Here is a 144179-nt window from a genome sequence, read left to right as displayed (position 1 = left end):
TTTACATTTATAAATAATAATTAATTTACATTAAATGAACAATGCTAATTGGGTGGCAAAGCCTAGATATTGGAGGGGAGAACATTTATTGTATATTATGTATTGAGTAGTATGCTTTAAATACATGTTCTTATTTAATCCACACGACACTACAAAGCGAATATTATTTCATCTTCACAGCCCCCATAAAATGGGTATCATGAGAAAACTAGCAGTGAGGTTGGTTAAGTAAGTAGTAATAGACATTTATTGAAATGCCATTCCTAGAATGGATCATTCCCCCCATTGCCTCAAGCTCTTTCCTCTGCCTAGAATGTTCTGTGTGCTCAGTTTCAACCAATTACTATTTATTCATCCTTCGTATCTCAGCCTCAACATTGCTTACTCAGAAAAACCCTCCCTGACCCCTCAGCCAGATCAGGTACTCTCATAGCTCCCTATATCTTTTCTTCTCAGCATGTGTCACAGTTTTCAACCATTGTGTGGTTTTCACTGTGTGGCCATTAGATTTGTCTATCTTCTCTACTAACCTGTAGGCTCATTGAGGCTACCTAGATCTGTCTTTTCATATCCCCAGTACCCAGCACTGGCACACAGTAGGTACCCAGTATACATTTCTTGAGTAAATACTATGTGCCAGGAGTATTGCTAAGCACTTTACCTTAATTATCTCATTCAATCCTCACAACAAACCTATGAGTTATGTCCTATTTTTATCCCCATTTTACAAAGAAGGAAGCTGAAGAGCAGGAGTGTGATAACTTGCCAAGGTTCCCATACCTACTGCGTGACAGAGCTGAGATCCAAGTCGGATATCTTTCCACCATACCATATTGCCCTTATATACTTCAATTAGCATCTTCAGATAGACTGTTATTTCCCTTCACATGAAAGTGAACAATAAGTCACTATGAGACAGGGAACAATCACAAACATAGCTTCATCACATGTGAAGGCTGCTACAGATGGAAGACAGCGCCACATCAGGGTCAGACTTGAGATTCTTCTCACACTTTTGTGGGAGGAAGCAAAAGCTGGGGATTTCAGAAAACAAACTTTGCACTATAAGAGCTTTAGAAATAGCTCAGCAAATCCTACCGCACAAATTGAACTTCTATAACACCATAATTTGAAAGAGTGGTCATTTTAGGCTTTTGCAAAAAAGAAAAAATCACTATACAAAAAACTATAAATAGATGAGTAGATTATCTTCTGTACAATTTTCTCTTTTCTTGGAAATTTTTTCATAAATTCCATCATCTGTATTATTTTACTTGTAAATGAACTTTTATTTATAAATATATATATTTAGACAAATCTTACATAAATACATAAATGTGGAGCTTTTTTCTTTTCTGTTTGACTTTTGCAATCTCTTATCTTCCCTCTACAGCCATCAGCTCTTACTCCCATCCCAAGGGAATCCATTTTAACAACCTAGTGTATACCCTTTCATATATTATTTATGTTCACATAATTCTATTTAATCCTATATATGTACTTATATATATACATCTATACAGTATAGGAACAAGTTTTTTGTCTTTGTTTTACAAGAGGGAGTTCACATTACTTATGCTTTTCTGCATCCTGTTTTTCTCCCTCAACCCCTCATGGAAATTCCCCCACATCAGCTGAGATCGCTCTAATTCATTCTTTTAAAATGGCCGCATAGTATTCCATGGTCTGCGTAGTGTAATTTATTCAGTCCTGCTCCTATTGATAGGAAATGCGCTTTTCCTATGGGCCACTAGAGAGCACCATTGGAGCAGTGTCAAGTTAAGCAGCATCTCCTTTGGGGAGGAGATTTAGAGACATATGTGTTATTAAACCTGCCTCAGTTCTCATCCTCACTGTTCTGATCAAGGTTTTGTTCATCCTCAGCTCAGAGAGGGAACCCAGAACTCTCTGACTTTCTCCAAGCAGTATCTTACCATTTCAGCCCCAGGATGATAACAGGCTCATCACCGTTCTTCTTCAGATTCCCCACATTTGTTCACAGGCCCAGAGAGAAAAGTCTCTGCAGAAATGTCATAATCAGCATAACCAACAAGAACAGCCGCTATCACTGCAATTACTGCAATTTATGGGGAACAAAAAATTGCCAGTAATCAGGCTAAGACCTTGACACACGTTATCTCACTTTATATTCACAGCAATCCTATGAAGGAAGCACAACTGTTATCCCATTATACAGATGAAGTGTATGGTATAGAGAGAGTACACACACAGATCCAGACTCCTCAGAGATCCCAGGGATGTTCCTCATTTCCATGTATTAAGTCTGTCACTGTCTGCCTCCTCCTGGATCTCCATCTTCAACTCCTGGTACCACCTGTCTCAATCCAAATCCAATCTGAATTCCCTACAGTTTTCCAAAGGCCACAGAGTCCTTATGACTTTGTATTTGCTATTACTCCCATCCTGTATACCTTCCTCGGCTTCCCAAGAGCATCACCTTGACCCCAACCAACCCTTCATCCATGAGGCAAACTCCTCCTTCCTCAAGGAGACAGCTTACATTTTGCCCTGTCTGTGGAGCTTCCCCAGGTAGACTCAAACACTCCTTACACCTCAAGATAATGAAAGAGTTTCTTACTTATCTAACTCCCCTACTAGAAAGAAGGTTCTAAAGCCAAATCTTACTGTTCTTAGTATCCCTGTGCCCAGCACAGTGGCTGGCACATAGCAAATGACCCATATATGTTCATAAATGAATGACTGAATGAATGAGGTATAAGGGCTCTCTCCTAAAAAACTAGATTCAACCCAAGCATAAGATAAATAAGTAAAAGCCAACAGACTTGGGTCATTTCCTTTCAGAGAGATTTCTGTGACAAATCCATTTACCAAGCCAATCAGTAGCAAATAAAGAGCCCCTGGCTTTTGCTCCACAGCTGGGCCTGCAGTACTACTTTGCCTGTGGATCTGGACAGTCAAAATTGAGGAAAGAGAGTGTGTCGGGCTGTTCACAATGCCTAGGGTCTGCTATTAGTTGCTGCTGAGTGATAAGGTACAATTTTTTATTAGAGCAGAAGTACTTCAGGCTCCAGAATTATATAGCAGCTGTTGGCAGGGAAAAGAGAGAGAAAATTCACCTTTCATCAGAAAAATTTGTGGTAAAAGTGGATATTATTCTTCTCTTTAAAAACACATGGAGAAACTGTTTGGCTTTGTTGGGCTTACTTATTATTTCCTCTTGCAAAAGGCTTATCAATCCTCCCGGGAAAAGAAATGAAGAACCAGCAACGTGCAAGTCTGGGACCACAATTAGAAATGTTCTTTCTCCTGTGGTGTTTTCTTTTCTGTAAACTCCAGATGCCACTAATGAGAATGCCCAATTATTACATCTATTGACCAGGGGCAGTGCTCTTTGCTGCCCAATAACACAACATTCTCTGGCAGCTCATTCTAATGAGAAACTGGGTTATTGTGGGATTCTTCACCCAGGAAAACAGTTGAGAAGTTACAGTCTGAGTTGAACTTGTAGCTAGAAACGCATGTGTTCAGAGGTATTGTGAGGAGACCTCTGGACAGTTTTTCCCCTCTGACAGAAGCTGGTTTTCTACTTTTTTTGTTTTTGGTGAGGAAGATTGGCTGTGAGCTAACATCTGTTGCCAATCTTCCTCTTTTTGCTTGAGGAAGATTGTCCCTGAGCTAAAATCTGTGCCAATCTTCCTCTATTTCGTATGTGAGAGGGCACCACAGCACTGCTTCATGAGTGGTGTGTAGGTCCACGCTTGGGCTCTGAACCTGCGAACCCTGGGCCACCGAAGCAGAGCTCAGGAACTTAACTACTACACCACCAGGCTGGCCCCCTTGCTTTCTATTTTTTCGCATGTTTCAAGTCTAATCAAATAGAAATACACATAAAGTATTTTTCCTCTTCATGCCCCCAAATTTTAAATACAGTTTCAATATCACAGATTCTGAGATTTGGATGGAGGCTCTAAACATTATCTGCCCCACACAGTAGGCAGAACTCTACTTAACTCATTCCTGGAAGCAAATCCACTCTTTTCTCAAAAATATCTCAAAGGGACATCATACACCGGTGCATCCTGCTATCTCTTGGCACAATTTGCTTCCTTGAGGCTCAAATACTATTGTCTTCATTTCCTCTACTGCTCAAATAGAAGCTTAGCTTTTCCATTGCTTTAATTTCCTCTCCTGCTCAAGTGGAAGCTTAGAGTTTTCCATTGTCTCCAGAGTCATTATGGACTTTAGACTGTAGAGAGACGTCTAAGACAGGTCCCTGTACGCTTTGTGCTGTTTTGTGCTTCCGTGCCTTTGCACATACTGGGCCATCTGCCTGGAAATCTTCTCTTTACTTATTATTCACCCTTTCCCACATTAAGAACTCCTATTGAACCTCTAACACCTGGTCCTTGTGAAGAGCCTCCTCATCTCCATGTTCTGCCACTCCCCAATCTAGGATACTAATTACTAGTTCCTATGTGTTACCAACAGCTTTGCTAAAACTGTGCTATTCAAAATTTAGTCCTTAAAACAGCAACAGCAGCATCCCTTGGGAGGTTATTAAAACTGAACATTCATAGGCCCTACTTCTGACCTACTGAATCATTATATCTGGGAGTAGGGCCTGGGAATCTGGATTTTAACAAGTTGCTTGAATTTAAGAGGCACTATTCTAAAATAGTTTAATCTCAGACACCCTTTGGCAATTATGGATTTAATATTCTTGACAGACCAAAAGGTTCATGACATGGATTTATCCTTTTCCTAAACAAAATTGGAACAGAATCCTGTGGAGGTCGTTTCGTGAAAAGAATCTTTGTAACAGCCCAGACTCTACATCTCACTGAAATTGTCGTTCTTCATTTTTGATTACAGGCATATTCTGGGGGAGAAATTACATGGCAAATTTGGAAAGCCACAGATATCTCCCTTGAGAATGTCAAGGATCAATGCTTTTGCCCTTTTAACATTATGTTGGAATTATTCCTTTGCATATTTGTCTCACATTAGCCATAAAGTCTAGATCCATCTCTCATTCATTTCAGAATGAAAGAGCATAGACCCTGACACATAGTGAGCATTTAAGACGTTAACTGAAATAATAAATGAATGAATGTCCACAAAGAGCATTTCTTTCTGAAACCACACTGCCTATTTTAGACAATACAGCCACCAAACTTAGTTTTGTTTTGGTCTCTGCAAATAGTTTTGGCTTATGCTAATTGTTTTTCAAACTGACATCCCTGGACCGACGAGCTGCATCAGCATCATCTGGGATGTACATCCTGTACAGATTCCTAGACCACCGTATAATATTGTACCTGAATCTCCAGTTTGTGGGATCCAAAAGTCCCCGGTGATTCTTATGCAGACAAAGTTAGAGAACCACTGGATTACGTGGTTACCCCAATTTGTAGTATTCTAAAATTGGTCACTAACCATAGAATAAGGAAAAAAAAAAAAAAATCCCTAACCAGAAGGCTCATTATCTGAATTCAGTGTAGGAAGAGTCCTAATGAGATAGGAAAGAAAGCAAGGATCCCACGGAGAAATTTCATTATGCAAAGATTCTAAACAGTCCCATGAGTTCTATTTTATGTTTGGATTGAAATCCATACCTTTGTCAATAGTTGCTTTGGGAAGTGGGAAAAGAGTTTAAGAAGCCACCCTTACATAAGAAACCAGTGAAATGTACTCCCAGGAATTCAAATCAAGGAAAGGAAAAGAAGTGGAGGAAGTAGAAGAGTTGTTTAAAAAAAGAAAAAGAGCCAAACATAGAATTAAATATTCTTCCCAAGCCCCTTCTCTCAACAGAGCCTGATACAAGGGCCCAGTAGACATCAATTTACCACGGTATGATTTCAAGGGGTTGAAAACTCAATATTTGTTCCCTGAGAGTTCTTTAACTGAAGATGTGTCTTCCTGTTCCATAATCTGAGATAACACCTAAAATATAAATACGCTGAGAAAAAAAAACGCAATGGCTTAAATTCAAAATATAATATAGGATGATGGTGGTGGAGGTGTATATTTCTTTAATCTCCTTAAATCATCCCATAAAAACAGACAGAGCCAAACCAAAAAGCCACAGACAACATCTATAACATTAAGTAATAAGTGATCCTCGTGAATTCCAAAATAGGAACGAGTGGGGACAAATCAGCAAGATCCATATAGTATAAGCATCTATACGGAGGAAGCCAAGGGAAGCAAGGGGGCATCTATGGATCTGAAAAGAAGTTAACTCCAAAATTGCCAACATATATTGACTGGAAAGTGGGGGCAGCCAATTTGAGGGCTGCAGCTGAATCAGAGGGGTTTTTTTGCAGGTGAGTGCAATGGGACGGCAGTAAGATTTTAAGAGGCTGGATCAATCTGGGACTCAGGAACTGTAGAAACAAATTTGCCAAAGTGCTCTTCCGGAACAAAGCTCCACAAGACCGCTCGGAAAAGAACCTAAATCGACCAAGAGGGAGAAAAAAAAGAGAAGGTCCAGATAAAGGGGGGATGAGGAACAAAACTAAGAGATCTCCAAAAGTATGAGGCCGTATTTTTGAACAATAATAATGAAACAACAGGAAGAGAGAACTCTACAGCAATGGAGCTAGAAAAGCTATCCTGACCCATCCCTTCCTCCTAAAAATTGAGGAAAACTAATCTCATGTAAAAATGAGCAAAAAAAGGATCATAGTTGAATCTTATACAATGTTTTTTAAGAAAATAGAAAATTAGGCACAGGAAAATATCCCTATAGATAATGAAAGCACTCCAGAGAAATGTCCACAAAAATAGATGAAAACTCTAACAATATTTTTTAAATGAACTAATGGAAAATTTTGAAATGATAAATCATATGAAAGAACAACATAAATCAGAATTAGAAAAACTCAGAAGTGAGGTGATAGAACCAAGGACAAAAATAAGAAAAAATTTTTAAAAATCATTTCAAAATGTAGCACAAATCACATCACAAATGAAGATATCTAAATGACCAATAAGAATGTGAAAAAGTGTCCAATGTCACGAGTCATCAGAAAGGCAAATTTAAACCACAAGATGTCACTACACATCCATTAGAATGGCTAAAATTGAAAAAACTGATAATACCAAGTGCTAGCAAGGATGTGGATCAAATGGAACTCCTATACACTGCTGGCAGGAATGTAAAATAGCACAGCTGCTTTAGAAAACTGGCAGTTTGTAATACAGGTAAAAATGCATGTGCCCTATGATCCAACAATTTGGCCTAGATATTTCCCACGAGAAACGAGTGCATATGTTCTCACAAAGATTTATACAAGAATGCTCATCACAGCTGTAATTCATAATAACCAAAATCTGGAAACAACACAAACACCCATCAACAGAAGAAAGAATAAATTGTGGTATGAATATATATATGAACTGCTGATATACACTGCAATGGATATTGTACTAGATATTTTTGATATATTAAATACTATATTGGATATTTTGGATATATTGGATATTATATTGAATATTTTTGGATAAATCTCAAAAAACATTATCTTGAGTGAAAGAAGTCAGACACAAGTCAGACACTAGAGTACATACTGTTATGATTCTATTGATTTGAAATTCAAAAATAGGCAAAAACATTCTATTGGCAATACAAGTCAGAATAACGGTTACCTCTTTTGGGAAGTAAGGGTTTTTACTAGAAAGAAGCATGAAGGCACTTTCTGGAATGATGGAAATGTTCTATATCTTGTATACAAATGTGAGTTGGGGGTCCACAAGACCACTGCCAAGGTCAATGATTTGCCAGGGGGATTCACAGGAGTCAGCACACAGTCATACTCACAGCAATGCTTTATTACAGAAAAAAAGATGCAAAATGAAATTAGCAAAGAGAAAAGACACAAGGGACAAAGTTCAAAGTAAACTAGAAGCAAGGTTCCTAGAGTTCTCCCAGTGAAGTCACGCAGGATATCTTTAATTCCTTCAGCAATGAATTGTGATATGTGTGAAGTGTTGTCTCCCAGGGAAACCCATCAGAGACTCAGTGACAGAGTTTTTATCGGGAGCTAGTCACATAAGCAGCTTCCGTCTAGCATATACCAAAATTTCAGACTCTCAGAAGGAAAGCAAGTGTTCAGCATAAACTACATTGTTCATATAAACACACAACGAGCCATTCTTATCAGGAAAACAACACAAAACCTCCTGAAATTCAAGTTCCTAGATGCCAGTCAAGGGCCAACCTTGCAAGCAGCCCTTTCTAAGGACAGCCATCAGGCCTGCAATGTTAACTCTTTTCTGCGCAATATGTAAAACTTCACCAAGCTGTACATTTAAGATTTTTGTATTTTATTACATGTAGACTATATATCAATTTTTAAAATTTAAAAATATAGAATGACAGGTCCACAGATTCTCTTCTGTGAGCAGATTGTCATGAGTAGTTAAACAAGAAAACCATAATGACAATGAGGCCTACAAACAGGGCAAAGTAAAGGGTTCTACCTCCCCCAACTTGCTAAGGGCTCAACCCTCTCGGGGGCACATTGGTTCCTGTTCTCAAGCAGCATAATGTAACGGAAAGAACAGGGACTTTGGCATCAGAAAAAACTGGTTTTAAAATCTGGTTCCATCATGTGGTAGCTGGGTGATAACAGGCAAAATATTTCATTTATCTGAGCTCCAGTCTTTTCATCAGCAAGATGAAAATGGTCATGTCCACTACTGAAATGTTGTAAGGATTAAATGAAATAACACATGCAGTAGGCACTCAAAAAATGTCAAGTTCCTTACTAAACTAAGCTAAAACTCCAGAAGAAAAGATAAGACACACACATGAACAATTATAGGACAGGAGAGAACTTGCTAAGTGCCATGAGTGTTGTTTAGGTCTGATCTCTATAGGGGCCAGACAAAGAGGTTACTGGTGGCCTGAAGAAGAGCTTTATGAACGAGGTGGCATTTGAACTGGTGACTGAATGTTTGGTAGGATTTTGAGATTCAGAGATGAAGAGGGGACCATTTTAGGATCGGGGAAGTGTACATGAAAATTAGCAAGCTGGATTCGTCTTGGGCTTTTGCCAGCCCAAATTTTGCTGAGAGAACTAGCATTTACTTACCCTCATGACTTGCCATGACCAGGCCATTATGAGCATCAAACATAATGCTATGCTGAACAGGATAACACAGCGGGCTCTTCCTGTCTAGATCTAAGGCAGATGCCAATTTGGCTCTTGACATATAGCAATATGGAGCATGGGTATGACCTCAAACAAGAACACTACTGAATCCACAAGGCAAAATGGTGGCTTCTGGAGAAACATCAAATACGTGCACAGTCTTCATTCACTTTGTTTGTTACAGTCTGGCCAGATTCTACCTCTTTTTTTTTTCATTTATTCAATAGATATTTATTGAGTGTGCAGTCTGTGCCAGGCATTGTGCTATACCCTAAGAATGAAATATAAACTTCCTAGCCCCAAGTTGTTCACAGACTGTCCAGAAGGGATACATGTAAATGCATGAGTTACATTAGAAGACAGTAGGAGGTTTAGGGAGAGATGAACAAGAACTTAGGGATCACACAGGATATGACGGAGCCCTAGTTTGATGCATCTGGTTTCTACTTTGACGATATGCTCACTACTGCCTGTTAAACTGAAGGATGGATATGATAAGCCAGCTACTTTCCAAAACTGGTCATATGAAAAAACACTGGGCTCTGGTAAGCTCAGAGTGCCCTCTACTGAAACAGGAAGTTAGAATTAGAAGACAAACTATTCTGAGTTTGTCTCTACAGAAACACACTCTCTATACACTTTTATGTGTAGAAATGAATAAATACCTTCCTCTCATAACAATAATCCACCTTGAGCCTCATTGGATTCTTATGTTTATTGGGTTGGGAGGCAATAAAGGAGGACCAAGGAACATCAAACAGATGTGAACATCACAATGGCAAAACAGACTTAGGCTAACCAACATATAAAAACTTTCCAGGTTGATTGGTGGGCTATTCAAATCCAGGGCGGGTTAGCCCGGGGCCTGTTCAAAGAATGACCTCAACACTAGAGCCCCAACTCTTGGCAAGCTACCAGGTGTTGTCATTCTCCTAATTCCAACATTTTATGTGGATAAAAAGAAATTCAGCCATGAAAGATGTGGAGGAAACTTAACTGCATATTACTAAGTGAAAGAAGCCAATCTGAAAAGGCTACATACTGTATGATCCAATTGTATGACATTCTGGAAAAGGCAAAACCATGAAAACAATAAAAAAGACCAGTGGTTGCCAAGGGTTAGGAAGGAGGGAGGAATGAATAGGCAGAGCATAGAGGATTTTTAGGGCAGGGAAACTACTCTGTATGAAACTATAATGATGGATACATGTCATTATACATTTATCCAAATCCATAGAATGTATAACACCAAGAGTGAACCCTAATGTAAACTATGGACTTTGGGTGATAACAGTGTGTCAGTGTAGGTTCTTCCATTGTGACAAATGTACTCCTCTGGTGCGGGATGTTGATAGTTGTGAGGGAGGCTACATGGCAGGGGAAGAGGGGTTATTATGAGAATTCTGTACTTTCTGCTCAATTTTGTTGGGAACCTAAAACTGCTCTAAAAATAGAGTCTATTTAAAAAGAGAAAAAGATTAATTCAGGCTAAATTCAACATAGGGCAGGCCTCGGAAGGCAAAAGAAGATCATAAACAGGTAACTTGTCTTGTCATCTAAAGGGGCTGTAGACAGGAAAGAGGATGTGTGTGTGCTGGACTGGATGGTGGTGTGAGCTTCAAAGAAAGCCACCTTGTTTCTTTCCTCTTGCCCAACCTCCCTACCAAGCAGCAAGCCCCAGAGACAATGACCATCATTACATTTGGTTTAAATTCTGATTGATTTAGTAGAAATTGAAGCATTCACTCCAAAGTAGCAATGATTGTAGTCTTAACTCTTATTTTTAACATATATCCCAAACTGTAGAACTCAAACTGACATTCAGACTAAAGTGTGACAGCAAAGGAGGAAGTGACTTGCTTTAGGACTCACCTCCAACAGCCTGAGTGTGCCTAGCCCAGATGATTGGTAATGTGCTGAGGACACAGTGTTCATCTGCTCTACATAATAGAAAAGACAGAGGCAATGCTATGGCTTGTACAAGTGGAGGTTCTACAATAAGTGACTCTTTAGCAAATGAGTGACATTAAAGCAGCAATCGGGGCTGCTAAATATCAGTATCTTTCCTTTGGGTTGGATTATTTGATCTGAAGTCCTTTTTACCACACTGAATTAACTTTTCAAAATGGATCCCATATTTTGAAAGTATGATTAATAAATCTTCAAAAATGTCCCAGGAGAATACTGTAATCATTTACTTAACTGGCATTTCCATTAAAATAATTAACAGTGTTAGAAATTTTCCTAGTCTCTTTAATTATGGAGTGAGGCTAAATATTTCATCACTCCTGCATGACTAACGTGCTAGTACATAGGAAAATGTAAGAGGAAGCTCTCTTTGGACAGGTGCTGAATGCCTTACTTGCAATAAACATCCCCAGCCACCGTGAGTTTAGACATCTGGTAGAGATTTTGTAGCAATGGACATCTGGAATTTAATTTGCTACATGTCGTAGAAACTCCTTCCATAAAAAAATCTCTTCTTTATTCAAAGTAATTTGCAGTCTCTTATAATCCACTCACACTCCCCACCCAGCCCTTTGAAAAAAAATCTCCACAATGCCTATTGCGAAAACATTTGGAATTTCTTGGCTTTGCAAAATGGTAACTTAATGCAATTCAAGCAAGGTTATTCCAGTTTCTTCTTCCTCATTTCAATCCATTGATGAGCTCTGGCTTTATAATTAAAGTGACGTCTTGCGATACTTCAGCTTCATTAGGCAATGCTGTCATCTATTCCACGGCCTGTGGATTCAACAGCATGTATGAAGGCATGGTAAGAGGTAGGGGGAGGAGAGGCAGCAGGGAGTTCATTTGTTTCTTGGGTACAATGTTCTTTTCCTGTGGAAATGGGCTGGTGTGATTGCTCTTTTCATAGTTCATTAGATTGCTTACTCCATTGCAAACGGCTGCTATCAGTAAACACCCTTACACTCATTTGTGAGACCCAACTACCATTTCCTGGAAATAAAGATGGCTTAGTTTTCAGCACAAGGTAAAACTTATTCCAAAACATTTCTTGAATGAAGTCAGGATATTTAAAGAAAACCTAACAGACAGACCTTAGATAAGACGGGTCTTGCTCTTTTATTTTTTGCCACCCTCAAATATGGGGTCAAGAAAGAGCCATTAGATAACATCAGCCCCCTTTTCAGTCTCAGGGGTGGCAGACTGCCCCACAGGATGAAAAACTGGAAGCTAACATTTAGATCCTGACTGTGTCTTTCCCAATCCTTTCTAAACTTGGCCTATGGGCCGTTTCTTGTGCAATATAAGCCAATGAGTACTTTTCGGAATGATTTCCTCCTCCATTGAAGCAGATCCTGAAAGGAAACGTTGACTCTGACTCTTCCCTCAATTACTCATATTCAGCATTTCTTACCATCACTAACACCCATCTTGTTAAGTGAAAATGGTCCTAAAACATTTACGGCTGTTACAAAAATTTTATGTTCCTTTCTTTCAGCTATTTCTCCTTATAAAAAATTTTCCCTTTGGATCTAATATATCAGATTCAATCTGCTATAGCACTTATTATTTTTCTAATAATTGAAATGTCAATTGATTGCCTGTGAAAAAACATATTCAGTCCAGAAAAACATATCCCTGTAGTTGGGACCTTTTGAAATGGGAAAGTTACATATGGGAAATATACAATATGGGAACAGTTTAAGTGGGTTTCTCTAAGTCGGTGCCAGATGATCTTCCAGTGGTCTTTAGCCTTGAGACAAAATGAAACCTAAAGTTGGCTGAGTAAAGGAAGATTTGTGGTGGTCGGTTTTGTGTATGTATTAGATCAGGAACATGTGTTTTTTAAGGAAAGGAAGCTTGACACAGTGAAACTTTTTGACACAACAAAGGAAGGAAATTTATCTGAGCGTCTGGCCATCACGTGCCATTTGCCGTGATCAGTCTCTCATTCAACCCTGATCTCTAGTGTCCCTGTTTGTATTGGGGCCATTTCCTGCATGATAGTACGTTCCTGTTTGAACATGCCATGCCTGGGAAAAGGCAGTATCACTTACCCCACCCAGACAGGCACTAGCTGTGAGACGTCATCAGAACCTCTCCGTTTCCGTTGCTGGGTGTTGGTTATTCTGCAGGGTTTGCATCTTTCTCTATTGACTTCCTGATCAGTTAAGAGAAAACTACAGAAGTATCCAAAGACTTGGTTTCAAGATGAATTGGCAAAACTCAGAAAAGGAAGACGAGAAGGAGGAGGAAATATATTTCAAGGTGAAAGATTTTATTATCAGAATTTTGAAGACTATAGAATGCATCTGTTCCTTGCTACTCAAAGTGTGATCCATGGACCTGCAGCATCAGAATCATATGATTGCTTATTACAAATGCAAAACCTCAGACCCCACCCAAGACCTACTAAATCAGAATCTGCATTTGAACAAGATACTCAAGTAATTCATGTGCATGCTAAAGTTTGAGATATGTTGATCTAGTTTAATCCTTTTATTTACTGATGAAGAAACTGAGTCTCAAGCAAGTAGCTTGTGCCAAACCCCAAAGCTATACATCAGAGTAGCTAGCACTAGAACCTAAATATGAATGCTCCAGCTAGTCTACTTTCACTGCATATGAAAGGAAGATGTACAGCTCCAAAGCCCCAGGGACAACATTCCTTCAAACTCACATCATTTTTCAACCCACAGGCCAAACCAATTTCTCCTTATCCATCAGAGCCTCCTCACTCTCTCCTCATCCATCTTGGATTCCACTACAATCCTCCTCTGCAAATTCCTCAACTCTCCTTGGACCCTTTTCTCAAAGCACCCACCTTGAGTGAACTCAACTACCCACTTTCCTCATTCCTGCACCCAAACAGGTGAGGAAAGCTGGAGAAAAATCACTTAATTGAACATATTGCTATCACTTTACAATTATAATCAGCAACCTCAACTGAGCCCTCTACAGTGTCCATTCATCTTACTATTTTTCTCTAGTAGTGGCTTTTCCATCTTAATACCTTTTCCAATTTCCTCAAATTTCCCACACTCATTGTCAAGTAATGACTTGTCTCCAACTTCACTGAGATAATAAAAGTAATTAGCTATCAAAGCTCTCAACTTACCACCACTGATCCTAAATCTACACACCATCCTGCATCTATCTGCATCCATCTTCTCCTTTTCCCCCCTTTTACAATAAATAAGTTGTCCACCTCCTAACAAAGGATAGTTCAGAATGGACCCTGTGAAACTCATTCACTCTCTTTTTCTCTGGAAGGGACCTTGCTCCATAGATCATCACTCTTCTCTAAAAAACAGGCACACATCCTTGCTTCTGAATCCATTTCATCTGCATTCAGATGTATTCTAGTATCCCCCTTCTTAAACAAGAAGCAAACTAGCAAAGTTTTAGAGAAAACCTTTCCAGTTTGATCCCTATTTCAATTCTCTCCTTCACAGTTAGTGTCTTGGAAGAGTGTGTTCTCTACACATGCAGTCTGTAGGCTTTCATCTTCCATTCACTATTTTTCAGAATGACTTCGTTGATACATGATTTTTTTTTTTTTAATTTAAGCAATAGGGGAAAAAAAATGAAAGAAGAAAGCAAAAAAAAAAAAAAAAAAAAAAAAATCACCAGAACTCTCACACCCCAAAAATAATCATCTCTTTTTCTCTTTATAACATTTTTTTCCTACTAATATATACCAATAAGATGATGGATAGGTAGGGGGGAAAATGTAAAATGGAATTGTATTCTATCTGCTGTTTTTTAAAGTAAAATTTAATTGTTCTTGAATTTAGCAGAAGAAAAGTTTAGAAAATGAAATAAAAAGACTGACTTCCTATTTGGAACAATAAGGAGATTAGCCTTTTATAACTCTTTCACATTCTTAGTTTTGAGTTCTACTGTGATTTTTACTTTGTCAAGATTTTTAATATTTTAAATCTGTTTTGTAATTATAGTCCTCAAAGTATTCAGCCCTAGCTATCTATTTAAATGTATGTACTGTGGCTAGAGTTTAGGGGGAGTGCAGGAGAGGAGAGTATGTGGTTGGAGAGGTAGGCAGAAGTCATTTCACACAGGGAATTTTAGGCCAGCATATGAAGTTGGGACTTCATTCGAAATGCAATGTGAAGACTTTACAAGGTGTAAGCAAGAGGAGGAGAGAGGGATATGAACTGATTTACCTTTTCAGAAAACCAATTTGACTCCTAGGTAGAGAATGAATTGAAAGAGGAGATGGAGTGAAAAAGTAGAAGTAGGAAGTCCAGTTAGGAAATTACTGTAGTAATCCAGGCAAGAGATGATGGTGGCTTGGACTAGAGTGATAACATGAAGGTATAGAAGAGTAGCATATTTGAGCTATACAGTATGAGTAGAATGGATGGGACTTCCTAGAGTGGATGGAGCAGAGGTGGAGGAATGAGAAAAATGGAACCAAGGACAAATTTTAGCATTTGGTTCCTTGGTTTTGTTTTACTTGAGCAACTGAGTTAAAATTAATGCCACTTATTGAGAGGGGAAAGGCTGGAGAAGTAATAGGTTGGATCAGGAACATGGGTCCAGGAATGTCAATTTGAAATATCTATTAGAAATCCAGTAGACAGTGGTATCTATGTCTAGTGTAGAGTTCAGTAGAGAGAGAAAGGTGGGAGTGATCAACATATGGATGGAATTAATGCCAAGGGAAAATCACCTTGGGTAGGTCGTGGTCCTTAGTCCTCAGTGCACAATAAACTCACTTGAGAAGCTTTAAGAAATACTTGTGCCCAGTTCTCTACCTCTCAAAAAAAAAAACCCAGCGTATGTGAGGATGGGATGTAGCAACAATGTAGATAGAGAAGTGGACTGAGGACTAAGCCTTTGGATACACTCATATTCAGAGGTTGGAAAGAGGAGAATCCAGTAAAGAAGACTGAGGAGTAGCCAGGGAGGAAGGTGGAGAACTAGGAAAGTCCTAGAAGCCAAGAGAAGAAAGTGCTTCATGAGGATGGAAAGGCCATTCTGCTGCTGAGATGTTGAGAAAGATGAGGACCAAGTAAATGTAGAGGAGGAAGTCAAGTTACCATCTGTTTGCTTTTGTTTTATCTGCCATGTAAATAGAAAGCATCAGCTAAGAGAGTGTAGAAACAGAGTGATACTAAAGGTTGGAGGAGAGAGAGGAAAATATGTAAATGCCATTTTAAAAAATTAAAGAGTAAAGAAAACACACAAAGAAAGCCAGATTGTATCAAGTGCTCTTTTGAAAATTATGGGCATAAACTTAAAGTGGGACTAGTCAATCCATTTGTATTAGTTACTCCAACCCCATTCAGGTGCTCAAAGTAGCAGATAGTTGGGTTTAATCATGGAAGGTTTTTTGTTTGGGGTTCTGTTTTTATTTTTTGTTTGTTTGTTTGTTTTGCCAAGCAATTTAATGAAGGGAGAGAGGGAAGCAAGGGAGTTAACTTAAACTCCTGCTTTCCCAAGGGTTGATTCCCATAGAATCAAAGCCTTCCAAATGGGAAATCTCTTGCTCTAAACCAAGCACCAGCCATACTAGAAAAGCTATCGTTGCAGGGGGAATTTGCCAAAAATCAAAATAAAACAAAATAAAAAATATTATCCAGATTTTCAAGGAGTGTATTTTTAAGTACATCTAAGCTGGATACAGAGGGAGTGAGGCTAGAAACCTTGATGAATAATGAAAAGTGGTAGGATCAACGGACGCGGGATCCCAATAAAGTAGAAGAATTGGTAGGGTGTGGACATGAGAGTGAGCCAGAGGACCAGTGGTGGTGAGAATCTTTGTTCTAATTGCTTTCAACTCTTGCATTTTTCCTCTTTTTCACTATGATTATCTTCAGCTTTTTCTCTGTGTTAATAATTTGGTTTTTAGCTGTGTGCACTCTGTTCTTCATTGTAATTTACGTATAAGTTTTGTAATGACATTGTTTGGGTTCTTAATTTGTTTCCTTAGCTCTGAAATCTCTTTTTGCATTTCATGCTGTTGTTTTTACCATTCTATCCTTGAATTCTTACTTTTTATATTCCTGTTCATGACCCAAAACAGCCATGGAAATATGGACTGAACTATTTATCTGTATTTCGCCCAGTATGTTCCCCCTCCTTCACCATCTCCTTCCCTTCTCTCCCTTCCTTCTTTCTTTCTTTCCTTCCTTCCTTCCTTCCTTCCTTCCTTCCTTCCTTCCTTCCTTCCTCCCTCCCTCCCTCCCCCCCTCCCTCTCTGTTCTCAATCTATCTAGCACCAAGGCTGGGGTTTTTTACACAAGCTTAAAGTGGACAGGTCTAAGAAAACTTCTGTTTGCTCTGATAGAATGCAAGTCAGTTCTCACTGACATCCTTCCCAGCTCATCTGAGACTGTATCTTTTTCTCCTCTGAGCTACAGTTAAAGAGTGAATTGTATTCGATTCACTGTTATATAGTCTGTGGTGCAAGGAGAAGGGGGAGAGCTCTGCTGGGGCTCTCAGCAACCTTAAAAACATAAGCTCTTCTATTTCTTCAGAGATTTTCTTAATATCCTGTATGAAATTCACATCACCTAATTGTGAGTGCTATTCACCTAAAAATATTCCCAGTGGTGAAAACTCAGCCTCTTGCTTTAGTCTCGACCTCCTCAGGGACTTCTGACAAGTTATTCTGGCACTTGGCCCTACCACGTCCTCATTTGGAAGAGGAAGCTCATTCTCAGCATTCACACCCACAGACCTCACAGGGAAACTTGCCATGGTAGGTGGAATTAAGTCAACACCTTACCTCCCTCCATAGCCTCTGGTCCATTACTATACGTGACCTTGCGAATCCCTCTCCTCAAAGACTCTCAAATAGGGAAATCTGCAAAAGGCAACTATGAGGACAAGAGGGAAATGTGCCTTGGCTGGTGTGGCCTCATGGAGGACATAGTCCTGCCTGTGCACCGCCTGGAGAGCCAAGCTCTGTCCCCCAAGGAAAAACCTCATTATTGGATGGCAGAAAGCACTAGCTTTGGATCCAGCTGACCTGGCTTATATAAAGGCCTTGGTTTTCTCATCAGTAACCTGGGCCTAATAATTATATATACTTCATAGTGTTACATAAATATTAATTGAGATTATGTATGTAACATAGTATAGTGGCTGGCACATAGAATTTGCTCATAAATGTTAGCTAAAATTATTATTAAGTATATCTGCTTATTACTAAGGATATCTTTTCAGTCTTTGAGAAGCTTCACTTATGACTTTCCTAAAACATGTGGCCTTAAGTAAATCTCAAACTCACTTTTTCAGGACTTGTTTCCCTGTGTTGCTACTTTTTGATTTACTCCCAAAAATCTTTTGTGACCCTTTATGCCACTTTGCCTGATATGAATTTTTCTATGTGGTTTTGCTTTAGAGGTCAGTTTTAACTGTTTTAAAAACCTTACTCAAGATTCATTTGTTCAAAATTCATTTAGAACTTTTTTGAGAAATCTTTTTATCTTATTCCTATTATTTCCCTTTTTTCTTTATTTCTATAATGTGGACTGAGAAGGAAACGGGGCCAGGTTGATGACCATGGGGAGAGTCCTTAGGAAAGGCTGGATCCATTTATTCATTCCACACGCATCTGTTGAGTACATGTCACATGCCTATGCGCCAGGCTGAGACCACAGAGAAGACACTACTCTAGGAGCTGAGACCACGGAGAACAAAAACACAGTCTCTGGCCTCAAGGATCCAAGAGACTAAATAAAAGATATAGACAGGTCAACTCATAATAAATGTATGATGTGATAAATGCTAGATACAAGAATTTCTATGATGCTACTGAGCCTGTGGGTCACAGTAAGCTAAATTGGGAAAGGAGGAGCAGAGAAGAATTTTTGTAGTTTGGAAGTGAAAACTGAGTGACTGAATTATACTCAGTTAACAAACGGGACAAGGAAGTCCCAGGCAGAGGGAAGAGCAAATGCATAAGCATGAAAACACGAGAGAGACTGGTCCCACTCAGGGAGCCATATGTAGTTTGATTTGTTGGAAATTAGGAACAAGGAAGAGAGGTTCCAGAGATGAGGCCTTATGAGCCAGGTCAACCAGTTTATATTACATCCTGATGTCAACAGGGAATGATCAAAGGCCCTTAATCAGAAGAGTGAAGAGACCAGATTTGTGCTTTGAGAAGTCATTGTGGTAGTGATATGGAAAAGACTTAAAGAGGACAAGGCCTGAAGACGGAGAGGCTAGTTAGTAGGTGAATACAACAGGTAGAGAACGAGGAAGGTCTACACTAAGGCAGCAGCAGTGGAATTCAGAGAAGTAGATGGCCATCAGAGATATGAAGTAGCAAAATCAATAACTCTTGGCAACCAAATAGACATGATAGACAAAGGGAAAAAAAGGGTCAAGGATAACTCTTAAATGCTTGGCTTAGGCATCTGGATAGATTATGTTGGGATTCACTAACAGGAAGCACAGGAGGAAGGACAGATTTAAGGGGTTAAATAATTATCCATTTTAGGTATCTTAGGTTGAATTGCCTATAAATGCCCAGACCAGACAGAAGTGTTTAAGAACAGAGCAGTAAACATTTTGCAATATGTACATCTATCAAATCATCACACTGTACACCTTAAACATACACAATGTTATAAGTCAATTATATCTCAATAAAGCTGAGGAGAAAAAGAGCGGTGCAATGTATCTAGTTTGGAGTTTAAGATAGATCTAGGCAGGATACAGCTGGTAGTCAAGGCCATAGAAATACGCAGAGAGTGAGTAGAATGCGAAGAGAATAAAGGGTCAAGGAGGAAAGATGGGGGAACATAAACACCAAAAAAAGAAGAGAGGTGAAAAGAAAAAGCTCAAGAGAGAGAATAGAAACGAGAAGAATTGGAAACCATATTAATACTCAAGTTTTAATACTCAGTTCAAGTACCACCTTCCCCAGAAAAGCCTTTCTAGGTCTTTCCCACATCACGACACTCACTGCTTTTCCTTTTTGCTCTTCAGCATAGTCATAGCCCAGCACCCATAACATTCTACTGGAGCAGCATTTACCTGTCTTCCCATTCTAGGTACTTCCGCCGTAAGCATCTTTGCCGCAAGCGTTTTTGCCGCATAACTAATTTGCCGTAAGTCAATTCTGCCGTAAAAGATAAAATAACGAAAAATAAAAGAGGGACATTAGAAAGGACGTAACGAAACAGGTAGTATCTGGACTACATTTAAATGTTCCATCACATACCCAGTCCTTATATTTCATCAGATCTAAGCCAGATTCTGTGCCGAATACCAAAATTCTGTTCACATCATGTTCTCCGCTATCAAATAGCAAAAAATTTTCACCATTTTTAAGAAACTTATACTCATCAGGAATCACGTAGCCATTTCTTTTTTGAGGGGGGGTGGGTGAGAGGAGGAGGGGCTGAGAGGAGGAGCTTGAGTCTTCTTTTGCCTCTAACTTCTAAAATTTCAGGATAAATTTGGTAAAGATGGCATTAGAGAAGAAGCTGTTGTATCTAAATAAGCTAAAGAATCCATAATTAATGCTCTCGAAGACTGTTGTGAATGACTAGTAGCCTCTTTTATATTCGTCATAGCTTGGCAAACTTTTGGTTTTGATGGCTAAGAGGGATGACTGCTCACTGAAGGATTTGCTAACTATGTTATCATTTTCTAGCATAGCTCGAAATCTGGCTTTACACTGTCTTATTTCACACTTTCAGGAAGTTTCATCACCATATTTTCTATCAAGTCAATATGCGTAGTTATCATCCAGTATTTTAAGACCTTCAAGTCTTCATGGCACTGTAGACACCATTCTGAGGGCTAAGATTTATGTAATATAAAAATGGGAGTTCTGCGTCAATGGAGAAATGAAATCAGGCTGTCAACTGGTTGAAACCAAACTGTCAAACCAAACTATTAACCAGTTATTTTATCTTTTATAACAAAATTGTCTTACAGCCAATTAGCTATGCAGGGAAAATGTTTGTGGCAAAAAGGCTTGTGACAAAGATGTCTATTGCAAAGATGCTTATGGTGAAAATACCAAATATGCTCCTCTCCACCCCCAAGCTCAGCCTCTAAAGCTCTCAAGGTGAGGGTCCACATCTTACCCATCTCCACATCTCTAGCACCTAGGATGGTTTCTGGAACATTGTATCTGGTCCATCAATCAATGTTTGTTCAACAAAATTGAAATCAATGGAAGAAAGACATTCAAATAAGAGGAAATAATCAACTCTATGAACTTCTTCCAAGAAGCCAAGTCAAAACATTGTACTTACAAACAAGACAGTGAATTGGCAAAGTTCTTGGCAAGCGAACTTAGTGGACTAAGAAGCAGAAACCAGACAACCGTGGAAGTGGATTGAGACAGTGGAGAAAGTAAAAGTAGATTTCTCTTTCAAGAAGTTTGACAGTGAAGGATTATGTTACCTCATGGAGTAGCTGGTCAGGAAAGGATTTTCACCATAATGGCTCTTCAGTTAGCAACAAAGTTTTCAGAAATGAATTAACATTTTTAAGAGAGGAATAAATAGGTGTGGAAATGGGAGCGTGATAGAGAATCAAGGGAGATTTTTTTTTAAGTTGGAAGATAATTAAGCATAATTATATACCAAAGGGAAATAAAAACACAAAGGAGAGAATGAAGACACAGGAGCCAGAGGCATCATTGACAAAGTGATATTCTGAGAAAATAAAATGAAAGGGGATCCAGAACACAGATGGATGAATTATGTAGAATGAAGGCATTGTCCTCACAGAAACTGAGGGGAATGGAGGGAATAAAGGCTTCAGATTCAGATCTGTGGATCAGGAGGAAAAGGTGGGAGAAGTTCACGGAGGAATGCCTACTGACCTCTATTTCTTTGATTAAATCCAGGACGGCATCATCTGCTGAGAGTCTGGGGCACTGCTGAGGAAGCTTTAGGAGACTGGTGAAAGTCTGTGTAGGTGTTGCGGACAAGCAACAGGTTGCTAACTAGAAATGTGCAGAAACATTACTGGAGCAATGTCAAACATACCGCTGGCTTGATGCTGCTAACAGCTGGCTACAGTCTCTGAGGCTGCTGTCACTGGAGTTACACGTGTTTGCACAGCATCTATATGAATAAAAGAGTCGATTTTGGAGGGACGGGGAATGGGGAAGGATCTGCTATGTGTAGCTAGTTTATAAGAACTACATATATAAGGAAAAGAACACATTTTTCACATATTTTTTATCCACGCTCTATAATCTAAATAAAAATATATGATGGCTCATCCTTCTAGAATTGAGTACCCAATTATCTGATTACTTACCACCTATATTCAACAAAAGTTATTTTTGGCTTATTTTCATCATTTGTTTTAAGAAATAAACATGACAGTGATGATTACCAGGGGCTGAGGGGTGGGGGTAATGGAGAGATTTTGGTCAAAGGGTAGAAACTTCCAGTTATCAGATTAACAAATTCTGGGATCTAATGTACCGAGTGTGAATATAGCTAATAATACTATGTTATATACTTGAAAATTGCTAAGAGAGTAGATCTTAAATGTTCTCACCACAAAAAAGAAACAGTAATGATGTAACAGGATGCAGGTGTTAGCTAATGCTATGGTGGTAATGATTTTGCAATACATAAGTGTATCAAATCAACACACGGACACCTTAAACTTCTACAACGTTATATGTCCATCATATCTCAATAAAGCTCAAAAAAAAAAGAAAGAAAGAAACATAACAGTTATGGTTGAAGTCTCTAGTACCTCTCCCTTCCTCTCTCCCTAGAAATCACTAGATTCTTTGACTACTTTCCATGTTTTCATAATTTATCACCAAGGTATGTTATTTATAAGCAATACTGATATTTACTTGACACTATAGTTTCTGGTAAAGGAATATTATATGGAATACATATAGAATTGTTTTGAATGTTTTAATGTTTAAATAAGTGTCATCTTACTGTACATTTTCAACAATTTGCTTTTTTCACTCTACTTTTTGTTTTTGAGATTTACCATGTTAATACATGTAACTGAAAAGTCAGATTTAGTAGTATAGTTTTAAGTTCATGTTAGAAGCACTAATTTATTTTACTTGAAAGAAAATCTTTTTCAGGGAGGAGGGTATTAGTTACACTTTCCTAATTTAAATGAGCAGTTTTTATATACTGATTGTATCAATTAAAACGAGAACAGAATGACTAACATAGTTTATTTCTTTAATTAAAAAACACAATTCTCTATTACCAATATTTTAACAAACATAATTTCTTAAAACAAACAGACAGTGTCTCAAGTTTACAAGTCAACAGTCTTTGGACAGTTACTATTAAACAAACGGTTTAATAGTATATTATGGGAAATGTCTTCACCTTTTAAGTAAACAGACTTACATAGAGACAATTTTATGATAACAAAATACAAAAGAAGCATAGATTAATTTAAAAATCCTAGTTACTGGCATGTAAATATTCTCCAACCTTGTGTGTTATCTTTCTAATCTAAACAAAGAATAATGGCTAACCCAGTGTTCTGGATTCTCAAAAGAACTTATGCCAATAACTTCATTGAAGTTTCTTATTTATCACTGAAACGTGTGGTTTATAGTTTCAACTACAATTTTAACTGAGGTTGATTAAAGTATTTGGGGTTAATAATGTCATATATATAGAAAATTAAAGAATCTATGGGTAAAATCTATATCCACATAGCACCAATTCATTTGACTCTTTTGTAATATCCATTTTATGAAGATCCTACATTTTTATCCGTTCTCTCATGAAAGAATTAGGTTATTTCCAGTTTTTCATTATCACAAGCAATGCCGCGAGAAGGTTCTTGCACACACCTCTGTGCACACATGCAAGAGTTTCTCTAGGTTCCCATAAGCAGAACTGTTGGGTCACAGAGAATGTACATCTTTACTTTGATATCATATAAGCATCATGTCCTTGCTAGATATTGTCAAATTGTTCTTGGAGTTACATCACTGCCTTCTCTCACCACCTGTGTGTGAGACATCTGTCTTCTTTCTCCATGTCCCCACTCACATTTAGAGTTATCAGTCTTTAAGTTTTCACCAGTCTTTGAGTATGAATCCATGTCTTAATCTGCATTTCCCTGGTTACTGGTGAGACCAAACATTTTTCATATGTTTATTGGCCACACTGTTTTCCTTTTTTTTTTTTTTTTTGAATTGTCTGATATATCCTTTGCAAATTTTACCAAGGTTTTGTCTTTTCTTGAAAAGTTTGTAAGCATTCTTAATATATTCTGGATACAAATTCTTTTTCAGTTTTATGTGTTTCAAAAACTGTCTTTCAGCCTGTGGATTTAGTTCTACCACCTTAATGTATGTTAACCATTCTCTTTTTCCTCCTCTTTCTCTTATGTTTTCTCCTCTCTTGGCTTCTGTTGTACTTAGAACATTTTTATACACATTCTTTTTTCTCCTCTGTGGTTTTAAAGCTGTACCAAGTTTCTATTCTTTAATAGTCACTCTTAATTTTTGTTTTATTTATTTATTTATTTATTTTTTGTAAGGAAGATCAGCCCTGAGCTAACATCTGTGCTAATCCTCCTCTTTTTGCTGAGGAAGACCGGCCCTGAGCTAACATCTATGGCCAATCCTCCTCTTTTTTTTCCCCCAAAGCCCCAGTAGATAGTTGTGTCATTGTTGCACATCCTTCTAGTTGCTGCATGTGGGACGTGGCCTCAGCGTGGCCAGACAAGCAGTGCGTCGGTGCGCGCCCGGGGTCCAAACCTGGGCCGCCAGCAGCGGAGCGCGTGCACTTAATCGCTAAGCCGCTGGCTGGCCCGGCTCTTAATTTTTGACCTACAGAGATAGCTACAATATTTTTCTGATAAAGTCTGGAGGAGTGGTTCTCAACGTGTGGACCGCAGACCAGTAGCATCAGAATCACCTGGTAATTGTTAGAAATGCAAACTTGCAGCTCCTACCACAGAACTCATGAATGAGAAACTCTGAGGGTGGAGTCTAAAACCTTGCTTTCCAAGTGATTCTGATGCCAAAGTTTGAGAAACACTGGCCTAGAATTGCTTAACATCTCTGTCCACCTCCTAAACAGCCAATCTTCTTTTCCTACCAAATGAAAAGACCTTGACTCCCACTTCTGCCTCCACTCTCTTCCTTGGTATTCTTATCTAGGATTTTGAGGGTATGTGAGTGTGTGTGTGTGTGTGTGTGTGTCAATAGTGTCAATGGTTAATTAAACATAACAGCATTTTGAGAATATTAGTTTCTCTTTTTTTGTATCTTGATCTTTCAATATCTGCTAGGTTCTTTCATTGAAAGAATTGAAAGTTTTTTCATTGATGATCTGAAGTGGTAAATTTTCCTAATGCAAGTTTGAAACAGCCTTTATATGGTCCTTTTTTTTTTCTTTTAGTGAGGAAAAGTAGCCCTGAGCTAACATCTGTTGCCAATCCTCCTCTTTTTTGCTGAGGAAGATTAGCCCTGGGCTAACATCCATGCCCATCTTCTTCTACTTTGTAAGTGGGACACCTGCCACAGCATGGCTTGACAAGTGGTGCTTAGGTCGGCACCCAGGATCTGAACCTGCAAACCCCGGGCCGCCAAAGCGGAGCACGTGAACTTAACCACTACCCCACTGGGCTGGCCCTATACCACATCTTCTTTATCTGTTGATAAAGCATTCATCTGTTGATGAGCACTTGGGTTGCTTCCAGGTCTTGGCTATTATGAATAATTCCAGCCTCCTTTTTTAAACAGGGGAGCCTATTGAAGGCCCTAGTTTCAAGAAGCTTCTGCCTGCTTTCAGATATGCAGCCCAGTGGGGCCCAGCACCAACCTCCAACCACAGCTTTGTCTTTTGTTGTGTTTCTGGTACGTAGAGATGTTATTCTTTTTTATTAATATATCTATTACTTTCATTTTCTATTTTTATACTGCTATGTCTTTGGAGCAAAGGAGGAGCTTCAAAAAATAAATTTATAATGCCTCTTTGACACACAGGTCTGACAAGGAGTCTGCTTTGTATACCTAGGAAGGTGTACAGAATGATGTGGACTTCCAATTTCCGGTCCAGCATGTAAAGATCTTGGAAGCTGACATCCTATCCTAACAACAGGTTAAAAGCTGAACAAACTAAAAATTAACAACTCCTCTTAGATTCATCAGAGAAGTGAGGTCACAGGGCAAATCAGTGCCCCGCAGATTGGAGAGACAGACAAGTGGATACAGAGAATGATAACTTACCACAGCAGAAACCTCCACAGAGAGTACCAGTGTAAGAAAATGTAAACTGTAATTGACAAATTGCTGGAGGCTCAGTGCGGACAAGTAGACAGCGAAGATTGGAGAAAAATCCCTTCATGCTTCCAGTAGGGGGAGGGTAAAGGAATCATTTTGAAATGTTCTGGAGAATTCTGTTCTTCTTAACAAGGCCTGCCCTCAAGAGAAACTATTTTACCAGAGCCTAACCCAATAGGATTTTATCAGAGCCTAACCAAGTTAGGGGGAAGGGAAATATCCAATTCTAGTTCTTTGTAACCTTCCATATGGGGGAAGGGAAATACTCAACTCCAGCCCACTCTGGCCCTCTTGTCCTGCCTAAGGGGGAGGGGTGGGGACTGAGAAACACTTGTAAAGTTCACAGTTCAGAGGCACAGGCTCACTAAAAGACTAGACCTAATCATAGGACTATAGGACACTTCTCCTCCCCACACCTTATCACCACATCACTAAGGGCCTTTTTACTAAGGTTTCTTTTACCTAGTACATCATGTCTGGCTTTCAACGAAAAAGTACAAGGCATACTAAAAGGCAAAAAATAGTTTGAAGAGACAGAGCAAGCATCAGAACCAGACTCAGATAGGACAGGGATGAGACCTATTATTAGACCTATTATTAGGAGACCGGAAATTTAAAACAACTATGATTAATATGCTAAGGGCTCTAATGGAAAAAATTGACAACATGCGAGAACAGATGGGTAACGTAAGCAGAGAGATGGAAATTCTAAGAAAGAATCAAAAAGAAATGCTAGCGAACAAAAACACTAATAGAAATGAAGAATGCCTTCAATGGGGTCATTAGTAGACTGGACATGGTTGAGGACAGAATCTCTAAGCTTGAGCATATGTCAATAGGAACTTCAAACTCTGAAAAGCAAAGAGAACAAAGACTGAAAAAAAAAAAAATAAACAGAACATCCAAGGACTGTGAAACAATTACAAAAGGTGTAACATAAGTGTAATGGGAATATCAAAAGCAGAATGATGTATAATAATCGTTTGCATCTATATGACCAGTTAAATTTCATCTTCTAAGTGGTTCTCTTGGAAGATAAGACAATTACTCTCACCATATTTCTTTGCAAAATTTCTTCATAGCTAGGTTATAAGCCACACAAGAAAAGGCATCTTCAAAGTCACACCTTATACTTAGTAGGGATCAATGTAGAGACTCTACAGACCATCACTGTCAAGTAGTTTTTGTTTTTTCTTTGTGTGTGTGAGGAAGATCAGCCCTGAGCTAACATCTGCCAATCATCCTCTTTTTGCTGAGGAAGACTGGCCCTGGGCTAACATCCATGCCCATCTTCCTCTACTTTTATATGGGACACTGCCACAGCATGGCCTGATAAGCGGTGCATCAGTGTGCGCCTGGGATCCGAACACGGGCCGCCAGCAGCGGAGCACGTGCATTTAACCACTACGCCACGGGGCCGGTCCCTCAAGTAGTTTGAGTAAGCTCTAAACTAGTGTTGGCAAATGCTTGCACACATACCATGGTTGATCTAGGTAATTAATCACTGTATTCTTTTCCACTGTGCGTTGGCAGTATCTTATGACCCTTTCACAGTGCAATGCACTGCGCAGTCACTTCCAATTTACCGGAGTTAGCATGCAAAATGAATTCTGTTTATCAATATTTCCTAAGGTGTTTCTGTGGCAGCTTCCTCCTATAAAACATTAATTTGTTAAAAAAAAAAAAGAAAGAAAAAGGGGCCGGCTCAGTGGAGTAGTGGTTGAGTTTGCGTGCACCACTTCCATGGCCCGGGGTTCACAGGTTTGGATCCAGGCCATGGACCTATGTACCGCTCAGCAAGCCATGCTGTGGTGGCGTCCCATATACAAAAATGGAGGAAGATGGGTACAGATGTTAGCTAGTGGTCAATCTTCCTCACCAAAAAAGAAAAAAAGATACTAGGGTCAAACGAATTTGAAAATACTGAATCAAAATTATACAGATTTTTTTAAAACTGTCAGACTTACCAATACATGTTATAAATTTTTATTTTGTAGACTTCCTAAACCAGGAAAGAGTAGCACATAGAACAAGTGTTCCCTGGAACATACTTTGAGAAACATGGCTCTAGAAACATTCATGGATACACTGTTTAGAGGAAGGTAGAGAAGTTTGGAAGTAGAGTAGGGGTTGGCAAATTTTCTCTGTAAAAAGCTAGATAGCAAATTATTGGGGCTTTGCAGGTCAGACAGTCTCTGTCACAACTACTCACCTCTGCTGTGGTAGCGAAAAAGCCACCATAGTCAACTCTGGGTGTAGCTGTGTTCCAATAAAACTTTATTTAGGAAAAGAGACCTGTGGGCTATAGTTTGCCAACCCCTGCCATAGAGGATAATGATGATGCTTTACCCACAAAACATTCTTTCATTCAACAAATATTAATTGAGTGCCTGCTATGTGTGTTCTGGCTCCATAAATATTGGATGCATGAATAGATGAATCTATGTGTGTCAGGGAGGCCATAAGATTTAGGGCACAGACAGAGTACAAATTCCTGGAACCTTCATAGTTTACACTTACATACGGTTTTTCACTTGATTTTTTTTTTAATCAGTATTTTTAGTATCGCCAAGGCACAGTGGAGACACTGAGATTCGAACTTCCTTTGGTGGCCATGCCAGAGATAACATTTAGGAATGGTAGGTGCATGGGCACACACTCAGGATGGCATTTCTAAGTCCCTTATACTTCCTATGTCAACTTGACGTTGCCGGCAACTCATAGTGTGAGTCCTACAAACATTGAACCACAATACCACCATCAGGAAAGATTAACTAGTTAGCTTTTGCCTTAAGAAATGGAAATAAATCCAACCCTGCAGTGTTAAATGTTCCAGGTTGGGATAGTACTCAAAGAGACTAATTTCTTCTTTTTCCACATCCAACTCTCTAGTCCTCTCACTGAACTCAAAACCTGGCCAGTAGCAAGGAAAGATAGCAGCACCCTCTGTTTCTTCCAATGTTTTGTTTTGAAATCCTGATGGAAAAGCTTTATTTAGGTCTGGCTAGCCTGCAAAACTTTCCAAACAAAGGCTCCATGGCTTGGTTCTTTTCCAGGTTCTGTTGATTCTTGTAAATCAAATTAACCCCAGACATGTTCGGGCTTTGTTCAAATCACCACCAGCCTCCACTCCCATGCCTGCTTCCCATGCCCATCTGTTTAGACTTCAGCACTCAGATATCTGCTGCCCCTGGCGACACTATGTCCTTCCCTAGGAAAAGAGTACCCCAAGAAGGTTGAAGCATTTAGCATTTGATGATTACAAAAGAAGAGAGAGGAAGTGATTTACAATGAAAGGAGAGATTGGTGCCCATGATTACTCTCTCAAGTTCTGTTTCACTATTGATGGTGCTCAGGGCAGGCCACCCCAAGACGTACCACTCTGGTATGTGGATTATTTCGAGCTGAAGACAATAAAGACTCAGAGAACTCAGGAAGAACATTTGAGTTTCCCCTCCCAAACTGCCTAAAGAACTTAACATAAAAGATCTGTTTCAGGAAGGAGTTACTATCATGATGGCTGTAGTATAATGTAAAATAGATGTTACAATAGGAAAGGCACCAAGCCCCTCTTATCAAAATTCTGTCTCTTCTCAGCCACATTCTCTGGGTGGCCCTGCTGGGAGTTTCCAGACAAACATGTACATTTATAAGAGAAATCTCCGTTTGTAAAGGTATCTCCCTCTCTGTGCTGGGAGGACGGGGGCCGGGGGGGGGGATGACCTCATCTCTAAAAACTTATCAATGTGAAAGGTGAGGCCTTAAATCTGCATAATAACCTTACTCTTGTTTACTGTGCTTTTCTGGTAATCTCCCGTAACTGACTCCCCCCACCCCCATCCTCCTTTGTCTTTTGCTGAAGATGGTATTTAAGACGAGAATCTCTGCTATTGTGTTGAGAAACTCAGTTTCCCTGGTTTCTCCCATGTATACATGTTATTAAACTTGGTATTATTTTCTCCTGCTAACCTGTCTTTTTAATTATTTGGCCAGCCAGAAGAACCTTAAAGGAAAGGGCGGAGGGGGATTCTCCCTCTTCCCCTACACTATCTTTTCTAATTGTAACCTTTTTGAATAAGCGCTGGGAGTTAGCCTGTTTCTGACACAAAAAAAAACCCCACTGACGTCCCCACAGCACTGCATATCTAGTCACTGATGTGAAACAATTAACATTATGGCCAGACATAGGCCTCCAATTTTAAAAGTGCTGTGTTCCTTAGAATTCCTTAGGTCTGGCTGCCTTGCTGGCCACAGACCCAGCCACTGGAATGTTCAATAGAGCAAATGTTGCTCTATGCCTAAGCCATTTGTTTCTCTTCTTAGAATTCCTATGGAAATTTTCCTATGAAACAGATTAGAGAGTCAGGATGAACAAAGAGCTTCCTTTTGAACAATTGTCTTCCACTCCCCACCCCCAGCCCCACCAGAGGAAAACAAAAAATGTTCTCAGATTGCACAGCAAAATTTGGGCCTTGGAAGGGCTTAGAAGAACTAGAAAAAGTGGGGGCCGTTCTTCAACAGGTTCACAGGTCTGATCTACATGAAAGCAAATTCCTGGGAATTCCCTGTCAGCTGGCATCACTCAGTATAGTTGGTTCCCAAGCAAAAGTATTGCTACTGCATCCACCAACGGGGACTGTCACCACTCACAAACATCTGTAGATTTAACCCACCCCAGAGCTTTAAAACTCTGGGAAATCAGGCATTTGTTACTTCCACAGAACAAACCAACCGTGACCCAACAAGGGACAAAGCAAAGCAAAATGAAATGACAAGAGATAGGAGTGACTGAGGCAAGGCAGACTATAGAGACAGGGGAGAGTGTTCTTAGGAAGACTTAATAGACAGTAAAGAACACCTGACCAGCATTTGGAACCATGCCTTCTGTTAAATTAACTAAACAAGTTGGCCACTAGACTGATGTGGCTCTAATGCTGTGGTGGCTATGTAAGCAAACCAAAATCTAAGCCTTTTATGTCTCAAGGTTAGGAAATCAAAACGGTAAGACAACCCACCACAAACAGCCAACTAGGCTTTAAGCTGTAGCCAATCAGTAATTTCCTTACTTTGCTTCCGCCTTTTCTCTATAACAGCCTCTCCAAGCTCCTGTTGGTGGAGCACTCCTAACCACTTGAGGCTTGGTGCTGCCCAATTGAATTGATTCTTGTTCAAATAAACTCTCAAAAATTTTAACATGCCTCAGTTTATCTTTTAAAATTTCTGATGTCAGAAGAGAGAACTGAAGGAGATCCTCCCACAGCCCTCAGGAGCAAGGAAGCATAGGTACCTGTTGAGCCCCTTCAGCTCACTGCCTCTGGAGGTGGAGGGTGACAAGAGATTCTCACATATTGAGGTACATGGGGTAACTATTCGGGTTCAAAACTGATTTGGCTTGAACTAAAAATCCTGATTTACGTCCTATCAAATGTATGTTGTACATCTGCTTAACCATTAAAGTACAGAATGCACTCTCTTAAAATAAGAATGCATACTTCTGGGGCTGGCACGGTGGCGCAAGCGGTTAAGTGCTCGAGCTCTGCTGCGGCGGCCCGGGGTTTGCTGGTTCAGATCCGGGCGTGCACCAACGCACTGCTTGTCAAGCCATGCTGTGGCAGCGTCCCATATAAAGTGGAGGAAGATGGGCATGGATGTTAGCCCAGGGCCAGTCTTCCTCCGCAAAAAAAGAGGAGGATTGGCAGATGTTAGCACAGGGCTGATCTCCTCACCAAAAAAAAAAAAAAAGAAAGAAATTTAACTCTGGCTCCGGACAGACTGACAGGGTCCTCACTAAGCCCATTCTTAACAAAGTTCTGTTTACCAAACATTTATGTTTGTAAAGGTGTCTCCTTCTGTGTGCTGGAAAGACGGGAGAATGACCTTATCTCTGGAAACTTATCAGGACGGAAGAAGAGGACTTAAATCAACATACTCTTGATTACTGTGATTTCTGTCTCTCAGGCCACATTCTCTATAGGTGGCCCTGCAAAGCATTGTCTGACAAACATTTACATTTCCCTCTTCATGTGAATAGTCTTCTTCCCCTCTGAAATCCCGAACCCCTCACCCCCACCATCCTCCTTTGTCTTTAGCTGAAGATAGTATTTAAGACAAGAATCTCTGCTATTGTGTTGAGAAATTCAGTTTCCCTGGTTTCTTCCATGTATACGTGTAGTTAAACTTGGTATTATTTTCTCCTGCTAACCTGTCTTTCAATTATTTTGCCAGCCAGAAGAACCTTAAGGGAAAGGGCAGAGGAGGATTCTCCTTCTTCCCCGACATTATTATTGAGTATTTTATTTCCAGCTTATTTTTAAACACAAGCACAAATACTATTATGCTTTTTATTTATGGAAAGTACTTTTTAATATTGTGTTCTGTGTTTTACTGCTTCCTCTGTTCCTCATTATTTCTTGCACCCCATAGCTTCACTCTGCAATCAATTTTCTTCTTCCTGAAGTGTAGTTTCCATGGCCGTCTAGAGTACCACCCTCAACTCTGTGTATCTGGGGCCCTGATGTGTGTGACCTAACACTTTAGAGGGTCTCTCTGGCCCTCCATCCACAGACCCATCTTCAAGAGCCAAGGAACCTAGGAGCCCAAGAAGATGCATCCACCTGGGCATGCATCTTCTGTCCTCTTCTGGACCATCTTCCAAAGATTCAGGACCCTGGAATCTCCTGTCCAGATGGCAAATGTTAGGGGCAGGCTTTTAGTATAGGTTCTGGTCCCCGTTGGAACTTTGGCTCCTGCTCCTTGATACTAGTTCCTTCCTAGTCTCCAACATGTATACATTTGCGTTATTCACTTTGAGCTCAGCTGTGTGTGTGCATATGAAAAATATGTTACCTAATAATTCTATATGTTTGAGTAGAAGAGTTGTTGAAGAGAAGAGAAGCTGGATTTTATATTTACTACCACCTCCTAAACCTTAATTTTACATGTAAATTAAATGTAAGATTTAGGTGAAATAACATTAATTGAATCACGTTTATTAATTTTAAAGTAAAATTAAATTACTATACATTAAGAAATCCTCTTACTGTGGCTCAAATCATACCTTGGACTAGGTATGATTAACCCTATGACCTAGGGCAAATTACTTTATAATTCTGAGTCACTATTTCTCTTTTTTAAAAGGAGATTGGTGGGGTCGGCCTAGTGGTGTAGTGGTTAAGTTGGCGCTCTCTGCTTCGGCGGCCCCGAGTTCGCAGGTTCGGATCCTGGGCGCTGACCTAGACACCACTCATCAAGCCATGCTGTGGCAGAAGTCCCACATATAAAGTAGAGAAAGATGGGCACAGAAGTTAGCCCAGGGCCAATCTTCCTCAGCAAAAAGAGTAGGATTGGCATGGATGTTAGCTCAGGGCTAATCTTCCTCACCAAAAAAAAAAAAAGAGAGAGAGATTGGTGTGGGCTGTACAAAGTGACTTCCTTCCAAAGAGCACAGTGGGGGAAGGAGGGAGAAAAGAGTAACCGCCCAGTTGAGAAACCTCACAAATGCTACCTCTACCAGGTGATCAAGGTTAACATCAGAGGTGATAAGTTGTGTTAATAACATGCACACTTGATACAATGTGATGAGAATAGTACTTTGCCTCTGTGATCTTCTTCTCCAAAACCCAGTGTAATTATGAGAAAAATGTCAAACAGACTCCAATGAAGGACATTCTACAAAATGCCTGAGCAATATAACTCAAAACTGTCCAAGTCATCAAAAAAAAAAAAAAAAGGAAGTCTGAGACACCACTACGGCTTAGAAGATCCTAAGGAGACATGACTAATAAATTTATATAGTATCCTAATGGGATTCTAGAACAGAGAAAAGGACACTAATTAAAAACTAGGATAATCTGAATAAAATATAAACCTTATTTAACATATCAATATTAATTCATTAATTGTAGCAAACGTACCAACTAATGTCAGGTGTTAATAACAGTGGAAATTAGGTGTTCGGTATATGGGAGCTCCCTGTACTATCACAAACCCTTTGAATGATATCTCACTTTTTAATTGCATCTTCCCTAAATACCAATATAGTATTAGTTGGTATACTAACTACAATATAGTTAGACATCTTTTCATATATGTGTTTGCCTCTCGGATTTTTTTTTTTTTTTTGAGGACGATCAGCCGTGAGCTAACATCCAATGCCAATCCTCCTCTTTTTTTTTTGCTGAGGAAGATTGACCCTAGGCTAACATCCATGCCCATCTTCCTCTACTTTATATGGGACGCCACCACAGCATTACTTGAGAAGCGGTGCGTTGGTGCGTGCCCAGGGTTCCGAACCTGTGAATCCCGGGCCACCAAAGCAGAGCACGTGCACTTAACCACTGTGCCACCGGGCCTGCCTCTCAGATTTCTTGTTCTGACTTGAATATAATTAACATTTGCTCATTTTTCCCTTGGTTTGCTTTTATTTTTCTTAATGACTTAGGTATGTTCTTTATACATTTTTGATACTAATTTTTTTTTCTGGTTATACTTGTTACAAATATCTTATCCAAGTTTGTGGTGTGTCTCTTGACTTTGCTTATGCTATATTTTGTCATACAAAATTACTAAATTGTATTCTAGTAGAATTTTTCCTTTTTTTATATATTTAAGATACCCCTCTCTATTCCAATTTCAAAATATATGCTATATTTTCTCTAAAAGTTTTATAGTTCCACTTTTCACACTTAAATATTTAATCCACATGGAGTTCGTTTTTTTTCATGGCATGAAGTAGGGATCTAACTGCATTTTTTTTCAAGTGGAAACCAATTATTCTCAGTTTATTTATTTAATGGTGTATCCTTTACCCACTGATTGTAATGCTGTCTTTGTTATAAATCTATTTCTGGATACTGTGATTCATTCCACCGTTTAGGTTGCTTATTTAAATGCAGATTTCTGGGTTTCAACCAAAAATTCTAATTCAATCAATCTAAAAGGGAGCCCATGAGTCTGCAGTTTTAACAGTAAAGCCCATGGTTCTGATGGAAATGGCCCATAAACTGCACTTTAAAAAGGATAATCCTGGGCTTTGGAAAACACTAGAGAATGGTGGAGCCCAGAAGATAATATTCCATAACAGGGATTCCTCCCCCTTCATAACCTGTTCTCTCTCCTTAACATTCACTGTTAACAGCCCATTTCAAGGCAATTAGACTCACAGAAGTCTAATCAGAGAGAAAGGCTAAACTCTCTTTCTCTCTCAACTTAGAAACTCATACCAAGCAGGTATGGGTTCATCTAAATAGCTAACCTCCCCCTGGTAATTAGCAGTAGACTTAACTTCACCCTTGAAGCAGGACTCTACCTACCGCTGACAAAGACTCGCTCCTTGACCAAACACGAGTCAGGCTCCTCTGAGCCCTCTTTCTGACCAGGCCTCTGACCTTGGGCTCTGTCCTTGGCCCATTTAGTTCAGGTTTTTGTTTGTTTGTTTGTTTGTTTCGTGAGGAAGATCAGCCCTGAGCTAACATCCATGCCAATCCTCCTCTTTTTGCTGAGGAAGACTGGCCCTGAGCTAACATCCGTGCCCATCTTCCTCCACTTTATATGGGATGCCGCCTCAGCATGGCCTGACAAGCGGTGTGTTAGTGAGCTCCCGGGATCTGAACCCGTGCCGCCAGCAGCGGAGCACGTGCACTAAACCGCTACACCACATGGCCGGCCCCTCATTTAGTCCAGTTTTAGCAAGAATTCTGCTGGGTCAATTTAGGGAAAATGCCCTATCCTTGATATCTGATCAAATTCCTCGTGTCTACCCTTGCTATCTTATCACCTGACCTGCCTTCAGCAAAAAACCTGTCAAGCCAGAATCCCCCTACCCCTGATGTTTCCCCTTAGTCATCTTCCATCCACCAATTCCCACCCTGCACTTCGGCTATAAATGTCCATTTGTCCTTGTTGTCTTCAGAGTTGACCTCTCTCTCATGGTACAAAACTTCCTTGTAATAGCCCCCTTCAATAATCTTTAACAAGTGTCCTGAATTTTTTTTTTTTTTGTGAGGAAGATTAGCCCTGAGGTAACATCTGTTGCCAATCCTCCTCTTTTTACTGAGGAAGATTGGCCCTGGGCAAATATCCGTGCCCATCTTCCTCTACTTTATATGTAGGACGCCTACCACAGCTTGGCTTAATGAGTGGTGCTTATGTCCGAGCCTGGGATCTGAACCTGTGAACCCTGGGCTACCAAAGCAGAGCGTGCAAACTTAACCACTATGCCACTGGGCGGGCACCCTGAATATTTTTTTAACACCACACACCAGTATAATATTTCCTATGTAGCTCTCACTAAGATTTTTTTTCCCCCCACAGGATTGAAACCAAAGTTTGTTTTTAAAATGTGGACACTTAGAGGATTTCATTCCAAACTCTCAATTATATAATTTTTAAAAATCCATGTTTCAGGGAAACATATTTAATCTTATAAAATTCATGTTACTTATCACAAAGTTAGACAGTCAAGTATATAAAGGAGAAACAAAACAGAAGCAAATTTACAAATTTAAACTGAATGAGACATTTTAATAAACAACAGAATACATACTTTTACAGACTACATTTCAAAAATGATGCATCTGTGAACAATATGGTAAAGGTCATAGTGTTGAAGACTTTCAATTCAATGTTTTTATGTTGAAGATTTTAAATTAAATTCAAGGTTGGTAGCACTGAAGACTAAAGTCAAGGTCAAGGTCATAGTGATGAAGACTTTAAATTCAGGGTTGTAGTGATAATATGGGTACAGCAAATAAACCCTCCGACATATGAGAGCCTGAGAGACACACACGCAAAGTAACAAGGAGAGCAGGATTTGTTGAAAATGGTAGTCTCTCACTAAGCAGACTCAGCAATTCAATGACTAGACAGATTCCACTGGCTCTGACTTGCTAGCTTAAGTGTAGAAATAGATAATGGAAAAAGTTCAAGAAAACCAGAGTAGACTCATTCTTCTTCCTCCTCATCCTTTACTTCCAACGTTACTATTCTTTAAGTCTTTCATTGGTTACCCTTATGCTTCATATTAATCATTCATCTTCTATAAGCAGATAAAATAGTGGACCAAGTAATATTAAAAGAACCTCTCATGTTATTTCAATCAAATATGTAGCAGCAATATAGGTATTAATAATTTAGAAGTTGACTATCCAAAATAGCCAACAATTATACTTGTCAATAGATTTTTGAATCCAATTATTGTAGATAATAGTACATTAAAAATTTATAACTGAAATCAACAAATTAACTTATTTTAAGAAATTGGAAACAGCTAGATAATATAGATCATCAATACAATAAAATCACCCCGCCTTCACCAAAAAAATAATTTCCTGTTTGTAATTGACCTTTTTTCTCTGGATAAAACTGTACAGGAAGCCCCTAATCCTTGTGATTCCTAATCTTGTTTATATATCATCTATCCACTCGGGTCCTTACTTAACCTTGCTGATTTGTTTTCAATATAAAGCTGCAACAAAGGAAAGCTATAATTACCAAATCTCTTCCTTTCGGCTATTGAAATAAGGTGCTTTACAGAAATGCAAGACACTACAAACAAAGAGGATTTTCCAGTACTCACAGAGCACAGCTTCCAGGAAGATGTTGGGATAAATACACTTTCTTGTGGCCAAGACCCTGGGCCTGGAATCCAAATGGATTATATGTTTCAGGGCCAGGTAGGGTTACTCATCCAGTTTCTGTGTTCTGAGAAGATTACTTAGTAGGAGGAAGATCATAGTACTATCCATAACCTTCCTGAAGATGATCAGAAGGGACTCCATTCAAATACAAGTGCTCCTATCCTATAGATAGTATTGACCCCATTCATTACCCAGTGACTGATTACCTGGTTTGTGGATTTTCCAGATTTGTAACTTCCTCTAGGCTTCGATGGCATCAGACTCATATGTAGGTGAATTATGCAGGAGGGCAAAATTGCTTTAAAAATAAACCAATCAGGGCCGGCCCTGCGGCATAGGGGTTAAGTGCGCATGCTCTGCTGCTGGCAGCCCGGGTTCCAATCCCGGGAGCACACCGACACACCGCTTGTCAAGCCATGCTGTGGTGGCGTCACATATAAAAAGTGGAGGAAGATGGGCACAGATGTTAGCCCAGGGCAAGTCTTCCTCAGCAAAAAGAGGAGGATTGGCATGGATGTTAGCTCAAGGCTGATCTTCCTCACACACAAAAAAAAAAATAATCAAAGCATAAAAAAAAATAAAATAAACCAACCAAATCAGATAAACAAAACTTCCAGCAACACATTACTTTTAGCATTATAGGCACTGTGGGCAGATATTAAAATGGCATTGTTGCCTAAGAGGGAATTTGTTTTAGACTTGAGGACCAAACTAATTTCAAATTAGTTTAGCAAGGACTGAGGATCCTGAGGGTTGGACACGGAATATATGAGCAGGGATGGGAGTGAAAGGTACAAAGAGGTCTGGGAATGTGGTCTTGCCCGGTATGACAAGGCTGCAACAGTCGACCCTGGGCAGTAGGGAGGAGGTGGAGGCGTGACTAGGAAGAAATGGGGTACAAAAACATGGGAAGGTTTGGTGCCAAAGTCGCTCATTTTCCATGTCCTCTAACTCAGCTTCAGCTTGTCATATAAATCTTAGCTTTGAACCATTTTACTGCATGTTAGCATTTTTCTCTCTCTCTCTTTTTTTTTTTTTTGTGAGGAAGATCAGCCCTGAGCTAACATCCATGCCAATCCTCCTTTTTTTTTGCTGAGGAAGACTGGCTCTGGGCTAACATCTGTGCTCATCTTCCTCCACTTTATATGGAACGCTGCCACAGCATGGCCTGACAAGCGGTGCATCAGTGCGCGCCCGGGATCCAAACCCGCGAACCCCAGCCGCCAGCAGCGGAGCGCGCGCACTTAACCGCTATGCCACAGGGCCGGCCCCTGTTAGCATTTTTCTTACTTGATAAGAAGGAAGAGTGAAAATGTGGGTGGTTAAAGCGCTGAGAGGTAATTAGAAATGAGTGGTTTTTATTCCATGCTAGTTTATGGTAAAAGGGATTGGAGGAGACAAACGATTAGCTGAACTGAGGTTTCCCCTCACAAGAATGGACAGCAGAGAACTGCACACACCAGCTGCAGAGCAGAGTGCAGCCACATGTTTTCATTTCATAGTTGTCTTTCCACATGTCACAGCTCTGTTCTGCACACTGCTGGTCTGCTGAGTTACAGCACTAAAGCAACTGGGGCCTAAATGCAAACCTCGTGAGGATGCTCAAACCAATTCACTAAATAAGTACTACCTGGCCTGAGATCCTGTTTTCTAGATACAAAGAACTGAGTGTCGGAAGTGTGTTAAAACTAGGGCATTTCAATCACAACAAAAATGATATAATATCTAGGAATAAATTTAACCAAGGAGGTGAAAGACCTATACAATGAAAACTATAAGACACTATTGAAAGAAATCGATGATGACATAAAGAAATGGAAAGATATCCCATGCACATGGACTGGAAGAATAAACATAGTTAAAATGTCCATACTACCTAAAGCAATCTACAGATTCAATGCAATCCCAGTCAGAATCCCAATGACATTCTTCACGGAAGTACAACAAAGAATCCTAAAATTCATATGGGGCAACAAAAGACCCCGAATAGCTAAAGCAATCCTGAGAAAAAAGAACAAAGCTGGAGGCATCACAATCCCTGACTTCAAAATATACCATGGGGCCTGGCATGGTGGCACAGAAGTTAAGTGCACATGCTCCACTTCTGTGGCCTGGGGTTCTCAGGTTCTGATCCCGGGTGCCCACCGAGGCACTGCTTGTCAAGCCATGCTGTGGCGGTCTCCCATATAAAGTAGAGGAAGATGGGCATGGGTGTTAGCCCAGGGCCGATCTTCCTCAGCAAAAAGAGGATGATTGGCATTGGTTGTTAGCTCAGGGCTGATCTTCCTCACAAAAAGAAAATATATATATACTACAAAGCTATAGTAATCAAAACAGCATGATACCAGTACAAAAACAGACACACAGATCCATGGAACAGAATTGAAAGCCCAGAAATTAAACCACACATCTATGGACAGCTAATCTTTGACAAGGGAGCTAAGAACATACAATGGAGAAAGGAAAGTCTCTTCAAGAAATAGTGCTGGGAAAACTGCAAAAGAATGAAAGTAGACCATTATCTTTTGCCATACACAGAAATTAACTCAAAATGGATTAAAGACTTGAAGATAAGACGTGAAACCATTAAACTCCTAGAAGAAAACATAGGCAGGACACTCTTTGACATTGGTCTTAGAAGGTTCTTTCAAATGCCAGGTCTACTGTGGCAAGAAAACAAAAGAAAAAATAAACAACCAGGACTTCATCAGACTAAAGAGCTTCTGCAAGGAAAAAGAAACCAGGAAGAAATGAAAAGACAATCCACTGGGAGAAAATATTTGCAAATCATATATCCAACAAGGGGTTAATCTCCAAAATATATAAAGAACTCACACAACTCAACAACAAAAAAATAAACAACCCAATCAAAAAATGAGCAGAGGATATGAACAGACATTTTTCCAAAGAAGATATACAGATGGCAACAGGCACATAAAAAGATGTTCAACATCGCTAATCATCAGGGAAATGCAAATCAAAACTACATTGAGATATCACTTTATACCCATTAGAATGGCTATAATCACCAATACAAAAAGTAACAAATGCTGGAGACAATGTGGAGAAAAGGGAACCCTCATACACTGCTGGTGGGAATGCGAATTGGTGCAGCCACTATGGAAAACAGTATGGAGATTTCTCAAAAAATTAAAAATAGAAGTACCATACAATCCAGCTATCCCACTACTGAGTGTTCATCCAAAGAACTTGAAATCAACAATTCAAAGAGACTTATGCACCCCTATGTTCATTGCAGCATTATTCACAATAGCCAAGACATGGAAGCAACACAAGTGCCCATAGACTGATGAATGGATAAAGAAGATGTGGTATATATATAAGGGAATACTACTCAGCCATAAAAAAAGACAAAGTTGTCCCATTTGCAACAATATGGATGGACCTTGAGGGTATTAAGTGAAGTGAAATAAGCCAGACAAAGACAAACACTGTATGATTTCACTCAAATGTGGAAGATAAACTAACACACAGACAGAGAGAACAGATGAGTGGTTACCAAAGGGGAAAAGGGTTGGGGGTGTTCATAAGGGGTAAAGGGGCACATTTATGTGGTGACGGACAAATAATAATGTACAATTGAAATTACACAATATCATAAACTATTATAACCTCAATAAAAGAAAAAAAAATCCTTTGGGGGGGCCGGCCCAGTGGCATAGTGGTTAAGTGCATGCGCTCCACTGTAGTGGCCCTGGGTTTGGATCCCGAGCGCACAACGACGCACCACTTGTCAAGCCATGCTGTGGCGGTGTCCCATATAAAGTGGAGGAAGATGGGCACAGATTTTAGCCCAGGGCCAGTCTTCCTCAGTAAAAAGAGGAGGATTGGCAACAGATGTTAGCTCAGGGCTGATCTTCCTCACACACACACACAAAAAAAACCTTTGGGAAAAAAAAACTAGGGCATTTCATAGGGCATTCTCAGTGGTTCCCTAATCTGGCATTATCTCATAAGTTTGTTTAAAAAAATACAGACTCCCTGATCCTTAGTCCTCGTAAACCTACTAAATTAGAATTCACAGGTGTCTGGAAACCTGACTTTTTTATAAACAAACCACCAAGGTATTGTTGGTGACCAGCTGTGTTTGGGAACCATGGCTATTCTCCTTTAATCCCATTTGTTATTTTACAAAAGTATTAGTAGTCCCATTTCATAGATGAGAAAGCTGAGGCTCAGAGGGAGTAGGAACCTGTTCAAAGTAACACTGCTAGTAAAGAGCCTTAGCTGGCATCAAACCTAGGTTAGTCACCAAAACATCCACCATATCTACAGCAATGAAGTTTATCAGGCACATCACTCTGTCTCAAATCCACTAAATACTCACTAAGAGCCATTTTCCTTAGGAGAAGACTGATCACATGCACATTTTAGAAGGAGGCATCAAGTTTTGGCATGATCTTTCTTTCACGCCAGAACTCTCTCCTACTCCCACCCATGCTAAGAGCTAAAGATGCTCTTTGCATCCTGAGATTTGTAGATCCTACGTTCTCCCACATCCGAAACCTATCTGACCCAGGCCTTCCTCCCTCAGGAACTGGTTGTTTATGATCAATATAGACTGGTGGGAGAGGTGGGAGAAGGCAAATCTGCCATGCCCTCTCAGAGTATCCCACCCTCTTTCCTGGTAAGGACCAATTTCATTATCCCCCAAGTCCACCCAACAACTACCTTCCGCTTCCTCCATGAGGTTCATGTATTAAAGGGCTTTTGCTTACAGAGCCAACTGCTTGTATGAAATAATTCATTCTACCTGAAAATAAATACATCTGCAATTACCAATCAGTGCTTCAATAAACGGGAAACTAGGATGGATACGGTTCCACCTAAAAGCAAAGAAACTTATCTTTTTGTCAGTCTGTGCAGCCTGATTGTGGCTAAATGTACATTTTCCTTTCAACTGCTTAATATAATAAAGAACTTCCAGAAAACAAGGGATAGCTGGGATTTCATTGTAGGAATAACTGCAGCCTAATGAATCATTCTAACAGTAAGAATTTCAGTCAGTGGAGAAAGGACTTTATCATGGGCCCCAAACCTTTGCCCCAGCAATAGCCACATACTCTGCTGTGCATCAGATCTGCTCTGCATTTGCCACAATAAGTCCTGGGGTAGACAGTGCAGATGGAGCCATCAGGGTTAAAAAAACACAACATTCAGGTTTGTTCAGATGTGTTCTCTATTGAAGAAAAAGGAGAGAAATAACAGGGGCTCGCTACATGCTATGGGGTTCTCAAACTTTAGTGTTCATAAGAAACACCTGGGGAGTTTGTTAACAACTATATTCCCAGCTCCAGCTCCCAGAGACGCCAATTCTCCAGTCTGAGCTTGGGCTTGGGATTCTGCATTTTCGTCAAGACCTCGGGTGATTCAGATGCAGGTGTTTTCCTTAATTTTCCATTTAAAAAATTCTCAGACCTTAAGAAAGTTCTAAGAACAGTACAATGAACACCAGTATACCCTTCACCGAGATCAAGGGTCAGTGAACTTGTTCAGTAAAGGAACACAGTAAATATCTTCAGCTCTGTAGGCTATATAGTTTTTGTGGCAACTACTCAACCCGGCCATTGCAATATGGAAGCAAATGAGTGTGGTGTCTTCCAATAAGACTTCATTTATGGACACTGAAATTTAAATTTCATGTAACTTTCACATCATAAAATATTACTCTTCTTTTGACTTTTCCCAACATGTTATATTTAAAGATGTAAAAACCATTCTTGGCTCATAATTGGTACGAAAACAGTCAAAGGGATAAGTTTGGCCTACAAGTCAGTTTGCCAACCCCTGATGAATCAATTGTGATCATAAAGTCTAAGCTTCTCTGAGGATGAACTTTAAATGTGCTACCGCTTTTCATATCCAGACTACTCACATTTTCCATCTTAGGAAAATTAAAAAAAAATGAATGTATGAAGTTGTTCTCTGACCCACTATTTGTTGTATTTTCATAGCTTGCTATGGTTGATATTTTTGGATGCCCGGTGGGGCAGAGTTCCTCATTTAGAAATATTCATAGCTCAATCAGTCATTCTCTAATCTTATCACATAAAAATAGTGTGCCCTTCCCCCAAACACCGGGGCCTAATTAGGCATTCTTTTTTCAGCTTTTTTCTCATATTGAAGATGATTCCAATGGTTCAGCAAGATGTGAACAGCATTTTGTTATGTATGAGCGAAGGACCGGGGATGTCTTTCCTTGAATTTTTCCTCCCTGACCTTTTGTTGAAAATGAGCTCCAGCTCAGTGTCTGCTTCCATTTCTAGTAGATTGCTTTTTTACCAAGTTCAGACTTGATAAATATGATACAAATCTGTCACCCAATGACTCCCATTCACCGTCTTCACCTCTAAGGGAATTTCTCAAGTTATTAAACCTGGTTTCATAAGTATCTGAAAGCCAAACAGGAATTCTGAAGAAACTCCAATCCTGCATCACAAAATCAACAAACATTGTCACAATGGAATCGAAGTACTTACTAAGGATCAACTGAAAGAAACATTTGAATTAACTAAGTGCATTCCTGCTTATTGAAATGCCTTTCAACTGGACTTATCCAAACATTACCTCATCTCTTAAGGAATGAAGACCAGTTATCTGAAGTGTTCGAGCCTCTATCCATCACCTTGTTGCCCGCCCCTCCTCAAAACAAAGTAATCCATTTAATGGTATGAGGATGTGTTCTCTTCTGGTGAAGCTAGAGGAGTCATAAATCCCCCTCCCCACTCCTGCATCTAAACATCAGCTTAGCGGCTGCTTTGGAGTCATATTCTATGAGTCTGTGTGTCTGCCTTTCATCTTCTCACAAGCAGTCTCTTCCAGCCTCTGAAGATAATATATGGCAGGCTGGCTCAGGTGGAGAGGCACGAATCTCACAGCAAAGAACTAAAACCCTAGCCTGCCGACAGATGAGAAGGCCCTGTGTTTCTCATCAGCTGGCTGATTGGTGGATGGCCATATTTCTGGAGCTCAACCAACTGCCTCATCTGATGGAAAATGCTTATGAACTTACAAATCACCTTTGAATATATTTTCTCGGTAGAAATAAAACAGATTGCGGCTCCCAGTTGCCTGAAATGTGTATATCATATTAGAGACCAGCTTAACAATTGGAGAGGATTAAGGACAAAAACTGTATTAAAAAGTTCTATTAAAAGGAGACAATCGTGAAATACTTTAAGGTTGGGAGTTTTGTAAGTAATATAGGAATTGCAAATAAAAATAGATAAGTGAAATTTTTAGTCACAAAAAATAATAGACTGAAGTTAAATAGTGGGCCTATTATATTACCCCACTGGTTTCCAAACCTGGCTAGGATAGAATTACCCAGGGAGCTTTAAAAAAAATTCCAATGCCCAGGCTGCACCCCACAGCAATTAAATTCGAATGTAGGGGTTGGGGGATGGGGCCCAGGCCTCTATATTTTTTAAAGCTCCCCAGGTGATTCCCACGAGCAGCCAAGGTTGAGAACCTCTGCACTGGAGAATATGATCGCTGCTCATTGAAGCTTAGTCTCCCAAAATCTATTTGCTGAACCATTTCCCCTCCTCCTTTCTGCCAATAACCTTTACAGCTAGAATCTGGAATAAAAAAAGATTGATTGATAGACAGAGTCACACACATATATAAAAAATACATGCACACATATTTTTATTTATTTAACTTAGGCCCTGATTATTAGCATGCAAATCAGAAAAACTGGGTGCCTTGGAACTTACATATCCTCTCCAAATCTTTAAAGAGCCAAACTCTAAAAAACACACATAAAAGATATTTAAGTCATAAAAAACAAACACACAAACTTTAATCACCTTCAGGAACCATGATCCAATAATATATTTAATAGGTAAGATCTCATTCATCAATATACAAAAAAAAACCCCCAACCCTAAACTTTGATTAAGAGGTGTGCCCTCAGCAAGAGCACTTACAGTTAGAAAGGTTTATTGGTAGCACTTTGAGGTAGCATATTTTGTAAAGTAACAGAAGTCACAGAGCTGCTCTGCAGTTTCTCCTGGACACGGGGGACAGGTCATCAGCCCTTGCTCCTGGGAGAGGAAAGTGAATTTGTCTGTACTCACTGCCCAAGTCAGCATGAACACACTTCCTACCATCTTGCCGTGGCCGTCCCTCCACACACTTGATGCGTTGTGGGTTTAGGAAAAGGTAAAGGCATCTTGATGCTTCTTTCCTCTTGATGTGGTGACATCCCAGGCTGTGGATCCAGTCTCTTTCTGCCACATGCAATCCTCACTGGCAGGAGATGCATGCTCCCAGTGGGAAGGGAAATAGGGCGTCATGGCGCCTTTTTTTAATTGGCTCTAACAATTTAATTAATTAAGTGACCGACACCTCTAAGGCTACAAAGAGTTTTGTTTCTGAATATTCACTCCATGATTCTGGCCCTTAAAAGGCTCTCCCTTTTTTCTCCCCCTGAGTACAATATTTTCGGGTATTATTTAAGCTTTCCGCAATTTTCCTGGCAGGATGCTGAGCAGAAACGCTTAAAAAAAAAATCCACACACAAAAACAACAACACAAAACCCGGGTGCAGGAGCCACCCCAAGAACAGACTTCCTTCGTGCAAGTTGAAATGACCCAAGTTTACAGTTCAGGAAAACGGCCTGCTTCTTTTAAAAATAATGTAAATATTCAGCTCAGCTCTGTATTTTAAACACAAATATACAGTCGAAACAGGCTAAGGATTAAAGCTGCAAAAATGGTCCCAACAACCTCAGACCTTGGTGGAGGTCCAATTTTTGCCCAATGGTCACAGATTAAAGGGATGTCTAACCCCTAAAAGCCCTTTTGTCCCAATATGCTTCCTGTTTGAAAGTGGAACTCTTAGAAGGAAGCAATATACAAATGAATAAAAATAGCACATGTCCAGGCAAAAAGGGCATGAGCTGAGCCTGAGTTGCCACTTAAAACTCTATCATTCACTAGCCTATAAAATTCTCAAAGCCTGCCCGGAACCAGGGCCCAAGGCATCACTGAGCACGCCAGCCACCCAAGTCAACTGCTGACCAAAGTCAACGACACACTGAGCATTAGACTTCAAGTATCCAAGGTGCTACAAGAGCTGGTCCTCCCCAGGACTCAGGCTGACTCTCAGAACCCCCACCCCACTGCACGACCTCCCATTATACAAAAGGTGAAGCACTGCCTGTGGTCAGGAGAAAACACCGGGGTGGAAGGCGAGGAAGAAGAGAACTGCTCTCTGAAGATACCAGCCTAACAAATACAAATAAATTCTCTAACATTTTGTACAACTAGAAGGTGCGTGAGCCGGTATTTCAGCAATTCCTTTAAACGCTTTCTTTTCTCCCCTTTCTGTATCAAACAGGAAAATGGTTCCATTGGGTTAACAGTGTCATTTTAAAATGCCATAAATTAAATAAGTTAGTTCACATTTTTTTTCCCCTAGCACTTAAGTTACAGTTAGTCTCTAATGTGCTTTTGAAGTTGCTTTAAGAGCTCCAGGTCTTTTCTGTGGACAGCGCCGGCTCTGTGACAACCATATTCGTCCAGCTGCAAAGGTATGAATTGTTCAAGCAGCCCGAGGCCCTGTCCAGCAGGGCTGCTAAATAGCTTAGTCCATGATGGTTTAAAGTTTCCGCTGAATCCCAAAAATACGGTACTCCCTAAAAAAAAAAAAGAGTTCAATTTGTATATCTACTCGTTCCAGGCAAGATAACATAGGAGTTGAGTCGGAGGTGAGCAAAACAAAGACGGCTATAAAGCAAAAAACAAAAAAAAAAACTACACTTGCTTACATCAGCAAATGAACTCTTACCACCCACCTCTTGGCCCAAATAACAAACCACATCCCAACACACTTCCTCTAACACAGCCTCCTTATTTAGGAATTATCTTCCTGATACTCACCCCAGCAAAACAATCTGGTGAAAATGAGCTGGTGGCTAAATTCCACCATCAAAATGCACATGTTGCTAGCCTCATAAGAACTTCATAGAATAAGGCAAATACAAACCTTTGTTATAAAGATGAGCTGGTTTGGCTAATCCCAGAGGTACTAACGAATGTGAGATATTTAACTGTTTTATTTCTCCTCTTGTGCTCAACAGAACAATTGACCTGTATGTAAAATTTAGAAAATCAGAGCAAATTTCAATACTCAGCATGTACTTATTGAGTGCCTTTCTGAACTGAAGACAGTATAGAAATACTAGATAAAAGCAGAACTTGAGAAAAAACATGCTTTTTCATTCCTGCTGTTACCAGTTCCCATCTCCCTGCCCCACCTAGAACTTATGTTACTATTACAAGGGGTCTCTAAATGTAGGGACAACAAGTCATTGAGGTCAGTTGACCTAGTGGACGGCTTGGGACATAGCTCTTTTATGGATTAAACTATTGTAACAGGGGAGGTGGGTTTTGTTTGTTTCTGATGCTCTATTTATCTCTTTATGTTCTATTATCTATTTATTAAATAAACAGAAAAAAAACCAATTCTAAAGAAATAAAATCTGTTCCCCATGGTTTAAATCGCCATCTTTATTATGAAGTACATCAACACACATACTCCAATCTGTTTGTGGATTCTCTCTTCTCCTGATCTCTCTCTTCTCTGCCAATACTATGCCAGCTCAATTACTATGGCTTCATGGTTTATTTTAATACCTGATAAAATAAGCCCCTTGTATTATTATAATTTGTTTAAAAATATTTTATTACTCGCCCACATTTATTCTTCCAGATGAACTTCAGTATCAACTGTCAAGTACAATCGAAAAGTAACTTATTGGGACACTGATGGAAATGTGTTAAATTTTATTTTAATTTAGGTAGAGTAACACCTTTGCAATACTAATTTTCCATCCAGAAACAGGGAGAGCCTCTCCTTCTATTCAACTTTTGTTGTATATCCTTTAGTAAAGTATTTATTTTCTTAATGTGCATCTTGACATTTCTTATTAAGATTCCTAAGTTTAGGTTGGTGTGGGTTCTTTGTCGAAGTCTTTCTAAAGCAGTAGTGACTAAATGCAGAGCAAGACCAGAGGGCAGACCGTAGCAACCCTGTAGGCCTGACTTTCTTCAATGGGTCACAATTACTCAGACTAGTCCCACGAGATTACCACAAGGTTCCCCCTCGCCCACCCACACCCTGACATGCGCAGTCTCCCTAGAAGTCACTGCCAGTTGCCCCACAACTTCTTAACATTGTATTAAGACACAACGTACATACAGAACAGTATTCCTAAGTGTACAGCACATTAAATTTTTGCAAACTAAACATACTTGTATAACCAGCACCCAGATCAAGAAACAGACCACTACCAGTATCTCGAAAGTCTTCCTCGAGTCCCCTTTCTAGAAATAACCTTGTGACTTTTTAATAAGTCGCTTTTAACTCTTAAATCTACAGGATACCTTGCAGGACTACCATGTTGCCCTAAATATTTGTGGTGAAATTTATGTTCTGGATTGTTTTAGGTAGAGGGAATGAGTGCATGTGTTTCCAACATTAGAAAAAGTCTTTAAATTCTTAAAGAAAACTGAGACCTTGAAAGGAATTCCCCACAAGTGTCTTAAAACCAGAAGACAGAGCTATATGAATACATTGACTATTACACTCAAATAATCCAATGATTTTATGGGACTTTTTGAGATCTGGTTCTGTAATGTATAAAGAGCATAAGTGATCAGATCAACTGAACTTGATTTAAAAGCCTTTGCTCCCTGGGAAGCTTATGTCCCTCCCTTAATGGCTTCACTAAAGGAAGGCCCATGTATAAATAAACATCTGCAACAAAGCCAAGGGGGTAGAAAGGAGGCTGAATTTATCTCCTTGCCTCCAGGCAGGGTGTGACCAACACTGAAAAAGAAAAGTTTCTCTCCTGTGCACCTTTCTTCAGAGACTAACACAGAACAACTAATCAGACTAGGGCTCTTAAAAGAGAAACCACACACTTATCAACTTAAAAATCCATTTATCTCTTTCCAGTCACTTCCAAGTGACCAGGTGATGTCCTGATATACCACAGTCACAGCACAATGCTGTCTGAGGTTCATCAGTGGGACAGGTGGCTGCAAAGGTAAAACTGTCTATGGAATTGCTTTAAAATGGTAATGAGCCTTATGAGTGAGTTGGGTACAGTATAGAACAACTTAACACTAAAAAGTGGGACAATAATGCTCCAAAATATTGAGATTTTCTGCTTCTAAGAGTCTTCCTACCACTTGCAAACTCTTCTAATATCCAAGCTCTCGCTTATCAATGATAACAGCTTAGACCACACGGGCATTAATCTGAGATGGGGAAGGAATGAATACCTTTCAAGAGTCCTAAATGCCCGCAGAGTAAAGGCAGGAAGATAAACCAAAGCTCAGAGTTGACCAGGTGTCCCCTTTATGATGGCTTGTCTCTCCTACAGAGCAAGCTCCACCTACCTTAGAGGGATGCCTGCTTTTAAATACTCTTCCACACGACTGACATCGGCAAGAGAGAAAAACAACTTCTCCGTCAACCGGAAGGGGACACTGCAAGCATCCACGATGAGGAGAAGGACCCCCGCACTGCGGAAGGTAAAGTCGGTGCCATTGACCTGAGAATACAAAAACATCTTCTGGGGTCACCACCATTTCAGTACCTCCAGAATGACTCGTCTTTCCAGCCCCATCCCTTTGTCTTCTAAACCCATGAATCACATGATATTTCCAGGATTCAAATTGCATATTCTATTTACTCTTCCTCTGCCAACATTTGAAATTGTGCCTGCGTTCTCAGAAACTTTGCCTTGACGGGTCTTTACTATGTGGAGGATCAGCATTGGCCACCCCAAAATGTGTCTCTCTGGCATGATTATTTTTAAGAACAAAAGACTCAGAAAGAAACTTGGACTTTCCCCCTAACTGCTTAAAAGAATTTAAGATAGAAGGCCTGTCCCAGGAAAGAGCTAATACCATAGATAACTATAGCATAATATAAACTAGGTGTGGTAGGCAGGGAGGAACCTAGCAAGGCTCCTCTAATCAGTGTTCCCCATGTGCCACTGTTTTTGCAAGGGATGGCAAACATCTGTTTACCAAACATTTGCTTTTCCATCTCCATGAGAACTGCCTTTGGCCCCTTTGCAGTCCCAAACCACTACCCTCAACATCCTCCTTTGCCTTTAGCTGAAGATGGTATTTAAGGTGGTGCTGTGGCCATTTTAGCAAGTTATTAAGTTTTCCTGAGTCTCTCCTATGTGTGCATAATATTAAACTTTGCTTGATTTTCTCCTGTTATTCTGTCTCATTTCAATTTAATTCTTAGACCAGCCAGAAGAATCTAGAGGGTAGAGGAGTATTGTTCCTCCCCTACAACTGACTGGATAAGATGCTCTGAGGAAAGCATGGCAACTACACTCAGCTGAGCAGGGTGACACTCTCTGCAGGTTTAAGGCCTTCATTCTTACACACATGCTCTTTCATCCGGGTCAAAGCTTTCTAATTCTGTAATCAGATGGCAGCCTCTACGCTGCAGCTCAGAGAGCTCACTATTGTCACATTGGTTCCAAAAATATATATATGTATCATGCCTTAAGCCACATACACCTCCCGTTAGGGTTTAGGTTTGGAATATTGGAGGAGCCAGATTGCCTCATCACCTTTGTTCCAAATAGAGCTCTCCTTTTAAATCAAAATGGAAAAGTGGAAGGGCCGGCCCAATGGCGTAGCAGTTAAGTTTGCGCGCTCTGCTTCAGCGGCCCAGGGTTCGCAGGTTCGGATCCTGCGCACGGACCTAAGCACCGCTTGTCAAGCCATGCTGTGGCGGTGTCCCATATAAAGTAGAGGAAGATGGGGCCGGATGTTAGCCCAGGGCCAATCTTCCTTAGCAAAAAAAGAGGAGGAATGGCAGCAGATGTTAGCTCAGGGCTGATCTTCCTCAAAAAAAAAAAAAAAAAAGGAAAAATGGTAATTTTTCCAGGATTTAAGCCACAAGGTATTACCATATTTTGTTCACAATTATTGTGATGTGAAATTTCCAGTCGTCCTCTTTAATGGTTTGAGACCTTTTCAAGAAAAAGGAACTCCCGACACACCCAAACATCATTAATTCCTCAGCCAAAAGGGAAGGAAAAAAACTTACTGGGCTGAAAAATGATTCAACACTAATTTAAGCCATAGGCGCTGTTTCTGTTTAAAATGTGTGACATTCTAAACTACGCCAAAAGCTGACACAGGAGAAATGCTCTCAGCACTACTCCTGTCTTTGCTTGGGGAAATTATATTTAAATTTTATTTCTAATCACTACTGATCTCACAGGAGTCAAAATGGCTATTTAGCTATGTTTAAATTGCTCTACCCAGAGAATAATTCTAGAAGTGCCTGAGGTAAAGTGCCATCTTATATATGAAAAGACTAAAAGTGATTCTCTTATTTTTAAAAATCTGAATACTTAAAATTAAGATACATTTTAGGAAAAAATATATAATGATCCTCAACACACTCACACTGTCCTCCTGAAAAGCATCCCCCAAAACCTGTCGTTTAAAGGAAACACAAAACTTTCCATAAAAACTAAAGCGATGCCACGTCCAAGCAAAGACTCTTTAGGTAAGGCATGTGAAAAGTACTGGGGGTAATTATGACAAAACACAGTGTTCTATGACTTTTCTAGGGTCCCAGGCACCCAACGTGCAGCAATGGAGTCAAATGTCTTCAGACCCTGGGGTGTAGCCTGCCTGAGATTTTTTGGACAAAATGATATCCTCTTGAACTATCTAGGGAGCTAGTAGAGCTGTAGCACTCAGCGTCTACTGGCTTCCCTTATGCAACTGATGCCCACCAGACACCAAGCTAGCAGGCTGCCACCAGGCTCTTCATGCCTCTGACTGCATTAAGATGCTGAGCTAACAAATTTCATGCCAATAAAATTACATCATGAACACACTACAAATTGAACAATCGTTAACACAGGGCAATAGGTATAAATATATGCTTGAGAAATCTTTGAGCTACATTCAAGTAGGGATATTCTCTTTATTTATTTTTTAATTTTTTTTTATTGTGATAAGAACACTTAACATGAGACCCATCCTCCTAACAAATTTTAAGGGCACAATACATTACTGTTGACTGTAGGGACAATGTCATACAGCAGATCTTGAGAGCTTATGCATTTTACTTAACTGAAACTTTATGCCTGTTGATTAATAACTCCCATTTCATCCCCCGCCCCGAATAGGGATATTCCTAATTCAGAGTTGCTAAAAAAGTCAAATTTAAGTTCTGAAGATGGAGAGTGGTGATAATTGCACAACAATATGAATGTACCTCATACCACTGAACTATACACTTAAAAATGGCCAATATGGTGAATTTTATGCTATGTGTATTTTAACACAATAAAAAAAAATTGGGAAAGAAAAAAAAGAGTAAGATTTAATTATGTTGACATAATGTAGATTTGTGATTGTGTTGCCCATCACTTAAAAAAAGTGAGCTCGGGCTGGCCCCATGGCTTAGTGATTAAGCGTGCGTGCTCCACTACTGGCAGCCCAGGTTCGGATCCCGGGCGCGCACTGACGCACCGCTTCTCCAGCCATGCTGAGGCCGCATCCCACATACAGCAACTAGAAGGATGTGCAACTATGACATACAACTATCTACTGGGGCTTTGGGGGGAAAAAAAAAGGAGGAGGATTGGCAATAGACATTAGCTCAGAGCCGCTCTTCCTCAGCAAAAAGAGGAGGATTAGCATGGATGTTAGCTCAGGGCTGATCTTCCTCACACACAAAAAAAAAACAAAGTGAGCTCCTAGGAGCACATGAGCCACGGCCCCGACCCTGGCTGCATATCAGCTGGCTGGCTAGACACCTGATACCCAAAGAGCTCTTTATGTGGTGGCACCCAGGTCAACCCAATTTTGGACAAGCGACCCGCCGAGAGCTGCTTACCACTGGCTAGCTTGGCTCTAAACGCAAATGCTAGTGTTGACTGAGGTTCAGGTCTACTCTTCCATTAACCCATTTAGATGTATCTTCACTTTCCTCATCTGAAAAAATGAGGGCCTGGCAAACCCAAAATTAAAGGCCAAAGAGATTTAAAAACTTTTTCATTTCCCATATCTTAAACAAACAACTGGAGATCTTCTTTTAAGCTTCAAAAACCACGGTTAAACACAGTTTTCTACATGTCGATTGCCTATGGCAATTATTTTTTAGCCCAAGATGCCTTTTGTCCTACAAAAATAAAATCTGGGTCACCTGTAACGCTATTAGTGAGTGAAAAGTACTGTGAACAAATTTTAACATTAGCCTAAAAGTAATCAGTAGACACAATCTACTGAGGAAAAAAAAAATTTAATAAAAATAATTTATCTAAAAACGCAAATGTTTAGGAGGTATTTATACCTCTACCGTATTGCTTGCCACCAAAAATCAAAATTTGATTACAAACAAGTGACTGGTGCCAGAGATAACTCACGTCACCAGGAAGAAATGGAAAAGCAAGAAGCAGAAGCAGTGAACACGCCAGATGGTACTCACAGAGATAACAGACGGGTCTCCGCGCTGAGTCTCTGCTTTGCTGGGTGACTGGAACTGCACGGGGAGGTAGCTCTTATGAGGATCACTAGTGAACACCACCTAGACAGGGAAGAAGTTCCACATCCATGTCAACTGCACCTTCCTCCAAAAGGGTCCCTCAAAATAAACTCAATTATGGAGGCCAGCCCGGTGGCGTAGTGGTTAAGTTCACATGCTCCGCTTCGGCAGCCCAGGGTTCACAGACCCGGATCCGGGCGAGGACCTATGCACTGCTTATTAAGCCATGCTGTGGCAGACGTCCCACATGTAAAGCGAGGAAGATGGGCACAGATGTTAGCCTAGGGCCAATCTTCCTCAGCAAAAAGAGAAGGATTGGAAACAGATGTTAGCTCAGAGCTAACCTTCCTCACCAAAATAAAATAAAATAAAATAAACTCAGTTATACCAAAGCCATTAGGTGTTTTTTTTTTCCTAAACTTTTTATACATATTTCACAAGCTGAAGTCCATCTTTTGATATAGGCTTAATATGAGAAGTATACGTTCCTCATTTTCTGGAACAATTAGTTTCCAATAATTGTAATCTTGTTACAAATGACTAAATAAAAGTGCTTTATATTTAAATCTTTGTAAACAAAAAACAGTCACAAATTTTTTTAAACGTCCTTTTTGGACCAGTTATCCTGAATTGGCACTCAGTCACTCCAGGACTGAGGAAAGAAGTGTAGATGACAAGGACCATCCTCTTTAAAAACTTTTAGTACCTTGTGCATCACCAGGTCTAAATTCCTCTCCCTGACCTGCAAAGTGTCCCATAAATTGAGCCACACCTGATGCACAGCCCCTATTTCCCACTGTTCTGTCACATTCAGCAGGCAGGGCAGTTTCCTCACTTTCCCACACTCTGCCTTCCTGCCATCCTGCCTTCGCAGATGCCGTCCCCTCCCCAAGAATGCCCTTCCCTGTTTCCTTCTACTCCTCCAAATCACGCCATCTCCAAATCCCACCCCCTCCCTCCTCCCTAAAGGCTCTCTTCTCATTCAAAAGCACTCTTAATTCTCACACAATTTAGCACTTAAAGTACATGCCATTATAAATAGATGTCAACAACTTCATCACAAGAGCAAATAATCATCATGACACTAAGCATTCAGAAGCTGCACATTTCTTTGATATCTCAGATCTGGGGTCAAAAACTCATGTGCATTTTCCTACTTACTCCTGATATACATGTGTTTGTGTTTGATATTCAAAACAAAATTTCCCCTCAAATTTCCATGTAAAAGTGATGCTCCCAGATGCTTCAAATCCTTTGCAACTGCACAAAGTCAGTAATCAGTACATTTTAAAAAGATGAATTCTAATCAATGTTTCAAGCACAAAGAATAAAGAATGCTAAACATTCATGCATGGAACCGCTTAACAAGATAGGCCTAGAATATTTCCAGTGACGATTAAATCATTTTATGAATTATAACTGTTATTATAAATTATATAAAGTCTTTTCAGTAATGAAGGACTTTCTTCACAAATTCAGGTTGAGAATCAGGCTGAAGAATTTACTTCCCCACAAAGATTATCTAAAAATGTCACTTTAACAGTCAAAACATTACACAGGACAGGAAGGATCCACATAAACTTCATGTACTTGGTTTGTTAGTTTTTTGGTTTTAGTTGAATCGGAGAACAGAGATGGCTCAGAGGTATGAGAAACCAAGACTGTGAGAGTCAGTTGCCATTGAAAAAACACTTATCCTATATCATGACAGGAAGCATTAATCCATCTCCCTCTCCCTGCTCTTACTGCCACCAATGGACAGAAACAAGAAAAATTAGAAATAAAGAACTGATGCAGTGGAAGAAGAATTTTTCTTTTGTTAAATCACTTAGAATGATAAGAAACGAAAAGAAAGACTTAAAGGTTTTCTCCATATTAATAGGCAGGATCATTTCTGTGGTAATTCTGGCTTTTAAAAAAATCCTCTAGCCCAGCGACTCTCAAACGTGAACATATGTCAGAATCACCCGCAGGGCTTGTTAAAGCAGACAGCTGGGCCCCTGGGGTTTCTGATTCAGTAGGTCTGGGGCGGGGCCAAGAATTCAGATTTCTCACAAGTTCCCAAGTGATGCTGATGCTGCTGGTCTGGGGACCACACTCTGAGAACCATTTCCCTTAACCTATATTTGTTTGTGTAAATGTTAACTATTAACTAGGGCAGTATTAACTCTATACGTCTTTCTCACTTGGAATCAGTCTAACTTCCTTTGGAAATCCCACACCCGATTTTAGCTCATATTTTGGATTTACTTTCATTGTGATGTTTTCTCAAGAGCCAGAGGAGACCATCTAATTAAGAATATGTGAGGAGAAGCATTTCACTTCTAGCCAAAGTCAGTTTGTACTTTTAATTACTGGTAAACAAAATAGCACATACTCAAAATTAAGAGTGGCTTTCCACTTTAAAAAAAGGAAACAATTTTCATATGAGTTGCATTTTCTGAAGAGAAATTTCACACCGCCAATATAACAAAGTACGTTTCGACATCACTGACATGTCAACCCAATAGCAACATTGTAACAGAATCACATCTGAGAAAGAAAAGATGACAACCAACAAATCCACAATCATCCAGGGTAAATTGATGTATCACAGGGGGAAGGTATTGTTATTACAAATTTGGACTAGTGTACTTCTTATGACCATCACATTCTAGAATGGGCCGAAATTCAGGAGAAATCGTACCATACTTAAAAACTGGGAATATAGATGTTTCAAAGAAAAATGCACTTATTGCAAAGAAATCTTTTGACTTTTTCTCCCTGGCCATAGCCCACTTTTCTTCTTTGTTTACCTGACGGGTCCCGCAGCCTTGACAGAGTCCCTTGAGCATGGATGGCATCCGCTTGAGTGCTGACGGCTTCCTGTAATACTGGGGATATGCCTTGACCATGCAGTTACTGATGTCTTTTGAGTCTGTTGCTGCCTGGATCTTGACTCGTTCGCATCCCTGAGATGAACAGTAACTGTGGCCATCCCTGTGGCTTTTGGCTTTGAGATACAAAAATAGCAACCTGCACAAAACAGAAACCAATCCACTGGGTGTTAGACTGACTCTCAAAAACTTACAAAAATTCCTCAAATTGACTCATGGCCAAAAAGAACATTTCTCCAATAAAGTAACTTTTCCTTAAGAGAAAAATAAATTACAAAACTAATAAAGTTGTTTCTCTTTCCTTTCTATCCTCCTAGGGTCCTGAGTCAAATGCAATACTGCTTTAGAAAATATTTTGATAACCTGATTCAGTCATTCTGGAAGATATCAAAGTTGATTTCTGGTTTGAATTAGTTCAATAGGTAATTTGGGAGGACGGAATTTGGCTTGGCTCAAAAATTCCTTGGAAAACTTTATGCTTGTTTTAAGTTTAGGATTCAGTAAATTAGTGTGGTTTTTTTTTTATTTATTATTTTTTTGGTTTATAAATCATTTTGGTTTAAGGTACAGAATTGGAATCTAAAAACGGCAACTGTGACTTGTTTGGCTAAGGCCAAGATACGGTCTCAAATCAATTCTTGTGATGCTTACTAAGAGCAGATGGGCCTGGGGTCCTTCTGTCTGTATTTTGGCCAAAATCAAGTGAAATGAACAGTCCCACCCACTCTGAATTATCCTCCTACTGCCAAGATGAATGCAAAAGTAACTTCCAGGCAGCAGTCCAACATCTTAAACCAAGGAAGTCAAGATTCTAAAGGACTTGATCAAATGTGATTGATTACTGGAGATCAAGAATTCACATTTTAATATGAGGTCAATGAACAATGCAAAGTTGCAATTATGAGGTAAAAATCAACCATTGTTCCAATATCCAGTAATTTTAACATTTATACATAAGGAATGACCAGGACCTGACTAGGCATGGGCCTTTTGATATATAATTAAAATCATCAAAATGAACAGAATTAAAAAGATTTAGAACCTCGAAGGCTGAGGGATTCTAGAAATACCCAAATGAAGAAATATTTCCCATCTTGTTATACATTTAATCATTAATTTGTGATCACCAGATTGTCCTTACAAATTTGGGTGTTCCATTTATTTTTATGGAAAATCAACTGGGAATGTGGAACTTCTGTCATCTATAGAATAAAAGTCCAAGTAGCCTGTTTAAGTCTAATTAGAAATTGAAATCAGAGACAATTATGATAAGAAAAGATTTAAGCTGATCACACTGGCTGCTGGAGGGGCCCTGGAGGGCGAATGAGTTACACCTTATTCAAAGGTTAACAAGGCACTTGACAGAACCTCAAACCTCATTCCCCCAATTAAACTTGCCACCCTTCTCCCCAGTTTGAACTTTCATCTTTCCCCAGACATGCCATGCCACGTTCTTGCATGCCTCCATGCACTTATCCACGCTGTTCTTGGGACACCTTACTCATCTCTTTTTCCATCTCCTCCTACACATTCCTCAAGAGACAGCCCCAGTGTCACCCTCTTGGGATGTCACTGGTCACCCTAGACTGAACTTCTGGGTTACCTCAAAAGGCACACTGAATATCCCACTATAGGACTTACAACACTTAAATCTTTCGCTCTCTAATTACTTGCTTTACATGCCCACAACCTTCAATGGACTGTGAATTCGCAGAAGAAATGCGTCTTACCTACATCAGTATCTTTACGGTACCTAAACAATGGCATCTAGCAGGAATGTCAGCTTAAGGAATGGATATTGAAGGAGCATGCTACTTGCTGGAAGAGTACAGGAGATCAAGCCTACCATAACCCAAAGGCTGAGAGACTGTAACTGGATAAAAGCAGACAAAGCCAACAGGACCCCAGGTGAACAGGATTAGAATTAAAAAGTGGAAAGATGCAGCCTAGAGAAAGTTGAAAGCAAATATGCCATGGTTATACAGTGATTTTTAAAAATTCAAGGTCAACTTGAGAGATAGCCTTAAAGGAAGAGAGAAATGAGCTTTCACGGAAATATGAACTATATCATATATAAATAATCATGTTAAGAGTTGTTATGGAAAAAATTTTTTTAATTTTCAATTGGGCCTACTGGTTCTTCACTGACAAGGATAATTTCTCTCCCTAAATTGCCTTAATAGGTATACAGCAAACATCTTCACTCAATTCCTACTGCCAACTATAAATACGAATCATTCTAGTTCTCTTCGAAACCTCTAATAGCGATGAGCAGAGAATTACCCACATCAGCTGCTTTTCTAAACAGCCGTCACGTCACAGCCTATTCTTAGTTACGCTGAAGAACTAGTAATTTCACCAATAAAGAAAAATAGCAATAATTCTCATTCACTAGTTGCACCGAATTACCCCGTGCTGGAGTCAAAATAGAATTTCCTCTCAGACTGCTTCCTCTGCAATTCTTCCAGTGAATGCACAGGCTCATATTCTTCCATTTTGGATAATGAGCCATTATGCCGCTGTAAAAAGCCAAAGGTAACCTGAAAACTTGTGTTGGATGGATAGCAGAGGCCAACTCGAATCCAGTCGTTCCTATAAAGAAGGGACAATTAAAAAATGAATTCACGTTTGAGCCAATGTATTTTGAGTATTACAGCATATGTAAACACTAGCCTTGATATTCTCCTCCTTAAATTTCTGCTTTGTATTGAGCCACTAACAATGGAAGTCCTGAACTCTGACATACTAACAAATCATCCCCCTTTATATATGACTTAAATTTCCCTTATCAATATATTTACAATAATATGGCTTACAAAAATTTCTTGGTTTCAACAGGACTTCAGGGAATGTGAATAGAAGTTGGATAAAATGTACTTAGACACTGCAAGCAGATAATAAAATTAAGAAACATGGTTGGGTATGGGTGTACTAAGATGGAAGAAACACAACAGTCTGATAACGGAAGTGTACACTGGTAAAATCTTTCCAAAGAATTATGTTGTTCATAAATTTATTTTTATCTTTCGTTATTACATTAGGATAAATACCTAGTGGTAAAATTGCTGGATATAAAGGTATATGTATTTTTAAAGCTTTTGATGCATATTACCAAATTGCCAAAGTGTTTTTTCTTACCTAATGTCCTTACATATAAAATACTTTCTGGAAACCGCTAAAAATATTTCCCTCCCCCCTTTTTTTTTTCCCTGAGGAAGATTCACCCTGAGCTAACATCCGTTGCCAATCTTCCTCTTTTTTTCTTTTATGTGAGCTGCAGCCACAGCATGACTACTAACAGATGAGTGGTGTAGGTCCACGCCCAGGATCCAAACCTAGGCCGCCAAAGCGGAGTGCACCGAATTTAACCACTAGGCCACCAGGGCTGGCCCCAATTTCCCCTTTTTTATTTTTGGCATTTTTTAAGTTGTGGTAAAATATACATAACAAAAAATTTACCATTTTAGCCATTTGTAACTCTATAGTTCAGTGGCATTAAGTACATTCACAAGGTTGTGCAACCATCTCCATCATCCAGTTCCAAAACTTTTTAATCAATCTAAAGAATTTTTAAACAATATGTAACAAGGCCTTAACATTGTTCACACAGGTTTCATCCAGTAATCCCACTAAATGATAATTATAAATGCAGAACAAATATGTATAAGAAAAGATGTTCTATGCAGTATCATATATAATAGCAAAAAGGGGGTGGAGGTGGGCAAAAGAAAAACAACCTAAATGTTCATGGGGGAGGGAGTAGTTCAATAAATTTTTGTGTATCTATGTGCTCAGAAAACACTGGAGGGTGAGGAGAGAGGAGAATACTATAAATATTCATAATGCCTCACTGTGATTAGAAGAATTATAGGTTATTTCAATTTTCTTTACGTTTTCCTGTATTTTCCTTATTTTGTTTTTTAATGAATAAGTACAGCTTTTATAACTTCTAAAGTGTTATTTTCAGAAGTGGCACTATGACAAAATCTATGACCTCTCTGTAATTATATTAAATTTGGGGAAAAAAATTGTCCATCTCTTCCTCTTGCCTCTGCCTATGATGTAATTTTTAAAACAAGGAAAGTTTGACTGAACTTCAAGCCCATATGAATTTTTGAAACTTTTGGGCTCACCTTTTCTTCACTTTAAAATGTTTTCACTTGCTCAATATTTGTTCAAAAGTTATGTGTGGTACTTACAGAAGCCTGCATACCACCTGATTGCAATACCTCACCTCAGATTCATAACCTGCCAGATATAACTTTTGGGATTATCACCCACTCTGTGACATTTCTCCTCGGTCCATATAATCATTTGCTTCTTTCGTTGACTTCTCCGCAGCTCATTGGTGAGAGCGATAATATCAGATTGGGCTTTTAAAAACCTCACCCTGGACACAATGTGGACTAAAGACTGGAGGTGGGGAGACCGAGGAGGCTACTGCAGGGATCCAGGAAAGAGAGGATGATGGCCTGAACTCAGTCACAAGCAGTGGAGGTGGAAACAGGTGGCGAGATGTGAATGACATTAAGGAGATATAACCAGCAGAGTTTGGTCACTAATGGGATGGAGAGACGAGAGAAAAGGAAGAGTCAAGGATGAGTCCTTGATTTTTGGACTTTTGGGATTTTTGTCTCGGTTGACTTAGTAGGTGGGGGTACGATTCTCCAGCAAGGACATAGAGAAGCAGCAGCAAGTGCGACGGGAAAACAGCAACGGTTCAGTATAGAGCATGTGCCAAAGGCCTAACCATCTCAGAATAAGGGCACCATCCACCATGATGTTCACCCATCCTTAGAAGTAACCTACTTAAAGCTAAATTCCTACATGTTTTACGTCCACCTCTGTTAATTTCAAGTGGGTGCTTTAAGAGCATTCTGGAAAGTCAGAGCTTTATGACAGTCAGGCGAACAAGCCTTTTTGATTTACTTGCGTTCATTGATTTCTTGAGCTTTTTCTATCTGTATACCATGAACTCCTCCTGGAGGGCAAGTACTTTTCTCATTCATCTTTATATCATCTTTACTGGCACACAGTAAATGATTGAATAAATTAAGGTAAAAATAGAGTCTTTAATTGAAAGTGATATTATTAGGATAGACAACTGAGAAATCAAGAAGAGACAGAAAGATGCTTTCAGGCAGGGGTGGCAAATACCTGGCATTCGTGCCACAACTCTTCTGCCTCTCACCCATAGCAGACATTACTAATCAATCACACCACTCTCTTTTGTCAAGTCTAAACTTGGCCTCAAAAATCTTATAATTTCCCAGGTAACCAAGTACTCAGTTGGAACACTAGATAAAACTTCTTCCCATCGGGGCAATGGGGAATTAAAGTATTCAACCGACTGTATTAAAACCTATTGTTAAATGGCTTTCAGCACACAATACCTTGATCATAGAGAAAAAGAAATGCTTTTAAAATGACAGGAGTCAATTTGTGTAATCTCTTAATTCCATCAACATAAAATATACAGCCTCCCCACAAGAGGAGCAAAGTACATGAAAGTGGCATTCTTTACCTGTTACAAAGGAGACTATGTTATTATTTTTCTCCACGAAATTACTACTTGCTCAACTATTTGAAATAACAGTAATAGAAACATACTTGTTGAAGTTTATGAGGTATAGAAAAGCAGTCCTTGGTGCCGGGCCATTCCAGTGGATGGTGTAGCCCTTCTCCAGCATGATCACAGGCTGGTACTGAGGAAAGGCAGCCTTCTGGTTAATGCCCCGGAGCACCATGGGGTTGGATGGATACTCATCTCGTGCGATGGTCATAGTCAGATTCTGAGTGCTCCACGTCTGCACGTAGACCTTCAAAAAATAATTAAGAATTAAAGGGAAGAGAATGAAAGTTTAAATAGCTAAATAAACATTTCCAGCACAAAGTCAAGTGTCTGTACTTGCAAAAGAGAGATTCTGAGATCTGTGCCAGACTAAATGAGTAGTAGCCAACTTCATCCTAAGCTACCCTTATAATGAAGCCTGCTTTAACTGAAATGGTAAAAACAGACCATGCCTTCAGCTAGCCAAGACCTTCATCATCTCTTCCACCACAACCGGCCAGTGAATTCATCAGAATATGAAACCTTTGTGGCTTATATTGCTTGTCAGAGAAATTCCTCAATCTAAACAACATATATACAAAAAATTGGTAAATTAATGTGAAAACTGATACCCTCTAGACAAATCTGAGAGACTTGCCTCTAAAACAAGAGATGGAAAATTTAAATATCTTAGAGCTTTGGCTTCCAATTTTCCATGACCTACATCAGCCCAAGAAGTCATTTTTCACCCACTCAAAAAAAAAAATAAATAAAAAATAAGGGTTTATAAAGCGTTCTGCAAAAACTGGAAAAACATTAAACTGAGACAAATTTGAAAAGTCCTGTATTTATTCCAGTGGCATTTGAGCCCCTTGCTGTGCCAAAACAAAACCTTCCCTAAACGCATCCTCCAAAGAACAAACCTCAGGATGATTTCTTAAAACAAATCCGTGTCCTGTAGCTCAAGTCTCTAGGAGTATTAAAACATTTGCAAAATATTACATTTAATCCATAATACTTCTCTATTTTTCTTTCTGTCATTTCTACAGTTTCTTCCATATTGATTCCTCAATCACACATCCTTTGAGCCATAAAATCTTCTTAACTCTCATCTACATTTGACTACTTCGATGTAATACTCTTCTCTTAAAGAGTATTACCGACACTTAAAGATTTAAAATAAAGAGATAGGAAATGTATATTTTGAGACTCCTTGTCTTCATTTAAATATATGTTGAATATATATTAATATATATTGCATATATTATTTAATATTTATTATTGGAATGTTTATATTTAACCTATAATTATATAAATTAATAAAATATATACTATATTATTATAGTATATAGTTATATACAAATATAAGTTACATATAATATAAAATATAGGTTATATATAATACATAATGGGTTATGCATCATATAACACATATAATTAATTATACATACATATACATATAATTATATAATACAATAATAATATATATCCTGCCTTCTTCCAAATCCAAGAAGGATTTGAGATGGCACACGTAACCTTAATTCTCATTATGTTACCACCTTTCTTCCTGAGCACCTTTATCCCTTGGGTCAGCGGAGAGCAGACATTCCATTAAAATATATTTACAAATAGCTAAATAATGATTATTCTATCTTGAGATCCAGTTGCTTCTGTCTTTTGCATAAAGATGTATTATACATTATTTAAGTTATATATATTATTATATATTCTCTAAGTATGTTATACATTATCTAAGATAATGTGTTATTCATTATCTATAGTTTTATACATTATCTAATTAACAACAAATAGCTGCAGATCTGGGCTCCCAGCCCAAACTCCAACTTCTCAGGAGAAAACTTCTGACCTATGGTCTTCCCATTCCAGAATCTCCTGGGAAGTATTAAATGACTTATTTCTTTCTTCATCTCCAAATAAAAATAGAATTACTACTCTATTTTGTAAGATAGAAAGATCAGATTCACATTCTCACATACATTAGAAAGCCAAAGAGTTTATAGACACACATAATAATTTTAAATATAAATTTTACATAAAATTTAAAAATATAAATTACATTTATATGAGAACACACCACTTTAACACAGACACACACACACCACTGAATACACATGGCTAGCAAGAAATTTAACTAAAACTGTAGCTACAAAAGGACTACAAGCTTTTTGCTTTTGTTTTTGTTTTATTTTAATTCTAGAATTTCTATAGCTTCCTAGGTATTGATAGGTGAACTTAGTTTTAGGGGACAAATTCTGATTAAAAATAAAATGAATGGGAAAAAGAAATCACGTTTTAAACCACTTTTTTTCCTTCTTTATTTTACTATAGTTAATTCTCCATCCTTTCTTGTCCCTCCCAGAACTTAAGTACGATATTTTTTTTTTTTTGCTCATAGGAATGAGAAATCTCACAACAAAGAATACTCCACTAACATAAACCAAAAAAATCTCTCCAATCTGTATCCCTCTTAAGCCCTTTGTCTTGTCTATAGACAAGAATCTTTTTGAAGTTTTTTTTTAATTTAAGAATCATAGCATTCTTTAACAGTCATGATTCAAAGTCAGAGGAGCAATGAAGAATTCTGCTCCAAGAAGCTCCAACTATAGAAGGCTTAGGTGGTAGAAACCACACACAACTCAGGAGGCTGAACAAGTGGAAAAGCAGGAGCCCATGCACACACCCTTGACAGGCAAAGTAGCCAGAGCTCAGTGGAGGGGCTACATCAGAGAACTCGCCTTCCCCAGAAGAACCCACCCTACAAATAAGAGCATTTAGCAGCAAATCTTCCTGCCTTTGGGACAATCAGAGCCCAATCCCCTTGGAAGATCTCTGCTCTTCCTCTAATTCTCCTCTCTATGCTCTAATTATCCTTTTCCTTTATTCTTTTATCTTCCTTGATGTCTATTATTAAATCCTATCATTTAATTGTCTAAAATAATGAAATCAAATTTTGCTCCCTTCAAAATTCTGGGCAACTGGTACCTCCGTTCTATAATCTCCTCCATTCATCCAAATATCACTATTAAAATCATCTTTGCTACCTAGAGTCCTGCTCCTCAAATAATACTAATTGCAGCAAGCACTTCACTATGGGCCAGGCCATAAGCTAAATGCTTTACATAAATTCATGCATTCTACCTTCACAACAGCCTCGTATAGAGGAACCAGTATTATCCTCATTGTGCACAGGCATAGAGCAGTTAATTAACTTACCCAACTCATATTTAAGGAAATAGTGAAGCCAGGACTCAAACCCAGGTGGTCTGGCTCCAGCATCTGTGCTCTTAACATACAACCTCCCAAATTCATCCATCCTCTTACACTGGGCATCCAGTTAATAAACGCACACTAGCTTAATGTTTCCAAAGAAGTCTTTCCCAATCTATATCATCCCTTTCATATTTTCATCGATATTATATCATAATATAATTTGAAGAATTTCCTTGGATTCTTCCCCTGTCCAATCATTTCCAATTCCTAGCTCTGTCTCCTGGAACATCTCACTTTCCATGTGACCTATTGATATTCTGCCTTAAAAGTCATATTCCTTAATTTAGTAGAGATAATGACCCTGAAAGCAAAGAATAAAACTCCCTCTCAGGAGACACAGCTATAGCATGGCAAGAAAACCTGGCCTAAGACTCAGGAAATATGGGTTCTCACCCCAACTACCTCCCAACCATATTTAACCAATGGCAAATCATCTCATCTCTCTTGGACCCACTTTTCCACTTCTTAAATTGGTCTGGAGTGAGGGAGCTTTAAATAAAATTCTATGAGTCCATGATTCCTAATGAATTTTTTCTTTCTTTTTTTTTCCTAAAGAAAAATCATGCTTTGGAAAGTATCAATCATACTGAAGAGCTGAAGAGTACTCCTCACAGAAGCAGTGCCATGAGGAGCTGGTGAGGAATCGGGCATCCCACTGCATGCTGGCCTACCTGGGCATAGTTCCCACTGCAGATCACTGCGTTCCATTTGGTCACGTTTACACAGCTTGGATGGCGGATCAGGTAGTTGTCAATTCTTCCCACGTAAGCGTCCTTGTATCCTGTCACTGAACCATCAACATCGTGGAATATGGAGTTCTTATCACCATCCAGCTCACAATCTTCAAACCAGGGGCCAGGCTTTCCAAAGAAGACATTCAGAGAGACCTGGCAGCAGTGACAAACAATGACATTGCAAAATGAGGGTTCCTACCATCTTACCCAGCATCCCCTGCAAGGATCCAACTGCATACCCATTATAACTGTTTTAAGGTGAAAGCATTCTGAGTCACAGTTCATAGTTATCTCTATAGCACCCAATCAATCAAAGTTTTCCATTAATTATGATATGGGAGAAAAAAAATTCCCAAAGCCTAGCGAAGTTCAAGTAGCAAATGTTAAATTTCATCTTGGGTGTTTTCCTTTGTTTCCACTTAAAAACTATTACCTGCTCTCCAGAAAAAAACTAATCTGTGGTAAGAGAAATCAGAACAGTTGTGGGAAGGGGGACTATGTACTCACCCATATTTGTTAAAAATTATCAAGTGTACACTTAAGATCTGTGCATTTCCCTCTATGCAAATTATACCTCAATTAAATAAAAATATATTACTAGTTCTAACTTAAGAGTTAAGCATTTTATTTTATTCCAAATGCTTTAGTTATTTCATATGACTTCCCTCACCAAAAAATAAGTACAGTTGAAAACTGACACACAGTCGAAGCGTTGCCTTAGTATGGCTGGGTGACCGCTGAACTCACTAGAACCTGCTGAAATGTGAAAGTTACTTTCTCTCTCCGCAACACAGACCAAGCGCAACCCAGCGGCAGAGTTAATATAAAGCCTTTATTGAACACACAGTACACAGCTGCAAAGCAGGCTGCAGGTGACACGTTTTATAGTCTTTCGCTGCTTCTGCTTAGTGGTCAATTTACTACTGTTAATCAAGCCACGCAGACACACCTCTATAACGCTTTTTTGCACTTGTCACTCTAGGAAGTTTTAAAATCAACTGAACACCTAAATGATAAGCAACTCAATGTAAAATCAGTGATGGCTGGGACAAGTGGCTCTAGATTCTTAGTTCTAGGCTTTTTTTCTCTTTTCCTTAGATCTCCTATGGTTAAATCCAAGAGAAGTTTAGGGCATATTTTCCACCTTTTGGGGTAGAACACATTTGGCAAATCGTTCTCTTTATGAACTGTTCCCAGATCAAGAAGTCCAGGCTGATGAACCACTAGACTTAAACAGCATGGATTCTCTTAGGCTGTTAGAATTCTAGAACTCCACAGTACATGTAACATCTAACAAATTGTTTCAGTATGACCATGTCTGTGGTCACTAAACTCTATGCATGAGGAAGTCCGTGTGGGCAGTATGCAAACAGCCAGCCTCGTGCTGCAGAGCTGACGTCAAGACCCACCCTATTCATTCATGTGGGAAGCTATTTACAGTAGAGCTCTTCCTCTTCCCTGGAGTCATGTGACCTGAAAGAGAACCAGCCAACCAAGCTGACATCCCCATTTGCACCTGCGCCTCTGCTCCATGCCTCAGCTATTCTAGAAAACCAGAGTCTTTGGTAAACTACCCCAAGTCCTCTTTTAAATTGGGTCCACAGAGTTTGCCTATGGACGTGAATGAGAGAACTATGAGCCACTTGCCAGTTGTGGCTCCCTATGAGAGCAGGCAGTGAGACGGTCAGAGCCTCAAGCTCTCTATGCCACTGTCAACTTTGAACCAGAAGGACGGGAGGAGGCTGGGGGAATGTGATCAGATTGTCCTGTGTATCCAGGGTAAAAGGTGACTGATGAAACCACTACAAAAACTACTTCTGTGGGCTACTGCACTGTAAACAATTATTTCTAAGTCTTCTTTGCAATCTTCATAAAAACCTTCCAACAGTTTATATCAGAAATAACCCAATGTTTTTTCACACCACCCCAGTATTCCCCTTCTTTCCCAACCTTCTATCCTCTAGTGTCCCGGAAGAATTAGCCCCAGATAAGTAAAATACCAGGTAAAACACAAATTTCTTCACGGATTACTACACTGCATTTCTCAAAATCCTATGTCCTCTTGTTCCTATGAAACTCTACGATCCCCATCCCTATGTCATCACTTTAAGTCATTTTCCCTTTAGAGATATCACTTGAATGTCAAAAATACCCCAGGTGACATGGGACTTCTGTTCTCACCTTGAACTCACGGGGACAGAGCGAAAAGAATTAGGAATTGCTTTTGCATATGTTGCTCCTCCCAGTCATAGAGACTAAGTACGAATCCTTTGTTTGTGTTTGTGTTTTTGTCTTTGGGAATGTGCTATCCCTCCTTCTCACACCATAGTCACTATGGAGGAACCACAAGAATATACTTACATGTGGACCAAACTTCACGAGAGAGATGTTATTCCTGGGGGTTATCTGCCAGGAGTTCTTCATGAGGAAACCAATAGCGCTGGTATACCTATCTGGAGTCGGCACATATTTTTTGAAAGTGCACCTGGTTAGATGAATGGGCCCATCGTAAATCTGAAAGCCTCTAATTGGGAATGTCCTGTTGAAATACAAGATTTTGTTTAATGCACTTGGGCCCATGCCCTTAACAGCACTTCATTTACATATTTGTTTTATAAATACTGTTGAATATCCCATATGCACCAAGCATAATTCTAGGAAACAGTGGTAACCAAGACAAGATCCCTGATCAAATAAAACATATACCGTAGTGAGAAAAACAAAGGATACTTTCAGATAATAAGTGCTATGGAGACAATAAGACATAATAATACAATCAGTTGGGTAGGAGAGAGATGCTATTTTGGACAGAATGGAGGCCTCTCTGAAAAGGTGACTTCTGCTTCCTTGAATCAACTCAGTTAAGACCCTTTATTTGGTAACTCAAATACTTTAGTTTTGGTCCCAAAATCTCTAGCATGAGAACAAAAGACAAATCTGTGCTTAAATAGAGAGAACTTCCTTTCAAGTCACTAAATGATAGTAATAGGGTGAAATGATATACTCAGAAGTATAAAAGTGTAAGTCCTCAAGGCTTACTATGTCAAAGGGGTAGCTAGATTGAGAAATTCATTTTATTCATTTTCCTCCTTTCTGTTCAACAAACTCCTTAATCTACTAATCATATATCATTAACCATAATTAATGGACAAAACCCATAATAATCTGGATCCCTTAGATTTCTCCCATTAAATTCTTTAAAGGCATTGCAGAGAATTTCTATAGCAACTAATTAGTTTACAACTTGGCAGTGTTCTACAATAAAAGCATATATGCTAGCAAGAAAATCAAACAGCCTGGTTAAAAATCCATGCATCTTGAGTATTTCTGAGGATATATTCCAAAACGCTTCTCTCCCATAGAAAAGGTTGTAAAGATAGAGAAAATAAAAACTGGATCCATTGACCAACAAGGAATCTTTGTTTTGGAAAAACCTCCTTAGCAAAGAAGGAATAAGCATTTTGAAGTAAAACGGGAGGCCAACACAAAATAAAAAGAATGGAATTGAATTGGCCACCATAATACTGTAGCCCATACCCCAACCAATACAGCTTTTTTTTTCTTTTTCTAATCTGCACATTAGAAGAGGCAGTGATGGCCTAATGGTTAAGAGCATAGCACTGAAGCCAAACTATCAGGGTTTGAATCCCACTTCAGCTACCTTTAGCAAGTTACTCATTTATAAAGCGGGATGATGACAGTACCTACATCTTTGGATTTTGCGAGCATTAAGTGAATAATAAAGGATTTTAGAACAGGGGCTGACACATGATAACCATGAAGTTCCTTTCCTAGTGGCTTCCATGGTCTAACAGGAGTTCTACAGAGAGCACAGCATATAATGACATTCAACATTTCCCAACGACAAGCACAAGGGAGAGGAGCCGAGCATGGGTAACTCTTTGCCAGAAGCTAGTAAAGCCGTTTCCTCAACCCTCGCCCCCTGTCCCCAAGGCTAACAGTCCATTTGCCCCATTCTACCTGACCTGTCCTAGCCCAACGTCCAGATACAGCATATAACTTTAAGGGAATTGATGCTTGATGAATTCTGACACCAGCTCTGATGTAACACCTTTAGAACACAAATTTTTCTCCTCCTGGTTTTCTCACAAGTAAAATGAGGACAACTCCAGACTGTGTCTCAGAACTGAGGTATGGATTAATTAGTTAATAGTTCCCTAAATACTCTGAATAGTCTTTCTAGTGCTAAGCATGTTTAATGACTCTGTGATTCTTTTGGCAGAAAACATGCCAAAGGTCTACCCCCATACCCCTTCAACATCTAAAACACTGTTCATTATACAGCCGTGGTTAGGTGTCGAGTCAGCTTTGGCATCTATCAACTCTTATTTTGTAGGACTCTTTTCAATAGGTAGTATCCTTTTTCCAGTGGCTATTTCTGAAAACCAACATCACAAATTGAGGGAAAACTGACCTCATGTCATAGTTTATGGTTTGGCAACTTTCTGTGGCTCAAGAAAGAAAGAAAAAAAAAAAAAAAAAAAAATCACCAGCTTACATAAGACCTTATTCATGGAATGAGAAACAAGATAGGTTCCTTTGTTATAAAATCGATAATGAAATCCAGGAAATGTTTAAGAATTAATATTCCAGAATTTCAGAGGATGAGACATACAACAACAACAATAATAATAATAGTAATAAGATAAGGTGGGAAAAGTGTCACAGTAGAAACCAGTTCATCCAGGATTATTACAGAAACTTCCATAAGGGTTAGGTTTTCATTTATTATTTAAATTTAATACTCCACTGCTAAAGCAATGCTTACCGGTTCCTGGGTAGTGTCCGAGGCTTCTGGTCTATTCCTCCAGTGCCTACATACTTGTTCTGACCACCTTGAAAGCCATAATTCCTGCTCTCCCCAACAAAGAGAGATTCAGAAACCTCCTGGCTGGAACCTTCATCACTTGGGAAGCTTCCATCACTGTTAAAATGAGAATAATGATCATTAACCACACATCTCTAGAAAATTTAAATGGACCCTCAAATGAAAGCAGGCTATAACTTAAAAAACTAAAAATTTTCAAAGCAGCCAGTAGTTTTTCCTAATAGGTAGTATCAAGTCATCAAAAAGTGCTTCTAAACTGTGAACATACTTGCTTATAAATTAATATGTGGTTTGCAAATTAGAAATAAATAAAATTTAATTTAGCAGCAACAACTGTTTTAGTCTCAAGCAACAATATTGCAAACGAGGAGAAAGAACTTGCCCTGAAAGGAACAATTAGTGATAAGCATATTTAAGATAGCAACAAGAATAACTGTTATCTGGAGAACAATATGCAACATAAAAAGTTCCATTTTTGGGGCCGACCCCATGGTGCAGCAGTTAAGTGTGCGCACTCCACTGCCGGAGGCCTGGGTTCAGATCCGGGGCGCGCACCAATGCACTGCTTGTCAGGCCATGCTGTGGCAGCGTCCCATATAAAGTGGAGGAAGATGGGCACGAATGTTAGCCCAGGGCCAGTCTTCCTCAGCAAAAAAAAAGGGTTAGCGTGGATGTTAGCTCAGGGCTGATCTTCCTCACTCACACACAAAAAAAGTTCCATTCTTAAAGACCACTGAAGAACTAGTCTAGCTTCTTTTTGTGTGTGTGTGTGTGTGAGGAAGGTCAGCCCTGAGCTAACATCCACGCTAATCCTCCTCTTTTTTTGCTGAGGAAGACTGGCTCTGAGCTAACATCTATTGCCAATCCTCCTCCTTTTTTTCCCCAAAGCCCCAGTAGATAGTTGTATGTCATAGTTGCACATCCTTCTAGTTGCTGTATGTGGGACTCGGCCTCAGCACGGCCAGAGAAGCAGTGCATCAGTGCACGCCCGGGATCTGAACCTGGGCCGCCAGCAGCGGAGCGCGCGCACTTAACCGCTAAGCCACAGGGCCGGCCCTAGTCTAGCTTCTAAAAAAGAAAACACTTAACCTGCTCCCAATTTTTACTCCCTTCCTCTCTCCTCTACTTTTTAAAATCTTAGTCTAAAGCTCAAGTGTTTTCTTCTAAGGAAAAAATTACGATGGGCCTACCCTTCTGTGGAATTCCAGCTATGTTAATCTACTACTTTGGTATGAATTCAATTAATCAATAAAAATGTGTTTTTGACCCTCTAGTGGTATCAGGAAGCAGGTGTTAATATTTTTTTAATGCTAATAAGTGATATAACATTCCTGTGTATTATCCAAAAATAAATAAATTAACTAAATAATCAAGGGTTATTTGACCTTACAGGCTTATAATCAGATAAACATTTGTAAAGTAATTACAAACCTAGCAAAGGTCAGCCCTATTCCATTATCTGCAAATCTGTAAGAGAAAAGAGAATGAGGGAACATTTTAATTTATCACATAATGTAAGAAGAGGTAATTCTCTCGATATTTAATTGTCATGAAATCCAGAAGGTTCCAATAATGTTTACTCTCCAAGAGCACAAAAAAAGTTTCACTTCCCAGTAACTAAAAGCACAGACTCCACAGTGAAGGCACCTGGTTCAACTCTCAGCTTGGCCAATTACTAGCTGTGTGACCTTGGGCAAGTCACTCAATCTGTCTCTTCCTCAGTTTTCTCACCTATTAGTTGAAATAATAATATAACCTTCCTTATAGGATATTTGAGAGCAGTAAACATACCAATTAATTTCAACCATTTAGTGCCTGGCACATAGTCAGCAGCATAGAAGTGCTAGCTATAATTATTATTTTTATAATTATTTTTAAAAACAATTAGGGCCAGCCCCGGTGGCCTAGTGGTTAAGTTCGGCATGCTCTGCTCGCACCCGGTTTGGTTCCTGGGTGCAGATCTACACCACCCGTCTGTCAGTGGCCATGCCATGGCAGCGGCTCACATATAAAAAGAGGAAGATTGGCAGTGGATGTCAGCTCAGGGAGAATCTTCCTCAGCAAAAAATTAAAATATAAAATAAATAAATAATTAATAATAAAAAACAATTAGATCATGGTATTCTCTTCAAAACTCTTCAACATTAATACCCAAGCTAATTCTACAAATTTAATACAATATCAGTTTTTTTGCATGATAAAAGTCAGAGATGGTGGCTGGCCCAGTGGTGTAGCAGTTAGGTACGTGCTCTCTGCTTCGGCAGCCCAAGCTTCGCAGGTCCGGATCCCGGGCACGCACTGATGCACCACTTGTCAAGCCATGCTGTGGCGGCGTCCCATATAACATAGAGGAAGATGGGCACAGATGTTAGCCCATGGCCAATCTTCCTCAGCAAAAAAAAAAGAGGAGGATTGGCATTAGATGTTAGCTCAGGGCTGGTCTTCCTCACCAAAAAAAAAAGTCAGAGATGATGATAAAATGCCAAGAAGCTGATGTCAGTATCAGCCAGAAAAAACATGTTTTCTAGACTCTAGAACATGCAATCTTAGCTCAAGATACATCAGACTTCTCCTAAAATCATACAAATGGAAAAAAGTGAGATGCTTACGGCCACAAGTCATGTTAAGACAGAAATCAACAGACTTATTAAGGTGGAATTCACAACTTCTGCTTTGAATGGCAATGGAAGAGTATCAAAATAACTTCGAGTTTCCAAGAGGAAGGAAAAAAAAATCCAGGTAGTTTCAAAATCTTTATTTAGCTCTCTGACATAGACCATGTTTGTTATATAAAGTTAAATTCCCAGTTTCTGTTCAATCTCATCAAAAAACTCTCATGTCACCAGACAAGTTCAGTTCCAATAAAAGCAGCAGAATGAGACGATTCCAAACATTTGCAGTCTGTTAACACTAGCATACTTCCTCGGAGCTTGTCCTGTCTACTAGTCATAATAACATGACTCCAGAATCCACCACTGTACTTTCAGTCTACTGGGTTTTGAAAAACAGCCTTAAAAAATACATACAACAGTGTCATCAGATAACAACTTGTAGAGAATACCCACGCTGAGTTCTGAACGACAATGTCTCCCCCTCTGACCCAAGCTCCGTTGTCATTATTTTTAAAAGCAATGAGCCTGTCAATTAAAGCAGCAACACGTGGCTTTTCAGGGTCAGCATCCTGATGAGGTCGAAACCTTGGGGTTCAAAAAAAAACAGGACTTTTAAAAAAAGTAGTAAAAAGGCAATGGAAATCAGCTATTTATACCTATAAGCTTAAGTGTCAAAAAGCAGGATTTAAATTTGACCAAAACAAAAACAAACAAAAAAAATCTTAAGACACAACTTGATTATGTGTATTTCAAATACCAGGAAAAAAAAATTACATTTGTTTATCAAGTTTCCAGACAATTGCTTTCATATCTTCTTACTTACTTTTTTAAATCAACTTATAGAATCAACGCCGCAGAACATTCTAAGCACTAAAATCATTTCAAAAACAACAAAAGAAACCTCAGACCAGGAAATCTGGCATGTTTTCACAAATTCTTAAGCAACATGATACTAATATAAACTTACTAAATAAATTAATCATATATTTCAACATATAGATATATGTGAACTGGAGTATTATTTGAGTTGTGTTGGTGAAATGTTTGAGATATAGAAACAAAACTGAGTTCGATGTCTTAAAAATGCCTAAATTTAGAATAGATTGTATTTAATTGACTTATTAATTATAAAGACTAAATTTTACCTTTTCTTTCTCTTCCTTCTAAAATACTTACAAGGATCTTAATGAAAAGGTCAAAAAAATTGGTGTCAAAAACTATCCACTATAACCGTCCACTATAACTCAAATAAATAATTCCATAAGGTCGTCTATTTTAAAAAAAGATCATTTCTATCTTCATCTTACCAAGCTGGGGGGGAGGGGGAAGGGGGAAACAAAACTAGACAGCTTTTCAAAAACCAATTCAGTAGGTTGACTTTCAATCGTATGGTCAGGAAATATCATTGGCACAAACGGTACTACCACAGTTGCTGGCACACAGTAGGGGCTCACTAGATGTGTACGATGGGAGAAGAAACTATGCACGGAGAACTGCAGGTGCAAAGGTCAGGCATGAGTGAGCTTGGCACTTTCAAGGAACAATAAGCAAGTTGGCTGGAGAGTAAGAAGTAAGGGGGAGAGGATAGAGAGGTGGGCATGCGCCACGAGCATGGGCAAGGATGTGATTCTTTATTCTAAATGCAATGTGAAAGGCAGAGAATAGAATGGTGGTTGCCAGGGGCTGGGGGAGAGGGGGAAATGGAGAGGTGATGGTCAAATGGTACAAAGTTGTAGTTATGCAAGACAATTAAATTCTGGAGATCTACTATACAGCATAGTGCCTATAGCTAACAAAACTGTATTGTATACTTAAAATTTGCTAAGAGAGTAGATCTTATGGTAAGTGTTCTTACCACAAAAAATTAAAGATTTTAAAATTAAAAAATAATAACAGTAAAGGAGATGGGGGAAACTCTGGGAGGTGATGGGTATGTCTATGGCCTTGATAGTGGTGATGGTTTCATGGGTGTGCACGTATCCTCAAATTCATCGACTGGCATACATTAAATACGCACAGCTTTTTACATGTTATTCATACCTGAATAAAGTGGGTAGACAGATAAACAAATGTGTGATGAACAGTCATTGGAAACACGGAATCAGGGAAGTGATATGATCAGATTTCTTTTTTTTTTTTTAACTGGTCTCTAGCTACTACTTGAGGAAAGCATTGTAGAGAATGGACTACAAGGAGGTCAGTCTGGAAGGCGTCATATCCACCCTCAGACTGTGCATATGACCCTTACACTAGATAGCTCAGACCTGAGGAGTAAAAAGTCTGACTCTGAGCCATCACCCACTCTTCTGGCATTGTAGCAGCTGCCAAACAGCTCTGCAGTCATTACATAATATCAAGCAGACGGAAGAGTTCTGGAAAGGAAACTACACGACGTTCTTAAAAAAAAAGCCAGAAAAAGCCAAAGGAAAAAAGAGTACCATAAAGAAACATGTCATCTTCTGCCGTAGCCATCTCACTTTTCTCAAATTCCTATCCATACAAATCGATCATTGACCACTTGCTTGGATATCCTTTATCTTCTTCCCTCTTTCCCACTTCCCTCTTTCTAGCTGTAGAAAATACAGTTAACTTTCCCAATTTTTCATCATCCTCATTTATGAGCTTTCAGCACACCTCCTAACCCTCCCTTAACTGTCCTCTGCTTTAAATGTACTAGTGGGTTCGCACGCCCTTTTGCTCTTTTGGATGAAACTTCCCAGTCTCAAACTGAGTGCTTTCTTGAGTTAAAATTTCCTATTTCTGGATTCCTGTAATTGCACATGTTGAGGACACAAGGAAAGGCTCATCTGATTAACCGCTGAGTCAACTTCCCCTTTGCTGAAGAGACTTAATATCTTCTGGATCCTATGAGCCTGATATTTAATTCATGGGTTGGCGTATTACTCTTTTGTGTTAGAATTTTATCATTTTTACTCATGTCTGGACTGCACGAATGCATGTGGGCATATTCTATACATTAGTTTATACAAAATTAAATGTATACACCAGCTGCCAAATGTTTTATTACTCTTCTTCTACAATCAGTTCTTTTCAATAACAACTTCCAAATGGAGTCTAATTCCTTGCCAATATGTGTGCATTTATAAACTAGAAAATCATGGAGAGCAGAGCAAAAATTACCATTATCATAATATTATATAAACACATCCGGTAAAGAACTTCTTAGGCCATTATGGATAAACTGTTTTATTGTCAAGTCTAATTAAAATATCAATAGATTCTGAAATATATTTTCTTATCCACCCATTCATACACACACACACAATTTTTTAAGGCAGGGACGAGAGTCAATTGTGTTGTGTTTAAGGATTTTTCAGTTAATACTAACTTAGCAAAGTACACAGGACTAATTCTATCAGTTACAATAAACTCCTTTAAAAAGCAGCAGCGACCTTCTAGCAAGATTTCTTTGTTTTGTCAGCTAATATTCTCTTCTCGGTTCATAATTTTTTATCATCTATATGCTCCTTTTTCCTAAGTTTATCTCCTCTATTTTTCCAACTCATATCTTGCTCAGCTATTAGGTGTCCAGTACCTTGTGTTTTATTTAAAAAATGCCTACAGTTTCTCAGCTTCTCAAGTGCTATCTGATCATTGCTTTAAAACATTTCAGGCCCAACTTGACCTTTAAGGAATCCCTATGAGTAATTTTACTAACTATACTTTCCCCAGTTTTCCCCTGACCTCATGCCTTATTACTGTGTTGCCAGGATCCTGCCTTACACTTAAACCAACTCACTGACCTACAATGTGGCTCCTATTTTATTCCCTGGTGAACAACAGGGTCTGATATCCTTTTCTGAAATGTCTACCAACAAAGCCTATTAAATCTAGCACCCTTTAAAATCCATAAGTTGGTCCATCAACTTAAGTATAGAAAAATAACATGTACACAGTTTCTACTGAACGTGACTTTTAAGTTGCCATCTTTTCCAAAAAATTTTATTTCCAGTGGGGACACTTTATTTATTTTGGCTCACATACAGCATGTGAAAGAACTTTGTTGAAATGCTGATCCATATCCCAACCACATTTTGTGGTTATAAAGGAGAGTAACACAGAGCCCAGCTATGATGTGAATCTGAGACTACAAACAACTGAACCAGAACCAGCTTGATGATCAAGTTGGAAACCTTTCCCTTTGAAACAGATGTAATGCAATGTTCCATTTTGACCACTAACAATAAATTCTATATGCCTTGGTTTTCAGGGATTACACTAAAACATCTTAGCTTAACTTGTTTTTCAATGAATCATATTCTACTTTAGGCCAAATTTGGACCTTTTTTCAACATCTCGCTCTTTCTTTCTCTTTCTGCAACTCTAACATCAATTTACAACTGGGAAAAACATCAACTTCTTTGGCATCTCCATAAGACAAAAAGCCCAGCTACAGGACCGAGAACTGCAGAATAAATGTTTTTCCAAAACCCTCCTACAAACTTTGAAAACTTCAGTTAAATGTGTTACTGGAGAAAAGAGCATAATGGCTTAATCTAGAAAGTTTTGCTTTGGCAAGATATGGCTTGAGCGTGATTTAAAAGGACCAGCTCTACCTTGCACTGTTATCCAAACACAGGTATTCCCTTGGGTCAGCAGCACTAGCGTTGGTTGTTTTGACACCTTTGTCAATAAACAAGCCAGCCTGGAAAATATAATAATGGACTGAAATGAATATGAATCCCAAGTTATATCAATGTATACAATGATTCACAAAAATAAGTTTTAGTCTACAAAAAAAAAGAGAGAGACGGAATAAACAGCAAAGCAAAGAAATTATGAAAACTACTACTTTCCTGGATATTTTTATAGTGTTATTAATTTGGTCATTCGGGAAATATTTATTCAGTGCCTATCTAGTGGCAGGTACCATGCATTATACACTAACAAGAAAACCATGGTCTTTGCTGTTACTGACACACAAACTAGCAGGAAGACATGCAACAAAGACATGCACACAAGACTATGTGCAACATGTTAAATAAACAACTACAATCCAATATGATAACGGAAGCAGAGGATGCTTTGGCAGCACATAAGAAAGGTACCAAGATGAGAACTTTCGCAAAGGTGGGAGTGAGAGGATTCAGGGACTGTCTCCTAAAAGTGCCCTCCTACAGCTGAAACTTGACGGATGGGGAGGAATTACCCACACAAAAGAATGGGTTGGGAACAAAGGCAGGGACTGGGTGGGACGCAGCTGAAGAACCCAGAGGAAAGTACTCAAGGAAACTGTTTGTACAAAAAGTTTGGAGATGAGAGAGAGCACGGCACATGTGAAAACAAAAAATCTTAGATGGACCAACAGGAAATGTACAGAGGAAGGAAAGGTAAGGAAGAAGACTAAAGAGAAGGAAGGCCAGATGATGCAGAGTTGATATACTGAAGAATCAAGACAATGGGACTTTTAATAAAGGTAACGTAATCAACCATATTTTAAGAAAGAATACTCTAGCTACGAGATGGATAATAGATTGGAAAGAGACAAAAAAAGAGATAGGACATAAGGCAGGAGGAGACTGCAATAAACCAGAAGAGAAATAAAGATGACCTAGACTTGTGGCAGTAGTAACAGGGAAAAGTGGATAGAGTGAGAATTCTTTACTAGGTAAATTACCATTTAATAATTAATAAAATGTCTAAGGTGAGAGAGAGAGTAATAAAGGTTCATATATTTCTAGTTTGGGCAATTAGGGGGCTAGTGGTTTCATTCACTGAAACAGAGATACAGGAACGGGGCTGATGACAAAAATAAGGATTTTAGGGGACAAGTAGAGGGCCGGAGGGAGGTAGCCAGATGTAGAAGGAGCCCAGCGCTGCGAGAGGGACCGCAGAAAAGCTGAGGGGTGGGAGAGGGCTTTTCCAAAGGATTCCAGAGAACTCACAGATGGTGCTTTTCTTCTAAGTCCTTGCCATTTCTACCCTGCACCGTCTAGACTCTGCCCAGGCGAGAAGACTGTGTGCGAGGCCCATTCCCGATGCAGATGTGCAGGAGAGCTCATGAAAGGCTGACCTCACGCACAACCACGTGGCCCAAACTGGACCACGTGCTCGGGGCAGTTCAATTAAAACCATTTCCAACCTCATCCCGGCTCCTTCATCCACCAGCATAGCCTCAGACTCTGCACAAATGCCACAGAGAGCACCTTCATTCTCTCGGCTTTGGGAGCGCATTTTGGTCTTTATTCTTTTCATCATGATTATTATATAATGTTTTCTCCTTTCTGCTTTCTCTGCTCTAACTGGGGGCTCTATTCTTCTATCCAGAGCTTTTCTTTTTTTTTTTTTACAGCATAGCTCCTGGATCCTGCTATGTGTATTTTCTACTTCCAGAATCCTAACAAATTTGAAGTTTTCCACCAACTAGCATAAACCAGGATGTTGCTACCAGGTAACTGATTTACGCTCATTTTTGCCAATCCATAGAATACAGATTTGCTACAAAGGTAAGCCCTCTCTTTAATAAAACTGTCACAATTGGGAGGAAGGGTGTAACAATCTCCTGAGAAAAGATAAATAAACCAAACTGGAAAGTCAGAAAAAAAAAAAGGATTTTAGTTTGAACACATTTTATTTATGTGTTCCTGAGACATCAAAATGGTACCCAGCAGGCAGTCAGACAGATGTGACTGACCTGGACTAGATACAGGTTTGGGAGGCACAAAGCCATAGGGGTCGTATTTCTGTATTTATGATTGATCCAAAAATGACAGGTTACTCTCTGAGGACTCCGAGGACTTGGGCTACAAAGTATCATTCTGGATAGTCACTCCCAAACTTAACAAAAAAAAAACCTTAAAACCTAATCATCCACTCATTATTTAGATCTAATATGCTTATAATTAATAGAGTAGATTACTACATGTCCTCATGGAATATGACATTAAAAACATTCATTAAAATGAGGATTTTTATACCATCTATAATTAGAAAATTTTAAGCATTTCCACTTTGAAAGGCCAATTTTTAACAATATTAGCCTTAATCAACTATTCAGCTCACAAAAATCATAATTCTGTGTAAAGTGTTTTGCTCTCTCAAGTCTTCATCAAGTGATTCTAAGCTCTTCAAATTATAATACACTTAAGTTTTTAAAGGATCCTCTGAGAATCATAAACAGAAAGTATTAATTGAACTTTTAGGTGGATCACATCTGGGTAAAGAATCTGGGCATCACGTCACACAATGAAAACATCAGAGTACCTTGTGAGCACACAATGAACCAGGTGAATTGATCACTGGGGGCTTGCGGGTGTGTCCCGACTGTCATGGAAATTGGAACTCCTAAATGGCCTTTAGTTTACTTGACCTGATCATTTTTAATTAGGTGAAATATTGTTAAACAATATTTCACTATTAACACAATTAGTATTAAATGCCCAATAGGACACTCTATCAGCACTGAGAGAAGAGAGAAAATATGCTTTTTAACCCCCAGAAGCACATTATCTAATGTGTACATCCCTAGAAACATGTAATGATATTAAAGATTGGAAAGAAGGTGAGAGGGAGGAAGAGAAAAGATGAGGACTCATGGGTCAAGTCCATTATTACATTTATTCAGATCAAATGCACATATGTGTGTTAGCGTATATTTCAGTGTATAAATAGAAAGCTGTATATACATCTTGAATGTGGAAGGGTTAGAAGGCTGCTTTTTTAATCATAAATTACTTTCTCTGATGCCAAGTTCTACCTAAAACTGACATTTCTCAGTTGTAATCACAGGAGTCCATCCTTTACCCTGTAAATCATATGTACCAAATGTTAAAACTCAGGAACCTACCTTAAAACTTGAATGGACTCTGTTGTTATAAAATATACCCAATGGAGTGAGTTCTGGTTTTGCTAAGAGCTGCAATCCACTGGATTCCCCAGTAGGTTCCTTGTGGAATAAATACCATATTCCAGCATCCTATAATTAAAAGGGCAAGATCATTAAAAGCCTCCTTTTATAAAGCCACTCTATGAAACACCTTCATAAACTAAGCTCTTCTCAAGCCAGTTTAATCTTTTTAACAGTAATTATTCATTGTTTCAGGTTCAGAATTGACTATAAAAAGTTGTGAACTCATCTAGTACCTTCAAAGCAGTTATATCATGCTTTAAAAAAAAAAAAAAGGCAAGTTTAATTTTGCTTGCAGGATTGGACAAAAGATAGAAATAATTGGCTGATACCAAAATTTATTTTCAAAATAACTTTCTCATCATTATCTACTTTAAAAAGTTATGCAGAATTAGAAGCAAACAAGCCTTCCTTCCTTCCTTCCATGTGACCAGGACAGCACAGCCTTTTAGTAATATGGGTTTTTTTCTGTTTACCTCCAAATCTGATCAATAGATGAGTCACACCTATTAAACAACTATCCACCAACATGCAGAGCTCACTGCCTTCTTTCAAACAACTCCAATGCCCTTCCTGTCCCGAGGCAAGTTTTTGCCAAAGAAAAAAAACCACCACACGCATGAATCAGGATGCTGTCTCAGTCTGGATCCTGTCTGTTCAATTTCAGTATTATTGACCTTAACGGGCGCGGCAGAACAGTTTAAAAATTTTTGACACTCAAAATGAGATATAAAAATTGAAACTAAACGTTCTTAATCCCCGTGACAATCTTTTATTTTACAATTTAATTCAAAACCTGCCCAAGGACAACTTCACAATACAGAACTTTGATAAAACAGATTGTTAAACATATAGTCCAAAACTATGGTGTTGATTCAAATTTGGCAAACATTTAGTGCCCACTGCGTGCCTGGTGTACAGTCAGGCTATTCTCAAAGAATTCAGTCTAATGGGAAATACAGAGAGAAATAAAATATATGTAGTAAGTACTATACTAGCCGTAACGAAGTCCTTTAGGAGCATTAGAGAGATGAATTGTGGAAAGCATATATATCTACACACCAAAATGAATACAATATTTAACATTTTTCCATGATAAAAGTTTACGGATGGGTCTTAATAAAAGAAACTACTCTGAAAGATGTGTTTGCCACCTCTATTCTTTTGGGCACAAAACAGACAACAGAAGACAACTTGTAGGGTTGTGGAGAAGGCTCCATACCATAGTCCTACAAGCTGACGGCAGAGTGAACCCTCCCAGGATGCAACGGGGTTGGGGATGGAGAATGGAGGAGTTGGTAGCAGCTGGTTCCTGTTAAATACTGTGGTGTCAAAACAGGTAAAGGGAGCTTTGTAAAAGGCAGTGGAAAGGTACAAGAAGAAAGGGTTTGATTTACTTTGGGAACAAAACTCTTGCCAAAACATGAGCTTTACTGGAACAGTTTTTCTAGAGAGAAAAGAAAGAACTCACAGAATGAAAAGGAAGAAGAACGTACATGAGGTGGAAAGGATAGACTTGCTTTCTTCTCTTCTCACATGAGCCCCAGTAAGGGTTTCTGGCAACCTCACCTTACATGTTTCACAGACTATTTGTAATTTGCTTTGATCTTAAACCCATGACTTCTGAAAACAGCTGAAAGGAATCTCTGCTCTGGCTGTCCATTTGTAATGTAATATAGATCGAAGATGATCCTGGGGTAAGACTGCATATCAAACTCTCAGTCAACTTTACCCAAAAACTCATCTTCCAGTTAGAAACTCTCAACGCAAACCCCATATGACTCAACAAATATTTGATGAAAAACAAATGAATGGAAACCTGAAATGATTAAATGTCCAGGTCTCTGCCCTGTCAAATAAGAATTTTATGTTTTATGTTTTTAAGGAAACTCATGGATATGAATTCCACCATCACCGAGTGGTGCATGTACTCTAGTTAACTCAAAGAACTACTCCCTTCCACTATCTTTTACTTTATCCTGGAAAACAATGTCAGCTATTTCTTCCCTTTTTAAAATCTTAATAGCCATGATGTATAAATATGAATATTAAGGTATTGCTACAAAGCTCATATGATAACTATAATAGTATAATGTCTTAAAGATTCATTTTTCTATTATAAATTAGCAGTTTTAAATCACACTCAATTATAAATGTAAATTTCTCCAAGCTTATCCAGGGGACATTTCTGCCATCCAAAAATAGTTCATTTATTCTCTTAAGTTATTCTTGTGTTTGTGAAACAATTCATGGCACACAGTTAATTTAAGGCACACAGTTGAGTTTAGCTGCTTTGCCAAGGAGATGAAATCCCCAAGTGTACGTGATCCCTGCACTTAACAAAAAGATGTGCCCCTTGACCAGAGTGACAGTTGTCATAGTATTCTACAGAATAATCCATTCCCTTAATTTCAGAAATGGTGAGGCTTTCTTTGTTCATCAACACTGAAAACTGAAATGATCAGTTACTTGGCCAAACGTGACTTAAATATGAGAAGCCAGAAAGATTGTACATAATACTCTAAAAATATACTCTGGAGATGACATGATAACCCTAGAGATTAGCCTACCTCTTTTCCTCCATTTGGCATTTGTCTTACTGTACTCATAGATACTATCTGGCATCAATGATTTAGAAGAAATAGAAGAACCATCTCAACCGCATCCTGCTCTCAACTAAACAAGCAGCACCAGAAAACAGTGTCATGCTGGCGTTAGATTGCCACACATTACATCACATCAATATAAATGAGTATATTTATAAACATGAATACAAAAAAACTGAGAGCACTTCAATATTATTTACCTGTGAGCCTGCAGCTGCATTATTAATCAGATTATTGTTGGGATGAGCAATCCAGAAAGTTGAAACAGCCCTGCAAGGCATTTTTTAAGGTGATTTAAACATTCATCATGAAAAATCCTGCCCACTAAATCTTCCCCCAAAACGTCTTCCCCGAAAATCAAAGGCCTTGACTATCACACATGAGTTTTGCTCTCTGCCAATTACTCACATACAGTCAGTCGCAGGTACAGGGATGTAATTTCCAAACACTTTTTCTCGCATGGTGGTGCACATGGAGTTATTCCTGTCAGTGGGGAGGAGGGTGCCCGGCTTGGTGAGGAGTCCCAGATTGTGGAACAAAGTATTTCTCTGTTCAACACCATCTTCCAAAAAGAAACAATGACCCAGTGTGTCAAATCCAATGGTGTCTTTTATCTGCAGAAATATAAGTGTATAATGTCATTGGTAACAAGATTGATAGTGGTTTAAGTAACAAGTGCTATTCAGTGTAGCATGCTCAGGACAAATGCAAAAAGAAGTTTTTATCTTAGCTCAAGGGGCAAAGTCAAATGTCAGGTTTTATTGATTGCTTAAGAGAATAATTTGGGTAGCTAAATAAGTAGGCTTCCTTAACACAGAAAAATAGCACAATTCTCAGCAACAGCAGGCTAGAGCAAGGCATCTGGTGCAACAGCTTCCTTATATGAAATTGAGAAGTCATGAAAATTAAGGAGAGTTAACTGCTTCAATAATATGCATCAATATAATGTAAGGCTACTTACCAGCAAGCCATTGGTCCCATGCACAGTGATGCACCTGGAGAAGCTGTGATGAATAGACAGGCCATCCACAAATGTCCCATATCTGTACCCTCCTTTATAATCCACGTCCCCACACAGGTGAAAATGAACAGGATACCGCCCCATATGCTGCTGACCCATGTGTTTCAATTCCACGTAAGAAAGATGGACTGAAGTAAAATTTTTCTTTATCTACAAGACAAGGTAACCAAAATCAAATGGATACATTTCACCATAGGAAAGTAGCAGACAATAATTGTCTTAGAAAATGTCTGAAGGAGAATACATATTAAAACATATATTTTCTTTTGCATCCTGTTTTCCCAGACCCACAGTTAATAATTCAGCAAATGCTCCTTTACACAGTGAATACTTTAAAGAGCTATAGAAATAGCCTTTTATTAGAAATAAAAGGAAATGTAACCAGAAAAGTTGCAGAAATGATTCTTGTATATGTGTTTTGATTTGGTCAAATATTTAGGTCAGTTTCAGGCTCATCTTGTTCTTGCATTTCCATAACTTCCGCTGTAGTTTGATAAACAGTTATTTCTAAATCGTCCCTCAATGTTTTCGTTAGCACATAATATTGTTTACTTCAGTTTTTAAAAAATTCCTCTGATCCAAAATTGGAGCACGCTCAATATTTTGAACCACTGGATTTTCAATCATACGACTAAAAACAAAGGAATAACGCTGACCAACATTTCAGAAATCATGGTCACAGGAATGTTGCTAACCATAGTCTACTCAATGCACAAAAACTGATTCTTAAAACACATGTAGCCAAAATTCAGCCAAGAAGTCCAATAAGTTAGTACACAGAGCGAGGCTTACCACATAGGAAGTGCTCAATAATTTTATAGAATAAAAATCTACATACAAAAAATATGTTTACAGAAGCAGATTTTGTATGTGTATTTTACTACTGCTTACTCTTTCATGATAGCATGTTTGAAAAAGAACCAATGGACTCTTTCAGAGATTGCATGGATGGATACCAAGACTATTTGTTTTTTTGTCTCTGTATAATCGGTTCTTCCCAATGTAAATAGATTTAATTCTTCATCGGATGGTTCTTAAATGGTTTAACTACAGGTCCAGGTCAACTAAATAAAGATATAACTTTCTCTTTTATCTATCTAAAATCTCCACATTGTCATTGAATAGAGAAATAAAATATGATTTCTTTCTTTTTTTTTTTTTTTGTGAGGAAGATGAGCCCTGAGCTAACATCCATGCCAATCCTCCTCTTTTTGCTGAGGAAGACTGGGCTTGGGCTAATATCTGTGCCTATCTTCCTCCACTTTATGTGGGACGCCGCCACAGCATGGCCTGACAAGCGATGCGTCGGTGCACGCCAGGGATCTGAACCCGGGCCACCAGCAGCGGAGCGCGCGCACTTAACCGCTAGGCTACGGGGCCGGCCCCTGATTTCTTTTTAATATCCATATAGATCTCATTCCAAAAGTTGAAAGTTTTTTTAAACATGTATTTGGCAACCAGAGTTTCAAAGAACTCATTAAATCTTTTTGCCTACCATGACATGTCCCCCAAAGGTATCATAATCAAAGAATTGGCACTGGTTTTCAGCGTAGCATGAGTCTTCCATTTCTCCTCGGATCACAACATTCCGGGTGAGAATTCCAACCTCAGCTCTCATGTCTACACCATCTATGATCTCACCCATGTGCAGGAACTGAGGGGTTTCTGGTGGATGTGGGCAAAAGAAAAATAGTATCAGGACAAAGAAAACATGAAACTTATCATCACAGACAGTCCTCTTTATTCTGTAACTCCAAGACATTATCACAATTTATTATCTGTTTCCATTCTTTAATACCTCAGAATCACAGAATCCCAGGAAGCAAGGATTTTAAAGATTATCTAGTCTAACCAACCACACAGTGCCTGAATCCTCACTACCAACGGCCAAACCCACGCACAAACAGAGAGCTTGCTCCTCCCTGAACTAGCTCAATTCTCTCTTGAACATCACCAATAATCTGGAATCTATCTAAGAATCCATACTCTCTCTCTGGTTACTGTCCACATGCTCTTGTTCTGCTCCCCTGAGGGCACATGAAGAACCAAATACATGGTGAGTCTAGAAACACGAATGGCTTTGTAGATGTTGATAACAGGGTGTCAAGTTTTTTGCTTCTACTTCAAAGCTAAAGTAATCTGCATTGGCACGTTAATAGTACAGAAATTACTATCTTTTCTGTCCTCCTTCTTCTTATTTTAATAATATTATGTACTCTTTTAAATCCCCACCTTTATTGGAAGTTTAGAAACACTTTAATAATGAGCTTTTCTCTGATGTCTTTACTATACAAACTCAGGAAGGAAAAATACAAATCGATCAGGGAGTTGAGACCATGGAGATTATCATGTAGACTTGTTAACAAGAGTGGGAATTTCCAAATAAAATTAATCCAGATGGTACCATAGTTTATTGGGGTTTCTTTGTTTTTTGCTTAGGCCTTGTACTATCAAGAAGGAAAAGTACAACACTAATGATGCACAGACAAAAAATGCCAAGTGAGCTAATCATCTTATTTTTTTTGAAAGCAAAAATTTTCCCTTAAACTTCAAAGCTCTAAATTACCCACTGAGTGAGTACTTATTACACAGTTACTGTAAACTCTTGTTTTGTACCATAAATGTATAATCTTGAGTACAGAAGTAAAGCAATACAATAAGTGAAATGTGCAATGAATTCCATAACTGAGACAATGTACAAAGACGCTTTGCCCATGACCAGGCTCAGAATAAGTACCTGGTAAATGGCAGCCATTCTTTCTAAACACAACTTACAGTCAGAGTCTCATAATGCATTGCTCTCCCTCCAAAAATATATTTCAAGATTATGATAGGAAATATAGTCTTATGAAGTACTTTTCGGTTCCATTTTAAATATTAGTGAGATCTACTGTTTGCCAAGGGAGTGGGCACTCAAAAACCATGGGATTTTTTTTTTTTTTTAATTAAGAAAACAGACAGGCTTCTAGGAAAAAATGGATTGAGTTGAATGGTTGGGTTTACTGTTATTTGACAGTGGAAAATTAATAACAAAGCAGTTGGAAAGGACCCTGGAAAAAACAATCCATCTAGTCTGCATCTTTTTTTTTTTTTAAACAAAGAAACAGGCATGAAACACTGATTTGCCTGCTACATATCATTAACATCAACACTACTGCTCAATAACGACTTTTATCTAACATCCTCCGGGATCTAGTGTTCAATCTACCCCACTGCTAAGACCTTTGATAATGATGATGATAATAATGATAATAATAACCATGATGATGATAATGGTGGTGATGATGACCGGGGAGAAAAATAACTCCAGGAATCAAATCCCAAGAAAAGAGTGTTTCCTAAGAAGCATTCTGAGCAGTCTGATACCTTTGACTTTGACCTGGAAAGGGCTGCACTCAGGACAGGGGAGAAGAGTGAACTCCTCCGCTTGGTACATAGAGTAGTCTGTGCTTGCGACCACAATCTGGTCTCCAGGTTTCCAGCTACGAACATCATCCAGCAGATGAAGCTTCACTCCATCCACGACCTCTACCCGGAAACCTGAAAGAGAAACACCTAAACCAAAAAGCAACAAAGACAGTGATGCGTTAGTAGGAATTCTTTTTTTCTAAAATCAACCCCCTCATGATTCACAAATCAAAAGTTAAGATAAACACAAGTCAGCTAATTTTTACGAATGCTAACCATGCACCAGTCACTCTGCAGACACTATGATTAAAAGATGAAAATACAGATCCCCACACTCAAGGGGAGAGAGTCCCATGAACCACTAACCATGATGGTGTATAAGATGTCACTTTGGTAAACTCTTCTTTTATAATTTTGAAGAAGGCTCTCAATCCCCAAATCCCTTGCTGTACTTCAACTCAGTGCTAAAACTGTAATCCTGCTCCAAAACCACCTTAAAGTGTAATAAGAACATATCACATTCAGGCAGAAGCTGCCAAACACAGAATAGGTCTGTAATAAATACCCAACGCTTCAATTTAATCCGTGCACAGGACAAGAGATAGGATGTCAGCATTCACACAATCTTAATATTAAGAATAAAAGCTTATCTTAGGCAATCTCTCATTTCTGTGCCTTTGCGCATGCTTTATTCTTTACCTACAATGTCCTTCCACTCTTATTCACCAACCCAGATACTATCTTCCTTATAAAGTTCAGGAGAATCTTTAAAGACCTCCCAAACATCCTTGCTGGAAGCAACTTCTCTCTCCAGTATCCCCATTCTGGTATTATTCATACCTTTCCAATGGGAAGATAGCTCACCTCCTCAGAATTTATATCAGTGAAGGCAGCAAAGGGTGTCCATCTGTGTTTTTTGTTCATAGTGCAGACTCGTAGATGTCTGTTGAATGGATAAGCATTCCCACTATGATCTGCAATGTGACCCAAAGGCCGTGTGATAGTGCCCCTGTCCAAGTCAGCTCCTCTCCTGGGATAAGATCAACTGTGCAATCCAGGGATGACCAACTACGATCTCTCCTGATACCTCCTTTCAAAACTCAAAATTGGTTCCCCATTAACTAGGCAGACAAAAACTGAAAAGCTGATCCAGCTTCTCCATCATTCCTTATACTCTTTTACATGCAACCAAGTGTAGAAGCATTTCCTGCTTCTCAAACATCCGTGGTATGATCTGTTGTAAGCCGAAAGCTGACTTAATGGAAATGTATATGGAATAGACGGAAGCTACTTCACAAAATTGGTGGAGAAGGAAAAACACCACATTCCAAAGATATCTTTTTACTAAATATCTATACTTCTCTATCATCCTTCTAATTAACTGGCATACTGATCCGGTGTTCCTTTAAGATAATGACTCTCAGGGACAATGATAGGAGCGAAAAAACACATTTACTTAACAGAATCAAAAGGAGGCAAATTCAGGCATGGCACAAGGAGTAATATAGGTATCCTTATGGATTTGAGCTAACTATCCTGATGAAACCTAACCTGAGCAAGTCATGGATGCTGTTCCTTCAGACTCTGCTGTTTAGTTTTTGTGGTTTTTTTTTTTGCATCTACAAAGCACCAAAAAAAGGTACCTAATAAATGTAAAGTGTTTTTTTTTTTAATAAATATATATATATTCCTTGCATCCAGATACTAAAACCTATAATGGGATTTTGTCCAAATAATAATAATAACTCTAACAATAATAGCAGTAATTAACAGCTATTAGAACTTCATATGCCTAATAACCTTTCATCAAAACAATTTTGAGAGAGAGGAACTATTATATGCATTAGAGATGAAGAAGTTAAAGTTCAGGGAGTTTGAATTACAGCCTAAAAATGGTAGAGCCCATAAGTGGATGCTAATCTAATTCCAGAGCCCGATTTCCTAACCTCTATATTATTCTGCCTTCCCAAGAATCAAAAACAGGCAGGTTAACAACAAAGATAATCAAAAACCTCATGGCAGCAACAGTAATCACCACCCCAAATTTCAGATTTTTACCAAAAAAAAATTTATCTAAAAAAGGGCAACTAAGAAACATTAATTTTTTCATATAAAATTTCAATAATGCTTAAAAAAAAGATGACCACTAGATAAATAAGTTCCAACTTAAAAGGTCATTAGAATTTGTTTCTGTTTTTAAAAATGAAGCCCGAGGCTAGATGGGGAAGATCTGAATTATTCAATAATTCCTTAATTTTTTCTGGTTTTAAAAGAAAATCCTGCCTAAGATTATCTCCTGTCAGCACTACTGAATTGGAAGTAGGAAAGGAAATAAATTCATCCTCCCTGCTTCCTGGAGAGAATTTCCACCTCTTGCAGAAAGTAAGAGTCACTGAGAACATGGGGCATAAACAATATCCTACGAAAGATAGCTAGCATGTACCCGCTTCCAAAAATGAGTAGTCGTGGGTAATGTGGAAATGAAAACAAAATTCTTCACAAAGGAAATGTTGACTTGAGGTTTGTCAGTAATTATCCTCTGCCTGGAATCTCACTGGAGACAGTTGCACTAAATTCTTCATGAAGGTCCAAATTCCTGCTGAGAAATGCTTCTCACCCATCTATGCTTTTTAACCACGATGTGGTAGAAAGAGCAGTAGTCTTGGAGGCAGGAAACTGAGGCTTGATTCCAGCTTCCTCATCCATAACACATACCATCTCCTCACCTCAAACCCAGAAGGTTGCTTAGAGGCAACATGTGCAAGTCCTTGTTACATAGTAGGAAATCTATCTGTTTGTTTTAAGGCAAAAGACTTTCTCTCTTTAATTACAATGATAAAAAATACACCTTTATAACCCAAGTCATGTTTGCATCATCATTAGTAGAGCTAACATTTGAGTGCTTACTATACACGCTGTGCTAAAAACTTCATATTCTTCATATTTGATACTCACAGCAGCTCTACGTGGTAGTTTCAGTCATTATCCCCATTTCTCAGATTAGGAAAACGAGGGTTAGGAAGTTAAAGTCACACGCCCACCATCATACAGTAAGTGAAAGAGCTGGGATATGAACCCGGGCATTCTGTCTCCAGAAATCCATTTTAGTAAACACTTTGCTACATTGCTGCTAAAAACAGAGGTATGAGCCCAGTCTAAAATAAGCCTTTCTGGGCAATTGCAGATATAATAAAGCACCTTTTAATTACTCATTTCACATTAATTTTGGTATAATATTTGGTTGGAAAGGAAAGGTGGTGGGCAAGCACAGACAGGAGCTGCCAATCTATACCTGAAGCCAAAAAATCTAGCAGCAAAGGAGGTAAGTAAAAAAATTCTACAGTGAACATCCTTAAGAGAAAAATGTTAGAAGCACCCTAAATACCCAGTGCAATAATGCTGACATTATTCAAACAAATTATAGTTCTTCTGAAAGATGGACTAAAATTATGTTGAAGAAACTGTAAAGACATAGGATAACTTTACAATATGTTATTTAAAGAGAGGAAAACAGGTTAAAACAAAATGAACACTAGGGGAGGGAACATGATAAAAAATACTAGATTATTTGCACCAAAATAATTATCTTTGGATGATAGGGTCAAAGATTAATTTTTACTTTGTACTTTCTGTTTTCCAATTTGTCGTAAGATAAATGTATTAGCCGGATCATCAAGGAAAAACTGCTAAGAAAATGAGAAGTTTGTTCACATAGTATGTGTTCAAAGGTAATATTTGCTGACATATCTTCATAAAGAGAAGATCCAAAGTACAAGATCATGTTCACAGTCATGGAGCATAACCAAAGACAGCTCACCCTACCACATCCAGATTGGTTCAACTGGTATCAAATCCAGGAAACAAATCCATTTCTACTAGTTAATCACACTATATGACTCAAGAATCAAGAACAAAGTTCAGTTGGGGGTGCCCAAACTAGAACAGATGATTCTCTAGTCCAGAAAGAACTCTTGAGTCTAAAAGATCAAGTACAGAAACTAACTATAGGTTTCATCTTCAACCAGGTGAGAAATCTAACCAGACTGTCATTTGAATATAATACCATATTAAGAAAAAAAAAAACCCATCACGATACTTACCAATGTCTTACAAGAATATAAACTGTACTTGCCTACCTTCAATCCATTCACTATAAGCTGTCACAGCGAACTTCTGACCATCCACAGTATAAAATTCTCTTTGGGCAAGAGCCTTCCCTCCACTGCTATGATTTTCATAGTTTCTCACAGATTCATTGCAAGAAGTACTTCCACCATCAATGACACCAACCAAAGCCCAAGCTTGCCTAGAAGGAAAAAGAGCACGTACATTTGATGATTTATCACGGTACTGACCCAAGTCCCTGACACAGATGTTATGTCAGGTGCTGTTTAATTCTCATATTCCATTTTTGTCAATCCCTCCACCTCTTCTTCCATATGAGGTTGCAAGTCTAAACCTTGACTGAAATAACCGATGTCACAGAAGGAAATGCACCTGGATTTTAAATCCTTGTTTGTCCAGCTCTAACAGGTGAGACACCAATGACTGTGACTTCAATTAATCATTGACTTCCTTCCTCAATACACACCCATTTCATTCACTATCATTCTGGCCACAAGCCCATTTATTTTCCTTCTTTTAAAACGATCATCATCTGCTCTCTTTTCAACTCTCCTCTCTGTAATGTTCTCCAATCTAGCTGCATCATAGAATCACAAAGCGAGTTTTAGGAAGATGTTGACGCTCAGAGCCAGCCCAGACCGATGCAATCACCAGGTCTACAGGTGGAGCCTGGCCTGAGTATGTTTTTAAATTTCCCCGGGTGATTTGAACATGCAGCCAGACTTTAGAACCACTGAATTAGAGTAGCAGTTCTCAGACTTTAGTAGGCATCAGAATCACCTGGAGGGGTTGTTAAATCAGATTGCTGGCCCCACTCTGATTGTTTGAGGTGGGGCCAGAGAATTTGCATTTATAACAAGTTCCCAGGTGATGCTGATGCTCCTGGTCTAACCACCACACTTTGAGAACCCCAGAGTTAGAGGTCAGAGGTCAGAGCAGTAGTTATCAACCTTGACTGCACATCAATTGCCTGGGGGTCCTAGTCTTCAGAGATCCTGACGTAAATAATCGAGGATGGGCCCTGCACATGGGATTGTTAAAATTCTCAGGTGTGCAAGCAAGGCTGAGAACCACCGGGTCACTGGTTTCCTAACATTCTTAAATCAATACTGTAGAATCACTATCCAACAGATTTTAGATTTTACATGCTATATGTCTATTTGTTGAAAGCAATGTGTTTGAAAATGCCATTTTATTTCTGTGATACTAAACATCCCAGGGACTTGCTCAAGCTTGTGGACAAAATAAAAAAAAAGAAAAAGAAAAACAAAGACAAAATGCCAGAAAATTTGCCTTAAGACTCCTGGTTTAAAACATGAAAATAAAAATGTCAACTTCCTACCCTAGGAAAAAAAAAACCAAATGTAATCTATGCCAGACAGATGGCTGCATATTCACAGATACAAGTTACCCGAGCGCCTATATCCTTATAAATTCCACACCCACTCCTGCGTGGATTAGCTGCTCTTTGCCTGACAATGGTTTATAGCTCTATTTATATTCCTCGATACAGCAGAAAGAATCAAACAAAGAATGTCTCAATTTATTATCTCCCATTTGAGAGGGAAGGAGAGGAAAAATATCAGAGGCGTCCTTTATTTACCAGAACTGCCTCAGCAACTATAAAACAATGTTCTATTCTAATGACTTTATCTCCAAAACACTCCTACTTCCCTCCTCCACTTGAGGAAAATTTCAACGCACCAGAACATTATCTTCAAAGGGGTATGTTTATGTACATCGGAGATAATGTCAATGCAATGAAACGTTGGCAAAGGATCACAACTCTTAATTCCTCCATCAAATCAGCAGCATATTTTAAAGGGAATTTAGAAACCAGTAGGGAGAAGAATCAAAAAAAGTCAAACAAAATATTCGTGGCTAGTGATCACACAAATCTAGAAAAATAATGGCATAAAAAGACAAAAGTTGTAATTCCTGGCATTACTGGATAATAAAACAAGGTAGGTGTTCATCTCTGAAAAGACCAAGCTTCCACTTCCAGGTTTATAAAGTATAAAAATATGTGCACGGGTGCATCAAGAGACACGTAAAAGAACATTCAGAGAAGATTTTTTTTTTTTTTTTTTCTTTTGTGAGGAAAGTTAGCCTTAAGCTAACATCCGTTGCCAATCCCTCTCTTTTTGCTGAGGAAGATTGGTCCTGGGCTAACGTCCCTGCCTATCTTCCTCTACCTTAAATGTGGGACACCTGCCACAGCATGGCCTGATAAGCTATGCATAGGTCTGCACCTGGGATCTGAACCTGCGAACCCCGGGCCACCAAAGTGGAGCATGCAAACTTAACCACTACACCACCGGGCAAGCCCCAGAGAAGCTCTTTTTATAATAGAAGCCCCACCTGGAAAACCAGCCAGATGCCCAGCAGTAAATAAAATGTGGCATAGTCACACAATAGAAGATAACAGCAATGAAATAAGCCAGCACTACATGCAGCAATGTAAACCATACTCAGTAACAGAGTGGAGCAAAGAAGCCAGACACAAATGTGATATATTGTCTGCTTCCATTTATATGAAGTTCAAAAACAGGCAAACCTAAACATTAGTGCTCTCCACAAATTCAGCGAGTTACCTTTGGTGAGCAGAGGGAGTGATCAGTGAATAGGAGGAGGCAGGAGCAGGGCTTCTGGGCTCTGGCAATGTTCTATTTCTTGACCTGGGTGGTAGCTACCCAAGTATCACGTTGTGATAATTCATTAAACTCTACATTCTTGTCTTTAGCACTTTTCTGTATGTGTATTACACTTAATAAAAAAAAACAAAAACCACCTCTGAGGTTTTGCACATGCTACTCCCTCTGTCTGGAAAGCCTTCTTTCTCTACTGCCTACACAGCACACTCCTAAACATCCTTCAGGCCTCTCTTTGGGAAGCCTCCACTGATCCCCCTGCTGATCTGGGGGCCCCTTCTATTTACACTCCCATTACAGCCTGTAGCTGCAGCAAACGTCTCATTGTATGGTCCTCATCTATTTAGGTCTCGGTGTATTCACGAGATTAAACGAGGGCTCTGAGATGGTGCCCTTTCATCTAAGCATCCATGGGTACCAAGCACGTAGCATCTCCTAAATATTCCCTGGGTGAATAAAAGCATTTTTAAAACATTACGGATCCTGTTTCTTCACTAATTTTTGTCTTCTTAACTTTCTCTAGAATTCCTACAGATAATATTCCATTCCAACAACCGACCAAAGGAAAAAATAATTAGATCATTCTACCATCAAAGGAAAAAATAATGAGATCATTTCAACATGTGAGTTTTGAAGTCCTCTCACTTTTCACTGCAGATAATTTCCCGACTTTACTAAGAACAGTAAGCAGAATTAAAACTTCTGTTTTTTCAATTAAGTGTTGAGCCAGCTCCTTCCTCAGACTCAGGGCTGCAATAGGAAATCATGGTTAACTAGAATATGGCACAAGAACCATAAATACAGAAATGAATGCTACTATCTGATTACCTAGCGCTCCAACTTGTTCCTCTCTCCATAGACGCGCCGCAATCAAACAAGCACATTCAGATTAGCCCGCAAAGGATTCCAAAAAAGAAAGAAAAAGAAAACTGTGCATGTTCCACTCCCTCAGGCTTTTAAGACAATTTTTACACCTTCGCTCTGAACTGGACCCTAAGCTTTCAACTCAATTAGCCTTAAGTTGCCTCAGTTAGCCTGAGTTTCCTATGATCTTCATTCAGAAGCTAATGAAAGAGGGAAGTGAATTGTCCTTAAACTGCCTGACTGCTTCTCAGTACCACATTTCTGTTCTTAACTTTTCACAAGCCGATGCTACAGTTCACAAAGTGCTTCCTAAACCAAAGCCAAGACAAGAGCTTCTGTAACCAGCGTCTTGTCCTCCAGTCCCATGTTTCAAAGCAAGAGGCAACCAGACCTCCCAATGGTGGTGGCTGTTCTGACACCTGAAGTCAGGCTGTGGTGTGTTGTGTTTCTTTCTCCACCCTCCCACTCCTCTCACACAGACACAGACCCCGATACATAGCTGGGAAGGAAAGTTAAAAAGTCCTCCCACCTGTAGCCCAGTCCTTGGATCAGCTTACTTCCCAACCGGTCCTGGATCATTTGTATGGTTCCTGGTAAGAGGCTTTTGGCAGCTGAATCTCCGACAGCTATAGCGACAATCCGTCCCGGATCCTGGACTCGCAGAAATTCCTGAAGTCGCCTACTCTCGTTGTGGTATTCGTGGGTATCAAATCTTGCACTTTCCAAAACTGTGGCCGTGTCTTGGTCAATGACCCTCACATTGAGGCCCCTGGAAAAGTCCTTTTCAAAGGCATAAGACCCAAAGGTCAAGCCTGAGGAATGCAGAGTTCTCGTCAACAACGTCCACGATGCCTTCTGTGCTCCGTGGATCTCCAGTGTGCCGCCAGCTTCCACACCAATAAATTTTTTGCCAAATGTTGGCGTACTTTCACCTTCATCTGACTTGCCATACAAGGCAATTGTCGCTTTGGATTTATAGCGGCATTTTTCTGCTCCAATGTGAAGCGCCCCACCATCCTTGATCAGGATGTAACGAGTCCTCAAAGTAATATTTCTGGATCCCTCTTTATCGTCCCCAAATACAAGCAGTCCTGCAGGGAACAACACTAGCGTAAGCCAACTTCTGCAACGCCTTTCTGAGATACAGAGAAATAGATTTCACCTTAAGAGGGAAAATAGACACTGCCACAATTAAGTTGGGAAAAAGAATTTACTAGGCATCTGCTTAGAAAATTAAATCTATTTTCAAAACATAGTAAAGGAAGAAATGAAGAGTTCACATCTCAACACACTAAAAATGCCCATGTGTATGAATTTCGATCTATTCACTTTAGAGGTAAGTCATTTCCAGAAAAATATTTAGGACCAGCCCGGTGGCATGGTGGTTGGGTTCATGTGCTCCACTTCGGCAGCCCAGGATTCGCGGGTTCGGATCCTGGGCACAGACCCATGCGCCACTCCTCAAGCCATGCTGTGGTGGTGTCCCACATACAAAATAGAAGAAGACTGGCACAGATGTTAGCTCAGGGCCAATCTTCCTCACCAAAAAAAATATATATATCTAAGAGCCTACAAATCTGAATCTCATTTTTACACGTTAACCCATGTTAATTCTCTCATTATGCTTCCACAGTTGTAACAAAGATTTAGCTAAGAGAGATCACCTTCTGGAACTGTTTCGTTTTCTATAAATCAAGAGTCTTGACTTGAGTAATTTGTAAGGCCCTTCTAGCTTTTGAATTCTACAGTTCTACCTTAGGAACTTCTCATGTTTCGGTGGCTGGCCTGACACCACATCCTAAAAGCTAAGGATAGTCTTCTACATAAAGAACATCAAATGTTCCTCCATTGTAAAGAGCAACCTTGCAGTTCCCACAGACAGGGACCATTACGTACCTCCATCCTGAATGACTACAGAATTTACTGTGGCATCTGAGGTCAGACGGAACATATCACCCTCCTTGATAACAACTTGCTTTGCAGAATCTTGTCCTGGATCCCAGTTCCTGAGACGGGGGTTTTGATCTGGGCAATTCTCTATAAAACAATGCAACATCGATATCCCATCAACCCAACAAAATGCAAGAATACCTTTATCCAAATCCAAGCAATCTGCATGTAATGGGCTGACATATTTTAATTTCCTGCCATTAAGATGGAAATCCCATCCCACCCCAGCCAGCAGAGATATGTCAAATTCTTGACTTCCTCAACACATAAAAACGGGTTCATCACAAAACTAAGTGGCTGTCAATCATCTAGTTTGGGTCAATCTCCACAAGGTAAAAATGGAGTTCCCTGAATCATCTCCTCTGGAAATAAATCAACAGTAAGAGGCAAAAGTGTGAATTGTCCTTGAACTCACACTAGAAAGCTGTTTTAGAAAAGAAAATATGTTCACAACAAACTGGTAAATAAAAAATGGAAATTGCTAAGCAATATATATATTAGGTCTGCCCAGGTTTCTCCCTTGCACAGTGAATCATAAAGCAGGCGGGAATAGCACTTCTTTCATTCCAAAGGCAGCATCTGACAAATATCACTATCTTCAGACATGAACAGTTTCCCAACGAAACTGTAAGAGGCAAAGAGCCAAAGATATGACTTCTCATTTTCAGAGACGAGGAAACTACAGATTAGAGAAGCCAAACCCAAGATTACTCAGCAAGTTGAGTGATATGTAAGTTCCCCTTTGAGAAATGAGGTTTACTTTACTTGCAGTGTTCCTTCACTGGAATTGCAATTTGCCTCCTGAAAAGGTGATGATGAAAACATAAAGTATGCCACATTGCCACAGCTATTTAACGCAGGAGACCTTTAGTTTTGGCTCTACTTTGGAAGAGGGGGAAAAAAACACATCAGTTTTGATCAACTAATGACCAAGTATTTACTGAGGATCAATTTGTCCACTCTGTACCAGATACTATAAAATGTATAAAGCATAAAACGAGCTCACAGCCCTCAGAGCTTATAATCTAGCTTGGGGGAAAAAGCCACCATATATGAAATTAACTGAATACTGAACAATGTGGTAGGTACTTTAGGTGCAAAAGAGCTCAGAGAAGGGAGGGGTGGGGCTGCAGTAACTGAGGCAGCTTCAAGGGAACAGGTGACACTAGACCTAGACACCCAGAGGATGCATCGTATTTAACTAAGAGGAGTATGAGGGGAAGATAAGAACACTAGTGATGCAAAGAATCCCTTGCTCTCCAAGTCCAGGTGGTCACTCAGCTAGAATAGCAAGGTGTAACCTAAATTTAAACTAAGCAAAGGTAGGAATAGGCAGGATATGCTTGGGAGTCATTAAGGTGGAAGGTACGTGTTTAGGAATAACATGAGTAAAGGCAGAGACACTGGGTGCAGCACAAAGACAGTATTCTATACAGAAAGAAAATTCTCATGCCTCATTTTGAATTTGCATAACATTCACGCAAACATCTTATTTCTAAGCACTCATGTTGCCCTAGGCTTATACTTTCTCTTTGAGGTGTGACAGTAACTACTACAGGTAAAACTAGTCTCGCTAGTTAAGTCCTTGGCTATTATCCATGGAATTGATTTTTCTCACAGCAGTTTCATAATCATTGATATTTAGTTTTTCTTTTAAATCAGTGATTATATTATACTAAGAATAATCCTTAAACTTTTCTTCCCATCGAAGAGATAAGAAATCTCTCGAATTTCTTCTAAATTAATACTGAGGATTTCTTGAACTTTTCTTCTACTTCCCTCTCTTCCCATAAAACATCTAGCTGGACTTCTCCATCATGTTGTATCACAAGCAAATGTATGCCCCATGTAACAAGCACTGTACTCAGCCATGGAACAGAAAATCCAGTCTTTTGAGATCTAGAGCCTACTAACAGTTATATAATCCCCCTCAATTGTTTATAATTATTCCCCAGGAGAACATGCTTCCTTAGAACCATCACCAAAAATTCCAGGCTGTTTCCTTCCAGTAAAGTACATTTAATGAGAAAATGTGTGGTCTACAGAAAGCACTGAAAAATAGCTCAGCCAGCCCCATGTTCCCAGCTACCCACTTGTTGAGCAGTGGGTGCATTATCGAAGTTACGTAACAGCAATAACCACAGTGAAGCTGACCCTGAAATATTTCAGCATACCAGATCTTTCCACTGATATTCTGCACTTATGCTGCCAAAATGTGAAACTAAAGAATGTTGATTCAAGGAACCACATCAGCAATTGAATGTCTTAGAAGGAATATGAAAACATCAAGTAAAGCCACAGATTTCAGCTCTGGTTTCCACTAATCTAGAATTCTTTTATTGCAGATTACTTGGAAAGAATGAATCAACAGCAGTGAACTTGGTTATTCTTCTGGAGAAAAGGGGAGAGAAAGTCAAAGCTATGTGCAATGGAAAGCAAAGTTAAAAGTTCATAATCTGGTCTATTGGCGTGGTCAACAAAGATGCTGATATGAACATCTCTCTTACTTCAGGTCTATTCTCTTAGAAATATTGACACTACCTCCTCCAGGACCTTAAAGTTTGTAAAACCCCTAAAGCACCCATGAAACCTAAATAAAATAATATTTGCAAGTCTTATAAATGGTACTTCTCAAATGTTATATCCATTTACGGAGGCATTTAATTCGACAAAAATCTGTTGTACACTGTAAAAAAATGCAGATAACCATGGTGCTCAATCCAGGTTGTTATGGTCTGCTTCTCCTTCCACAGCGCTGAGCCCTCTGATTTTCAGAAGGATGGATAGGATTCTGTTATGAGGCCATTCTTCGTTGGTATTATATTGAGGCTGACAACAAACTTCTTCAAAATCACTCAAGTATTGATATACTACCAACTTGAAAAGCAAAGGCCATTTAAGAAATTGAAACCTCCCTACATGATGTTTAACTATGAAGTAATGAGTGATTTGTAGACGAATACATCAGAACTTATACCCCCTAATGGATGTTTTCCTTTAAGAAAAAAATACATTGCTGGGGCTGGCCCGGTGGCGTAGCGGTTAAGTGCGCGCCCTCTGCTGCTGGCGCCCCGGGGTTCAGATCCCGGGCGCACACCAATTCACCGCTTGTCAGGCCATGCTGTAGCGGCGTCCCATATAAAGTAGAGGAAGATGGGCACAGATGTTAGCCCAGGGCCAGTCTTCCTCAGCAAGAAGAGGAGGATTGGTATAGATGTTAGCTCAGGGCTGATCTTCCTCACACACAAAAAAAAGAATATACATTGTTCCTCAAAAATATTTGAAGCTTCTCTTTTGGAACTGCCTCCCCAGCCAGTTTCAAACCCAGAACTCAAATCTTATTATTTTCACTTATTTTTTTAAAAATCAAATGTAGTTTATCACTACCTTAATGACCAAAAAAACTTCGGGCGGTCTGAAAATCATACCTCCCACAAGGGATGAAATGGTGCTATCACAAGAATTAAGGAAAGACTTTTAAAATTGGCATTTTGAAAAGAAATGCTCCAAGAATGTCTTGAGCACTGAGACAAAGTGGCAAAATGGAAAGCAAGAGCAATCTTTTAATGGTATCATTTCCAGTGGATTCCTTTAACAATTGTTCTCATTTGTAAGAAGTTAGACCTCACATTACCTAATGGTAGTATGAGTTAGCTAGACCCAACTTGAGATAAGAAAAGATTTTAAAAATGTTTATTCTACTCTTTCCTCCCCTCCTTTCTTCTCCTAGAATATGTTCTACGTGCACACACACACTTACGCACTTACCATCTGGAGCATATTTTGAGGATATTCCTAAAATGATTGCCAGTGCAACAAAAAATGAGAAGCTAGTAATAGCAAAGCAAATGAAAGTATTTTTGTGCCTCTTCTGCTTTCGGCTCTCTCTCTGGGCTTGCCGTTCTTCAGGTGAGAATGCAAAGGTGGCCCGGGGTTCTTGTCTGATGGAGGTCAATTTGGCTGAAGCTTGGCTCTTTGGAGGAGGAGGGGGACGCAGTGGGACAACCTTCCCCGGAACATAGCCAGACGAGCGATGGCTGTTTCCATTCTGAGGTTGCAGGAAAGCAGGGGAGTGTCCCCTGGAATTAGTGGCACGCATGATACACTGTCACTGCGAAAAGAAAAAAATTAAGGTCCAGAGATGTGACCTTATGGCTTTTTTCTACTATTTTTTTTATTGTGGTAAAATATACATAATATAAAACTTACCATCTTAACCATTTTTAAGCGCACAGTTCAGAGGCATTAAGTACATTCACAATGTTGCACAACTATCACCACCATCCATTTCCAGAACTTTTTCATCATCCCAAACAGAAACTCTGTGGTCATTAAGCAATAATTCCCCATTTCCCCCTGTTCCTGGTAACCACTGTAATGACTTTTTGAAAACACCAAGTCAGCTTACATCCCTGATATAGTAAACTCTGTCAACATCACCTTCACTACTCATCTCCTAATGCCACTGCTTCTCCACGCTGGCTGCACATTATAATCGCCTGCTAACCCTAATGCCCGGTGCCACACTGCAGAACAATTAAGTCAGACTCTCTGAGCCTGGGATCCAAGCACCTGTGTCTTTTAAATGCTCCCCAAGAGATTCTAGTGAGCACCTGGGTTGAGAGCCCCTGTTCTATAGCAACTGCTCTCAATTTTCAGTGTGTAGAAGAATCATCAGGGAAGCCTGTTAAAAATGTAGATTCCTGGGCTCCTCGCCCAGTGATTCTGGCTCAGTCTGTGCAAAGAGGGCCCTGGATTTTACATTTTTAAAACCCACCTTGGGGGCTGGCCCCATGGCTTTAGCAGTTAAGTGCTCACGCTCCGCTACTGGCGGCCCGGATTCGGATCCCGGGCGCGCACCGATGCACCGCTTGTCCGGCCATGCTGAGGCCGCGTCCCACATACAGCAACTAGAAGGATGTGCAACTATGACATACAACTATCTACTGGGGCTTTGGGGAGAAAAAGGAAAAAAAGGAGGAGGATTGGCAATAGATGTTAGCTCAGAGCCGGTCTTCCTCAGCAAAAAGAGAAGGATTGGCATGGACGTTACCTCAGGGCTGATCTTCCTCACAAAATAAATTTAAAAAATAAATAAATAAAACCCACCTTGGTGACACTGCAGCAGGTGGTGACACTTCGAGTATCATTATTCTAAGCTCTTCGAATTTAAGTTAAAGTCCATGTGTCATACGAGGACCACAAGGTGGCCCTAACAAGTTCCAACAGACAAGAATTCATGCTGAGTGTTTAATTTCCTCACTAGATTTATCTCGTGGTGAAGTAACTTAAATATATCTACCTGTGTTATCACTATAGACTGTGAATTCACTTAGTGAGAAAGCTTTAAGTCTAGATTATCTCTTTAAATCCACAAATTAAAAAAAATCCGTAGGCATTCAAATGTTATGTTTAAGATGATAAAAAAAAAATACAGCTAACACTCATAGAGCACTCACTGCCAGGCACTGTTCTAAACACCTTATGTGTATTAACTCATTTAATACATTTACTATAACAAATCTATAAGTAGACGCCATTATCCCCATTTTACACATGAGAAAAACTGAGGCCTAAAAAAGTTAATTAGCTAGTTAACAGGAGAACCAGGACACAAATCCAGGTATTCTGACTCTAGGTTTAGGCTCTTAATAGTTACACTACTGTGTCTTTCAAAACAACTGAGAGGCAATAATATCAAAGAATCTATTTTACAAGGGTGTAACTAGAATCGTGCTGAGTCTGAAAAGGCCCATTAACCTTCTCAGGAATTCTCCGTGCAGAAATTCACTAGACTATACATGATTCTTATCTAAGAGAAGTTGACACACCAAAAAAATGTCTTTTATGTTTTATATTCTTTATAGTAAGCACTTCTAAGATTTTGAATGAAAGAATAAGTTTTGAATGAAACCTTACTCTGTTACTTTCCAAGTCAAAGAGAGAGAGAGAGTGAGTTATGTCATATAATGTTCTGATTGCAACGACTGTGAATAAATCAGATGTGCTCAATGGTTTCAGAAACATGATGTTCAACTTCTCCCATTACTTCCCTTGCTTAGAAACTAGAGCATCTCAGAGTCACCTGACTTCATTCAGTACCCTTATAATTAATCCCCCTCATCTTCTGCCAAAACAATGAATAAGATCCTAGTCATAAGGGTATCTCCAAATTGCTCTAAATGGCAGCAAATCCATTAAACACAAAATGTGGTCATTAGATAAGCCACAAACGAGTGTTCCCAGGACCCAAACAACCTAGAAATTAATGGGGACAGAAAGGGAATCTAATCAGGAATTGAGGCTGATTTTACATGGGGCAAAGAACATTCTCAGAGTCAATGTGTCTGTAAAAACATTTGGTTTGTGGGGTTTAATTTCTGAACAAAAGTAATTATTTAGATGAAGCTTAAGCTTCATGACAAAAGGAAAACAACACAATTCAAGATACTATTGAAGAAACTGCTGCATGTACCAAGCAGCAGAACGAAATAATGGATACATCCTGCTGGAACAAATGAGTGGTACAACAAAGACCCCTTTATGATTGTCTATTAACAAAGAAAGGACTAAACTAGATATTCTTGAGTGCCAGGCTCACCAGGGTGGGGGGAATCATGACTATAATCTGCTCTGAAAAGGGAGTGGGAATCTTTTGTCTGAGGCTGCAATCATCTGATCCTTCATTGTTTCAGGGTGAGAAAGGTTGTTATTACTTAACAGGCTGGCGGACCCTTTTGTGGGAAATAATGTCTCTCTCGATGTACCCACAATAAAACAACAGGCAGTGAGAGGCCAAATGAAGTCACCATCCCACTGGGAATAACTGGTGTCTTCACGTTCACAAAATGCCATCTTAACATGAGAATTCAGATGGTGTCTGCCACAAACTAAAATGGTCAATAAGTCAAAAATAACCATGGCTGTGTTTTCCCCATAATTATTCTGCAAAACTATATATAGTTTTGTGTGTATATATATGTATATATGTATATATATACACTATTCATATATACAGGGGGCCGGCCCCGTGGCATAGTGGTTAAGTGCATGCGCTCCGCTGCTGGCGGCCCAGGTTCGGATCCCGAGCGCCCATGGATGCACAGCTTGTCAGGCCATGCTGTGGCGGCGTCCCATATAAAGTAGAGGAAGATGGGCAGAGATGTTAGCCCAGGGCCAGTCTTCCTCAGCGAAAAAAGAGGATTGGCATGGATGTTAGCTCAGGGCTGATGCTTCCTTACAAAAAAATATATATATATACAATTGTGTATATATATACACGTGTATATATACATATATATGTATATTCTGAACCCATTAGCTATATTTTACTGAAAAACATGTAAATGCATAAGCAGCAAATACAATCATTCTTTTCCTAAGAAGTAATTAATACATTGCTGCAACCATATCTCAGAATAAAATTATAATAAAAAAGTCATATTTTATACAGATTTCCCTCTGAATTTACTAAAATTTTCAAAGATATAAAATCCAAATACATTGCTTTAGGATTTCACTTTACATTTATGAGTTTACTTTAAGAGTAGTAGTATGAGTCAGTTACTTAAAAATATATTGATGGCTAGCTATAGATTTAAATTATTCATTGACAAAAAAATGACCTTTCCCTCATTCAATAAGCAGTTGTGATGTCTTGCAGTCATTAGAGGATTGCGGTAGGAATTATGGGGGACAGGCAGAAGATTTGCAGCATCTCTAAGAAATAGAATTCCTAAATTCAATTTTAAATCACTTGCTTGAAGGCAGACTGAAATTGACCAAGGAAATACTGTAAAAATGGTGGTCAGATTCCCAAGCTATCCCAACAATGGCTGGTTAATCCATAAGGTTGTTAGTACTTGTAGCATTAGTTTGAGTTTGGGGTCTTAAGAACAAAGGAGGGACTTAGAGGAAGGAGGATGAAGACTTTCCTCTGGTTCTCAAGGCTTCAAGGCGAAGATTAGCTGCCATTTAAAAGTTTTTACTACAAACCAACATTTTTACTTAATACACTGTTAATTTGTCTGTATTACATGTCATATTTTAAAAGGCTGTATTTCTGGTGGAAAGCACATACTATGCAGAACAAGCACATCAGTACTTCATGATATATTTTAAGGGCTCTTACAGCCTGTGCCCCTAAAGACAGATAATCTAAAATGAGGGACAGACCAAGTCATTCATACTGAACTTGGAAATGCACTCCACAATGTTTTTGAAGCATAATTTTTGATATTTAGATGGTCCTTGAGAGAATTATCTTGGGAGTTTTTATTTACTGGATGATATAATGTGGTAGCCCAAAAGGCTGGTAATTTAAAAAATTATGCATTTAAAAATTTGCACAGGGAAGCCAGCCCAGTGGCATAGCGGTTAAGTTCCCACTCTCCGCTTTGGCGGCCCAGGGTTCACAGGTTCAGATCCCAGGAGCAGACCGACGCACCACTTGTCAAGCCATCCTGTGGTGGCGTCCCATATAAAGTAGAGGAAGACGGGCACAGATGTTAGCCCAGGGCCAATCTTCCTCAGCAAAAAGAGGAGGATTGGTATTGGACGTTAGCTCAGGGCTGATCTTTCTCACCAAAAAAAAAAAAAAAATTGCACAGGGAATTTAGGCAAACATTTAAAATAGAAAATGAAAGAAATCACTAAGAATATGAAACCAGCACATCAACTTAAAAGATACAAATGCAAATGCTTAAAAAAAAGGGAATCATTCAAAACCTAGTACTTTTGTCTAATTCCCAGCTGCCTTCACCAAAAACAAAAAAACCACCTTAAAAACTTGCTGTCACTTTAAATAAAATTCTTCTCTTGGATAAAAACGTTGTATAACCTCAAACAGTAGCTCAAAGTAGGAGGGGCTAGTGCCATTGGTAAGAGCATTCAATTATTTGGTAATAAATTACAATAGTAATCATAGAAAGTAATTTATTTTGAAATTTCAATAACATCGAAGGAGATCATGGTGGTTCAATTTTTTTGATCTACAAAAAGGGACACGATTTTAAGAAAATTGAGATATTGTCATTTCAAGTTTCAAACACTATGCTATCTCATCCATGAGGCCTTCCCAGGATGCCACAAGTTCTCTGCCTGTTCTTCCCTGTACTGTTTAAAACTCTTAACGGATGGTCTTGCTTTCTGCCTTATGTTTCAGTCAATGCATGTAGTTGTCCATCTACTGCAGTTGACTATAAGCCTCTTGAGAGCAGGGATGACGTCTTACTCATCTTGGTATTCTCACAGGACCATACACACAGTAGGTACTCATAATGCTTGTTGAACTTAGATCACAGTATTCCTCTGTATATCACATGCACACACAGATTGGAATTTCCCATTAATCCCTCTTCAACATCCTTGAGGCTCCGGGAAATTTGTCTAATCTCTCTATATCAGCTGCCCTGATTTGGGAAAAACTAAGAACTTTTACTATTTAAAGCAAAAAAGTCAACGCATTAGTTTTTACAAAATGCAATCCTAGTATGCAATCTAGTGGGTGACTAAAAGGTATTATTAATACTGCAAATAGGCATTCTAAAGATAAAGAGCAGCAAACTTCTCGACAAGCTCAACCTTGTATAATATTTTGTAACAGTTTTAACACACTCTGAAATGCAGTAGGCATACAGGAAAAAGAAAAATGTTCCACTCCACTCTATACTGTTATGCTGACAGCCAATAAATGCTGTGATCAAAGGGAAAGTAATTCAAAACTAATAAGAGCTCTTTAAAAGGGCTGAGTGTTCATGTTCTTTCTACTGCTGAGATGCTAATATGGAAGACAAATGCCTCCCACACGTGCACAGTGGTGGAGGACACTTTCCCTGTAAATCATATGCTCAGTCCTCAAAATCGTCCAGCCCCTCCAACTCACTGCAGAACGGGTCCCACGGCTGGCCATGCATATTGGCCCCATCATATTGAACACCTAATGAAAATGCAATACTTTTGATTCATGTAAGCTCTTTTAATTCCTGCCTACACTTGTTATGAGAACTTATTTTTGAATGGAAAATTCAGCTTGTAGGAACAGTCAAGAAGCTGGCATGATCTCATCAAGTTTCTACTGATCAAGGACATAATTCTTGAAACAGTATCCAACTTAAAGGTCAATTCTACAAGTTACAGTCTTTGCTTTCCAAGAGTTTCAGTACAACTGGCCAAAATCTGGCTGAGGAAACTTTTCCTTTTGTTAAGATCTTCGTAGGTTTTTATGACACATTGACTGGTATGCTCAGTCACAGCAAAAAGTAAAACACGCCAGGAAAGAGAAGTGTTCATGAATTATTATGAAAACAAATCATAGATGTTTATAATTGTTAGTAATTATGACCTAATAAAATTTTTAACCATCTCCTAATGGTCTTGAACTTTCGGTTAATGGTTCCAACTTCTATCATCCTATTTTTAGGAGAAAGACAACAGAGTAACATTAAGGTGATTTTCAGGTTTGGGGTTTTTTTTCAGGGGAGGGGTGGTAGGGTATTTCATTTAGTTTTGTTTTAGATTCAGGTTATGCCTATAGCTGATAAACAGTGAGCTCACTACCTCAATCATACAAAGCTGTTCAGTAAGAAATAAACTTATTAGCAAAGTTGACTTTTAGGCCCTTTAATTTCACAATTGGTCAAACAAATATTTAAGTGTGATCAATATTCCCATGAAGATTGTATATTTAAATACGTATTATAAAGAGTTTCAAAAACAGAGGTTGAAACTTAGTTTCTACGGGGAAAATCTTTTTACATATAGTTTAGAGGAACATATTTTATTACATATTCTATTCCCACAGCATACAGGATAAAATATATTTTTCTACAACCACGACTGCAAAGGAATTCAGCATAATCGCTAATTCTCTCTACATATGGCTATTTGGGAGAAAACAGACAGGTGGTGGGAAAAAATTAAGTTCCCTTTCATTCAGAGATCTGCTTGGTTTTGTGGAAGCATACTCCCAAGGAATCGAATACCCTGAAACCTCCCAACAGGACAGAGCCTTCATACTGTTGCATAAGACACGTTCTCCATTATTACCTTTCACTTCTTCTTTTCCTCCCACTCTCAAAATCAAGATGAGTCACCAGCACCTGCAATTGTCTGGCACGTTCCCAAGAAATAAGACACTTTGCACAGTTAGTTTACTTACATTGATCCTTGGTTCACTCTTACTAAGCTGAGCATACCCAGGCCAATGTTTAGAGGTAGAAGGGAATGCACGAACCCTTAATTATAAACCTTTCCCTATGAAGTGAAAGGATAAGGGACTGAGAAACTTCAAATCTATTCTCCTACCTTTTTTATCCACTTGGTCAATTTAGACACACATGATAAATGATATTCCCAAAAGTCAAGCTACTATTATACATAAACACCACATATATCAGACTTCTAGTTTGGTACCATGTATTGTTCACATTATCTCCTCCTCAAAAGGATATAACTCTCCCAATATATATTAACGCTATTAAAATTATAGCGTATAGAGAAATTATAAAGGACATTTCAAATATATAATCCAAAAAAACTAAATTTACTAAAAATTATTTTTTTTGCCACTAAGCATTTAAATTGGAGTATTATTTAAAGTTAGAAGATAGTTTTTTTCCTCCTTAGAAATTCACTTTTCAGTTAAGTTACATCCTCTTTGCTAGAAAACTACAGTCAGAAAATAGTACATCCCTGGAAAACAAAAATTAACTGAAAATACTAAGAGTTCGCTTACGTTGAAAACAATGAAACAATAAAAGCTTATGGGTCTGTGTTTAAGGAATTCAGATTAGCAAATTAGCTACAATTTCATTAAAGTGGCTATATCCTCCACAAATACTGAATCTCCTGTTAAAATATGGGTCCCTCAAAACAAAGAGTCTATTTATAATATCTAATGTCCAAAGAAAATCAAGTTAACACTTTCCCATTTTAAAGTTAAATAAGTGACTTTTAAGAAACATTTTTAATTCACTCTTATATTCCTCTCACTTATGCAAGATACAGGAGGCAGGTGTCTGATTTTTCTGCCACCAGATACACTCATTAATCCTGTCTTTTTCAAATCTGTTAAGCAGGTCCATGGAAAGCTGTGCTTGACCCTCAAGCCAAGATGGCTGATATGACAAAAAGGCTGGAGGACATTATCATAGGCAACAAAGGAGATGCAAAAGGGGAAAAACATACAGATTTACAGACCAACAGGGGAGAAAGGGACAATGAAGAATATCTAACACTCTTTGCCCAATCCAAAGCAAAATAAGAAAAGAGCAAAGTACACAGGTCTCTGGATGGAAGCAAAGACCTAAAGGATACTCAAAACTGGAGGAAGATTGCTCTTCAACTTGGAAAATTGGAGAAAGAAGGAGAGGGTCATTTTACCTACCAGTCTTCTGCTCTTCACTTCTGTTTCCTGGTTTCCGATTATTATTCCTCAGATTCTTTTTTCTCCTCAATTCTTTCTACTGAAAAGCTGTTCTCTTTTCTCCCCTCCCTCTCAATGCTCCTTAGCCATCCCCCTTCGCCCTTGCTCCCCAGCGGCTGGGAGGACACAGCAGAGAGGCTCCCGACCCGCTGACAGTGACGGATGGCTGTGCAGAGGCTTACAATGGCAGGCGCAGGCATGTCATCAGCCTTGCAGCTGGCCTTCGAAAGAAAGAACCAAAACCAAAGGCTGACCTGAGGGAGGCTGATTTAATTAAGCCTCCAGCAAAGGGCAGAGCTGCCCGCGGGCTACATTCTCTGCCGAGTGGCAGGGATGAAGCTTTAAAACACTTCTCAAGAAGAGAGATCCAAGAAAGTTATGTTGAAAGGTGGGAAAAAGCAAAGTCAACAGAGACGTGTTTGATAAATAGGCACAGGCGTACCAAAAGTTCCTGATCTAGTGATATACAGATATCAAAACGCAACGACAGTAGGAAATATTTAACGACTACATTTTGACATGCCTGTCAAGCTAAGAAATATTCCAGATGAATAATGAGATGCCCAGAGTGGAATGATCCAGGGCTACTCAAGCCAGCATCAAAGCAAAGTTTCTATTAATGGCCGGGCTAGGACCAGAATCCAAATGTACTATTTCTTTTACCTACAATACATAAGCTATTTTTAATACAACTACAACCACTGAAAGAAAAGCCTTGCCAAACAGGGAACACGCTCAGGTTTGAGCATCCTTTATGAGATGAGGACCCTGCTAGATGATGGGGACCCAGTGGTGCAAAAAAATATACACCATCTCTAGTTTCAAAGAGCTCAAAGCCCAGCGTTGAGGGGGTTGGGAGACGACACAAGTCAACAAGTAATCAGCATGCACACTGGGGCAAAGACACTGTGCTGGGGGGTCTGAAGAGCTGATCGCCTGAGTTTATTAAATCCCTGTGAATGGAACAGAGTTTAAATTTTTAAGGGCTCTGGCAAACTTACTCACCCAAATGTATACCATCAGACTACTACTGCTAGCTTCCTTTGTGTGTATGAACTGAAATCTAGCACTGAACTCTGCCACTAAAATGGCAACCCACTGTCCAACAATGACCAATATGGGGGGAAAACAACAAACTCATGCAATCTTCATATCCTCTGGAAGGCTGTCACAGGGAGGGTGTCAACTGCAGGTGAGTTTCTGGCCAAAATACAAATCAGTCACAGACCCTGTCCTCCCAGGGCACGAGAAACCTAGCCTACCAAAGGGACCATATTACAGTGCCTCAAGTCTCCATGATGTTCATCAAAACTCCAGCGTGTCAGAGAGTCAAGAGGCAGGACCCCCAGTGAATGAGCAATTACTCAGCACTAGAGCGGCGGCTGGACTTTGCACAGCGGAACAGGGACAGAATATGGCCAGCAGCAGCAGGACAGGCAACGGGCTGCGTGAGGAGCTCAAGTGCCACAAGCCCAAACAGGGAGCAGGAAGACATACTTTAAGGTTAAAGCTGAGCTCTGACGACATGGTAACCAGGCAGCTGGGGAAAGTCATCAATGAGCTGACCAGACAGTGTGAACGGTAGCCGTCTGGTAAAGACAGGCGGTGTCTAAATCCGCACAGGCACTTGGGAAAGCAATTCACATTAATCAAAAGATATCATTAACCATGCTGAAAAGATGACTCATCTCTCATTTGGCCTTCTCACCTATACCTCCATACACAGCCTACTTTCTATCAAACTGCTAGCTCCCCAACACGACTAGCACCTTGTTTCTGTCTGAGTGTAACACAGGATGGCTAGGGGATGGCTATCACCAACCACCTATTGAACCATTAAAGCCACATCTTTTTCATTAATGAAGTATAATATTTTTAAAATCCTCACATAAAGTTGATTTTATAGTGGCAGCACTGGTGGTATTAAACAATGTTTGTACTTTAACAATGTTATATGTCAATTATATCTCAATAAAACTGGAAGAAAATTATAAGCCAAAAACAGAAAAAGAAACAATGTTATGTATGTGGGTTTTTTTTTTTTTACCATAATTAAAAAAAAAAATGACTCATTTTTCTCATTCCTTCTGAAACCGGAATCAGGCATTTGTCCTTGTGTTCAACTTAATCTTTCCAATGCCTAAAATGTAATAATTAATTTTCCAATCTCGTTGTATGTAAAAAGCTATTCATTCTTCAGGGAGGTGAGTCACCACCAGTGGAGGCCAGTATGACAACAGAAGGCTTGCAGTCTCCAAGCACAAGCCAATAATTGGGCAAGAGCCCACAAATCAGTAACAATTTCACTCTTTGGAGAGAGTCAGACATCAGACATGACAGGGCCATCTAGTTTGTGGTAGATAGTCATATGTTTTAAGATACATCAAACTCAGAGTCAATGATGACAGTTCTTTTCTCAGTGGCTCAATTCGGATTGTCTTAAATTTCAACCCTTTCAGGCAACAACAATGTTCCAATCACAGTTCTATGCAGTGTTACAGCCATTTTCTTAATATAGTAAAGCTAAGATTGCCACCAGCTCTCCTAGACAAACTTTTGATACTACAAAATCTTATCAAATGTTGCCAAATTTTTACTTATTGTCCAAAGATGGAACCCTGATAAAATTAATGTAAAAGGTTTATCACTTGCTACCTTGTAATGAAAATAAATGTCCTGTTAGAAATCTGGTTACGAGGTTAGTCTAATAATAACAATTTCAAAGCAGAATTGCCTGCTAGATCAAAGGACTGACTCGTTGGGAGATAACAATTCTGTATTTTAAGCTTCCCAGTCTGTTTCACTTTAAAGAGACATTTTAATAAAGACTCTAAGTCTCATTCATGTTTGTATTGCTCACAGCACCCCGCATGCTGCCTTGCCTATCTTGGGAATGCAATAAAATATTTGCTGAACCCAGTTCCTGACAACCAACATTAAAGCCTTCCCAAAGCGAGTGCAGGGGAAACAAAGAACCCACAAACGTATTTCTAATATGATTCACAACACAAATCTGAATAACGTTTCCAGGAACTTACTCCCTTTAAAAAATGTGTACTTCTACAATATTTTAAATTGGGTGCTACTTATATAGAAAATGCAACTAAAGCTAACGTTATTTTTACACTTAGTTCCTCATTTGACAGAAATTTATCACAAGTAACATCACCCCACTATGTGCGCCCTATCACACGTCAACTCTCCCAGACGAAAAAGAAGGTATAGCGTCGTTAAACTTGGGTGCAATGGGTTTCTAAGCCCAAATGCAAATTATTTCACCATTAAAACATTAAAATAACTAAATTGCTAACAAAACCAAACAGGAACAAATGAGAGAATATTGGAGGAAAAAAAGTGCTGCCTGAAAATAGGGACAGAGGGACTCTCGTCCTTGCTTAGCCATTAATTTACTATACGACCTTATCTAATTAGTTAGCCTCTCTGGGTCTCAACTTCCACGTTTTAGTATTATTTTTAAGGCCCTTTCAAACTACATGCTAAGATTCAGCATGTGTAGCACTGTCCTGAAAACTGATTTACATTCATACTGCCCTCCCCCCCAAAAAAGTCACATTTTACATCGCAGCTTTAAATATCTGAGTATGGATTTCTATCAAAGGCAATTTATTAAAATGTCAGATGAGCTTAAGTCCACTTCTAGTGGAGAATTAAGGCAAGTCTATTAAAGCAAGTATTGCTTACAGATTCAAGTTTCACCTAGACAGCAGCTGCTGCTTCTGAGAGAACAGCCTGTCTTTAACAGGGTAATTGAAAATTACACCTCTTTACAAATGGAGAAAATTAGTAAGGGTGAATTTCATGGTCTCAAAAACTCAGATGCACAGCTTTTCTTTTCCATTCTTTTTCCTTTTCTATATTCCTCTTGTTAGGATAGAGGAAAGCACAAGGGCTAGCTTGACTTGAGAGGCAGAGAAAAGAGTGCGGAAGTTACAGCACAGACCCAGACAAGCCGCCCTCAATTGATGTCCTGAACCAGACAGCCCATCCCGCTAATTAGTGCTCACAACCCGAACGAAGCGAAAAGATTTCCTGTGGCTGGGATGGGAAGATGCCTGAACAAGTGTGGAATGCCATATGACAATAGCTAACCTAAAGTCTGCAGACTTGCACTCAAGATGGCATTCAGAACATTCTGAAAAGGGCCAATAAGATAAAAATCTGTGACCGAGACCAGGTGGACAAAGTTATGATCCGTATCTATTCATAGCTTTAAAAGGAACGTATTTTGAAAGTACCATTTGATAACAAACGGCACTAGCTTGTATGGTACTTTATCATATACATAGCAAGTTAAATCAAAGTTAATCCTCAAAGAATTCCATCAAGTATTTTTTAACTCATTTCACAGATGAAGAAACAACATATGAAGAATTAGGGGATTTGCCCAATAGCAAATGGTTAGCAACTGTGAGGGCCTTGTTTTAAACTCAACCTGACTTCAAGTCCTCCAATCTTTATATTTCAAAATGGTACCTCTGACACCAGTTTTCAGTCCCTACTATTTCGTTTGATTTAGTCAATTTTGTTTTTCACAAAATTGCTTCCCCCCACAACCCAAATCTGCTCCTCCTCTGGGTTCTTAAAGCTTTCTATGCAGAATTCTCCAAACACTTACACACTTACTAGGCCTTCTAATTGTTCATTTCCTTTTCTCCCTGGCTAGACTCATTTCTTCAACAGCAAAGATAGTCTTATCTTGCTTTATAGATGAAAGCCAACATGCAGATTAATCTTCATTCCCTGTGACCTCCCAAGCTTCAACCACTCCACCCAACTCTCTCTCCCATCCAACTAGAACACTCCACAAAGCTAGCAGGCATTCGGATTGCTTCCAGAGGGCCTGACACACAATAAGTGATTAATAATTGTTAGCTGAATGGATGGTGGGTGAGTGGACGATGCAATACTCATAAATATTTTACAGCACTTTACAAGGTCCACATTTACATATGGCATTCCATGTGAGTCTAAAACTGTGAATTTGATAGTGTTCATCTAAATTTTCTTTCTGAAGTGTGGTTCATCATCCTTAAGTCCAGAAACTTGCCCAGAGGTGCAGAGCTAGTAAGTCGTAACCTTTCAACTTCAGAAATGGCCCACAAGACTACCTTACTCTCTTTGTCTTCATTTCCAAGATAGCTGTTTTAGAACAGGCTTGAATTTGAATCGGTCTATTAGACCGTGGACGAGGCGTTGTCCCATTCTGTTTTCCTGTTGTGAAATCTGAGACTTCTGAAAATTTGTGGGTTACAGGTTAGATCAAGAAAGGAGACCTTACTCAAACAAGGAGCCATGACAAAGGAACTCTAAACAAGCAGCGTGTAAGAATTTACTGATTCCACTTCCCTGTCCACACACACCATGACCAGTCCTCGGCTGGCTTGCTTGCTCATTCAGACCGTTAAAGTAGAACAGGTGATGACACAGACTTCACTTCTAACCTTAATTTTCTAAGCCTGTAAACACAGATTCATTAGCTAAAACGGCACCAGGCGGACTGAACTGAAAGCCAGAAGACAGACCTCCAGTCCCACTCACACACACTGACTCTGTAGTGCAGGTCCAGCGAGCGCTGAGGGGAGTGATTTCAATGTAAATGATAAAATGCGGTAAGGTGCTACCCAATGTTTACTAAGCAGAGGAAGTGCCTACTGCACTTTCTTCTGCTTTGCCCAGAAATGCAAACTCAAAAGAGCCCTTTGCATAGCTAACCAAAGGCACAGGGGCCTCCCTCACATCAGGTGAAACCTCTCTCCATCCCCCTTCCTCTAAATTCTTCTCACTTCGTACCTTCTTCTCACGGAGACATCTGCACACCCTCCACACGTGCAATTATGCAAGATCGCATCACACTGTCACACTGAAACAAGGAGAGTGAACACAAGCCAATGAGAGGCTCCTGTGCGGAAGGAAAGTTCTCAAAATTATTAAGCACTCTCTCCTTAACCCCTACTGCTGATGAAAGCAGACATATATCAAAGCCTGTTTTCCCAACCTTATGTGAAGAATTTGAGTAGTTTCCGCTCCATGGCGCGGTCTGGTGACATGTCACATCAACCCTCAGCAGAGAGCATCCAGGGACGTCAGGACCTTGGTTTTATCGCAAGGGATGTAGCAACTAGCATTAACTGCAGCACTTCGCCAAGACCTCCCAACTCTGCACAGGAAAGCTGGGAGTGGGGTCCAGTGCTAATGCTTTCCCCAGCTTTCAACAAAGCTGCACGCGATGTTAAAGCCTCGCCTTTCCTTAACAGAAAGCCGGGTTGGGGGGGCGAAGGGCCCCCCAACCCAGGGGAATAGTAAAGAGACAAAGATCACCCAGAACGCGTATGCGCGCGCGCAGTGAAGTCCAGACTCTGCAATGCACATTCCATCAACCTTTCACTGTAGTCGGCTTCCTGTGGGGTTTATTCCCCCACCCCAGCCCTCTCCAGAAAGTTTAAGGCTGTTCACACCGACTTTCAAAGGTCCATTGTTTCCTTGCCCGTAAACGTAATGAAAAGAGAGAGGGAGAGAGAAATCAAGACGTGGTTCCCAAAGACCCTTTCTTACGGAGAGGACTTACTCCGGGGGAGTCTCGTTACTCCTAATCCAGAGAGAGAAAGGCGGCGCGCGGGGGGAGGGCAGAGGGTGCTGCGGGGGGCGGGAGGATGTTTTCCGTTTCGGCAGAAATGCCCAAATGCCAGGCCACCAGGAGCCGGGTAAGTGCGGGGGGACCGCTGTCCGCGTCCTCGCAGTGGCCCCGAACGGGCAACGAGAGGCAGGGCGGAAGGCGGGTGGCCCCGTCGCTTCTTACCTTCCCCTCCCCCGCTTAGCGTCGGCTAATTCAGGTGCCTACACAGCGGTCCAAAGAGACGGAGCCGAGCTCCTGGCGTCCCCGGGTCCGGATCGTCCCTCCATGGCCCAGGAGCCCCTCGAGCCCCGGCGCCCGCCGCCGCCGCCGCTGCTGCTTTTACGCAAGTGGCAGCCGCAGCCTCTGCCTGGAGGTGAAACACTCTCCTCCCGGGAGTGACGCGCACTTCCCTCCGCCTCCGCCTCCGCCTCCGCCTCCTCCAGCCCCGAGCCTCGGGAACAGGGGCCTCGGCTCGCTCTCTCCCGGAGCAGACGCTCGGCTTTCTCCGCTCCTTCCCCTCCAGAAGGAAGAGGAGGAGGAAAAGGTGGAGGAGGGCGCGGGCCGGAGCGTCCCCGCGACAATGGAGAGGAGGCGGCAGAGCGGGGTCCCGGGAGTCGCGCTTGTCCCTGGTCGGCGGGCGCCGCGGCTCGCTAGCGTCGCGCTCAGCCTCCGCCGGCCAGACAAGCTGCCCGGCTCTGCTGGGCCGAGGGCTGCGGATTGGGCGGGCGGGCGAGACGAAGGAGGCGGAGGGAGAGGAGGAGCCTGCGGCCGGCGGAGGCGGCGGCCGCGCAGGGCTCCTCCCGCCGCCCCGCTGCGCGCGAGCTGCGGCCGCCGGCACTCAGCGCCTCTCGCTGCGGCGCCCGGGAACAGCGCCCGAGCGCACCGCGGCTGGGGCAGGGCCCCCCACCAGCGCCCCCAGCTGCGGCTGCCAAGTGCTACCCGTGCGCGCCGCGCGCATCCGGCCTAGATGCACCCTGAGGCTGCGCCCCACCGTCACCTCCGGGCTGAACCTGAGCCTGTGCCCCCATCACCTCCGGGCTGAACCTGAGCCTGCGCCCCATCACCTCCGGGCTGAATCTGAGCCTGCGCCCCACCACCACCCCCTGGCCAAGCCTGACTGTACCCCAACCCCCCGCAGCTGAGCCTGACTCTGCGCCCACACTACCTCCGGCTGAGCTGGACTCTGGTGTCCTCAACACCCCCAGCAGAATTTGACACTGCGGCCCCTTCACCCCACGGCTGAGCTGGACACTGGACCTTCATCGCTCCCGGCTGAGCCTGACTCTGCGCCCCACCATCCCCAAAGGGACTTCCACAACTCCCGACTGCCGCACCACGGCCGCCCCCACCTGGCCAACCACGGGCGCTGGGTTCTTCGCCCTTTCCGAAGAACCACCCTGCTTTCGGACTCAGGACAGCTCCTCTGGCAGCTCTGAGCGGCCCCAACACTCCGCTCTCATGCCAGAATAAATATACCCACGGCTCCCCACGCCCCCTGCCCACGCCACTCTGGAGTGGCTGCCGCTTGCAGGAGTGGCGCTCAAAGCCACTCCCCCGCCCACCCCAAAGCCGAAGTACCTCTCTATGGCTGTCCGCAACTGGGCTGGAGTAGCCCGGTCGCCGCCCCCTCGCTGGAACTGCTCTCACCCTGGAAAAGTTTTGGCTCCGGCTGAGGGCGCGACCCGCGCTTGATCAGTCAGACCCAAGAGGTCCCGAGCTAGTGACAGCAGCAGGACTGCCAAATCCTGGTCGTCATCATCCTCTATTTAATTCGGAGTTGGAAGTTTTCCCGCTAGGGAACTCTTTCAGTGAATACTGTACAGATAGGATTGTTCAGTTTTCAGGGTTGCTTTTTTTTCCCCACCCTTTTAATAAAAACTCAGTCCTGTAACCATGACACACCCAGCAGGCGAGAAGGGGAATTCCCTGTTTCGAGGGTTTTGGTTCAGGGCTTTGTAAAATTTAATGTTTCCAAGTCTTGGTGATGATAAGAATCCCCTGGGGCACTTTGAAAAAACTTGGATTGCCAGACCTCGCACAACCCACAGAGTTAGAGGTGCCAGGAATATATAAGTTTGCGAAACAGGGCGAGAGTGCATCCTCGAATTAATTAAAACCTTGAAAAGATGCCTCCAAAATAGAAACACGGTCTAAGTGCTGAGAACTTAAAAAACCTTACACAGCTTTGGGAGCCACCATCCCTCTGGGAGAGGGAGGAAGGTTCTTAAAATAAGGCAGATGGTGTTTTTTTAAAAAAATTATTTTATTGGGTCATATTGGCTTACAACATTGTGTAAATTTCAGATGTACATCACTATAGTTCAGTTTCTGTATGAACTGCATCATGTTCATGCACCACCACCAGTCTGGTTTTTATCTCTCAGGGTACGTCCGTCCCCCTTTACCCCTTTCTCCCTCCCCCCACCCCCTCTCCTCTGGTAACCACTAATCTATTCTCCTTATCTGTGTGCTTGTTTCTTTTCCACATATAAGTGAAATCATATGGTATTTGTCTTTGACTTACTTCCCTCAGCATAATATCCTCAAGGTCCATCCATGTTGTCACAAATGGCAGAATTTTATCTTTTTTATGGCTGAGTAGTATTCCATTGTGTGTGTGTGTGTGTGTGTGTGTGTGTGTGTGTGTGTGTATATACACCACGTCTTCTTACATCTTGGCTATTGTGAATATGCTGCAAAGACCATAGGAGTGCATATATCTTTTTGAATTATTGATTTCATGTTCTTTGGGTAAATACCCAGTAGTGGAAGAGCTGGATCATATGGAATTTCTATTATTAATTTTCTGAGAAATCTACATACTGTTTTACATGGTGGCTGCACCAGTTTGCATTCCCACCGGCAGTGTATGAGTGTTCCCTTTTTTCCACAACCTCTCCAACACTTATTTCTTGTCTTGTTAATAATAGCCATTCTGACAAGTGCAAGGTAATATCTCATTGTAGTTTTGATTTCCATTTCCCTAATAATTAGTGATGTTGAACATCTTTTCATGAGCCTGTTGGCCATCTGTGTATCTTCTTTGGGTTCATTTCCTCTGCCCATTTTTTGATCGGGTTGTTTGTTTTTTTGTTGTTGAGTTGTATGAATTCTTTATATATTTTGGAGATTAACCCCTTCTCGGATATGTGATTTGCAAATATTTTCTCCCAGTTGGTGGATTGTCTTTTCATTTTGTTCATGGTTTCCTTTACTGTGCAGAAGATTTTTAGTTTGATGTAGTCCCATTTGTTTATTTTTTCTTTTGTTTCCCTTACCTGAGTAGACATGGTATTCAAAAAGATGCTGCTAAGACTGATATCAAAGAATGTACTGCCCATGTTTTCTTCTAGCAATATTATGGTTTCAGGTCTTACATTCAAGTCTTTAATCATTTTGTCTTAATTTTTGTGTATGGTGTAAGATAATGGTCTACTTTCATTCTTTTACACATGGCTGTCCAGTTTCCCCAACACCACTTATTGAAGGGACTTTCTTTTCTCCACTGTATGTTCCTGGCTCCTTTGTTGAAGATTAGCTGTCCGTAGATGTGTGCTTTTATTTCTGGGCTTTCAATTCTGTTTCAATGATCTGTGTGTCTGTTTTTGTGCCAGTACCAGGCTGTTTTGATTACTATAGCTTTGCAGTATATTTTGAAATCAGGGAGTGTGATACCTCCAGCTTTGTTCTTTTTTCTCAGGATTGCTTTGGTTATTTGGAGTCTTTTGTTGTTCCATATAAATTTTAGGATTCTTTGTTCTATTTCTGTGAAGAATGTCATTGGGATTCTGATTGGGATTGCATCGAATCTGTAGATTGCTTTAGGTAATATGGACATTTTAACTATGTTTATTCTTCCAATCCATGAGCATGGAATATCTTTCCATTTCTTTATGTTCTTTTCAATCTCTTTCAATAATGTCTTGTAGTTTTCAGTGTATAGGTCTTTCACCTCCTTGGTTAAATTCATTCCTCAGTATTTTATTCTTTTTATCGTGATTGTAAATGGGATTGTAGTCTTGATTTCTCTTTCCGCTATTTCATTGTTAGTGTATAGAAATGCAACTGATTTTTGTAAGTTGATTTTGTACCCTGCAACTTTGCTGTATTTGTTGATTATTTCTAATAGTTTTTCGGTGGATTATTTAGGGTTTTCTATACATAGAATCATGTCATCTGCACATAGTGAGAGTTTTACTTCTTCCTTTCCAATTCGTATCCCTTTCATTTCTTTTTCTTGCCTAATTGCTCTGGCCGAAACTTCCAATACTACGTTGAATAAGACTGGTGAGAGTGGGCATCCTTGTCTTGTTCTTGTTCTCTGAGGAATAACTTTCAGTTTTTCAAGATTGAGTATGATGTTGGCTATAGGTTTGTCGTAGATGGCCTTTATTATGTTGAGGTACTTTCCTTCTATACCCATTTTATTGAGTTTTTCTCATACATGGATGTTGGATCTTGTCAAATGCTTTCTCTGCATCTATTCAGATGATCATGTGATTTTTCTTCTTCGTTTTGTTAATGTGGTATATCACATTGATTGATTTTTGTATGTTGAACCATCCTTGCATTTCTGGAATAAATCCCACTTGATCATGGTGTATGATCCTTTTAATGTATTGTTGTATCCAATTTGCTAATATTTTGTTGAGGATTTTTGTATCTATGTTCATCAGCTATACTGGCCTGTAATTTTCCTTTTTTGTGTTGTCCTTGGTATCAGGGTAACGTTGGCTCATAGAATGAGTGAGAAGTGTCCCATTCTTTTCAATATTTTGGGATAGTTTGAGAAGGATAGGTATTAAACCTTCTTTGAATGTTTGGTAGAATTCACGAGAGAAGCCATCTGGTTCTGGACTTTTGTTTTTTGGGAGGATTTTGATTACTGTTTCAATCTCTTTGCTTATGATTGGTCTGTTCAGATTCTCTGTTTCTTTTTGATTCAGTTTTGGGAGATTGTATGATTCTAAGAATTTATGCATTTCATCTAGGTTATCCAATTTGTTGGCATATAGCTTTGCATAGTATTCTCTTATAATTCTTTGTCTTTCTGTGGTGTCCATTGTAATTTCTCTTCTTTCATTTCTGATTTTATTTATTTGAGTCTTTTCTCCCTTTTCCTTAGTGAATCTGGCTAAGGGTTTGTCAATTTTGTTTATCTTCTCAAAGAACCAGCTCTTACTTTCATTGATCCTTTCTATTGTTTTCTCAGTCTCTATTTTGTTTATTTCTGCTCTGATTTTTATTGTTTCCTTCCTTCTACTAACTTTAGGCTTTGTTTGTTCTTCTTTTTCTAGTACTTTTAGGTATCATGTAAGATTGCTTATTTGAGATTTTTCTTGTTTGTTGAGGTAGGCCTGTTTTGCTACAAATTTCCCTCTTAGTACTGCTTTTGCTGCATCCCATAAGCATTGGTATGTTGTATTTTCATTTTTATTTGTCTCCAGGTATTTTTTGATTTCTCCTTTGATTTCTTCATTGATCCAGTGGTTGTTCAGTAGTGTGTTGTTTAGTCTCCATAGATTTGTGACTCCTCCAGTTTTTCTCTTATAGTTGATTTCTAGTTTCACACCATTGTGATTGGAAAAGATGCTTGATACGATTTCAATCTTCTTAAATTTATTGAGGCTTGCTTTGTAAGGCAGATGGTTTTGAATGACAAACTGAAGAGAAAAAGGATTATTTTAGTGGTGTAAAGGTGAAATGTTTAGGACCATGCCTTATAAAGACAGGGCAGGAACTGTGTCACCCTGTGTGATAGGCTGAAAAATAGCCCCTCAAAGATATCAGATCCTAATTACTAGAACCTGGAAATGTTCCCTTATGTGGAAACAAAGCCTTTACAGATAAAATTAAGGATCTTGAGTTGTGGAGATTATCCTGGATTATCAGGGTGGGCTCAGCTGCAATCATGTATATCCTTATAAGAGGAATGCAGAGAGGATATCTGACACACACAGATGAAGAAAAGGCAATGTAACCATGGATGCAGAGATTGGAGTGATGCAGCCACAAGTCAAGGAATGCCAGCAGCCACTAGAAGCTGGAAGAGCAAGGAAGGATTGTCCCCTAGAGCATCCAGAGGGCAAGCAGTCCTGCCCACACCTTGATTCCACTCACTGAAACTGATTTTGGACTTCTGACCTCCAAGAGTGTGAGAGAATAACTTTCTGTTGTTTTCAGCCCCCAAGTTTCTGGTAATGTGTTACAGAAGCCATGGGAAACAAATATACTCCGTGGCCTGTGCAGAGCCAACTTTACACAAAAATGCCCATTTTCTGAATTTTTATTAAGTTCCAGAAACTTTGCTTGGAGTTGGAATATATTATCTAATTTAATCCTCTCAATAATTATTACTCCAACTTTAAAGATGAGGACAGTGAGACTAGGAAAGTTTAAGGAGCCTGTCCAAGGTCACACAGCAGAGGAATCAAGTCTGCCAACCACTCAAACATTAAAAATAACAATTAAAAATTCATATGCAGTCATGTGCCACATAACTACATCTCAGGCGATGATGACCATAAGAGTAGTAACATATAGTAGAGACCATAAGAGTAGTAACATATAGCCTAAATGTGTAGTAAAAATACCATCTAGGTTTGTGTAAGCACTGTAGAGGAGGAAATAATTTTCCTCTACCCTTCTAGATTCTTTGGCTCATCTAAGAAATCAACATGAGACAGATTAACAGGAGAAAAACAAACAAAAGTTTAATAACATGGGTACATGGAAGGAACCCAGGAAAATCAAGTAAGTTGCCAAAATAACCAAAGCCCTCACCTTAAATACCATTGTCAGCTAAAGACAAAGGAAGATATTGGGGAAGGGGAGAGTCAAGGACTTCAAAGGGAAGGAAGGCAATTCACAGGTAGGTGGAAAGGAGCAAATGTTTAGAAAACAAGTGTTTGGCCACACAGAAACAGAAGAACACAGAGGGGAGCCCAACAAATAGGCTTTTCTAGGTTCTTCCCTGTCTACCACCTTGTTCATGTTATGCTAAGGTGATAGCTCCCTTCCTGAAACAGGATTTTTTAATCTGGATTCTTTTAGGCAGTTAAGAGGGAGGTAACAAGAAAAACTTTCTGAGTCTTTTGTTTCTTAAAAATAATCACTCTAAGATAATCCTCATCTTAAAGAGACACATTTTGGAGTGGCAGATTTTGCTCCCCTTCGGTATGCTCTGTGACGTTCACACAATGATGAAATCACCTAACAACAAATTTCTCAGAATGTATCCCCATTGTTAAGTGACACATAACCGTAAACTATTTTAATGAAAGTTCTGGTTTAAAAGAGGTCTTACTTCCATAAACTATATCTATTGCCAAAACCAAGGGAAACGGATGTTGATAGTGGGGGGAGACTGTGCACGTGTGGGGGCAGGGATTTGGGGGAACTCTCTGCACCTTCTGTTTCCTTTTGCTATGAACCTAAAACTGCTCTAAATAAAGTGTATTAACAAAAAAGTAGGGGGATTGAATCTTTGTGTAGTCTACCTTTGAGAATTTTATAAACTCTTGTTCTTAGATATTTATCTGGAACATGAAAAATGAAAGGAAACTAATGTGAAAGGAAGTTACAAAGGGACAGAACAGAATGAGAAGCCACAAACCTCTCTTGTCAATGGAATTGATGTTGTCAACAATTGGGTTCCCAGGGAAGTAGGCTCTGACACAGAGTGGCAGGATGTTCATTAAGGAATGCCCAGGGGGTTGACACCTGTGGAGGGAGACAGAGGAAGCAGGGTGGGGCAGAAGGAGAAGCTGAGTTTCAATGCAGACCCAACAACAGGCTCAGCCGGCCCTCCCCTCCGCCACCGACCCGAGGCCCTGGAGCTGGCATGGCCCTTCAGGATTACTAGGTGTAGATGGCTAGACCTTTATATAGCTTCCTGAATCAGTCACTGGATGTAGTCTATGATGGGAAGTGGAATGACCTTGGGGAACGTGACTCAGCAGCTCAGGCAGTCCCCGAGAAGGCCAGCTGTTGACAGCACTCTGAGCTCCCAGCGTGTCCTCCTTTGAGGGCCGATCTGGTCCGACCATCTCCAGGTCACCCACTCATACAGTACGTGACACCCTCACCATTATGCCATCCTTTCTAGATGAGGAGAGAAGCCCCAGGATGAATGGGATGCTCTTACGATGTGGGGTTTTTGTTTTTGGTTTTTTCTGGTGGTGGCAGTGCTCAGGTTTGAGGCAGGATAGCACACTGGCTGAGGGTTGAGGCCCTTTGGTCAGATTGCCTGGATTAGAACCAGGGTCCATAACCTACTAGCTGTATAACTTTGGACAAGATGCCCAGCCTCCCTGTGCCTCAAGTTTCTTCATTTAAAAATGGAAATAATAATAGTACCTAGCTCATGGAGTCGTTATGAGAATTAAACATGGTATCACTGTAAGGGGCTTAGCTCACACCTCGCAAGTACTCAGCAAATTGTGTTATTGGTGCATCTGGTCACCCCTTCTTTGGCCCTCCGTGATTGGCTAAATTGGAATCTATGTCAGGTTACACTCCAATAACTTTTTTGGTGGAGATAGGAAACTGAGTGCTCTTGGGATCCAGGTCAGAGGTGAAGGCCATAAGAATCATATAATGAGCATCACCTTACAGAAGCTGGAACTTTCTTTTTAATGCCGAGAAATAGCAGCCACACTCCAAACATGCCTTATTCCTTCAAACCTCTCTGGCTCTGTATATGCTTCCCTTTCCCATCACTCTGCAATGCCAGTGTGGGGGATCAGAATTTGTCAACCCAAAATGTGTCTCTTTGCCTTGATTATTTTTAAGTACAAAAGACTCTGAAAGAAACTTTGACTTTCTCCCTAACTGCCTAGAAGAATTTAAGACAGAAGGCCTGTCCCAGGACAGTCTATCACCATAGATAACTCTGGGTTACATAAGCTGGGAGGATCCTTGCTAAGCCTATTTTTATCCAAGTTCTCTCTCAGGTCTCATTGTCCACAGATGGCCCAGCAAACATTTGTTTACCAAACATTTGCTTTTCCATTTCCATGTAAATTGCCTTCCTCCCCTTTGAAGTCCCAAACCAACCTCCCCCCCACCCTCCTGCCCAACATCCTCCTTTGTCTTTAACTAAAGATGGTATTTAATGTGGTGGCTTCGGCCATTTTGGTGAGATATTCAGTTTTCCTGGGTTTTGTCCATCTACACATGTTATTAAACTTTGTTTGATTTTTCTCCTGTTATTTGGTCTCATGTCAATTTAATTCTTAGACCAGCCAGAAGAACCTAGAGGGTAGAGGAGTATTTCTTCTTTCCCTACACCAGTTCCCCCATTCTGTACCCTGATTGTCCCAACCCTTTCCCACACTTGCCACTGTCTTTTTCATCTCCCGAGAACTATATTAAATGTCACCCTCTCTGTGAACATTCTAGGGTCAGTCAGGGCCTCCCCTCAGCTCTGATGGTTCTGTACACACATCTGCTACAATGTTACAACACTGTGCCATGATTATTAAATGGGTCTTACCCCCCAGCCAGTCCCATCCTGCCCACTCTCTCACAGCTGGTAGACTGGACCCCTGAAGACTCAGAGACTCAACATGAAATCTCATTCATTTATAAATCCATAGGGCTTCACACAGTGTTTGCAGAGCAACACTGCTTACTGAATGGATGACAAAGGAATTTGCAGAGCTCTCTGGGAGAGGAGAGAGGACCAAATACCAAGATTGGAAAGAGTTTGTGTGCCTGCATTTAGCACTTTAGTGTCTCTGCTTGTTTTGCATTTTCCAGCTCCAGACTCTTTTAAGACAGAACCTCACTTGACTGTCACTTACTCTTCTCCTTTCTGTTTTCCCCCAGGCTGCAGAAACTAATTCCTACAAACAGTGTTTCATTCTATGAGGGTCTGAACAGATTGTTTTTAAATCATGTTTTTCTGTTCACACTTGTTCCCTGTTACATGGTGTATGGGTGTGGAAATGATTCTCCAGGTGACTAATGCCTTACTAGGAAGGTGTTGATATGCTGTTTGCAATCCTCATCTCAATTAAAAGTTGGAGAAGAATTTTTCCCCCATTGACCTGGTGCAATAACATTACGGAATGTTAGTGTGACCTTTCTCTGCTGTGGTACGGTTGACTGTCTACAAAACCATCTTTTCTCTCTTTATGTGCTTCCATCCAACTAACCTCATTCTCACACTGCATCGGCTTGTTATGAAGACTATATTTCCAGTTAAACTCTGGATACTCGCTTAAATTATGATGTAAGCAATTCTGATACAGCTAAAATTCTGACACAGTCATTTCAGAGAAAGGAAAAATTTATTTTATTTTAAGCCTCTAAACTCTGTTAGGTAAGTAGGAATCAAAGCCCTTTTCTTTTTCACATTCAAAAACATGACCTTTTACCCTGAAAATAGTGATATCCCATCTTGATTCTTATCTAACACCTTCAAAGTTAGCACAAAACCCTCTTAGGTTATATACCCTTAGTATTTTTCTATTTTAAGGGCCTATACAGGCATCTTTATATAAGTGGTTTTGCTCTGATGCTGGCACCCAGACCCAAGAACTAGAAGGGACATTTCCCCAATCATCTCATTTCGCAGTTGAGGACACTATGCTGGAGGAGGGAAATGAGTAGCCTGAGGCCATTTAGCTAGAACAAAGTTGCTACTGTAACTTATTTTGCATTAAGATTTTCTTACATGATGCCTAAGATATATGCAGTATTGCCACCACTATCTTATGTTTGAGGTATTGAAGACTGCATGATATATGTAAACTGAGGAAACACACATGAGAAATGTAGCATCTTTTCATTATATTCACATATAGATGTATACTGAAAGATTTTAAACAGTAAATTCGTATAAGAATTGAGAAAGTTGGTTATGTATATAGATTTTAATTTGAAATAGTACTAATATCCTGAAATCATGCATTATCTCCTGGGTTTTATCCCTTCCTTCCTGTTCCTCCCTTCCAGGCAACCAGCAAAGAAGCATAAACCCACTCTATTTCAAAAGATTAAGAATCCTGTGTACTCTTCAAAGAAGCATAATTAGAAAGGAAACACAAGATTAGGGGCACCTTACCTGCATAAATTCATAGCCATCAAATTCCTCAAAGCATACTCAAAGCATAAAAGCTCTCTGCACTTTCCATAGTTATTATTAAAAACTAAGTAAAGCAAAAGAAAAAATAAATCCCTACCATCTCAGGCCCATCTAGATGACAAAAGAGCTCTCCAGGAAGCTTTAGGTCCATTGATTTGAAAATCCACAGTTAACAACTTGCCAGAAGTTAACATCGGTCTAGCTCAATTCCACAAATCCCCTTTGTAACACTTCTACATTTTTCTCTAAAGAAATGAAAATGAGTCTATTTTGAAAGATCATCAAGATTCCTTGACCTAGTATAAACAAACTAACAAAAGTCATCAAATATTTCCCAAGTTTCTTAGAATGCAATGAAAAAGTGTCAAAAGTAAAGAAAAACCTAATTTTATATTCCATTTGGATATAAGAAATTACCTTTAAACTGAGGCATTGTTTTCAGAAAACCACCTTGTTAAAACGTACAAGGTGCTTAGGAACGGAGGAAGAATTTCAATTAACTCCATGGTCACATCAACACAAGGTCTTTTGTAGATGAGCTGAACACAATTTAGAAAACTCACAGCTCAGTTATTTATTTAACAAATACTTATTGCTGGCCTGTGTGTCAAACACTGATAGATTCTGGAGGGCGAATAAAACAGCAAAGGTGATACCAGCTCAACTCAAGGTTGACATAAGGGAAGCCATATTGTAGAAAAGGAACTATACTGTAACTTTGAATGACCTGATTAACTACCTAGCTGGATATGCACCCTCCAGGAGAGATACATGCTCTGTAGATTTTATGGCCTCTTTCAGCTGCAATAAGTCAATAACTTTGTTCTTTTGATTTCCCTAGGAAGTGGTGACCCTTGGGCCGAGAGTCCGTACTGATAGCCATCATCAATGACAACTGAAAGATCAGGGTATAGGACGTTGCTCCGATCCCTGACGCATATCCAGTAAAACAAAAGATTATCAGGAACTAAGACCAGATGTCTGCCCTCACCCGGAGATCAGATGGATGCCCCCACCCAGACAGCAGATGCCTCCCCTACCAAGAGACCAGCCCCCTATATAACTGGCCTGTAGTCTTTCTTCTGTAAGATGGTTCTTTCGGACATTAGTTGGCCATCTTCCCCCTTGCTAGGAAGCTGTGATAAAGTCCTTTCTGTCCTACCTCCTTGCCTCTTGACTATCGGCATGTCTTGCGGTGGGCAGACGACACCACCACCCACCCGCCACCCTTGGGCAGTAACAAAGGCAGTGCACTTCAGTAGGGGGTCCTCTCTCTAGCAGAAGGAAACTGACAAGGAAACCAATAAACAAATGATAATCAGATTGTGAATAACTCTTCAAAGGAAACAAAGTTATAAAATAATATAATAATTTTAATATGTTAAATATAGTAACTTTAATACATAGAATAAAAAATAAAATAATGAGTGGGATAGAAGTTACATCGATGGCGCTCAATGAACCACACCTCCCAATGTTCATGTTCTTATAAAGTCCTGTCCCACACTGACTCTGGACTTGGCCCTGTGACTTGCTTTGACCAATGCAACAATGGGAGAGTGATGTAAGCAGAGACTTCAAAAACTCTTGCACAAAGAATCGAGGGTGGGTGAGAGAAGGGATATTTAAGATAATGTGGCCAGGAAGTACAACTCCAAGGAAGTGACAGTTAAGCTAAGCTCTAAAGGATGTTCACCCTGAGACCATCCTCTATGTTATGATCGTGAAAAAGAAGGACCAGAGCAGATTAAGCCCTGAGGACAAGGGAATCCGTGCTTTGAATATTGTGAACCCAGGAAAGGCCACTGGCAAACTCTTCGCATAATTTCTGCTTGGACTGGCCTTATCCAGATACCAAATAAATCAAAAGAAGAAGTCATACAGGTTTAAGAATTTTCTGGACAGATTCCTCGCTTTACATAGAAATGTGGAAAAATTGCTTTGCTGAAAATCCGCAACAGTTTCAAGAAGGCCAGGCAGCTTTCACTTTTGTGTTCTTGGAAGCCCTGAGTTGCCATGTAACAATCCGGCTACCCAGCTGGAGGAACCACACGGAGAGAGGGTTGTGCCTTATTTTCTCATTATACTGAGAGACCGTGTTCAGGAAAGAGGACTGGAGACATTGTAGAGAGAGAGAAGACCCAGCCATTTCAGTATCCCAGCTGAGTTCAGTCCCACCTCCCTCACCCAATAAATGCAGGCATATGAGTGACCACTAGCAAGAACAGCAGAGGAACTGCCCAGCTGAGCCCAATCCAGATTCCAGAATCATGAGCAAATGAAATAATTGTTTATTCAAGCCACTAAGTTTGGGGTGGATGTTATGCAGCAATATAACCTCAACCAGTGGTTCTTCACTGGAGGCGATTTTGTCCCCCAAGGGATATTTGGCAATGTCTAGAAGCCATTTGAGTTGTCATACTGTGGGTATGGGGACTACTGGCATCAAGTGGATAGATGCCAGTCGTGCTACTAAACATCCTGCAATGCACAGGACAAAAAATAATCTGACCCAAAATGTCAACAGTGCCCAGCTTGTGAAACTCTGACATATTTAATATTTTGATAGGTAATTGTCGAACGGTATTCCGTAGAGGCTATGCCAATGTACTTTCCCAAGAGCAATATACAAGAATACCTATCACCTCACCAGCAGCACACATCACCAGATACATAGATATGTAGATACAAATATAGACATAGATATGGATATGCAACTATCTTTGCCATAGGAAAAAATATCATAACTCTAATACATATTTCTCTAAGAATAATCAAGGATGAGTGTCTTTTCACATATACAAAAACCATTTTCTTTTCTGTGACTTGTCTGTTCATAGCCTTTGCCCATTTTTCTACTGGTCTGTTGTTCTTATTCTCATTGATTTGTGAAAGCTCTATATGTATTAAGGAAATTATTCCTTTGTTTGTGATTTGAGTTGAAACTATGATTGAGTTTAGCAGACTGATTTAGAGTGGTAAATAGCTAGAAATCAAACTATACCAAGAAAACCACACTTAAGTGAAAAAATATGTTTGTAAGTTGCAACTTGAACCAGTGTAGGAAACTAACAAATGATGTGTTGAGGAAAGAAAACTAGTATTTGCTGCCAAGAACCACACAATGAGGTATACAGAAAACCAGCACACGTGAGCAGGAGGCTGAAGGGACTGGGTACTGCAGTCAGGGCAGCAGGAAGCGCCCTTTGGGGCCAGACTGTGAACCCGAGATACTGAATTTCAAACTGTAGGCAATTATTTACAACAGTGGATGATACCAAAGGTCAAAGATCAGGCTCTAAGTTCAGCCTCTAAGCTCCCCTCTACCTTCTCAACCGTTGGACTCTCCTCCCTTTCCCAGCCCCTCCTAATATAGTAATGGCTACCAACTAGTGATGCATCAGCAAGGGCTCTGGAGCCACACTGTTTCAGATCAAGTCAGCAATACCACTTCCAGCTGTGTGACTTTGGACAAGTTACTTAAAACTCTCTGTGCCTCTGTTTCCTTATACATAAAATGAGAATAATCGTAGCACCCACCCCACAGAGCTGTTATGACAGTAAATGAGTTAATAAATGTGAAGCATTTAGAAGAGTACCTGGTACATATATACATACAGTTAAAGTTATTTAATGTTATTAATAGACACTCATACTCTACTTCAGAAAGTAACAATGTCTCAAATTTTCAGTCATTTATTGTGTATAATTATCTTCATTTCACAGATAAGTAAGTAGAGGCTCAGAGAAAGTAAATAGGACCCACTTTTTTCATCACCCTTAGGTCATCTGCCAGTATTAAAGAAAGTAATATCTTTACAAGGAAAGCTTGGAGAAAAAAAATCTTAGTTACACAGGCAACTGGAAAACCATCTTCCAGTATATGAAGGGTTATTGTGAGAGCTAGAAATTAACTTCGCCCTGTTGCTCCAGACAGCAGAAGTGATACCAACACTTAGAAAACCAAGGGACACAGACTTCAGTTCAGTCTTCTGAAGAGCTTGTTGTTTTTACTTTCCATTGTATCCCCAGTCCCTGGCTCAGTGTTTGGCAACAGCTCTCAATAAATATTTGTTGAATAAGTAAGTAAATAATAAGAGTTTTCCAAAATGGAACAGGCTACCTCAGGAGCACTCCACCCCAGCCACATGTAAGATGAGGCTACAGCTAAGTATCTGATGGAGGGTTAGAATAGGTGCCTATCGACATTTAATTATTCTGAGTCTTCAAGAAGAAAAATGATCCTAGTAAAAGCAGTAAGAGAAGTTCCTTTCAGAACCACTAAGGGGCTGAATACTGACTTTAAAACTTTCTGTACTACCGGAGAATATAACTTCAAAAGGGACTCTTGTCAAATGCTCTCTATCTGGTGAGTCATTGTTTCGGTGGGACACAGGTGTCCAGAGGCAAGACCACTCTTCTGATATTTTATACAGTTTAAATCAAGTAAAGAAGAATATTGTAAGCAGCCCGCCTCAGCAGTGGGAAAAAAGAAAGAGGGAAAGGATGGTTCGAAAGGGCATTGGCAACATATAAAGTATTAATAGAAATTGACAATAATCCCTATCATTTGAGAATTTACTACGTGCCAACCACTGTGAGAAACCAACATCTCAATTGAAGATATTGGAGCCTAAGAGGCCCAAGTTCAAGTTCCAACTGGACCATTTAACCATTGTTTGACTCTAGCAAGTTTCCCAAATCCTCGGTGCTTCAGTTTTGTCACATGTAAATCAATAAAATGAGGACAAATAATTCCACAGGGTTACAACCCACTACATGAGAAAAATCTACCACAGGACCCAGTATATTTTTGGCACTACCTTTCCCTTCCTCCCCCGAGTCCGCACAATATAAGGAGCTGCATATGATAGTGGGAATGACCAAAGATTAAATGGCTTGCTACATAGGCTAGGGAGTTCTCCATCGTGGAGGTGTTTATGCAGACGCTGGACAACTACATGCAAATAGCAACTCTTATATAATGCTTACTATGAGTCAGGAACTGCTTCGTGTTTTACAGAGAAATAGATATAGATATAGATATAGATATAGATATAGATATAGATATAGCTACAGATATAGATACAGATTAATTCTACTGATCCTCACGACAACCCCATAAGGTAAATACTACTATTATCCACATTTTACAGTTGAGGGAACTAAGACAGAGCAGCTAAGTAATCAGTGTGAGATTACACAGCTAGTAGGTGCCAGAAATTTGAACCCAGGGAGTTTTGCTCTTAGCCACTTCACTAACTGCATATAAGCAATAGTGTGAAGGACATTTGACTATTGTTGGCAGTGTGCTGGTGCTGATGACCTGGACATTCCCTCCAGCACAGAGATCCCATGGGCCCATAATCTCAGTATGGTGTGACGAGCTAAAGAGATTCAACAATGACAGGCAGAAAAGACACGTTTAAAACGGGAAGCACGGAAGCAATAGATGCCCACACCTGCATTTCCCACGCTCCGGGAACGCACCACTCAAAACCCTGGCCTTACCAAGCAGGACGGCCAACAAGAGACGTTTCCTAAAGCCAGACCCTAGGTGTCACCAGTGTGACAGGACGACCAGTCATCCGTCCATCCTTTTGCACCTTCATTCACACAGGAAATAACACAGTCAGCAGCACGGGGGCTTCGCGTGTGCTGGGGGCGCTGACGCACGGAGGGCGGAAAGGGCGTGGGTGGGAGAGCAGGGCTGTTTGCTCCAGCACGTTCCAGCCGGTCCTGAAGCTCTGCCCGCTGCATCTCTCTTCTTTGCCCTGGGCCACGTCTGGCAGCTGCTTATCCAAGGCTCAGGGTGTTTGGAGGGGAGCTCTGGGAACCCACATGACATGTTTGAAACTTTGGTTTTAAAAGTTATGACCGTGGATTTCAGTTTAGGGTTTGGATTTTTTGGGGAAAGAGAGGAACAAGAAGATTCATAGGTCATAACAGGACTTTTCTTCCACTGTTCCCCTCTGCTATTAGCAGCATTTACATTTAATGTCTCATGCTAACTATTAAATTAAAAGTCATTCTGCTGGAGGAGCCGTCCGGTCGCTGCGCGCGCTCCGCTCTGGCAGCCCCGGGTTCCCTGGTTTGGGATCCCGGGCGCGCACGGACACAGGGCTTGTCAAGCCATGCTGTGGCGGCGTCCCATATAAAGTGGAGGCAGATGGGCACGGATGTTAGCCCAGGGCCAGTCTTCCTCAGCAAAAAAAGAGGAGGATTGGCAGATGTTAGCACAGGGCTGACCTCCTCACACACACACACACACACACACACACACACACACACACAAAGTCATTCTACTGGAAAAAAATAATAAAATAATGCTGACTTACATGTGCATATCAGTGAACAGAACGCTTTCACAAACTCTGAGTGTCAAACCTCATAACACATCTGTGGAGTAGAGAGGACGATGATGGTTATGCCCGTTATATAGTTGGCAAAGTGAGATTCCAGGAGATTGTAAATACTCAAAACAGTATTCAAATAGTTTGTCTCTAAGAAATAAAAACACTCCCGGTTTTTAAGTTGAATGCTTGTGCATGATTAGCCCATGTTATGTATAGAGTCAGCCTTATTCAAACTCCTTATTCACCCGCCCCACAGATTACTTGCTGGTCACAATAGGAAAAGTTACAGCCCAGAGCAAGGAGATTTAGATTAAAGCAAGGACAGTATGAGATTAAAAGGAACTTAAAATACAGAATAACCAGCTACAGTGTGTGAGCCTTGACTGGATTCTGATTTGAACCAATCAGTAAAAAACATATTTGGCATCAAATGGGAAAATCTGAATATGGGGTAGGAAATAGATGACATTGAGGAATTATTGTTAATCTTATTGGGTGTGGTAATGGTGTTGTAGTTATAAAGAAAAATTTTCTTATTTTTAGAGCTTCCTACTGACGTATTAGGGGTGAAATGTCATGACATTTTTACTTTAAAATACGTTAGCAAAAATAATAAATGCATATGTGACAAGATGTTGACAATTGTTAACTCTAGGTTATGGATATATCAGTGTTTATTGTACTATTCTATTTTTCCGTAGGTTTAAATTTTTCCTAATAAAAAGTTATAGAAAAACTACTGAGGAAAACAGTGACTCATTCTTCCTTTCACACTTGAATGTCTTTGTCTTTTTTACTTTTTGTATTTTTATCTTTTCCTTGACTCCGTTTTGGCATAAAGAAAATTTGGTGTGATATGTAAATGGACAAGGCCTGATCTCACATTTGACTGAAATTTTACAGCTATAATCGTCTTTGATCACATCTCACCCCACACCACTCCAGATTACTAATGGGACCCCAATGCGTAGAATGTGAAAATATTTCTCAGAAAAGAAAAGAAAATGATGGTCTAAGACGCTTTTGGTTTGTTTTTTGCTTTTCTTTTTTTTTTTTTTGTGAGAAAGATCAGCCCTGAGCTAACATCCAATGCCAATCCTCATCTTTTTTGCTGAGGAAGACTGGACCTGGGCTAACATCCGTGCCCATCTTCTTCTACTTTATACAGGACACCACCACAGCATGGCTTGACAAGTGGTACGTAGGGGCGAGTAGGGGATCCCAACATGCGAACCCGGGGCCACCTAGGGAAGCGGAGTTCGAGCACTTAACCGCTGCGCCACTGGGCCAGCCCAAACAGGTACTTTTTAAAAATAACAACAGCATAATTATCAAATTCAGAAATTTTAGCATACACAGTCCATTTTCAGACTTTGCTAATTGGCTCAACAATGTCGTTTATAGAATGTCCCCCCAAATCAGGAATTCAGGATCCAACCCAGGATGTGCATTGCATTTTGTTGTCATGTCTCTTTACTCTCTCTTAATCTAGAACAGTCCCTTAACTTTTCTCTGTCTTTCACGACTTCAACAATGAAGAGTACATGCCAGTTGTTTTGTATAATCTCCCTTAATTTAGGTAGAAAAACTAATAACTCTCTTTAACTATAATTTCAAGGATTTATCAATTCAACCTCTCTCTTCTCCAAGAAAAGCTAGAATTACATTTATAGAAGAATAGAAAAATTTAACTGTTAAACTTTGAAAGTATATATAAAGAGCGTTATTCTCCGAGAGAAGGTTGAGAGAGGCTCCACTGGTGAATGAAATTGTTAAGTAAATTTACATGACAATATTAGGTTTAAACTAGGCAAAAAGATAACTGGCGACTATAATAATTTAGCACTAAAACATATTACTAAGGGAATCTCCAGCGATCTCTAAAACTTTGGGGTTTTTTTCTTTTAATTTAATTTTTATTTTTTTTACTTTTTAAAGTAGCATAAATATTTCCCTATCTGGGATGTGTAAGATATGTTTATGCAAAAGCAAGAAAATCAAATTATAACTTAAGATATCTTCCAGAAATTGGATTCTTAGAAGGAACCTTAGAGAGCATTCAGTTCAACTCCTTGTTTTAAAGAAAAAGAGACCAAGACCCAGACCATCTCCTACAGAAATAATCAGACAAGTGCACATGGGTGTTTATACAAGGATGTTCACCCAGCACTGTTTATACTAATCAGGAAAAAGGAAATGATCTCAATATACATCAATGGTAGGTTGTTTTTAAAAATTGTTTTGTCACTACATTAGATTCTTTGTAGCCATTAAATAATAATGCAAGTGTATATTTAATGAAAGATGCCCATCATATATGAAAGGGAAAAGCAAAGACTAAAATATCATGTATAGTATAATCCCATTTTTGTAAAGGTATATGTGTAGAGATATGTGTGGGAGATGAAAAAAGTCTGGAAATAAATACACCAAAATATCACTAGTGATGGCCTTTAGGCAAGACTAGAATTGATTTCAACTGACTTTTTTTATCTCTAGTAAAGTGTGAATTTTTATATCAACTATCACTTCATTAAACAAGAAAAAGTTATTTTCATTGCAAGAAGAAGCGAGTATCTTTTTTTCATTTCCACTTTCACTGGTGAATATTAACCACCCCCAAAAGTGTGTTGAACAACGTTATGAAATTGTTACTAGAAGAATTATTCTTAATGTCCAAGTTCAAAATTGCATTAAAGATCACAGGGAAGAAAGCCATACCAACAGTGTATTTGAAAATGGAATTATGTCACTGGAGTTAGAGTCTGAAAAGAAAAAAGAATGTGTCTCACTCATTTGAAAATGGCATGCTGTAGGGAGTTTTTTGGATGGATGAGCAGAAGAATGCGTACATGGATGGGCTTAAATATGTATAAATGTGCATGGCATATCATTCCATACAGAACTCGAGGTGGCTTGAACGGGAGATAAACAGCTAGATTGATCCTAGTTCTCATCTTTTAGTATTAACAGCCAATTTTCATAGTAACCATATTTTTTTCGTGCTATTACACCATCTTAAGGAAGAGAAGGGAGAACTTCAGGCCACTGCTATTCCTCAAACCTCTGCCCAATCAATAGTCCTATCTTGGCAACAAAGAGTGGATGAAGACATGGTGAATGGTGACGACCACCACTGTTTCAGGAGTTATCAACTTCTATAGGAGGTATTGGGTCCCCTTTAAAATCCAGAAAAATGCACACAGAATTTTGGCTCAACTTCAAGAGATTCTTGAGCCTCCAGAATCCCATCCATTAATTTCATTGAGATTCACCAACGCCACGTTGAGAATTCCTGAGCTAAGTTGTAGCAGGAGATGAGTGGAGCTGGTAATGACAGGCGGAATTGACCATAGACATTTTGCAGGTCAAGCCCAGGCATTTCTAATTGACATAGGGGATCTTGGCTACCTTGAATGTAGCTGAAGCAACTGGGCACTTAAAATTAGGAAGGAGGAAGCTGGAAGATAATATATTTTTCTGGTAACTACTTTGAGTTAAAACGGTGCCTTTCAGCATAAGTAACTCACCACAGTCCTAAGTGGTGAATTAAGGACAAGAATCCATGATCCTTACAAAAAAAGAAAGAAAGAAAACTGAGAATGCATTTATTTATTCAACACATCTATATTGAATTCCCACTATATGGCAGGCCTTGTTCCAGGAGCTGGAGACATAACAAAGAACAAAATAGATGAAGTGCCTGCCACGTGGAACTCGCTTTCTTGTTGAGGTGGGGGAGGGAGACAATAAACAAGTAAACAAACAATTATATGATACAAAGTCACATTTTAATCAGTGCCAGAAAGAAAAATACAGCAGGGGAAAGAACGAGAGCAATGGGGAGTTGTATGACAGAGGGCAGTTAGGGAAGGCCTGGCTGAGAGACGCTTGAGCAGATGCCAGAATGGAGTGAAAGAGCGAGCCATGCAAGTATCTGGGGAAAGAGTTTTCCAGGAAAACAGAACAGAAAATGCAAAGGCCCCGAAGAGGGAATGTGTTCCATGTGTTTGAGAAACAGCTAGGAGGCCACTGTGGTTGGAGGGAGCTGGGCAAGGGAGAGAATGGTGGGCAGTCTGGGAGGTATCCTGGAGTCAAACCTTGTAGAGGTTTAGAGGCCGTGGGAAGGGCTTAAATTGTCTTCTAAGAGTTGTGAGAAGCCACTGGAAGGTTTTCAGGAGGGCAGTATCATGATCTGACTTATATTTTAGGTCACTCCAGCTGCTATGTGGAAAAGCGACAGGAGAAGGATGAGAGTGAAAGCAGAAAAGAGGACAGAGAATGCTTATTCTCCATTTCTACATGGTAAACAGTGATTTTTGGTGGCTCTGGAAAGAGAACATAGATAAAAAATTATCAGGATCAAACTGCATCCTTTAGACCCATCCATTCAACCCAATGTGTCACCAGCATCTAGATGGTGGGTCCTGGAAACCAGTCAGCAAATGTTAGCTGTGATATTGTGATACATGATAAGAAATATATATTTGGTCTTCCTCCAATGTTCCTGGCACAGAACTCCTAAAACCCTCGGAATTTTCCAAGTGGTGAGAGCGACAAAGGTGTCTTTTGTTGTATCAATGAGGTGACTTGTGGGAAGCACCTAAGGATAGGGCTGGTTGCCAGGAGAACCAACCATGTGATTAGAGAGTTGGAATTTTCAGTCCACCCCATGACCTCAGGGAGGGGAGAGGGATTAGAGGTTGAATCAGTTCTCAGTGGTCATTGATTTAATCAATCATGCCTATATATTTAAGCCTCCATGAAAACCCACAAGGATGGAGTTCAGAGAGTGATGGAAGCTCCTCACGCTTTCCCCATACCTTGCCCTATGCATTTCTTCTATCTGGCCATTCCCGTGTTATAATAAACCAGTAATCTAGTAAATAAAATGTTTCTCTGAGTTCTTTGAGCCACTCTAGCAAATTAATCCAACCCAAGGAGGAGGTTTTTGGAAGCACAGGTGACAACATGGGCTTGTGACTGAAGTGGGGGAGAGGGAGCAGTCTTGTAGGACTGAGCCTTTAACCTGTGGAATCTGATGCTATCTCCAGGTAGATAGTGTCAGAATTGAGTTGAATTGTAGGACACCCAGCTGGTGTCCAAGATTTGCTTGGTGGTGTATGGGACCCCCCGCTGCCACATCAGAATTATTACCAGAATATTATTAACTCTTATCTTCTTTATGCACATAATTGCTTGTCTTTTCCTCAGTCTTCCCATTGCAAGGTTGGTGCAGTAGCTAGGACATAGCAGCCAAAGCCCTGGACTTAGGATCAGAAGACCTGGGTCAAGTCCTGAGTCTGACACTCGTGACCTGTACAGATTGGGTAAGTCATGTAACCACTCTAGACCTCAGATTCTTCATTTGTAAGATGAGAAATAGCATTAGCTTCTTCACAGAGCAGTTATGAAAATTAAAATTCAAAAATGTATTTGAAAGGGTTTAGTGAACCATATGCAAATATAATTAATTATCATTAAAGCCTTGTTTCTTCCAGTTCAATCTTAACCCAGCTCAGACCTGGCAGTCACTAAAAGAAGGGAGATGACAGAACAAAGAAATGGTTCTACCATTACTCTCTTGCACTCAGCCCTGGAAATGGTTGGTTGGAGGGCAGGATTGGTTGGGGGCTAGGAAGTTGCAGAGTGGGGATGAACAGAGAAGAAAAGAGAACAGGTAAATGGGAGAGAGAGGGGGTGGGAGCCTGAATACTTTAGGGGGTTTGGGGCAGTGCATGAAGAAAGGTAAGTGTGTGTAGCAGACCGAGATGTACTGTCCAGATCTTCCTTCAAGGCTTGCAATCAGCAGACATCCTCCAACTTTCAGTCCTTTCATGGTCTCCCTTAGCTGCAGAGTCACCTCATCTAAGATGGCTCTCAGGGGAGCTTGCATCTGGTGACTGATAGAAGACAGATATAAAGGCCTAGCCATTCTGGCCCAATGATGGAGAACTACGACAGACAAATTCACTCTAATGCTGCCAGCCAAGTTGGTGAAAACTTCGTCAGGCCTGCATCACAGATCGACTTATGGAGGAGGAAAAGACTTTCGTTTACCTTTTAGGTTCTTTTGGCTGATCTAAGAATTAAATTGGCATGAGATAGATTAACGGGAGAAAATCAAACTTAATTTCATACGTACGGGAACCCCACATACATGAGAGGGTCAGAGATTCCCACGTACGTGAAAGTTTCAGAGACAAAAAAGGTAAAATGAGGTATATATGCCATCCTGAGCTAAGGAATGGGATAGGGCCCTAAGGCTTCAGAGGGGAGGAGGGTAATTCATAGGATAATAAGAAGAGCAGATCTTCAGTAATTAGAGGTTTGCCCTGTCAAACACATAAGTCATAAAAATTTGTTCCTGGTAATAACTCTTATTATGGGCAAGACCTCTGATTTAAATTTTTTAAGGGAGAGGTTAAAGATTCTCTTGAGCCTGCAGAGTCTTGATTGCCTTTAGCTCAAAATATTCCACATGCCAAAGTGGTATATCTTGGGGAGGCCTATTCTGAATCCCTTCAGTCTTCTCTCTTGGCTTCCCCTTCATTACAAAAGTGTTGACCCCTAACACATATCTTGCAACCCAAACTCTGTCTCAGCATCTGCTTCTGGAGAATCTGGACTATACCAAGAGTGGTCTGAGAGAGCAGCTGATAAGATAGGGTTTGGAGCTGGATCACTCACTCACTTCCCAGATTGGTGATAAGGACTCCATCACTGAAGCACAGACAATCTCTGTCATAAACTTTCACTGGTGGTGAATTGAGAAGGTGGACCTGAAGGGAATGCACCAGCAGGTGTGATGACTCAGACATCTAAGACCTATGGAGGAAATAGTAGCTATAAGTATAATAGTATTAGATGTCTATTGCTAAGTACCACTGATGTACAACAGAAAGATGAAGAATAGCTGAGGGTAAGAAACAGGGAATTGAAAGCCAGGTATGAAAGGCAGAGGGCCTCTTTGGTTGCATACAAAGAAGTTCTCATCTCCTGCATGGTCTTAATAGAATGGTTGAACTTCAAAGATGATTAAAAGCCTAACCAAGGAAGCTCTGTTATGCTAAGGTTGGGGCCCTGTTTGGGGAACTAGGGATTATGACATATAGGATGGGACATCTGGGCAGACACCCGCAAAGATTTTGATTTCCTAGATTTCTTTGAACCTTCTGAGGCTGCAGATGTAGCCCATACCTCCTTATTAAGAAACAAACAATATTGTATCCTCGAGTCTAAAGAATTTGCAGATTGTGGTCCCCATCTATCTCCATTAACTCACCAGTCTGGAACCTGCGTTATGGATCTGGTAGGATGATTGTAGGCTACTGGAAACTCAACCAAGTTGCAGCCTAATCACAGCTGCCAGGCCAGATGTGGTATCTTCGATAGAGGAGATTAATATGGCCTCAGGCCTACAGACTGAAGAGGACCTGTCAATAGACATTAGCAGACACAGTGCTTCTGGTGGACACGTGTACCCAGCCATCAGTTGTAAGCACAGACAATGATCTAGCTTGACTTCTGAGACAAGTCTCGACCTTTGAGGTCTAAACCGATAATACCCCAATTCAGAATGGTAACCAAACCAGCAGCTGAAGTCTTTCTTCCTCTAGTTTGGAAAAATTTCAAGATATCTTTGCATGGGTCTCGCTTGTGTGCTTGACCATTTTTATATTACTTTTGTAAATATTTCTGTCCACATTCTGCTTTAGCTTTGGATGTGGTTACGAAGATTCTGTACCCCTTGAACTTTGGACAGCATTGCCACTCCTGGCCAAACATGTACTTTTCCTAGAAAGCTATACTCCAGCAATGAAACTTGTGCTATACTGTATAGCACCTGTACGTACATTGTATAGGCCATCTGTACATGTCCCAGAGGACAATCACTATTCTTAGGCACTTTGAAAATATTTCTATATAAATTACTGTAAACTTTTTCGATGGCTGGGAGAATGGCAATTCAGAAATTGATTTTGATTTTGTAAGTATGTTCTTTTCTATCTCAATTAATTTTGCAAATGTGTTCTTTTCTATCCCAATCAGAAAAGAAGGACCAGAAACAGTTTGAATTCACATGTAATAGACAACAATATACATTTGCAATTCTCCCCCAGGGTATATTAACTTTCTTTCCTTCTGTCACAATATAATCCAAAAAGATCTGTACCATCTGGACGACCCACAGAACATCACAGTGATCCATTACACTGGTGACATTCTGTTGGCTGGAATGGGTGAACAAGAAATGGTGAGCACATTGGAGGCCTTGGTAAGATACATGTGCTCCAGAGGGGGAGAGAGAAACCTTGTGAATATTCAAGGCTTGCCATATCTATACAATTTCAAGGGGCCCAGTAGTAAGGGGGATGCAAGGATATCCTTCCAAAGTAAAAGATTAATTATTGCATTTTTGCATGTCCTACCATGAAGAAGGAAGCACAATGCTTGCTGGGCCTCTTTGGGTTCTGAAGGCAACACATTCCACACCCAGAGGTATGGCTTTGGCCCACATACTGGGTGACACAAAAGGCCGCCGGCCTTGAGTGAGGCCCAGAGCAGGAAAAAGCTCTGCATCGAATCCAAGTTGTGGTGCTAGCAGCCCTGCCACCAAGCTGTGTGATCTGTCAGACTCTGTGGTGTCAGAGATACGCTGTAGAGTTTACAGCAAGTCTCAGGGAGAATCCTAGCATAGGCT

General features: G+C 39.8%; 1 protein-coding gene across 7 annotated transcripts; it reads right to left on the bottom strand.

Moving 5' to 3' along the window:
• Nucleotides 1–45642: 45642 nt before the first annotated feature.
• On the bottom strand, nucleotides 45643–119627 carry CEMIP2 (cell migration inducing hyaluronidase 2). 7 transcript variants are annotated; one of them, XM_087444491.1, is made up of 24 exons: nucleotides 119606–119627; nucleotides 102738–103080; nucleotides 98916–99056; nucleotides 97549–98110; nucleotides 93516–93685; nucleotides 89338–89526; nucleotides 87467–87636; nucleotides 85912–86121; nucleotides 85359–85564; nucleotides 85151–85220; nucleotides 82285–82413; nucleotides 79055–79143; nucleotides 74931–75062; nucleotides 73297–73332; nucleotides 71806–71961; nucleotides 69378–69555; nucleotides 66954–67169; nucleotides 63051–63259; nucleotides 59850–60032; nucleotides 57360–57579; nucleotides 54508–54606; nucleotides 50424–50578; nucleotides 48004–48107; nucleotides 45643–47653 (listed from the first exon to the last, which is right to left on the bottom strand). In XM_087444491.1, the coding sequence occupies exons 2-24, from the start codon at nucleotides 103066–103068 to the stop codon at nucleotides 47451–47453; spliced, it is 4158 nt and encodes a 1385-aa protein (XP_087300617.1). In that variant the 5' UTR covers nucleotides 103069–103080; nucleotides 119606–119627; the 3' UTR covers nucleotides 45643–47450. The 7 variants fall into 7 exon arrangements, with proteins under 7 accessions (XP_087300617.1, XP_014650915.2, XP_004440660.2 ...); XM_014795429.2 differs by lacking the exon at nucleotides 119606–119627 and adding an exon at nucleotides 119377–119398; XM_004440603.3 differs by lacking the exon at nucleotides 119606–119627 and adding an exon at nucleotides 118211–118687.
• Nucleotides 119628–144179: the final 24552 nt, after the last annotated feature.

This window comes from Ceratotherium simum, chromosome 20 (genome assembly GCF_057802395.1).
Source record: "Ceratotherium simum simum isolate JZ-2026a chromosome 20, ASM5780239v1, whole genome shotgun sequence".
NCBI lineage: Eukaryota > Metazoa > Chordata > Mammalia > Perissodactyla > Rhinocerotidae > Ceratotherium > Ceratotherium simum.
Note: the sequence above shows the minus strand (reverse complement) of the source record. Positions and strands in the feature narration are given on the sequence as shown.

Excerpts from the sequence above, each read along its gene's own strand:
- CEMIP2 (XM_087444491.1), bottom strand. The coding sequence starts at position 103,068 with ATGCGTGCCACTAATTCCAGGGGACACTCCCCTGCTTTCCTGCAACCT. Across the intron at positions 99,057-102,737 it reads CTCAAAATATGCTCCAGATG|AGAATTGCCCAGATCAAAAC; the intron begins GTAAGTGCGTAA and ends ATTGTTTTATAG. Across the intron at positions 98,111-98,915 it reads TGTAGTCATTCAGGATGGAG|GACTGCTTGTATTTGGGGAC; the intron begins GTACGTAATGGT and ends TGTTCCCTGCAG.